Genomic DNA, 144179 nt, shown 5'->3' with positions numbered 1-144179 from the left:
GCAGAGTGGAGCGCAGGTGCACCACTGAGCTACTGGAATGTCTTTCAATGCATTTTTTGAAGACTGCAAAATTACCTGAATGGATCTCAATCCTCCCTTGAATATTGAAGCAGGAACGAGAGAGAAGCTAGTGGAAGAACGCACTAATGGGTGTAAAGGGTCAGAGAGACTGTAACACACTCAGATACACTGGCACACACAATTTAAACAAATCTTTAAACAAATTTAAACCAAAACAAGTTTGTTTGTTTTTTTTAAATGACGGAATTGAACACTGTTGTTACAGTGGAATTGTGAGGTCAGAGGCAGAGCAAATGTGTTCCACTAACCTTCCTGGCCCTTTAAGTGCACTACTGCAGATAGACTGAAAACAAATTTCACCTAAATAAAATCACACTGCAACACTGAAAACATAAACACAGACAAGCACTGAATGAGTGGTAAAGGGCATTAAAGCCTAAGTATTACATGGAGATCACCGCTCACATTTTCAATTCTTTCCTTTGACAAAACAACTCACATCAACAGCCAAGGCACTGCACTGCCTTTCTAAAAGGAGATGGCAGATGGCACTATCAATTAGCTTCACTCAAAAATGGGAGAAAACAAGGAATGCGGCATGTTATGCGCTCGTGCACATAGTTCGGTCACACGTCTCTGCTATGGTCTTCCAACGTACACTGCCCTTGATATGAGGCAATATGGCCACCTACTGTAAGCTCAACCTTGGGTCACGATATCATGCAGAGCCTTCATAATACCCTATGCTTCTGTGCATGTGCTAGTCGGATTCAAGCTCAAATATCGTCTCTCTCAGCTAGCACAGCCCGGCCTCATCTGTCTACAAAACTTCCAAGAGGTCTCCGGTACACTAGACAAATGTTGCTGTTTTGTATTCACAGAGAACATTTATCCAAGTATGTGTACAGGTCAAAAAGTTGGGATGCGGCTGGGAGACAGGAATCCATCTGCCTCTGAGATTGATGTGTGAGTTGGGGAGGGGAGTGCAGTGGCTAGAACACTAAACTTGGCGAGGTTTTACCACAGGCACACAGAGGAGCATGCAGCATACAGTGGGAGGTGCTGCGCTGCGGCGGCGGACATTAGCTGCTGGTGGGCAGGATGAGAGAGCAAACTGGGGGTGGAGGAGGGTGGGGGGAGCCAGGCAGAGACTGTGGGGGCAGGATGCGTGCAGACGCATGTCACATGCTGCAGGAATCTGGACCATGTTGCTGACAAGTTCATTGAATGTTTTGAAGCCAACTACAGCACATGCATGTCTGTGTTGTATCTGGGCTTGGTGGATTAGGGTCAAGGAAGACTTATTTTTAGCTGAAGATGTCTTTCAATAGCAACACACTTAACTGCAGATAACCATATTTACTGCTAAACTTTGGCTGACATCTCAAGTGAGGCGCACTTCATACAGAATGAATACAAGAGTTAATTTACTGTCTTGTGCAGTTCAATATAACAAGCTCATGGTTCATTGCAGGTGGAGCCACCGTCCTTGTTGATTGAAAACCTTAAGAAGCAGAAGCAACAGTCCTATTCCAAGCTAGAGAAAAAAGGCACAGGACTCTCACACAGCAGACTCTGAAATGGAGGATCTCTCACATTAAGGTATGGCTATGCAGCCTTGAATTTTTATCTCCAGACATTCTTGTGTGGTTCCTAGATTTTTCCCACTTTCCAGTCCTTTTCTCAAGTACACTTTAAATAGAAAATAAAGTAATTAATTGAAGGGAATAGCCGGTGCCATCTTTATTCTGAGCTTAATGTTGCATACAGACGAGGTATTGTCCACAGAATGTCTAACAGTCTCAGGTGGGTTCAATCTTTATACATTTTCATCAAGTTACAAAACCATTTTTTATTAAAATTGTATCTTTAGGTGGTATCCTGGCCTCAATCCCGGACTTGCCACAGAGGCCATATTTGGTCATTCTCACTTCCTGCTTACTTCTGAAGCCTAATTTGGTCTTTTACAATTCCTGCCATCATATTATTTACATTAATAATTTCATTTTATTACCTCACTTGAGTACACCTCTGGCTGGATATTGAACCACTTGGTTGTAATCCTAAATGAATCATGAATGATACAATCAAAGGATCACTGCTTGAAGCCAAGCAAAAAAGTTTGATTTTTCACATTCACAGACATGAAGAACCAGCAGGACGAATCAAGACTCATGTGAACTGTGTGGGAAAGTAGACTTTGCACATACTGTAGAACAAAACCGCTTTGATGAAGTTGTAAGCAAAGAGCTATTAAGAACATAAGCCTGTGTAAATCCTGATAAGCAATTGTAGTTCAGAAGTGTTTGAATATGTGTATTGTTTGTTTGTATTTTCACAGGCCAAAAACAAGTACTGATTAGCAAGATTTACTACCTCCCAGTACACCATTTCTTTTTACTGCCTGAGTAGATGTTGATGGAAGTCAAAAGGGCAACAGAAGCAACAGCCATCTGGTGGTTGCTTCCAGACTACCAGATCAGCTTGATATTCTCTATTGCCTCTCTCTGGCAGAATACCCACCAGGTCATTCCACATTTGCAGTTTTGGTGATGCTCTTTGCTTTGGCTTCAGTGTCATTTTGGTGGGCTTCTTTGGGTGGGATGATTCCCCCGCTGAGAGTGTGCGGGCTGTTGTGGAGAGAGGATGTGTCTCCAGAGTCACATCCAGACCCACATATGGCCACCGCAACCAGAAAAGCACAGGTGAGGAAGGCAAGGCTTCTGAGAGCTACCAGTCAAGCAGGTGTGGACAGAAAAGAGGTGCTCTGTAGCAAAGAGAAAGGAAGCTGATTGCTTGGTATGTAAAAGGACAGAAACCTGGAAGCTGGTGTGGATAGTATGAAACCCACCAAAAATGAAAACAACAGCTTCATTTGGAAAAAAAAACAAAAAACCCAACAAAATGCAGCAAGAGAGAACAGGTCTTTGCTCATCTTAGATAAATCAGTGTTTGATATAATCAATGCTTAAAAAAGCAAGGTAGCCAGGAACAAAAAAGTAACCAAAAGTATTCAAGGTGAAATGTGCAGTGTATTGGCTCAGTCATTTCAACTGTTCCCCATTTTTTTTATATCAATTTTCATCTCTGACAAGGAAGATGTGGAGGGGAACCTGGGAGCCTGTTGGACAGGGTAATGAACTGGATTGCAGGCTCAAACACTGTATGCACTTATATGCACTTGAAGGACAGTGTTCACTGCAGTTCTGTGTACGCCTTTTTTTCTATCGTGACTTTGTATCAACCGGGAAGGAGCAACTGTCATTCACACCCAACAGGAATGCAGCTAGTTGTGACCTTGAGAATTCTTGGCTATGGAATCGCCAAAAAGTATCTTAAGCACTTTAGCACCATTCTAAGACAACCATTGACAATAATTACTCACCTTAATGAATTCTTTGTCCGCATCTTGGCTGCATCTGAGCTGGTGGTTGAAAAGCAGGGCCCGCAGCTGTCGGTTCTGGTGCTGGATGTCATACTGCTCAGCGGTCTGACAGGCACGCACAACTCGTAGGTCTGTTCAAGGTGGTGCTTGTACACCTCAATTTCCATCGTAATTGTCCTATACAACCATTAAAAATTTGACAGAAGTTAAAAAACAGCAGAACGGTTTGTTACAACTGGAAAAAAATAAATAAGAAAAGATTGTTTGTTGTACATGAAAGTCAGTCAGCTATGAGGATAAGCCCTCTTGTCAAAAGTTCTGATCAGCAGTTATGACCTCCTAACACTGCAATCAAAATGCACGGGCAAAAGATGCATTACTAAAAAAATACTCTGCAGATCTGGAATTCATGTCACCACAGTCAAAGTTGAAGGCTTTGTTCGGTGAAAAGAAAACAAATGCATCAAAGTTGGCGTTATACTCAGTAAGAACTCAGTAGACTAAGAAACTGCAAAATACTCAGAGAACTCTGTGCATGAGTCAGTGGCTCAATAGTCCAACTAAAATCAGCCAGGACCACAGTTTAGTTGGGCTAAACATGAGTCAACTAAATCCTTAGTCAGAGAATGATATTCTGTCTTTGCTGCTTACATGATCAGCTTCTTTCAAATAGCCATGTAAACTTAGTCAACTTAGTTATTTAGGAATAATATCAAACTACATGTGGGCCATCAGATCCTGTTTGCCCTTGAAGACCCACTCACAATCTCTGCCCAAGTCAGAGACTATTTAGAGCTATTATCTTAATTCCAGCACTGGACATGCATTACCTTGCACAGTTTCACAACTCTGGCGTTGCAATAAACCCTGCATACGTCTTAACTAAGAAGGCAACAGTTCAAATGGAAAACCTACTTCCTTTCTGGGAGTGAAGGAAGCCAGCTGCTTGATCTTCAGTGTCTGGTTGAGTCTTGGGTGCATCAAGCACAGGGACACCAGCTGAGACCCCATGGTTGAGGTGCTCCATATATTGTGCAAGGATCGGTTCGTTATAATCACCATTCTGCATTTTTTAACAGCAGCAATAGCATAAAACGGTTCAGTTAAGGGTGCATCATTGGAAGACTTTCACTAAAATATGTCCTCACCATGTCTCAAATACAGCAATACCTCTTAGAAGCCATCGTACTGCACACAGAATGGACAGTCCCAGCAGTTTCTGTTCCCATATGGAACCTCAGTGTTTTGATTACAGAACCAGCAATTCACAATGACATGAACTGGTTTCTTCCCATTGAATAGGGAGTTTATATATATAACTGAATTTGATCAAACTATAGCAATGATTGTGAGCAAGGAGCTTTCATTTTACAGCCTAAAAATGAAAGTGGCAAATAAATGTATGTTACAAATAAACCAAACTTGAAACGTTATATGAATAGCTTCATGTTGAATATACACAGTTAATCAGTCATTACAAACTACATTCTATTAATACAGAATGTTTATGAAAGTTAATTTAATCTAATTAACAATAAATGAACAGTTGAATATTGTAGTTCAAACAGTCCGATAGCTGTAGTAATGGCTTAACTCATTTTGCTTATTTAGAGAGAACGATACATTTGAAAACCCACAGGTTTGTGAATTTGGGTCTCTAAATCATACAAAAGTAGGTTTTCTATTGCTGAACAGTTAGCTAGCTAACAAACTACCAGCACCTAAACGATCAAAGTTGAAAGCTGAACAATGAAATGGTTCCACAAGGAATGGTTTATAGCCCCGAGTTTCACACTCGCTGACCTCAACTGTTAGCTAGCTAACTAGCGTATCGCTGTGATAAAGCGATACAATCTTTAGCAATGAGGACATGAATAAAGTATCCTTTACAATTTTCACAATATTGTGAAATTTAATTTGCTGGCATTGGAGGTTATTAAATATTCACAATATCAATAATAATTCCTTGGCTCACAGAATCAGACATTACATTTTTGCTGTTATGGCAGCTGTTATAAAGATCATATTTATACAGAACCCTGTTCAGTTAGTGCTAGTATTGAGGAACCATTGCATAACTAATAGCGGTACAGAGACAGAAACATCATGTGTTCAGATGAATAACTGGATGTGTGTGAGACAGTCTGTGAGAGGTTTGCATTTGTGTGTTGCATGACTATGAGTGGGACAACCATATAAAGGTAAAAACATTACCTCTGCAACAAGGATCTCTTCTATTTGAAGGAAAGGTTTAAGTTAGACACAGTCTCAACAGAGTAAGTTAAATCTGTCTGTGTTAAGACCAGTTGACATATCAGTGGTTTATCACTGATTATGTCTGCCACTGAGATACCACAAATTAAGCTTTCCAGATTCCAAGACATACAGTTGTGCAGTGTGAGCCATACATCAATTTGAAAACTTCAAAAGTCACGTAATGTGTGCATGGCATAAGCGTATTAGCAGGTCCCGAAAACATTTGCTATCAGAAAGGATTTCATCATAGAAAAAAACTACAAATTCTAGACTTGAGAATGTGAGCATCAATCCCACTAACACTCACATACTAAAAGAGCACTCTACCACTTGACCTAGTTCTCCTAGAGTGGGACTTGTTTGCAGATCGGACAAAAGCTGAAGACACAGTGGAATGGCAATTCTCTAGGAGATCATACCAAATCCTGCATCCACCCTAAATATTTCATCTAGCTGTGAAGTCAAAAAAGCTTATTCCTGAAATGACAGGAATAGTTCTTGCAGATTCTGATATGCTATGCAAACACTATAAAATGTGAGCTATGTTAGATCTGGCAGCCATTGGCTCTAACTGTCTCTTTTTATTGAGTTAAGCAATGTTACAGAATAACTTTCTATGGCTTCAAATACTTCCAAGAATTAAACCTTGCAGAGCTCTGTAGCTAGATACATTGTCTCTGTAGGTTTGACATGTTCATTTGACAAACTAGCTAAAATAGCATCTTTTGGTTTGAATAAATTGCCCCTTAGACCCAGACAAAAAATTGCTCAAAATCTTTCTGCTTATTCATGCAGCAATGACACAGATTTCCAAAGAAAGAGGACGTATGGTTAAAGCTAGAAAAAAATGCCTACTCTGTGCTCAGGCAGAAAATCTGATATTTTAAATATGTCCCTAAAAGGTTTATATTCCTTGGCTCACAGAATCAGACATTATATTTTTGTTGTTATGGCAGATTTCATGGTGTAGTAGACAGCACTATGTAACTCGCAGCAATAAAGCTCAGTGGACTTTGCAATTGATGATTTCGTCACTGTGTACAACTGCACTGAATTGCTCTTTAACAAAAGCTTCTCCACATTTGCTTTTGAAGTTTAATTCAAAAGTTGGCTGCAGAATAACCATTTGTCAGAGGGAACAATAAGTGTCAACTTTCACCTATGCTCGGTCGAAAAAGTGGCCGTAATCTCGTTGACACCAAGTCTACAATTTCATGGAAAGGTTCCCTTCAGTGCTGCACCAAAAAGTGCAAAAATGAACAGAGAAAGGCCGATTAGCTCAGCTGGTCAGAGCGTGGTGCTAATAACGCCAAGGTCATGGGTTCGATCCCCATATGGGCCATGTGGGTTTTGTTTGATGAATGACCCCTTGTCAACAAACCACCTGTTTGAACTTGTGTTGCTTATAACATTGCTTGTAAATCACAATCTGCTAAGACATGTTCCAAGTACATGAGAGTGTGTTCTTGATTACAAAACTTTACCCATGGATTTGTGCTTGTTTACAAATCTTGGACAATGCAGAGAAAAGTATGAAATCAGAGGGACTCTGGCATTAGTGTAAGGCTCTCGATCGCTGTGTGAATAGGTCAAAGAAGCAATTCCAGAGGCATGCAGACAACCTGCATCCTCCCCATCAAATTATAGCCAGTTAGGTGTCTGGCAGTGCCAGGGAGTTCAAATCCTTTAGTCTGAAATGTGTTGGGATATGATTATGCCTGCCACTGAGGTCTGACAGCTCCACAGTTGCCTTGTGAAAAGAATACAGTATAGACCGGCACCCACATACATTACTGTACACATCAGAGATCAGCGCAGGAATATCAGTTTGTAAACCCGCCAAATCTGCCCCCACAGGCTCCCTGAGTTCTACTAATCGCTCCAACACCTTGTTTCAACCTCAGTTTCTTTTTTTTTGAAGCGCATGAGGCAGCTTCAGCTATTTCCACAGGCAATCATATTAGATGTGCCATCAGTAACCAGACATGTGACTTTATTTTATTCCCCATTCTTCCATAAGAGAGGATTTCACACAGGCCAAATTTTCAGCCGTATGCGCCTGCAGGAATTTCACAACACCAAGTAGTGTAGACTTCAGAAATGTGTTGTCATCTATAAAATGGCAGGTCACAGCCAAGAAGGCATCCACATTAAGAGATGTCCACATATCTGCTGACAAACTCATTGCAGGAATTTTCTGGACCTCAGCTTTGGCCTTCTCTTTCTCTTATTGACATTTGGCCTCAACCATGGCCTTTACAGTCTAAAGGGAAGGAAGAAAATAATTATATATATTTTTAATACTACTCTCATAATGTATCCATGTCACCACACATACCTTCCTAGTTGGGAGAATATAAGTTGAATCCAATTTTGCTACCAAGTCCCTGAAGCTTTTATCCTCAACTAAGCTAAATGGCTGTGTGTCTCTAACTATCATGGAGACCAAAGCCTCATCCAGCTCTTCCTTTCTGGTCACTGCTTTGTAAAGATTAGATTATACTTTGTCACCAAAAAATATAGTACTCACCAATGAAATTCACTTTATAATCCAATCCAAACTGCAAATAACATGTAAGGTGCAGAGAATAATGCAATATATATATATATATATATATATATATATATATATATATATATATATATATATATATATATATATATATATATATATGTATATAGAGTATATACACATTTTATATACATGTGCATAATAACGTTAACACCTTGTGACAACTGATAAATAAGCCAAATGACATTGGCAAGGGTGACAGTAGGAAAAACTCACTGGAATGGTGGAAGGGACTTGGAAGGTGTCAGACTCAAAAGGGAACTCATCCTCCTTCGGTTAACCCTGGATAAACCTGGCCAGAGATGAGTTGGGTAGAGGATGGCTGACAAATTGTAAGCATGAAAGATACACTACAGCATTCCTACACAAAGACATCATAGGAGATAGAAACAGAGCACAGTTCACCTGGATAGAACACCTGGGTAGAAATACAGTAACTCATTATTATAACAGTACAAAGAAATGAAATGTGGATCATCCAGGTGAGGTTCATCTGCTAATCTGCACATAAATATTGTTTGTGACAGTGCAGAATGTTGCAGGTAAATGGAGGGCAAGGTGCTGTCATTTTAAGCATTTTAAGGCAGGTCCAGGAAGGAGAAACCCCAGCAGGTAGGAAGAGTTAGTGGGGAGCACAGATAGCGCAGCACTCCAGAATCATGTACTGGAGCATGGTGTGTCCACTGGGGGGAGGTGGGGTGGTTGGAATAGCATAAAAGACTGTTGTTACTGCAAAGATTCATTTAGACCTTTCATTTGGACTGTTATTCTTTTTTTTAGGGGGCGGGGGGGCATGTATTTAATGAAATAATAACGAAAAATTAATAGATGAATTCATACCAACTCAAATTTGCTGGTAAAGAAATCATTTGTAAGGTAAAAGTTATTTTAAGAGTGATGTTAAGGAATTTTTTTAAATGTTAATTATAATTTCATTAGAATAATTCTAACATCTACGGGATGATCTGAGGGTTAAAGAAAAAAGAGGAGGACCTTATGGGCAATAAAGCAAAAGTCATTATTGTAGTACAAGACCCTTTGTCCTAGCTAAGTGATCTGCTGCATCTCAGTTTGAGTCATGTAGAATTCTAAAGACAGAAAGTCTTTATTCTGGCATAAAATAAAACTGAAGGGGGAAACATACTTTGAGTTAGTACCAGTAGTTATTGATTGTACACAAAGTCCAGTATGCATCCAAATGTAATCAAGAGATATCTGTTGGTAGCTGAACATCTCCAACTCGTACAATGCAATGTTTCTTGTGTGTCAAATGAACTTAACAATTCAAACATCCATAACTGGCCGTGTTTCTTGCCAACATACTGGTGTTTGGATTTATGGGATTACATGTATGTTGCCTTCAATAGCTTAGTTGGTAGTGTTTAGGACTGTAGAATTTAAAACTGTTATCCTTAGTCTGTCAGTTAAAATCTGACTCAAAGGAAGTTTGTTTTTTCACATACAAGCTTCTTTTTTAAGTGAGCAAATACAAAGAGCGTTCCCTGACCAGGAATCAAGCCCAAGTCGCAGTGGTGAAAGTGTTGAATCCTAGCCACTCACCCACCAGCAATAAAGCTCAGATGCTTCTGACAAACATTTTTCAAACTCTGTATTCCTAGTATACTGACGATGTTTGTATGCATACTAGACTTGGTATGCATGAGCATTAGGAGGTCATAAAGAGAGGTATTCATATTTCTTTTTATTCCACATAAAAATTAAGTTTGAAAGAGAATCCTAGCCACTAGCTCACCAGGGATAAAGGTGACAGTTTCCTCTGACATGAACATGACCTACATTCATTGGTAACATTTTGAACGAAACCAGGCAAAAGTATTTAGTCACTAGCTGAAATAGCTCAGCTGGGAGTGTTAGATTGAATATCAAAAGACTCCTAGTTCAGTCCTGGGTTTTGGTAGCTGTGCAAGACCAAGCTCCTTATCAAATTGTCCTCTTTTTAAGAATATTTCATAAACTTTTACATTCCTTTCTAAAAACGAATAAGACATTATTGTTTTTACGCTATTGTTAGAAGTCATAGTGTAATAGTGCTCTAGACTTTGAATTCAGTGATCCTACTTAAACTTTAGTGGAATTTGCACTTCCTTATGATATGTTTCCTCACTGCACAGAGAGCCATTTGAACATTGGCTTCTGTATAAACCCTTTTGAAATGTTTTTCATTAGTTGTCTACTGACCAAACAACTGGACAAAGGAAGGGTAGGCGTCAGCTTGCATGTATGCTTGTGTTGGTATCCTGGTTCACACACTCCCTGTGTTTTCATGGAATGGGGCCTACCTCAGCTTCCTTTGGCTCATGGATGGGCTTTGTCCTACCAAAAAAGGTGATGCAAATAAGTCATCTGCTTACTAAAGTTCTTGAAAATCACACTCTGCGAAGAGGCATTGCATAATGCAAAAAAACCTTCAGAAACAATACACTCTAATGACAGCAACCAACATACTTAATACAGGAGTGACCTCAGGGGTGACCTCATCCAAAGGCCACAACAGGAACAACATGCTTAAGAAGGGACACATGAAATGACCTCAAAACACAAAAGTGAGCAGGTAAGATGAGTTGATATGTGACTTCATTAATGTGCTTGGTAATTTCATATGGACCGATATACTTGGGACCTAACCTGCGACATGACCCCGGCTTGCGGAAGTCCTGTGTAGAGAGCCACACTCTGTCACCAAGTTGGTATATCGGGTTCTCCCCTCTGTGCCTGTCCGCAATTTCCTTATACATTCAGAGAGCTCATACAATACACTGATCTGTTTCCTCCCATACCCTTTCGCTCTGCTGCATCCACTCATCCACAGCGGGGAAACCAGCTGATATGGAAGTCCATGGGACATTTGAGGCTGATAACCTATAATACAATAAAAAGGAGTCAAGCCAGTGGATGAACTAGTAAGTGAATTTTGGGCCATTTCTGCCAATAAGAGGAACTTGGACCGGTCTGATGGATTGTTCATATAAAAACAATGTAGGAATTGGCCATTTGACTGTGGATGTAAAACTAATAGCTACCCCGATGTGTTCAATATAGGAAGCCCAAACTCGAGATGTGAATTGATGTCCCCAATATGATATTATGTCCTCTGGGATGCCAAATATACGGAACACCTGGTTAAACAAGGCTTCCACAGTTTGGCAGGCTGTAGGCATACTCGGAAACACAATGAACCACACACCCCTGGAGAATCCATCAACTACAGTGAGGACAGAGAGGTCAGTAACGCAATCTAAGGTGATGTGAGACCAAGGACTTTCTGGTACGGGAAGAAGCATGAGCTTTCCTGTGGGTAGGGTCTTAGGCATCTTGCTTTGACTGCAAATTGAACATGAAGAAACATACTTATAAATATCGCTTGTCATAGCCCTGAACCAGCGAAGAATGAGCCCACTTCAACAGATGGTCACAGCACAAGGTAGGTAATGTTTTCCCGACAGACATTCCATTGGGATGACTGTGTCTTGTATGGCTTGTTTATTCCATCATCTATTTTATATACACTTGTCTATTTAATCATCTATTGTAACTTGGACTTGTCGTATCGTTGTGAAAGTACAGCTCCTACCCCGATGTCAGCAGCATCAGCTTCCACGACAAATGGAATGGAAGGATCAGGATGTCGACGTATGCTAGTCGTGGTAAAAGCTTCTTTCAGTTTCCTGAATGCTTGATCAGCCTCCTGATTCCAAAGTAGCTTGGTCATTGCTCCTTTCAGGAGGGCTGTGAGAGGAGCTGCAATGCTGCTAAAATTCCATATGAAGCATCGGTAAAAGTTTGCAAATCCCAAGAATCTCTGGAGTTTTTTTAACTATAATAGTAATGGGCCACTGGAAGATGGCTTTGATCTTCTTATCATCCGTAGTGATTTCACCATGGCTGATCACGTATCCTAGAAAAGTTATAGTTGGAAGGTGGAACTCACATTTCTTTCCCTTTACAAACTCAATAAACTTTTACTCTTTACTACTCAATGCATAAAGCTGTCTGTGTTTGATGTGCTCTCATTTTCCCACCACATCCATTTAGCAGTACTTCTGAATCACCGAAATGGCTTAAAACAGCTGAGGGGATGTTTGAAACTGAGTGATAAGATGTTCAGCAATTTATATATGATAATACAAGGCAGTAAATTAAATTGGGCTGAACTGGACAATAGTACCTGGCATGAAAAGTATGTCGTAGAGAGAGTAACAAAAAACTCTACCTCTCACCTCGCGCTCTGAGATGTCTCCGTCACTGTCTGTAGTGTCCTCTAGGATACTGCTGCCCTCACTAAAGTGTGTCACCCTGACCGGGTCAAACATCTCTTGAACATAATAACTGCACAATGGAAAATCAGCTTCAAGTGCTGCATTGAGCAAGAGTGCACTGTAAATGGCCAGATATAAATGGCAATGTCAGTAGTAAATTTATATATGCAGTCATGGAACAGGACCTAGCTGTAGAGCACAGCTTTAAGGTGCATATTATGATGTGCTCTTACCAATCATCCTCCTGGCTGTGTCTTGCTCTTTTGGCCAAATGTTTCTCTTCCAAAGCAGACAGACCAGACTCGCTGCATATTACTCCGTGCACTATAAATAAACCACATGTATAATGCCTTGTAAACAATGGAAGAAGGGAAATTTGAATTGTGACTACTCTGTTAAAGGGGCGGATAAGGCAACCCACCCAAACCCCCCCGAAAGCTGTTCTGTTATCCCTAATTGCTATGCAATAGTCCTGTGATTAACTCAAAGGCTGGAGAAGTTTCCCCTTTCTCTACTTGAATCCTGAAGGCTGTTCGGTTCCGTCACCCACAATCCATCCTGTGTAATTAATCATTCACATCATAACTCGACCCCGTGTAATAGGACAAACTCACTCGGATGGGGGAAAGGATCACAGACTACCTGTACTGCTGCCGCAACTCTGCGGCCATTCCAACAACATCCACATACTTTCCAGCAACATCCTATTATAGGACACAGTGTATCTGGCTTAAGTACACCCATTTAATAGCATGTTGGACCTTCTTTGGCCTCCAGAACTACAGCAATTCTTTCTGGCATAGTTTCCACTATATGCTGAAAATACTCTGCAGGAATCTTGGTCCAATCTTCATAGGATATTTTCTCTCAAATTACATGGAGGGACTGACATGTTCTAAATTGCCTGTTATACCTTTACCCAGGGATGTTCTATAGGATTAAGATCTGGGGACTGTGAAGGCCAGGGAAACATTGAAAATTTGCTGTCTTGATACTGGAACAAATCCGTGATTATACAACCCTTGCGGCAGGGTTTCTTGTATTGTTGAAAGTGTCCTTCTGCCATAGTTTAAGCAGCTGCATGAAGGGATGCACTCGGTCACAATACATAGGTAAGCCCTTCTGTTCAAACGTCTAATGATTTCAGAGGACCCATGGTGTGCCAAGAAAACATTCCTCACACCTTTATGCCACCTCTACCAGCTTGAACTGTTGACACCTGACAGGAAGGACTCTTTTAACTCATGCTGCTTATGCCAAATTCTTACCCTCCCATCATCATAGTGCAACAGAATTTTGGATACATCTGACAAGATGATGTTCCACTGTTAGTTTTCTGCTCTTCTGCCCACTGGAGCCTTGCCGTTCTGTTTGCCTCAGACAGCAATGACACTCAAACAGGTCATCTGAACAGGTCATCCAAATGTGCTAAGGGACGATGACCTGTGCATTCAGACAAGTTAGTTGGAGCAACAGCATTGTATCTGGCTGCAATTTGCTTGACCGTGCGCCACTTGATCGTCAGAATGATTCTTGATGTCATCCTCCTCTGATCCCTTTCAAAACATTGGTCCTGGTTAGTCTGGTCCATGCCTCGTTCGCAGTTCGCTTCGCTCAGACCGCTTGACTTTCCCATTCTAATGTTTACATGGCGTTTTTTGCAATTAGTCAAAACTGACCTTTCATGACCTTCATTATAAACTTTTCTAAGCAGTCATGACCTCACCCTCTCATAATATTTACTATCAGATCTTCCCTGTGTCCAAAGTGATCTCATGGCAGGAATTTTCTAGCCAACCATTTCTAAGTCAAGCCAATTCAAGCAGAAATGCCACTGAGAGCGTTTCTGATGAACTCCTGTCATTGTACTAAGTCGGTAAGAAAGGGTTAACTACATAAAAATAAAAGTGAATGACTTAAAAGTTTGATCATTTTAACTGATTCTATATTTTATGGAATTGTGTAATTAACCTTCATTATAAACTTTCCTTAGCCGTCATGGCCTGTCCCTGCCAGAATATTTGCTATCAGATCTTCCCTGTGTCCAAAGTGATCTCATGGCAGGAATTTTCCCAAGTGTTTACATTAAAGGAATCTGACTATACTGATTACTCTTTGCCAGCTAACAGCAAATAAAAGATGCTGGATTTTGGATTATGTGAGTATATAACACGTGACTGTGTTTGTGTCAGAGAAGGGAGAGGAGAGGCTTTGTCTCCAGCCTCCCGCTGCTTGCCGCTGTTCAGCTTCTCACTCCTGAGATCCTTCTCGTTCTCCTTCTCACCATTGCGTCCCACTCCGCCAATGCTGCTGCAACTTCAACCGCTGACAAAGTGCACCGGCTCAAAGCGTGGTCTAGAGTCAAATTTGAACACGGGCATCTTCCTCATTGGCTCATCTCCTCAGAGGGGCAACACATGCACAGTTTCAGCTCCTATCGATACCCACGTAGAACCTTATAAAATCAAACTGACAATGACAAGGAAACCATATTTTCAACACCTCCAGCACAACAAGTAGTAGTTTTTAGCAATGCACTACTTTTAGTGGTTGTTGAGCATCTGGAAAGAATGCAAGTCACCAGGGTAACATCATCAAGAAGCCCTTTTAGACTTACTTCCATCAGATGAATTTGGCCTCTTTTTTGCTTCAGTATTTGAGACTAATTTGTAGGAGGGCATTTTGCCAACATGAATCCCCTCTGCCATGTCATGCACTCTCTGCATCAGTTGTGGGCCATACCTGCTAGACCAAACATTTACATTCTGAATACTTTGGCTGAAGTTGTTAAAATGTTAGTATAAAAATCAACACTTTTAGCTGTATCTTAATTTCAGGCTGATTTAACAAGTAGATAAGCTAACGTAGTGAGCGGTTGTCTTGGCTTGTCCTAATGGCAGTCAGGGGCCAAAACACTTACTGTAACACTTTATACTTATAACACACTTTGCTTAACTATTACAGATGCCGTTTAACAATGCGTTCTATTTTTAAAATCTGGAAACAGCAACTCAGCACAGAAGGCGTTAGACCCTACCTGCATCCTAAGAACACATGGGTCACCCACACTATCGATAGAGACAACAGCTGATCTAAGTCTCTTGCTTCGTAATTTTCAACGTGCTTGTTTATGAATAACTTTCGAACTAACCATTGCTTATCACTTTCAAAATGTTGTCAGAATTTATTGATATGAAAGACTCTCGTCATGCTGATAATTGTCTGGTAGGACCAACTGACGTTATTGCCCCGACATACGCCTGGTGAGAAAAGCATTGTGGGAATTTCAAGTATGGCCTGTGCAATGCTCGGTTTGCCTGCTAGTGTCGGCTTTCCTTGGACATTTACATTTACTGCATTTAGCAGACACTCTTATCCAGAGCGACTTACAAAAGTGCTTTGTTATTTATTCATAGAATACATCCTAGCCAGTCCAATAGGTTAGAGTCCAATATAGCAATGATCTAGAATACTGTAGAAATACAGGGATTACTGCTGATGCCTAGAAGTGTTAGATACTGGAGCCTTTCTCTATTCAGGCACCCAACGCAAGGTCTCTGCCTATCAGCCATGACATGGCGGCTTGACCACAAGCTGGTCGCCCTAGGTCATCCGCTCCCTCTTCTTGTCTCCTTTACCCCTCCCTTTCTCTCTCTCCATCTCTCTTTAAGCACAGGAGTGGCTAATGGCGGGCAAGGGAACAGCTCGTGGCTCGTTCATGCAGAGAACATCTAATCTTTAATAACCTTGTCCCTTTCCTTTCTACACAGACCCTTAGAACATGCCTCACTTTTCTCCATCATCCTGTAGATTTAGATAGTAGATATAGGACACATATATACTCTGTGCTTTCCTCAATAAAGTGGAACTCTCTTGATTCACTACCTTGTTGTCAGTATCTCTTGACTTCCCCGGATCCGGCTACAGAGGACGGAGGGCAGAGGGTAACTTGGAGGAGATTGAACCTGAAGGACTTGTCACTTTGAACCAGTTCCTAACAAGAAGTACGAAATACATAAGGTCTACCTTAAACATTGATAAGTGCAATAAACAATAAGTACTAGAGTAGTACTAGACCAGCAAGTAGTAAGTTGCAGTAGTTCAGCTTTAAGATCATAAGAGACCGCACAAGCACCCGGGTAAGCTTCCTGCGAGAGAAGGGGCCGAATCCTTCGTATGTTACAAAGGGGAAATCTGAAACATGAGTTGAGAATGACAACTGGTTGTCCAAAGTTATGATCGTGATACCAGGGAGTTCTCAAAGGGAACTGTGGGGTCCTGATAAGGGCTGGGAGTACCCGGGATGTACAGAAGGTTGCATGTTAGCTTGGACAGCTAGCTGGCTCATTCGCTTTCTAGCCATCTTAAAACTGCCAAAGTCTCGAAGTAAACATCACTAGTGAGTTATTCTACACATCTGGCATTAGCAGAGTGTTACAATAATAACAGTTCACCGCAGCAGTAAAGCAATAAACACTTGTGTTATGTAGCCGACAAGCTCGCAAAATACACCAAGCCCGTTGTCATAGCAACCAGCACTTAGCTTGCTCGAACTAGCCTAGCTAAGCTAGCCTTAATGGGCTAACAAAGACTCATTTCTACGCCAGGCGCACATACTACAAATGCATATTAGCTACATAACTGTTCCAATAAATGCGTGTATTACCATGCTATTCATTAATTTTCCTGTATGTGCACAACTGTAGACCGGGGGTTCTTTAACGTAATCCTCTTCGCCATTAGCTTAGCTAGCTAATAAAGCTAAGCTAGTTAGCCAGCCTAGCTAACTAACTGATATGTTTCAATGTGGAGACGCAGTAAGAGTGTCTCTAATAATTTGAGTTTGTTTTCAGTCGGTACGTACACTCAAACGGTGTCATACAGTTATTGAATAAATCAGCAGAAGCTGTTATTAAAATAATTTTCTGCGTCCTTTCGAGGTCTTACCTTGACATTGGTGAAGCTTAGCAGTGGTAACCTACATACGATTCGCATTAAATAAATTAAATACAAAAAAAACCCAACATATTTCTACGGTCAACCGAGAAGTCCATGTCTTTGTGAAATTTATTCTATGAGAATAATTTAATATTACTTGCTTTGGAAAAAGCAAACACTTCATGCCAAACTTAAAGTGTGCAGGGCACAGTAATTGCTGTAGAAGACACATACATGTATTTTCACAATACACAGGCTGTTCATGTCTGTTCAGTACATATGGTTATATTACACCTTGCTTATGTGTAATATGGATATAAATGTTAAAATGTTCTATTACAGAACACGACACCTGTTGCGTTTTATATTGGTAAATCTCTGATATGACCACTGTAACATAAAGTTGCGGTTATAAATACGTGAAACATTTTGATCGACTGAAATGTAGCTGTATGTACATGCAATATATTTGTGATTATGTAAATTAAACAGCTATTCTTATTCTTATGGCTAGCTAAATAAATTGCAATTTCGTCGTCTTCAAGGCATGGCATGGTGTTTATTCATTCTTCGGCATACAAAATGACGCCTTTTCACGTTGTGGAACTACAAATATGGCGACCTTTTTTCTTTAGCGTTTTAATGACGTAATAGCAGAGTCTCACCGTAAAGTCGGGCAGGAGGCTCTGGACTCATTTATTTCTTCGTATCTTCCCCCATCTAGCGGTCAAAAACGGGTAGTCTTGAATTGATTTCTATCGCGTAATACTTTGGATATAAATGTTTAAATTTCCTGTTGCAGGACAGACAAAATATAGTCAACCAGTTCTAACCTTTTGATAAAAACTTGAACTTCAAAGTAGGTGAATCTATTTCCTTAAACCAATCAGATCACAGTTCATTTACACAACAACAATGCTTTGAGTGCTTTAGATATGAGAACATCACAGTGATCTTTCTGCTCACACATCAGTCAGTCTATAATTATGTATTATGTGTTTTTATAGCTTCCAACTTTCATGAGTTCCTTGAATCTGTGGAGAAAAGTGCAGACCAATGTAGTTTCTTATTTGTGAACATTTATACATTCATTGTAATTTATTTATCATTTAAATGTTTTATTACTTTTAATTTATAGACATAAGGACACAGAAAACAGTTCATATACTGAATGAATTGTTACAAGGTAATATTTTCTAGACTGTGTTTACCATATGTTTTTATTTCTAAACGTTAATGCAGTGTGTTAATCTGTCACACCGACGCAGAAGGGGTGAATCTGATATACCCCTCTTCCATTGTCAACTATTCAGAGTCCTCCAGTGGAGCTCATACAACTAAAGAAACACATACAGAGGTCACTGGAGGTTCTAAGTTACATCTAAAGTGGTCTAGTTGTGACGTTGCGAGGATAAGCAGGATGCAGGGACGAGGCACGATGAAACGCACTTTTATTTTTGCAAACATGCAAAACATACAACAAAGCTCAAACACTATGCACATCTCAAACACCAACACATGTACTATGACACACGAGACATATATACACCCAAGCCGATTACACATAACAGAGAACAGGTGAACGACACGAGAGGGTGTGGCAACAAAGACGAACACACAAACACCAAGATATTTGAGGAGGGGGCGGGGCCACAACATGACGCTAAGCCTATACACACTGTTCCAACACTACCCTGTAGGGTACCATCTACATGGAAGTATATTTTTAAAAGCATGTTTGGTAACCATATTTATACTGGAACAATTTAATCAAATGAATTGTGTTTTTTGTTCCTCTCTAAGACCTTTCGGACGTCGATATTCAGATTTGAGTCTGAGCAAGTTGAGAAACCCACTATGAGGGTTTCTGGGTGCTCTGGAGGAGCATCCAGAAGTCGTACACCTGCACCAAGCCTGAGACCCCTCTGCCCCTGACACAATTGCCCAGGAATTGTGGGCATGTACCTAGACTATGAGGATGGGCAGCTGTCTTTCTATTACATACTAATATATCTACATATTTATCGGAAACCTCCTGGAGAAGAAGCTGTATCCCCTGTTTGCGCTGCTGGACAGACACACTTATGACACTGTACTCATCAAAAGCAGCACCAGAGATGCACTGAGTCATATCCCACTACACACCTCTCAGGCCAGCTTGTTTGCACATTTTGTCATAAAACTTAAGATGTCATTTGTTGCTGTTATATATAAAATTGCCAAATTAAAAAATAAATAAATCAAAAAGTACTTGTGGCTAGACAAACAGCCAATCACATAAACAAGATATAATGTCAGTAATGTTTGCGGCAGGTGTTTCAAATGTGCCCAGACTCATATTCAAAAATATCCATGTTTCAACAGTTTGAAGGTGGCCATGACACTAACAGTCTGGTGGAAATTCCACAAACTATTCATTCTCCCATTTGGAACAATCCAGACTTTACCATGAACAAAAATATTAAACTTTACATCTTGGATAGAAAAGGGCATTACACACCTTAAACATATTTATCATAAGACTTCTTTCATGTCACGCCCACAACTAGCCCCAAAATACGGTATAAAGAGCACCCAGTTCCTACAATAACATCAGCTAAGATCACCTATGTGTTCAAAAATCAATTCCGATACCTACATCCATATCAGAATTTATAAACAAACATTCTTAATACAAAAAACCTATTATCTAAGATATACAAAATAATAGTGAAATCAAATCTCACAGTTACTCTCCCATCGAGACAATGGGAGGAAGATTCATTACCAGCCCCCGACGCCGCAGTTTGGATTAAAATGTGTAATAATCATTACCACATGACAGCAACACTAACCTACAATGCATTCAGTACAAAATAATACAGAGTACATTATACTACACATTGGATGTTTAAAATTGGTTTCACAAGCTCAGCAATCTGTACATACTTTACTCAAAACACAGTTGACGATTACATTCACGCCACCTGGCAGAGCACACCTATCAAGCAATTTTGGCAAGTCATCATCAAGTTCGAGTTCAAGTTCAAGAGGTTTTATTGTCATTTCAGCTATATACAAGTACACAACAAAAACGAGACAATGTTCCTCCAGGGCCATGGTGCAACATAAAAACAACAGTGCAACAGACAACATGCTACACAAGTGCAAACAGTCCAATATAGTGCATCACCAACATATCCCATACTTTAAATAACCATATCCATCCAACACCATCTTTATGTCTCCTAGGAGACATATCATCATCCAATATGACAGGATACTATGGATAACATTATTATATTGATATAATAAAAATATTATTGCAAAAAAACAACAAACAAAAAAACATACTCATGAACTGGAAAACAAAAAATAATATTAGTGTCACCCAGTAGAAAAATCTATTGATAGACTATATATCAATAGAATAATTCTCAGAATTAATCAATAACAGAACCAATAATCTAGACTGGACACCTTTGATAAAATCCATACAGAGCCAATCCATAAACGCTAAATATCACACTCTAATACGTGTACATATACAATCCAACATACATGTACTCACACATAACCATATACATAGATACATACATACATACATACACACACACACACACACACACACACACACACACACACACACACACACACACACACATTATTCCTGTAATGGTGCAGATGGCGAATACTTAAAAATTTTATATATACATTTTGCGTTTGTCTGTTCATCTGTCTGTCTTATTTTTAATAATAAAGCTCTAAAGGTCCACTTGTGGGGGGTAATAAATTCATATATTTATTTCTCCAGATTTCTAACTCTGAGAGAAAAAAAACGTCCTTTTACAAATTGCACCTCGTTGTGGACCTCGGCTAGGTTTACATTCCAGGTGATTATTTTTAAGTTATAAATAAAAATAAATAAAAAATAAAGTGTAACAGTTCCCGATGAGGCGGTGTGGTGGTAGCAGGCCAAAAAATCAAAATCTTCAAAATGTCGCATGTAATTTACTCTAAATAAAAATATTTAGATATGCTTTACATACGAGTTCTATTTTTTGGCCTACTAAATGTATACTTTAAATACATTCATTAATTAGCACAGATAATATATCTGCTCTTTATACTTGGATTTCTAACCTACATATTTAAACATTTAACTGATGTATTTATTTCTGCAGATTTCTAACTCTGAGAGAAAAAGACGTCCTTTTACAAATTGCACCTCGTTGTGGAACTCTACTAGGTTTAATTCCAGGCGAGTATTTTTAAGAGGCTAGATTTGTACTCACAAGCTGCGATGGTGGTTTTTTCATAGCTTCTAAAAGAAGAGGCTGTGGTCAGGGTGGAGTGAATCTTTGATAACCAAGATTGTTGTTGTTTTGGCCTTCGAATAGACAATGGCATTACCCAGTGTCAGGTCTTTCTCAGTAAACTGCAGAGAATGATATAGAGAGCAAGAAATGGTCAAGCACAGTTTAATTGGGTGTGTGTCTGTGAAAAACACTACAGCTCTCTGATACATTTTTGGTTCAAGATTTAATCATCATGCAAATGATTGTGATTAATGCTTTGTCTGTTTGATTCAAATATTATACTATAAACCTAATATTTTAATAGGGTTGGCAACCTTCTAGATCCGATTACTTCATGTGTGTGAAGTACAGGTGCTGTAGCTATACGGTATACAATTGTCCACAGTAGCCTAATTATAATATATACAACTAAAAATGCATCTAAAATAAACACCAGAAACCTGGACTAAGGGTGATGTACATAAGTGCATTAAATCTAGGTAGGACTGCTCAATAGGTAGGATAACAGCAGAACAATTGTCCCACCATATAAGCAAAATGAGAGCCTGCTAAGGCCGCCAAGAGGGTGCCAAAGACCATGTATTTATTTCTATTTGTTTTTTACCAATGTTATGTCAGTGGCAGCTCAGATTTCTGCATAGGGCCCCACACAGGCTTGGGCCAGCCCTGGTATCACGGTGTCGTGCACTGGAAAACCATCAAGCCTGTTGACTATGCTACCAGTGTTGTTCATGTAACTGTGCAAATAAACTGCAAACACAATTACTTTTAGAAGTATCATCCAGTTTGTTTTCACAATTGCCAAAATGTAATGAATCACAGCCAGTGTTCTAAAACAGAGCTGGAATGTATTCCTGGTTGATGTGCCCTGTTTCTGGTTATATAAAAAAATTAAAAAAATAATAAAAAAAAATTGGTGGATGAATTTTCAATGAAAGTGCTTCACTCAGCAGCCATTAATGATTCTTATATCCAGTATGAATAAATTGAAATTCCTATCCTCGTATCAGGTGCAGCAATTATGTGTAACAATTGTGAAGCAAAAAAGCAAAAGCAAAATTGTAATATAACAATATAGGTAATATAGAACTTGATCTAATGATATTAATTAGGCTATGCAAATAACACAACTACTTCGGTAGCACATCATTTATGTCTGTTGAATAGGCAGTTTTCTGCTTTGCAGATACTTGAAATCTTTTACTAATCTTTCCCCAAATCCAGTAGGAGCTGCCTTTTACATTAACATGCCAGGATACACACTCACTGGATGTTTAATCTTTCTAGTGGTTAAGCTATATTCTTATAGTCAAGAAAGATATTTTTTAATTATTAATCAGTTAAAAGGATTTCTTACTGTAGGCCTATTATAAACAACATGGAGGAAATAAAAATAAAAATACTTGAGTTAGACAGTGGACACAGGTTGCTAATAAATCAAGTAAATGAAACTGGATGGACTGCTTAATTATGTAACAACACAACATTTATGGCGACGAAGATGTTTCACACATATACATTCTTACGTGCTGCTGACCTCGATATCCATATTTCACATTGATACTGTAACACTATAGATGAACCTAAACCTCACATTCTCGTCACGTTGATAAGCTTTTTGAAAGTTTGATCATGATCAAAGATCATGATCTTTGTTTTCTAAGTGTGTTTCCAAATTGCCTTTGACTGCTGTATGCCTAATTGCGGCATTTAGCACCTCATTTCGTCTCTAATTTTTGACATGTACTCTTGACATAAGTCTTGCATAAGTGGAAAGTCGATCAGCCCCCGTTTAAAAATGGTAAGCTTTTACTGTCACGTTAATAACATCACGCACACGCACACATAATGCTTCGACTGTCCTACACTTTAAATATCTTTTGCACATTATGGAGGGTGAGCATAGTTACCAGTTCCCTTCATGCAAAAGGGTTGTCTTAGGTTACTGTAAAGTCTAATGCACATTTGGAATGATTAAAAGTAGTTTATAATCAATACGAAATTTTACTGGGAGCCAAATTAAAGTAGCTAAGATATGATTGATGTGATCAAATTTTCTAGCTCTATTAAGAACTATGGCTGCTGCATTTTGAACTCGCTAGGCACTTTAGGCACTTAATAGCACAGCTAGATAATAAGGGATTACAGTAGTCCAATATTGAAGTAATAAATGCATGGACTACCTTTTCTGCATTATGTGTGGAGAGCATGCTCCTAATCTTTGAAATGTTTCTAAGGTGGAGAAAGGGGGTCCTAGAAACATTATTTATTTACGTGAGCTTCGAACGAGAGACTGGGATCCATAACTCCAAGATCTTTAACTGTTAGAGAAGATGTGATTGGGAGACCATTGAGGTTCATTGAGTAATTAGAGAGTGGAGACCTAGCTGACTCTGGGCTTAATAGAAACACCTCTGAATGTCTCTGAATGTTAGAAATTAATTAAAAATACTAATGTCAATGTATTTACAACGCATGTATTTAGGACGTAATTTTTTCAATCACAACAAAATATGTTGTTGTATTTTTTGCATTATGCTTACTACAGAATTAACAGTCAACTGTTCAGTGACTTTGCATGTAGAGTTGTAACACTGCTTATTACTAGAACTGTGGCTAGAATCAAAATCAACGCTAGTGTCGTTCCTAAACCCCAATCAGCTAGTCGTAAAGTTAACATTCAAATAGAAAATAAAGATGCAGACTTCAGAATTAGTTAAAGAGAATAGCTGAGAGAATAGAATAAATTATCCGTTACTACCCCTGTCTTTTATCATCCCTCCATCCCTCCATCCCATGCCATCTTCCTCTATTATTTGCTTTTCTATTTTGTTCTGGTATCTCCTTATCTCTTTTTAAAAAAAACATTGGCCAAAAGACTAACGAAAACACTGACATACTTAAGACCTTTAATATTTTTTTTAAATATAACATTAAAAGGAGAATGTTACTTATTTCACCCTGACTGTCCACTTATATATCTGTTTTGAGTATGATTTTCCTTGTTCAAGTGAAAACAGTAACAAATGTAGCATGTCACAAATATATACATGACTATGTATGAAAAATGAAAGACATCAACATGAAACACTGGAGCTGATTTCAGTTAAGCACCTAGTTATGGAAACTATAAAGACTAACATTGTCATAAAAATGTTGTGAAAGTTAATGCTTAGAAGATTACAAGTGGCTAAGACATACCTTGTTATAGGCTGTGCTTACTGATGTACACCAGGTGGACATAGTGTCAAAGCAGAGGGTCTGATGGAGCAGGTGGAACATCAACATTTAAAACAAAAATGAACTGCTTGTATTTAGTGAACTAAATAAAGCATAAGCGTCCTATGCATGGCATACAGATCCATATAAGCTTTGATAAAATCCATCCTCATGTAAAAGATGTATTGTCCCAATCATAGTAAGTGAAATCTATGACATAAAAAACTTTGCTTACCTAATATAAGCAGGCAATTATCTTTTAATTTGACCTACCCCAGTAAATCACGGTACCTAAGTTGATGAAAAACAGGAATAATCACAAACTTCTAATGAAGCAAAGTAATATATAATTACAATTATAAAGGACTAATTTGGTTCGTTTCCCCCAAAGACATTAGAATGTTCTTTATATAACAGGTGAAAACGACCTACACCAATGTGATATACAAACCAATCCTGCTTTTATTACACAGAAGAGCTGAGCAATTATGGGGAGGCACCCTAAAAAGTTGAGGCTTGAATTACCTGTCAATAAACAAAGTACAGAATAGAAAAGCAAAACTATTTTGTTGCATCGTCTTTGAATTGATTCTGCAAGGAAAATGTTGATATGAATAAATGCTTGCATTCCTTTTTGATACAAGTCAAAAAATATCTTTAAAGTGGTTCAAACATAAGAACTATGTGCATTCCTTCACAAACATATACAAACCAATGAAAAAATCTCCCCTAATATGTTTATATACACAAGTGTCTGTGGGAGCACCAAAGCTACCCTACAAAAAATGAAAGTAAAAAAGCAAACAAACAACAAAAAGGGGAAAATCATAAATGAAAATATCCCAAAAATAATTTTTTATATAGAGTTGGGCTTAGTACGTGAATAAAAGATGGAATTAAACATGCATAAATTACGGTGTCCTGGAAAACCCATCGTGCTGCAAATACACAAAGCATATTCATCAAAGTGGTAACACACTTTAGAAATGCGGTGCAAATTTAGAAAATGCATACAACTTCAGGAACAAATCCTGTCACAACACAACAGTAGTGCTGTTTCCGGAGGACACGGAAAGGGGTGGACTTCTATGAGATTAGTGTGAAGTCTATTGGAAGTAGTGACAACTGAGTAAAAAGGGTTGTTTTTTTTCCAGTTACCACGGTGTAATCAAGGGTAGGTATGTGATACAGAATGGAAGACTGACCTATTCTTGCCTATTTATTTATACATAAGGCAGCCTTAAAAACATGGGATGGAAATCCCATTTAACACAATATGCACTGTTTTACAGTCAGAGTGAAATAAGTAACATTCTCCTTTTAATATATATATTTTAAATGTTAAAATTCTTAACTATGTCAGTTAAGCTGCCAAAAATGCCCCTTTTGAAATTTGTATTTCTAATGTCACAAGAACACTTTATTGACCTATCTCTGCCTATTCAGCCTATAGAGGTTTAGCACACCCACTTAAATTGCCTTTCTCAGGCATTTCAGCTCTGAGTACCTTTTGAATGAAGCACAATACAGGGCAGCCAATCATAAAGGAGCTCATTTATCTTACATCCGTCTCAAAGGTGCAGTAGCAACAGGTGTCTGTTGAATTCCGAGCGATATATATATATAGAAGTTGGAAATTGGTTGTGTAAAAATGAATTGTGATTGTTAAGCCACACAGATGTAAGTGGACATCGAGGGAAAAAATAGTGTGGGTGCCAAGTATGGTGATTGTATCTTAAAGGCTGTAGGAAATATTACATTCAGAATGTTTCTGAGACAAAAAAAATAACATATAATTACTATCCATGGTATAATTGACTGTGTTGCAGACAAGATAGGCAAGGATTAGACTGAAAAATGTCAGAGTATTTTTAATGCTGTTTATTGCTGTCGTCAGAGATTATGCATCCATATCCTCCCTAGCAAGTACGGCGTCTAATACCTGCAGACACAAATACCGTGTTGAGCAATATTTAATTACATCTACTTGAAATGCATATTTAATTGCATTGTTAGTATTTATGGAAAACAAGTGTTAGGATTGCTCTGCTGCATTGCAGACTTTCTCACTCTAACAACTGTGGATTCCATCTCCTCAATCAGTTGGCCCATATCATGTTCACAGAAATCATATTGCATCTTTATGAAAGAATTCAGTTTCAGTTCCAACTATGAAGAGAAACAGTGTTAAGCAATATTTAATTACATCTACTTGAAATGCATAGTTCATAGCATTGTGAGAATTTATGGAAAACAAGTGTTAGGATTGCTCTGCTCCACTGCAGACTTTCTCACTCTAGCAAACATGGCTTCCAGGTCCTCAATACATTCATCCCAGTCATTGTCATCGTAAATCTGATTCAAAGGAGTCTTTTCAGGAAGCATCATCTTGAAATTCATATCTGGAGGTTCTATCTTTTTGAAAGACTTCAGTTCCACCTGTAGATATAAGTAGAAATATTGTTGAACAGTATTTAAATACATTTAATTGAAATATGACTTTAATTACATTTTGATGCATTTGGAATTTATAGTTTGTATTGGACTGGAAAGGAAACAAATACAATTTTTATCGCATAGCCGTAATCACATAGCCTGCAGGCCTAATGATGTAAAAATGTGCCCCCAAACATCAAATGTTCAACAGAAATAACAGGACCTGACACACTAAGGTACCGTAGATCCATTCAAATTGTGCTATTGGAATAATAAATTCCAATGCATTCAGTCATTTTAGCTAGTGTTGATTTTGATTCTCGCCACAATTATACTAATAATCAGTGTTACAATTCAGCATGCAAAGTCACCGAACAGTCGACTGTTAATTCTATAGTAAGGAGAATGTAAAACAAACAAACAAAAAACCCACCAACAGTATTTTTTTTTCCTGTAATTGACAAAGATTGCATATGCTAAATGTATGTGTCCTAAATATATTCTAAATAAATTGACATTAGTGTTTTTAATTAATTTCTCCAACATTTGTTGAAATGCATTTGTAATTTATATTCAGATACATTTCAGTGTACTTAAGTACAAGCATTAAATTAGCATCACTGTTCACCATAGCTGTTTTTCCATTTTTTGTGGCTTTTGTCCCTTGCCTCAGTATGGCTTTAAATCATTTGTCTTGGTTCTACTTTACTTACCATGGCTGATTCAGTTCTCTCAGTAGGCAAGTCATTTTTCAATAAATACTTTGGTCTAGTATCTGTTTAAAAAGTAACAGAAAATGTCTTATTAGCGTTGTATAGATACTTAGAACACTTCTACGTAGATCTCTCTCTCTCAGACAAACACACACACACACACACACAGTTCATCCAAGAAGTCATCCTCTATTCTGGCAGGGATCTGGGCTCGTGTTTTTTTGTTTTTCTTTTTCCCATATTTACCAAATATCCCGTGCTTTTCCTTTTCATATTTCTCAGAAGGAACATGTTCCTTGCGTCTTGGATTGCAATTGTAACTACCGCACTGACCCATAATAAATTTAGTGTACCCGTTATCTGTGATCTGTAGTCTAAAAATGGGTCACAGAAATTGTTCATTTGAAAAATCTGTTCTTTGACTACATCATAATCGCTTAATTGATGCGGCTGCATTATGACATCACACGCCACCCACTGAAATAAAAGCTGAGGATGTCATTGCAGAGGTAGGAGGAGCCAGAGTAGAATATTAAAGAATATTACATTGCTTGAATAGTGGCTCTGTCTGCCCTGGGGGTATTATTGAAACCCAAAGGCTGAAAGGATGGGGAGAGAGAGAGAGAGAGAGAGCGAGCGAGCGAGCATGTGTGAACATATTCTTGTCACGGTACGCCCCCCCCCCCCCAAACGTCTCCCCGTGTGTTTGCCTGTGTGTGTGTGTGTGTGTGTGTTCATCCGTGTGGCCATGGTCCCTTGTGTTTCACGGCTGCCCTTCATTGTGTTGTTATTGTTTGCGTATATAAGTCCTTTGTGTAAACATTAACGTTGTCAGTGTTTGATCCCACGATAGCCTTAGTGCTACGTTGTCTTCCATGTCTCTAAATAAACATCGTTGTATGCATCATTGCTCCTCTTTTGTATCCTGCCAAGCCTCCCTGTGTTACAATTATGATAAAATTTGATAAAATACTAGATCATAGATTGCAGTCTTAAGTACTTTTGACCTGCTGAGAGTTGGCCTGATTTGACTTAGCCTGTTCCTAACCTTTGTTTAGTATGTTGCATAAAAGCTCATGGAAATATTTCAGATGTAACATACATGTAACTGACCTAGTAGAGCAAAATTACAGAATTGTAAGGAGGAAGTGACGTTCTTGGGGCATATCATTAAAGGGGGAAATACACACAAGCTGTCTCAAAACCGACCACAAGCCATAATTTCGCTACCTAAACCATAGTGGCATACTCCCCTCTTACTGTTTTAGTCCCACACGCATTACACCGAATACTGCAGGACCAAAGAGTGTCACACTTATCAGCCCAGTGGTAGCTGAGATACCACACCACCCTCTTAGATATGCCTAATATAACTGTCAAAAGGTGTATAACACTGAACCCAGCTACACTCCTTCCTACGGAGGAGGATGGAGATCCACAAGACTGCACAGCAGTCTTAGCTGAAGTATATATACCGCGGGTTGATCTCTTTGAAGAAGCCATAAGTAACCCAGACCTATGCCTCTATGTGGATGGGTCAGCATGCAGGGACGACACAGGGGTCAATAGGGAGCATACGCGGTAGTAACAGATCATGAAATACTTAAAACAGAAGTATTACCATCCTCCTATTCAGCGCAGGCTGCTGAACTAGTAGCACTGACGGAAGCATGCAAACTAGCTGCAGACAAAACTGTTAATGATTTTGGAGCCATATGGAAACATAGGCAATTCCTGACAAGCTCGGGTAAATATATTAGACATCACCATCTTGCTAGAAGCCATTTCGCTGCCAAAGACAATTGCAGTTGTTAAGTGTGCAGCTCACAGGACTACAGAAGACCAAATCAGTAAGGGGAATACTTTTGCAGATAGAGTAGCAAAGGCAGCTGCAACTAAAACCGCTGTGCAAGCAATACAGGAAACCGCTGCTACCCCGCAGGCCACATTACGGGAAATTCAGTCAGGGGCTAACGCCACTGAAGGCACCAGGTGGAGACAACTAGAACCTCCTGTTAACAACCCACACTGCTGTCAAAATAGAAGGACGAGGAACCTGGGTACATCACACACACTGTAAGAAGGCTCCGACACCAGCCCCAACTCCAAGCAGCAGCACCCAAACAGACTAGGTCGGAACTGTGTTGAGTAGGGTGTTAACGGCAAGGCCTACCCTTTCGACACTCGGAACCGTCAAGAGACGGTAGAGAAAATCAGACACAGCTAACACAGTCAGAACATAGACTGAATATTAATATGGATGAAGAATCCCATGACTTATCAGAAGACTTGTTACCATTTCAGGGTCCCAACGCCACTGAAGCAGAATGATTAGCAGCTAAATGCCAACAAAATACAGCGTGTATATCAGCCATTGTGCATGCCCAACATATCGAGCAAGAGTACCTGGTGTGCCAGCACACCAGTGTTCCAAGGACTGTAATCCCTCTGAAAAACGCAGACGTAGGAGAAGTGAATATGACAATCTCTATGTGCCAGGTTATTAACCAGACCTCAAACTGTCCCAGTCCCACTAACCCCGCACCACCGAAAATGATGCTGCATGTGGCAGCTAGTAAGGGTGAGATATTTGTATAGCAGATGAAGCAGCAGGTGCCGGAAGTCTGGTCCAGATGCATCGATTATGTGCAGGTGCACAGCAATGGCACTTGCAGTGACTCCAATAGCAGTTCCCTGTGGAATTGCTCCATGACAACCCTGCAGGGGTATTGGAATGTAATGTGGGTCGGTGGTTCGGTGGCCTATGGTGAATTGCCACAGAACTGGACTGGTTGTTGTTATCCAGCTGTAGTGCGCCCAAGGACGCAGGTGTATACACTTCCCCATGCCAAGCAGCACAGGGTGAGGAGAGACATAACCAGCACAGACTATTGTGGTAGAATTCTGAGGGACCCATGGACCACTCCGGGTGAAACCATTGGTTGGTCCCTTTTCCTGGGCGGTGGCACAGTAGCAGCCCTGCAAAAGATCAATGGCTTAGCTTATCAGTTACTGCAAGTAGTTAATGACACCTTAGCAGCAATAAGTGCCTTAAAGATAGAACAACAAGTGATAAGGGCAGCAGTGCTTCAACATAGAATGGTATTAAATCTCCTAACCATGAAGGAAGGAGGAGTGTGCAAAATGATTAACACTTCCTGCTGTTTTTACATTCCAGATCTCAGCGCTAATATTACTGATTATATGAATCATATGTGATCTGCCTTCACTCCGCAGCCTACAGTTCCAGTAGCGGCTGTAGCGTTGCCCATTCTGCTACTCATTCTTCTTCTTTTTCTTCTTCTTCTGTGTTTACCTCCTTTTTTGTCATTGCGTGTCAGACATCTTTCTAGTGTGTTCACCATGCCAGCACTCAGCGGCCATGCCAATGACCAACCGCAGCTCAGTGAAGACATTCTGCTCCCCAAGATGGGCGGTGCTGGTGATCCACACGAAGACATCGTAGTGCTATTTGCTGAATAAATGTGTGATAATGTGTGATATAGAATAAAGGGGGGAAATGTTGTGGGAATTTACCTTACTTCATTTTGTGGAAATTTACTTTGCTTTATTTTACTTTGCTTTATGTTTCTATAGTCACAGCATAACAGTATGTAGTATGTCGTAGAGAGAGTAACAAAAAACTCAACCTCTCACCTCGCGCTCTGAAATGTCTCCGTCACTGTCTGTAGTGTCCTCTAGGATACTGCTGCCCTCACTAAAGTGTGTCACCCTGACCGGGTCAAACATCTCTTGAACATAATAACTACACAATGGAAAATCAGCTTCAAGTGCTGCACTGAGCAAGAGTGCACTGTAAATGGCCAGATATAAATGGCAATGTCAGTAGTAAATTTATATATGCAGTCATGGAACAGGACCTAGCTGTAGAGCACAGCTTTAAGGTGCATATTATGATGTGCTCTTAGCAATCATCCTCCTGGCTGTGTCTTGCTCTTTTGGCCAAATGTTTCTCTTCCAAAGCAGACAGACCAGACTTGCTGCATATTACTCCGTGCACTATAAATAAACCACATGTATAATGCCTTGTAAACAATGGAACAAGGGAAATTTGAATTGTGACTACTCTGTTAAAGGGGCGGATAAGGCAACCCACCCAAACCCCCCCGAAAGCTGTTCTGTTATCCCTAATTGCTATGCAATAGTCCTGTGATTAACTCAAAGGCTGGAGAAGTTTCCCCTTTCTCTACTTGAATCCTGAAGGCTGTTCGGTTCTGTCGCCCACAATCCATCCTGTGTAATTAAACATTCACATCACAACTCGACCCCGTGCAATAGGGCAAACTCACTCGGATGGGGAAAGGATCACAGACTACCTGTACTGCTGCCGCAACTCTGCGGCCATTCCAACAACATCCACATACATTCCAGCAATATCCTATTATAGGACACAGTGGGCTTAAGTACACCCATTTAATAGCATGTTGGACCTTCTTTGGCCTCCAGAACTGCAGCAATTCTTTCTGGCATAGTTTCCACTATGTGCTGAAAATACTCTGCAGGAATCTTGGTCCAATCTTCATAGGATATTTTCTCTCAAATTACATGGAGGGACTGACATGTTCTAAACTGCCTGTTATACTCTTACAGCCGCTTTGAAATACAAAAAAAACATATTTATCTTCCACTCCACTCAAGGATGGCCACACTTGGAATTTCCCTTGGCACATTTAAAACATTGTGTGAGCCAGATAGCTTCTGTTTTCAACCTCTGAGTATTAGTGTTCCATGCTTATGAGATGCTTCAACACGTCCATGCGTGTTGTAAAGTAACAAAGTGTAAGCAGTATTAATGAAAGTGCATCTCTACCTCAAACTCACCAGTGTAACAATTACAGTTTGTGAAACCTAATTTTAAATGGCGATCAGCCTTCTTAACAAATCTCCAATAACAAATAAGCAGAACTCACCTTGTTAAGTGTTTGTGTTTGTTTGTGTGTGTGTGTGTGTGTGTGTGTGTGTGTGTGTGTAGTTTTAAGCATAGCAAGGCACTTCAGGGTTGCCAGGTGGAGCCTTCCTGAAGACCCTGATACTGAAACAGCATTAAAAGCTGCAATGGCACTGTAGTTGTATTTATCTGCACTAATACAGCTTTGAACTATTGCACTCTTACGTACAGTAAGTTTCTGTGTACCGGTGTACATTTCTGTGTACCTTTAGTAAATAAAGGGATTCTATTCTAATATTACAAGTGCTAGAAGTGCTGAAACTCCAAACAGTGAAGAAACCAGTGGAGCTTAATGACTGGTCAGATGAAGAGAATGAAGTGAGGAGTTTCCTTCAGTGTCTGCCATGTCCCAGCTGAGGTGAGTGTGAAGCTTTTATTAGTACTATAGGAGTTTTGTTTAACTTTGAAACTGATGGTGTCACAGCCATTTGTGGCCGGGAGTCTAGAAGAGCATAATTGGCTGTACTCTTAGGGAGAGAGGGAGTGGCATACGCTCTCTCCCCTGTCAATTACAGAGACACCGTGCAATCAAGGGCGTCTATAAGTTCACGCGTCAGAAGGGGGAGGAAAAGACTATTTTCTGAGTACTTAGAATAACATTCCGTATTTTTTGGAGAAAGTTTTCTAGAGTGTTTTCATGTAGAGAGAGAAATGAGTGGCTAAAATGTCAGAAACATTAAGGAGACAAATGGGGAATACTATAACAGCTCTTTCCATGTGTTAGTGACACCAGCGTTCCCTCTTTTCCCAGATGGTAAAAAAGAGCCCTGACTCTTGCAAACTTCATTTTTTTGTAGAACAAAGAGAAAGATAAATAACTCGCTTTATGGCCTTTTTCCACTCATGCATACCAAGTCCAGTATGCATCCAAACATTGTCAGAATAGTAGGAGTGCAGACTTTGAAAAATGATCTTGTCATGTAAACTCAGTAGCTTTGTCCCTGGTTGTCTAGTGGTTAGGATTCGGCGTGTTCACCCCCGCGGCCCCGGTTCGATTCCTGGTCAGGGAAAAACCTCTTTTTATGCTCATATAAAATGACAGATTCTGCATTAAAACATAAAGTTTGTGTGAGTTGGAGTTGAGCCGACAGCCTAAGGATGACAGTTTTAACTTCTACTCTACCAACTGAGTTATTGAAAGCGACATGCAAGTAATCCCACATGTCCAAACACCAGTATGTTGGCAAGAAACACAGCCAGTTTTGGATGTTTCAATTGTTAAGTTCATTTGACACAAAGAAGAAAGATCGCATTGTATAAGTTGTTCAGCTACAAACAGATCTTTTGATGACATTTGGAATCATACTGGACTTTGTGTACATGAATGGAGAAAGGCCATAAATGGTTAGAATAACATTCAGTGCTTTTGGAGAAAAGTTTCGAGAGTTTTGTCATGTAGTGAGAGAAATGAGTGGCTGAAATATCAGGCATTAAAAGTGCAATTTGCACTCATGGAAAGAAAATTGCTTTCATGTGGACCGCATTGAGATATCGATCTGCCTGTGGAACATAACATCTCTTAAGAGGCTTGATTTGTGCTCTCAAGCTGCAATGGTGGTTTTCTCATGGCTTCTAAAAGAAGAGGCTGTGGTCAGGGTGGAGTGAGTCTTTGATAAGCAAGATTGTTGTTGTTTTGGCCTTCGAATAGACAATGGCATTACCCAGTGTCAGGTCTTTCTCAGTAAACTGCAGAGAATGATATAGAGGGCAAGAAATGGTCAAGCACAGTTTTATTGGGTGTGTGTCTGTAAAAAAAACTAGAGCTCTCTGATACATTTTTGGTTCAAGATTTAATCATCATGCAAATGATTGTGATTAACGCTTTGTCTGTTTAATTCAAATATTATACTATAAACCTAATATTTTAATAGGGTTGGCAACTTTCTAGATCCGATTACTACATGTGTGTGAAGTACAGGTGCTGTAGCTATATGGTATTAAATTGTCCACAGTAGCCTAATTATAATATATACAACCAAAAATGCATCTAAAATAAACACCAGAAACCTGGGCTAACGCTGATGTACATATATGCATTAAATCTAAATAGGACTGCTCTATAGGTAGGATAACAGCAGAACAATTGTCCTGCCATATAAGCAAAACAAGAGCCTGCTAAAGCCACCAAGAGGGTGCCAAAGACCATGTATTTATTTCTATTTGATTTTTTACCTGTGTTATGTCAGTGGCAGCTAAGATTTCTGCATAGGGCCCCACACAGGCTTGGGCCAGCCCTGGTAACACAGTGTCGTGCACTGGAAAACCATCAAGCCAGTTGACTATGCTACCAGTGTTGTTTATGTAACTGTGCAAATAAACTGCAAACACAATTACTTTTAGAAGTATCATCCAGTTTCTTTTCACAATTGCCAAAATGTAATGAATCACAGCCAGTGTTCTAAAACAGAGCTGGAATGTATTCCTGGCTGATGTGGTTACAAAAAATAAAAAAATAAATAAAAATTTAAATTGGTGGATGAATTTTCAATGAAAGTGCTTCACTCAGCAGCCATTAATGATTCTTCTGTCCAGTATGAATAAATTGGAATTCCTATCCTTGTATCGGGTGCAGCAATTATGTGTAACAATTGTGAAGCAAAAAAGCAATAGTGAAATTTTAATATAACAATATAGGTTCTATAGAACATGATCTGCATGCATATTAATTAGGCTATGCAAATAACACAACTACTTCGGTAGCACATCATTCATGCCTGTTGAATAGGCAGTTTTCTGCTTTGCAGATACTTGAAATCTTTTACTAATCTTTCCCCAAATCCAGTAGGAGCTGCCTTTTACATTAACATGCCAGGATACACACTCACTGGATGTTTAATCTGTCTAATGGGTAAGATATATTCTTATAGTCAAGAAAGATATTTTTTAATTATTAATCAGTTAAGGAAGTCAAGCTATTGCATTTTGCTGAGATGAAGGAATATTGCATAACCCTGTACTGGCCAAATAATTAGATTTGATGTGCTATTTTGTGGATTAATCCCATAACTGAATTATTCACATGGTTTTATAGCCATGGTTAATACTCGCTGTCAAAATGGTGAGGTTCATAACAACCTCTTTCCTTCATAAGGAAGCTTCCTGTTTTTGAAACTGTTTCAGCATACTAGCTCTTACTGCTCTCTATCTGTTTAACAAATTTTTCGTTGTATTTAATTACTTTCTACCTGGAAACTGGTAAATTCCATGGAAAGCTACTTTATCATCACAAACTATATCTAAGGAACTACCACAAACATAAGTAATGTTAACATTTTGCTTTTCATCATGACTTATGTTCTGGTTCAGAGCACTGAATGCAGCATGTTTATTCTTCGTCATTAGTAGCAGTTTTATCTGTGAGAAGTGTAGATGAATTGTTAGTCTGACAGAGAAGACTCTAGCACTTGAAGTACGCATCCAGACAGCAAGGCGAATGGGTGACGTTACGGCAAAGTAGACGAGCTTCAACCAGCTCATCGGATCACTACACATCCCCAACATTAAGTAGCAAAACCCCAGAGACCTTCTGCCTGTACTGGCCAGACTTCAGATCAGAAAATACAGTCATGTGTTGTGTGGCTCAGATTGTTCACACAGTTAGTAACAGTCCAAACACTTTAATTATACTGTACAGCATGAGACCTGGAAATGTGTGTCTGTGTGTGTGTGTGTTCTCCCCAGGCTGAGCTCCAGCTTTGTACTGTCCATCTTCAGAGAGATCTATCAGACTGGCTCTGATCACTGTGTGTCCAGCTTGCTGAGTTCAGCAGAGAACTGCATCAACCTGAACAGCAGAGAGCTGGACTCTGTCCACTGTGCTGCCCTGCGCTTCACCCTCCAGCACTGCACAGCAGTCTCTCTCAGCCTGCTTTTCACCTCCATACCAAAGGCGGAGCTGGAGAGCATTGAGCCACTGCTCTAACACGTCTCCCGTCTCAGGCTTGAACTTTTCTCACAATCAGAATTTTAACACAGAACTGGTCTGTTTAGGCAGTGTTATATAAACGTTTATGTACGTTTATGTGTTTTTCACGAGTTTCCTCAAAAGTCATTTTGTGCCAGCATCATTTAGGTTTTATTGAGACTCCTGTCAGGTAATCAGCAATATCCATGGATATTTACTTCAGAATAAAATGACTTTCTGGAGGAAATTGTTAAATTTAGGTGAAATATTTATATTAACCTGAAATTAATTGCCCTGCCACTGTCTGTGTGTGTTTTGTTTTCTCCGTGTTGACAGGCTGCTGTTGCTGAGGCTGCTCCACTGCTACAGTGTCTCTGAACTACAGCAGGGGGCAGCAGCAGCAGATCTGCTCTTCGCTCTGCAGCACAGACTGGATTTCTCCTGCTGTTCTGCTCTGGACCTCACAGCAGACACACAGAAACACACACTGACTCTGAGCACTGAGGACTGCAGAGTCGTCTCCATGGTCATCCAGAGAGCGAGCTCTCACACACACACACACACACACACACACACACACACACACACACACACACACACACACACACACACACACACACACACACACACACACACACAGCTCACTCTACACGGCTGTGAGGGCAACTCTTCCCCATTTTACACACAGTCACCCTTCAGTAAGCCACTGACTCAACACCACACAAACTAGGGAAACATTCTGGAAAAAGGAAAATAATTTTATCATTTGAAACAAAATGTGTGTAAATAGCATTAATGTTAGTAGTTATGTGAGTGTGTTAGTGTTTTGTGACTCTACATGTTGGAGAATGTTGAGTGTGTTCAGCAGCAATAAAGCCATGCTGCTCCAGTTCCTGTCTCTTGTCTGTGTGGGGACTGATGTGGAGTGTGTGAGACGCGCTGTGGCTCTCTCCCGGGCTCTGGGTAAGATGGTGATCCTCAGTCAGACCCGGCTGGACCAGGCCTGTAGGTCACTGGCACTGTTTCTGGAACATTCTGAAGGGCTGTCAGAACTGGACCTTAGCCACTGTCAGCTCACTGACCACTGCCTGCAGATGCTGTTCCCACACCAGCACAAAGCCCACATCCTGGAGTGAGTGGACAAGCGGGAGGAGGGATGTGTAGAGAGTCTTGATTGTTGAGTGCACAGTGAACACTAACATAGAACATAACACATTTTACTCTTTTTCTCACAATTTAACACAAAATCCGGCAGGGTGACTGAACATAGAAGCTGTGTGTGTTCATTGTAAAGCATTGTATGTTCCTTGAAAGGCTCTATATAAATGTAACTTTGCTCATTCAGTCATATCCTGTGTTCCTTCAAGGACTTAATTTTTCAAAAGCAAACAGCAAAAAGCCTGATTTTCTTGGTGATTTTATTTGGAAATGACGACCTCTCTCACTGGCTGCCTGGTTCACTGATCACTGCCTGTACTTGGCAGGATGGACCTCTGTGGTCTACAGAATATCCAGACTGCTTGTAGAAACACATGTTCTCATTAAAAAGAGAAATAAGGCATAACAGACTCTTTATGATTTACAGTTTCATGCTTGATAAATAACAAGTCATTTGTACAAGAAATGAAAGAATTGATATTTTGTTTAAAATGTCAAAATGCATAATTATCTGGCCATTAATGACTCAGGTCCACTGACACAAATATACTATTTATTGCTTTGCTTATTCATTCATTTGCTAATTCAGTCATTCGTTTATTCATTCATTCGTTCATTAATTTAATTCATTGATATATAAATCTACAGGTGTTTGTACTGCTACACGGTGATTTAGTAGAGGGAGGTGTGTTTGGGAATCCTGAACAATGTGGTAATTATAATCCATCTAATTTCAGCCTCAGTCACAATGACATCATTGATGTGTCAGCAAAGAGGATCTATGATACTGTCTCCACCAACAACAATATTCACACTGTGAGGTAACTGTGTGTGTGTGTGTTTAGGCATTTAAAATAAGGCTGTATTTATTTGAGTTTAAAATTTCAAATTTAAAAGCCTATTTTGATTTTATAGGCTCTTCAACAACAGAATTACAGGCATACAAATCTTCCTCTCAGACAAGTGCTTTGAAGTCTGGTGATGTTGATGTGTTGTTGGCACTGTAATGATGAGATTTGATTTTACTAGATTATTGGGACTATCCAAATTATATTTTTGTTTTACGTGAAAAAAATGGAATGATTAAAAAACAAATTTTAGTTATCTTATGAATTTTAAGATTACATATAAAAATCAAATACTCAAAATTTATTTATAAAGTACTTTTTAAAATTGTATTTTATTTTATTTTATTTACAACAGGTGCTATTACAAAGCAGCTTTTCAAATGTCCAAGTCCAAGCCCCCAGTAAGCAAGCCAAGGGTGACAGTGGCAAGGAAAAGCTCCCTAGAGCATGAGGAAGAAACGTCAAGAGGAACCAAGACTCAAAGGGGGTCCCATCCTCCTCTGGCTGTTTAAAGAGAGACATAAATTAAAAAATGAAATAAGCATTTAATGTTTAGTCCAACTTTCTGGAGGTTCTAGTCTTGTCCCGATAGTGTGCATGTGTCTGAAACCCAAGTCACAAGAGAACGTCCATTAAGGGCAACAGAGAGTAGTTGGTTGGGGTGGAGGTGGTGTGGGCTACAACAGGGGACATCAGGGGATGATGGGAATAGCCAAGGCATGTGAGACAGGATGAGGCTCAGTAACATCACGACATCAGGGGTAGGTGTACCTCAGCAGAGTCCACTATCAGTCCAGTGTATTAGAGCAATGATGTTTGGTTCCTACTCAAAGAACATGTGATATTTCCAACATTCACTTTAGGTATCAATGAAGTTGTGACATCAAGCAAAGAAGGACAGTGAGACATGAGTAGACAAGCACAAGTTGGACTTATTAGGGACAATGAAACAAAACCTGAAGACAAGACAACAGAAATGAAAGCCTGAGTGAGCTAAACTGAACTGAATCAAACTCCTACCGCTATATGGACCTAGCTCTGTAATATAGTTGAAACTGTAAGTTGCTATAGATAAGCGTGTCTGCCAGATGTCTGCTCACATTAAGCAGTGCAGTTGTGCAGTGTGAACATGACATCTGTCTTTTACAGCAAAATCTAATTATTTTATTATTCTTTAAATGTCTTTAAATGTCTTCATGGTCTAGCAACTCATAATGGCATTAGCACTTGAAAGCAAAAAAAAACAGAAAAAAAAACCAAACCAACAGCAAAACAAAAACATCTCAAAACACACTTATTGCATTGAGTTCTGTTTAGATGACTTTTGATTTTATATTAACACATCTACTGTTATCTATTTACCTTTTCCTTTTATCATTATATATGTCATTTTATTTTTTATCCTTTGGGCAATTAGTCTCTTCTCAATGCGTTTTATTTTTTGTGTGCAGAGAGAAGGGGTAAGAAGATGCATATACAGAGGTCTGGACTAGCCGTGCTGTCAAAGGTTAAGGGAAATGAAATAAATAAATGTTCCAAAATGTTTTTTAAATAGTTTAGTATCCAACATTTTAAATTCTAACATTTATGGTTACCCCCAGCAGTGATCAGTGGTAGCTCAGTGGTTAAGATACTTGACATGTAGTCAGAAGCTTATCGGTTCCAGCCCTACTGCTGCCAAGTTGCCACTGTTGGTTTGCTGAGCAAGGCCCTTAACCCTCAATTGCTCAAGATATACTCACTCGTAAGTCACTTTGGATATAAGTATCAGGTAAATGTATGATTGTGTTTTTTATAATCTTGTACACATAAATGTCATATTCAAAAAGAATATGTAAAACACACTGTCAAATCGTGTTTATAAAAATACGTTTTAGTTTTAATTAATTTCTGTAACTTCATGTCACTTATGTTGATATGGTTGTTGGCTCAGACAACAATGGCCACAAGAGGGAGACAAAGAGCTTCCCTAGTAATCAATGAAAACAGGCATACCCTGTAACTGTATGCTATACTATTCTTTTATTTTATATTTTTCCTTGATGTCCACTTACAATGTTTGCATGGCTTTATGTTCCAAAAATAATCATAATCTATTTTACACAAATATTTTCCAACTTGTTTATATTGTAGAATTAAATAGGACATGTATTACATTACGAAGAAAGAATTCTGCGCTGCATACACTTAGACATCGGTAATATAACTTGCAGTTATATAACTTCTAGTGAAAATCCTTGAAGCAGTCAACACCATCATCTGAGTGAGCTCCATTTAACCCTCTGAAGTTAAACAAAGAATTGCAGCTAAATGTGTGAACATTATCACATGTGTCAGTTCATAACAAGTTAAGCTTCATAATAAGTCACGAAGTCAAGAAAATTCATACCTAAGCATTACCTTGTTTGATGTGTTTATTGATGTATTTGGGTATAACCAGGTCATTTGCCTGTTTTTATGTATTGATCTTTATTGCTCCAAAAAACTACTCACGTCTTCCAATGTTCTTGATCCCCACTTCTAAGAAATAGTAAATGGACTAATCCTAGTTGTGGATAAGTATAAGACTAAACAGCTGTGAACTAATTCCACACGAGGGGAGTCATCACTGGAAAGGTGTCCTGGTGCGAGGTGTGCAGTGGTCCCTGTCCTGCGAACACAGAGAGACACAGAGGTGAGATACCAGTTAAAAAGGTTTGAGAAAGTACATCCTCCACTGACCAGATTCTGTTGTTTACATGTAAATGGTTCTGTGACTTGAACAGGTCTGCTCCTTCTCTCAGCCAATATAGAAACAGCTAACTGCACTACAACAAGTACACAAGGTGTAATGAACTTGCTATGAGAATGAAATCAGTAAGTAACTCAAAAAGGAAAGGAGCTTCTCCTTCCTGTTTTCTTTGTTCTCTTCTTGTTAGTGTTTGTATTTGCTCTTTCAAAACACTCCTGCACTCATTCCTCACACTAAAACATGAACCTGGTGTTGTTTACACAGTGAATTGGTGTGAGGCATCTGATCCACGATTTCCCCCTGGGGTCACAGGTCTCGTTTGACGCCTTTTTTTTCTCCTTAAGACAAAAACAAATTCAAATAAGAGCAGAAAAACTGAGCAGAAATAAACAACTATTAAAATTCTAGATGCACTGTGGAATGTTCAGAGAAAAACAAGACACTCCAGTGTCTATTGTATTTAATATGTGGTATTTAACTGTCAATATGGGGACATTACGACAAGGGAGTGGGCTCAGCTGACCTGTCTATGATTTTATTTTATTTTATTTTTTTAATCCTAGTCTTTGATTAAGTTAAGGAATTTTTCTTTCAAAGAAAAGAAAAGGAATGGAACATCTGAAACACAAACAGAAAAATAGGTATGCATTTATCTAATAAACTGATGACTACGATTAGGTGAGACAAGTTTTAGGATATAATAATAAGTGTATAATTTCCATCACACTTTTCACCTGAGTCTCCTGTGTTTCTGAATAAAAGAAAGTAATATAACACAAGCAGTTATACAATTTCCGAAAGGCATATTATTTAGAAATAAAGAAGAACTTGGTTATTATTTGGTTATTAGGACACATGAGGAAAGCATTTTAGTGGCATTCATTTTGCCAAAGACATCCATGACTGAAACAAGCTTCCTGTCACCACTGACCACCCTCCTAGCGTTCATGTCTCCACGGTTTCCCTGTCTAGTGTCTTTATTTTGATTTACTCCCTTGTTGTGGTTCCATTCCTTCGTTTCGTTTTCTGCACCCCTCATAATTTGCACTTGTGTCTGGTTTAATGCTCATTTGACCATGTTTTTAAGCCCTGTTTTAGTTTAGTCTTGTTACTATTTATTGTAAGTCCAGCTGCTGTTTGTTAATCGAGGCTTCCGTGCATGTGAATATAAGCCTGAATGTTTATCCTCGCCCCAATGTTATAGCCTGCATCCCTGGTTTGTCTTCGTGCACTTTTCTTTACTTTAGTTTATCATGAATTCTCGGACTTTCCATGTTAATAATTTGACCCTGGACTTTGGATTTGCCCCTAATAAATCTCACTCTTTTCAACACAATGCGTCCGCCTCCTTACCGCTCATCGTTACACTTCCCCAACCTGCTATATTTACATTAAAACTCCGTCAACAGCAGTCTTTAACGTTGAGGGTTTTTTTAATCTGCGTAAAATTACATAATTTCTGCTGTTTCAGAAGTGAAGGATTTGCGTGCTCTAAATTTTCATCATGCCAATGCACAGAGGTTTTGGTATGGAGATTTTATCCCGATCTATAGGAGCAGGTGTGATAGACTATAAAGTTGACGAGAAAGAAACCATCCGTTTCGCCGCCGTTTATGTCCATAGATGCTGCTATTACCAAAACTAGTACTGCGCTGATTCTTAGAGGACGGTTGATTTGACCGGATGTCGCAGCAGTACGGCCGACTACTCCTGATCATAACGTATTCATGACAACTCAGCCCTTTTTACGACTGAGGTGCTCACACGACAACGCGTGATCTTGCACCTTTTATGTGTTTTAAGAAAAACGCTCAGTGTTTTAAAGTGCAGCAGCGAATTTTCCTCTAACGCGTTACTAAGCTCTGTGAGCAGAGTAATTTCTCCCATTGTGTTGAAATGAACAGGTGTCTGTTAAACTCATTCATGAGCGTATTTTAACGCGCGTTCAATATCGTCCGAGCTGTAATCTTTTGAATTCTGTAACCATGCGGCGTTATACGTATAACATTCTAGTCGCGTGGTGTGATAGCAACTGCTAGTCAGAATAAACAAGACAAACAGTAGTAGAAACATTTAAAAAAGATACGATTACAAAAGTGAGATGCATTTTTGGCAGAACAGCGTTCATCCTTTTGAAGTTAGTTGCAGCAATTCTCCCACTTTAGAGCCGACCTACATTGTAAGACATCCTCCTGTTGAGCTGGATATCAGTGTGTTAAGCAGGTTTCTGTTTTGTAGGAGGACGGTAAGCAGCTGGAAGATTCCACCGTGTCAGCGCATCGTAGAGTGAGTTATCAACACAGCTGGCGACTGTTACAACTAACACACCACTTTAAATTTTGATATGAGCCCTTTTTAGATAGAGATTGCCTTTTAGGGATTAGAATGAGGCTCTGCAACATCTCAGATTGAAAAAGAAAGAAAGAACGCAGAGAAGAACAGAATAACTATATATATATATAGACTCTTTGTCGGCTGAAGATCTCTAGGGACCGAATACACATTGCTGGGTCATATGTCTCTGTATGTTCCAAATGGGAATCCATAAGGTGGAGGAGGAGTTGAGCAAAGAGACCCTGGGTGAATGTCGGAGAAAGACATGGGAGGACAACCGACGGAAGGCTGCACGTGTGGGGCGGTGTCTTGGAGGTCTAGACCTCGAGCTAGCAGTGCGAGAACTGCAGAGGGAGAATGTGGAGATCAAAGCTGAACTGAGAAGGCTGAGAGCACAGCTTGAGAAAGTAGGAAAAGAGAAACACTTAGTTACACTGCAGTGCACATCCAATGAAGCAATGTTCTGCTATACACAGCAGATGGTTTTAGACTGAAATAAGGAACTATAATTAAAGTCCAGGTAAATAGTGAGCATAAATGTGTTAGGGCATATCAACAAATGGATTGCCTATGGCACTACAATATCACTTACATTATATTTTTGATAGTATATCAAAGTGTGTGCACATGCATGTATTTAATAGTGATGCTAAATTAAATGCTTTTTCACAGTTGGAAAGCCCAAGGCCCAGTTTCCCCCTGGAGTCTCCCAAACCACGAGACAACAGGTTTCCCTCACTCTCCCTCAGACAGCCTACCAGATTTGCACCTGGTGAGCCCCACTGGTTCCAAGAAGCCCCATCATCCAGACCCTACAGGCCTTGCCGTCCACTACTGCCTCACTCAGATGTGAGGCCAGCACCAAATGCACAGGAGAAACAGTTCAAGGAGAAAAAGACACATGAGAAGAAGAAACTGAAACGTCATCAAAAAGACATAGAGCAGACAACGAAAGAAGCGAATGGAGCCTCGGAAGCAAGAACATGTGAGAAGAAGAGATTTCGAATTAGGATTGTATGGAAAGGATTTAAAGGAATTAAGTCTTTCTTTCAAAAATAGCTGTATGGTATAGAATTTCATGTCCTTTCCATATTAACATAACTTTACTCCTTTACTGCATGCAATAAGCCTGCCAAAATAATTTTCCAGGCATTTTTCATAGATATTTAATTGATTTATAATATGAATGTCTAACTTCTCATTTCAAAATGTGCTTATTAGTTCATGTCTGTTTTATAATGTAAATAAAGATATTTTCTTAAATAGGTGCAAAGTCTGGCATCATCTTAATAGGTACAGTTGCATCATTTAAGTCCATTTAAGTTCCAAGTAAGATCATGTCATGATTTATTGACAAAATATTAAAAATGTATAGTTTTGAAAGGATTAACAGCTCAACATTTATTCAGTAAGAGGTTCAGGAGTAGAAAAAATGTTAAGAAGCCCCCTAGTCCCCCAGTCCCAGAGTCACATGCGAGGTTTAACCATCAAATATTAAAACCCTGAGAAATGATCAGTCTGAGATCTGAGTGAATAGTTTAAGGAAGAGATTTGTCCAACCGTCCATGTTCTGTCACAAAAATGGGGTTGCGGTCTGGACCTCCTTGACACCAAGAATTGTACAACCGTTTCCCTTTGTAGATGATGAATCTGCCCAACAACATTCCCAGTGATGTGGACGGTTATCTGTTCCCTCCCACTTCCACCTGTAGTCTGCTACATAATCTTACAGGATTTGTCATGGACCAGTGACAAATCCTGTCTCATCTACATTGTAGATATTCTGGGGTTTTGTTGTGAAATCTGTGAGATAAGCATATCAAAGCAGTGGGTGAATATTCCAGTATCAGCTGAGGTCCTCACTGTAGCCACAGGAAACTGTTCTGATTTGTGAATGGTCTGCTCAGGATGATCTCACATAAAACAATAAAATCATTTTCTCCCATTGGGGAAAGGGCTCTCAATTCCACTAGCCAGATTATAATCCAGAACAAGATGTAAAACATCTGTTTCAGTAAAGCTCCAACCCCAGTCACACATGACCTGCCAGGATTGTAAGAACACATGGACACATTAGCCTAAGCCATTTTATGATCACATCGTAACTTCATATTTGTCATTCATTTATTCCATCAAACAGCATTTATTTTGCATATCATAATTTCTTACTTGCAGCCAGTACAGTGAAAACTGATGCAAGTTTGTACTTGAAGGAACTCCTCATTAAAACACTCTAAGGTCATCTTAAATGGAGTGTAGTGGGCTTAAATGGTTTCAAAGCAACTAATGGTGAAAATAGACAATGTGTTCATTTTTAAATAAAAGATATATTTACATGCATGGAGCCTAAATATTACGTGGACTAAGAATCATATTATTATTTTGCCCAAATACAGAAATATTAATTTATTCTAATTCAAGGATTGCTTGTTGCCTATGGTTGGCATGCTTTTTGTAGTGCTGTATCATTTAAACCCACCTTTTAAAGAATCAAATTTTTGAAAATATTCAGATGTCCAGAAACTACATGTCTGCTTATTTGTTAATATGTTAATGTAATTAGAAAACTGTGTACATACGTGGTAATGTTTAAATATAGGTGTATCTGCCAGTGAAGTTTATGCTTTGACCTTTAGATTAGCTGTAATGCTGAGACAGGCAGGGCAAGACACAAGCGTGTTGTCGAACTTTGTTTATTAGGAGGAGCAGAAACATTATCCAAGAGCAGGTTACCAGAATACATGATAAACAAAAAACAAAGTGAGGCTAACCAGGAAGAAGAAAACATAGAGGTAAAAGTAAGATAACACAGATATTAAGAACACGGGAACGGAGAACAATATGGAAAACGAACAGGCAGAGAAAGAATACATATGGTAGAACTCCAGTGTAGTGATGGGATGTTAGATACTGAGGCATCAAAGCTCACTATTGCAAAGCACATTGATTCAACACTGTATTGAAGATTGTATCAAAGTTACTATTAGCATATGGTCTGGGTCTGGCACTGTCCTATAACTTGCAGGCTATAAGAGACTGTAAAATCTCCAGACATCTTTTTCCCACAAAATTTGAAATATGGAAAATATGGAAGCAAATCTTTCCATACGAGGATAAATAACATAAATTGATCAAGTACCATTTCTTAATACACAAAAATTAAAGCATTAAAATCTCATTTGACATAATATAAATGCAGTTACCAAAAAGTGGCTGAAAATAAGCAGGAAACTGGGCGTGTTATAAAAACTTATATACATTTACATACACTTATATATTCATTTATGTGTGTTTTGGAAAGTTTCCAAGATGTCATTTTGTGCCAGCATTGTTTAGGTTTTATTGAGACTCCTGTGTCAGGTAATCAACATATTACAGTCCATGGTAATTGGTAAATTCGGGTGAAATATTTATATTAATCTGAAATGAACTGCCCTGCCACTGTGTGTGTGTTTGTGTGTGTGTGTGTGTGTGTGTGTGTGTGTGTGTGTTTTGTTTTCTCAGTGTTGACAGGCTGCTGCTGAGGCTGCTCCACTGCTACAGTGTCTCTGACCTCCAGCAGGGGGCAGCAGCAGCAGATCTGCTCTCTGCTCTGCAGCACAGACTGGACTTCTCCTGCAGCTCTGCTCTGGACCTGACAGCAAACACACAGACACACACTCTGACTCTGAGCACCGAGGACTGCACAGTCGTCTCCATGGTCATCCAGAGAGCTCACACATACATACCTACATACACACACACACACACACACACACACACACACACACACACACAGCTCACTCTGCATGACTGTGAGATAGAGGAGGCTGGAGTGGAGTTACTCTTCCCCATTTTACACACAGTCACCCTGCAGTAAGCCACTGACAAACAATTTAACACAATATTCGGCATGTGACTGAATGTAGAAGCTGTGTGTGTTCATTGGAAAGCATTGTATGTTCTTTGAAAGGCTCTATATAAATGTAACTTTGCTCATTCAGTCATATCTTGTGTTCTGTCAAGGACATTTTTTTGAAAACAAACAGCAAAAAGCCTGACTTTCTTGGTGATTTTATTTCTCTTACTGGCTGCCTGGTTCACTGATCACTGCCTGTCCTTGGCAGGATGGATATTGTGTGTCTCTGAAAATGTATTAATATTATTAGTATGTGCCTAACGCTCCTCTCTATTCCAAAGCTGACCCGATTTCCATAATTCTCATATTGCATAAGACATTTATTTCCATTATATGTTTTAGCAATCAGGTGGTCATTTTTCTTTTCAACAGTTATTGGCGGGATCCAATAGATCCAAAGTCAAACGAGTACGCACATCATGTGTTGAACCCATCCATAGTATTTTTCTGCTTATCTAATATGCCAATATTTTCTCGTAACCATCCCACCAAGTCCTAAAAACACCCAAACCTAAATGCTTAGTAACTACAGTAAAGCTTGTGTCACTGTCTTAATTTATATTCTGCATTAGTTCATCAAATGGTTATTTATTGAGAGTGAGTCTGTATTTTGTATTTGAAAAAAAAACAAACTGTCAGCATTAAGCAGGTTTGTTGTCTGGTTTGAAGGCTGTGGTTGTGCTATTTTTCTGGCCTTTCTGGTCAACTAGTTTCTGTACCCAGTCATTTCATCAAGGGAGGTGTATTGCTATTGAAATGTCTAATTTCCTTCATCTAGGGAATTCATGACATACATTAGAATTACATTTATTATAGCTGCAGTTGGCAATTAAGGGGTCCAATCATTTTATCACATCTGCACAACTTGGTTGCTGATGACATCCCATATTAAGTTCACCAGCCTTTGTGGTTGGTTTTGAGGTTTTGTTTCCAGGAATGTTGTATTTTGAAACCAATCTCTCAATTTTCTCTGCTGAATTGCTTTATATAAATATTATTTTTTCTGATTCGACATGACTAAGAAATATAGTTCCCCCAGAAGGTCAGTTCACCCCAAATGTACTTGCATTCACAGTATGTTCATATACACCATTGAAGTTTGGTGATAATCTAACACTCTATGGCTAAGTTTTAGCCTATTAATAAAAATCCTGCTCTTGGGGATTGATAATTAAAGACACATATTTTTGATAATTATTTACAAGAAGATCTGCATTTTTTACAAAAGGTCACTGATTTGTTTGAAAGGTGCATTTGCCCAACTAATTTAGGTATCAAAAATCAGGCTAAAAAAAGGTTTACGAAACGTATTGAACTTTTTTATGGAATAGTCACAAAGTATTGCACTGTATAAACTGCATTTCTCATGCACAATTGGTACACAATGGGATTGACTCTTTTTTTTTTTTTTTAATACCTTTTCATAAGTCAGAGGGGCTCTGTTGGCAAAAATGTCCTATAATTGCCATGCTAGCTTAAAGTCCATAAATCAATACTCATGTCAAGTTTCATAAGAATTACTCAAAGAAGTCTTAATTTTTTTTTCAGCTGTTTTGAATGAATCAGTACACCTTGGAAGGATTGATAGGTATGTAGGGGCCATACTCCATACAAATATCAACATGTTTCAGTCTCATCAATATTTTGATACCAAATTTGTGAAGATTGGAGAAAGGTCCTACGACTAGTGTGTTACAGTTCATCAGCAACATAAAAAGCAGTAGGATATTTAAATTCAAAGTAATTTCTACAAGAATCAACATTGTAGCAGTCCTCTGAAGCCAGTTCTTACTAAATTACATTACATCCTTTGAAGCCCACTGAAAAATGATTAGCCAATTACCTGAAAAACATTAGCCAATGTTTGACTCAGCCTTAGCAATCCTCCAGCTTGCTTACAGAAGCAGTATGCAAAATTTCATCTTGATCAGAAGAGCAGTTGTTGAGAAACAGTTATTTGCATATTATTATATGCCCCATATTGACAAAACTGCTACATTTGGTAAGCTACCTCAAAGTCAATACTGGTATAAGTCTTTTAAATTTCATGAAATCTGAACATGTCCTTCAGGAGTGACAGCTAGTTAAAGTTAAAGTTAAAGCCTAACCTTTGTACTACTACTTTGTACTACTAATATTAGACTGCAATAGGACAGCTGTATTTTTATGTCAGGTTTTTGTTTAAATAATTATTGAGATTCAGACTCTTGCAAATATTTTGACACCAATTTCACTCAGAATGGTGTGAAAATCCTAGGAAAAACCCAAACAAACAAAAAAAGTGAAATCTAGTGGGCAGAGCATATCTGAATTCAGAAGAAACCAAGGAAGAATAAAATAAAAATAAATAATATTATTTCTATATTCACCTCTGCCTTTTGTTTTGAACATCTGCAAATGTTAAATATAGTTTTATCTGCAGTTCATAAAGGAAAAAACAAAAATACATTAGAGTCAGAACGTTTGTTTCTTTGTCACACAGTTTTATTATTGTTTTGAATTATTATATTGTGTTTTAGCAATTGTCACTTGTCCTTGGACTTGTCCTCGGCCTCACACAGCCAGGTGAAAAAGGCTGTCACAGATTTGAGGGCCACACCTTTGCCTCTTGTTGTGTTTGGACAGCAGCTGCTGGTGCACCTTCCTCTGCTCCTCAAGTTTGGCCTACTGATGGATCTGTTCAATGGTCTTGGGCCCGTGGTCAGCTCGCTGCGATACCCAGTTATGCTAGAAAAGCAAAATCAGCAGATGCATACTTTTGCATCACCATGCGCTGGAATGGCAAACACAAACACACAAACACAGGCAGAGTCTCTAACCAGTCGCAGGTCGATGACGTCCTGGAGCAGGAACCGAATGCGTGAGGAACCCCTCCTCTCCTTCACTGTCTTTTCTATATATTTAAAGTAGTGATCCATTTTTGGCTGAGAGAGAGAGAAAGAGAGAGAGAGTGTAAGAGAAACGTAGAAAAATTTCAGGTATTCTACCCTTTTCGATTCGATCAGGTGTGCTCTCAGCTGAACTCATGTCGCAAGACGTTTATGACTCTTATGCAAACCCTGCTGCCTTGCACGTTGGTCAGTGCTGTAAAGCAGTTCACTGCCACTGTGGGTGTAGCTGTGCTGTCATCAGCTGCACTTGGCTTTGGGGAATCCAGGGTGCAGCAGCAGGAGGCGGCAAACGTGGAGGAGGCTGTGAGAGCAAAACCTTCTAACAGCTGACCAGTCCTCAATAAAAGCCTTTCATTTTGTCAGCTGCAGTAGGAGCAGAGCTAACAACCACACTAACTTCACTAAACAACATGAACTTGGACACTTTTAAAATCATTGCCAAGGCCTAATAATACACTGATATCAGCGCAGCATGCTAGTCGCACTATAGATGATGATCCTAATTAGTTGGCTACCCTGTAGTCAGAGTGCAGGCAACAGGCAAGCAACAGAAAACACTGACAGCAAAACTTTTATAGACAACATTTCAACATGCTTGTTTTTTGGTTAAAAGCGTGCATGGAGAAAAAAATACACAATAAAAAAGACCAGGAAAATTGAACACATATAACTGTCAAACTAGTTGGTGACTGAACTGTCAACATCACAACTGCTGTTCCTACTAGAGACAAAACTGACAGTCAATATACAATATCCAAAACTTCTTCATCCAGTTTCGATGTGTAAAGTACTTGTTGTGAAAAACGCAACACAGACCAAATCTGGACAAAATAGGCACAGTTGCTGCACTGCACACTAGCACTCATCTACACATGCCCCGTAAACCTTTACATGACATACTAAAGATAAACCGATGCAAGTGCTGAGCATCTGCTGAGAATATTAAATCAACCCAGACCAGGCCCGCGGCCTGCTTACCCTGGCCTTCTCCAAGTCCAGGTCTTTGCCGATGGCTGTGAGGAGGTGGCACAGACGCTCCAGGCTCTCCTCGCTGTGGTTCATGATCAGCTTGACCACACAGTCGTGCATGATGGCCTCCGACAGCATGTGCAGCTTGAACAGCTCCCCGATGAACTTGATGTTGCCGATGGACCTCCTGTGGGCCTTGTCCTTCGCCTCCTCCAGATCCTCCTCCAGCCTCTCCCGCTCGCTGGCCTTGCGAGGAGTAACCAGAACAAAGACAAAAGCAAGAAACAGTGCGTTTGGACCCGATAACGACCAGGCCGCCTCCCAGCACTGCTGCCGATTTCAGTCCCCTTTCTCCTGATCTGTGGGTTGGTGAGTCGGGTAAACTAGACAGGAGTGCTGCTTACTGAAGTGGCCGCTTCCAGCTGGTGCCGCAGCTTCCCCAAAACATCATCGTTGACCTTGTCCTTCTCAAACTCCTTCTGACAGCGGTTCAGCAGCAGCTTTTGGAAACTCACAGTGCTGGTGGGCTTGTCTGCCATGGGCACTTTTAACTACACAGGAAAGACATGTAGGAGAAACACTTGGGTATAAGACAGTGTTGAGAGTTCTGTTACTAAATAGAAGCTGATTAAAGCTCCATGTCAGTTTAGAGTGGTTCAAACAGAGTTCACTTCTGTGTGGCATTTGCTTTTGTATGGAACTTCAGCAGCAATGTATGGGAACATGTTACTCACCATAGCCAGGCAGCTGCACATATTGCCATAGGCCATAGAGAAGCTGGGCTCATCGATGGCTTTTTCAAAAACCAGGTCAACCACGCCTTTGAGGCGCTCCTCCATGTCGATGGTGAGGTCCATCACCTGCTTCATCAGCTGGTTAAACATCTGCGGAGGAAGCTCTGATTTCTCAGGGGGATAAGAGTCTGGGGTGGGGGCAGGAGTGGGAGCTGGAGCTGGGACGGGTCCATGTGCAGAGACAGGGGCAGGAGCAAAAGCAGGACTGCCGGGCTCTCGTCTCTGCACAGGAGGCTCGACTGGCCGTAGTGCTGGTGATGAAGACTTCAGCATTGCACACTCAAGCTTTGGCTCGTCATCTACAGCCAATCACAGATGAGGGTTGGGAACGTTTAACCATCAAAAAAGGGGAAAAAAATTCAAATAAAATAATAATCAGTGGAGTCAAAAGCAAATCATCCACAAAACTAGTACTAGTTTCATAAGGAAGTTCATGCATGTGCTAGCTAGCCCTAAACCAGCTGTGTGTGTGTGTGATGTAGTTAGAGGGTTGAAAGGGACAGTGAGGCCTGACCTGGTTTCAAGTCCACAGGAGCAGGAAGGACCTGAGCACTGTCCACGTTATACATGACATTCCCCTGCTCTGCTACCTGGCTGTTCAGCTGCTGGGATTTGAGGTAGAAAATGTGAGGATAATGAGGGTGTGGACATAAAAACTAGCAAAAGACAGAAAAGATGGAGAGAGAGAGAGAGAGAGAGAGAGAGAGAGAGAGAGAGAGAGAGAGATACTGCACACACATGCAGAAGAAGGGGAATGGCAACGAGGGTGGGGGGGTGAGCATAGCACAGCACAGCATAATTAGAGTTTACAGAGAGGCCTTTCCTCAGAGGAGCTGAGGTGCTCAGGGTTTGGCTGAATCGTTCTTACAGGGCCTTTATGTGGGCTGTCTGTGTAGAGGGAACACGAGGGAAGATCAGGAGGATTCGAGTGGCTGTGAGGGAGAACTAAGATGGAGGCAGACAAAAGAATAGGCACGGCAAGTCGGAACATCAAAACACATCTGAGAAGCCTTCTTAAATCAGAACAGCCACAATCACACAAGCTACTGGAACCAGTCAAATATGATGGAGGAGGGTCAACGGTATGACCCAATCACTGAAGAAGGAAGAGAGAATGGCCAGAAATCAAACTACACCATCAGATTTTGTTGCTGATTGTATGATGCTTTTAATAGGACAAGACAATGAAAGCCAGCCAAACAACCAAACAATCAGCTCAGAGCTTATTATGAGGGAGGACTAGATGAGAGAGAACTTTGACCTGTGGAGTGGATGACGCGAAGCAGCGGCCTGCAGCCGATCAGGGGCTCGGGCTGTGGGACTGAATGGCTTACCTGTGGAGCAGTAGGGGTAGTGCAGGGACGTCCCACTGGTGGGCTTGTGTTCTGGCTAATGCCTACTCCTGACATGATCTCCTCTGTGATATCCTTGCCATCCTGGTTAGGGTCTCGGATACGGATCTTAACGAACAGCAAGTTATTTGCATCTAGTCAATCCACAATTAAATTAATTTCACCTCTGAGGCAGGGGGAATACTCACTGTTTTCTTTACCCTCTTAGTGGGTGGAGGCTGCTGAGCTGTATGCACTATTATGGATGGAGATTTGGTGTATATGATCTGGCCAGGATAGTATGAAGGCCCTGCCACTAGTGGTGACCAAAAAAAAGCACTGGTTTCAGTTAGAGAGCAAAAGAAAAACCAGTTTCAGCCAGCAGGAATACCCAGAAGAAAGGTCTCTTTATCAGTGAGAGCACGCATGTAGGTTTCCCAGGTGGGGGTAGAGAAAGCGAAGTCCAAACTCACCATATGCTAGTGGGCAGTCTGCAGGAAAGAGCCCAGGGTAGAATGTACTGGGTCCTGTGGGCTGGACGGAGTACTGCTGGGGATGTCCCACGTAAGGAAGGCCACTGTGGTGATACTGAGAATGAAACAGAACAGCAGAGGTAAAGGGCCTAGCACCAGACATGGCCATTCATATAGGACACTCCTAAGAGATATTCAAAGCAGTAAACAAACAAAAAATACAAAAACATTTAGTTTTTACACTGAAAAAAAACTAAACTAGAACTTCTCATTTCTGCTTCCAAGATAAAACATATTTTTATCTACACATTTTAGGAGCAGTTTATTTATTGCTGGCCAACCTGTTTATAGACAGATTTTCAACCCATTTGCTACACTGTGTACATATTTGCACAGGCGCTTTTCTCTGCTCTGGGTACCTGAGGCACGTAGTACTGGAGTACGTAGTACTGTGCGGTCTGGGATGAGGTGAAGGGCATGGGCGTCAGGAACATCATGATGGGCTGGCCGGACACGGGTCGAAAGGAAGTGATGTTACTTGGAACGGCAGGCTGGGCTGTCTGCATCTGAGGGATCTGGAAAAGCTGGGAGAGGAGAGGAGTGGAGAGTGAGGGTCACAGAGCAGCGTGGCGTATGCCGCAGCAGCCGACTCAGACGCTCGGAGTGAAGACTTTAGTCAAGAGTTGAGTCGTGGACTCTACAGCAGTTGTACTGGGAATGTTGAGGAGATATATACATAAAAAAAAAAAGTTTAAAATTTAAGGGATTTTGAATGTCCTATTATGCTAGGCATGCAAGATACAAAAAGAAAACCTTTCAAGAGTCTGTTTCACATGCATGGCACTAATACAAGGGTGAATGAACTAGCATGAAAAATTAAACAATTAAAATGACGGATGCAGCTAATTAGCCATGATTGCAGGAGAGGGGATATATATGTAAAAGACAACTAATCTTGAATGTAAATTTGTACTCATAACCTGAGTCTATCAATGCCACTGCTGACAAAATATGACATGAGCTAGAATTCAGAATGTGACAAACCCCCATCCCAGTTGGCTTTGATGCTCAGAATGGGAACATAGTGAGGGAATTCCTTCTACATGAGAAACAGTAAAATGAGCCTAAGACGTGATTCTCACATACTGTCTCCCACCGAGCTGTTGCCATCTTAACATTTTCTGGACATAAAATCCTCCCTCCAGCAGTTATGCAGGCAGGCAGAAATGAACCTTTGTATGGGCTCCTGGGTAATGGAGCAGCCATACCATGTCCAAAACAGATTATTAAAAAGCACTGGAGTCCAAAGGAAATAAAGAGAAACAGACTAAAAAAGACTAAACATAAAAGACTAAACATAGGTGCTGGCATCCTCCGAACTGGGGAGCAGAGTGGAGCGCAGGTGCACCACTGAGCTACTGGAATGTCTTTCAATGCATTTTTTGAAGACTGCAAAATTACCTGAATGGATCTCAATCCTCCCTTGAATATTAAAGCAGGAACGAGAGAGAAGCTAGTGGAAGAACGCACTAATGGGTGTGGAGGGTCAGAGAGACTGTAACACGCTCACATACACTGGCACACACAATTTAAACAAATCTTTAAACAAATTTAAACCAAACCAAGTTTTGTTTTTTTTTAAATGACGGAATTGAACACTGTTGTTACAGTGGAATTGTGAGGTCAGAGGCAGAGCAAATGTGTTCCACTAACCTTCCTGGCCCTTTAAGTGCACTACTGCAGATAGACTGAAAACAAATTTCACCTAAATAAAATCACACTGTAACACTGAAAACATAAACACAGACAAGCACTGTGTTTGTGAGGCGCACTTCATACTGAATGAATACAAGTGTAAATTTACTGTCTTGTGCAGTTTAATATAACAAGTTCATGGTTCATTGCAGGTGGAGCCACCGTCCTTGTTGATTGAAAACCTTAAGAAGCAGAAGCAACAGTCCTATTCCAAGCTAGAGAAAAAAGGCACAGGACTCTCACACAGCAGACTCTGAAATGGAGGCTCTCTCACATTAAGGCTTTACTTTTTACCTCCAGACATTCTTGTGTGGTTCCTAGATTCTTCCCACATTCCATTCATTTTCTCAAGTACACTTTAAATAGAAAATAAAGATATAGATGCAGTAATTCATTGAAGAGAATAGCCGGTGCCATCTTTATTCTGAGCTCAATGTTGCATACAGACGAGGCATTGTCCACAGAATGTCTAACAGTCTCAGGTGGGTTCGATCTTTATATATTTTCATCAAGTTACAAAACCATTTTTTATTAAAATTGTATCTTTAGGTGGTATCCTGGCCTCAATCCCAGACTTGCCACAGAGGCCATATTTGGTCATTCTCACATCCTGCTTACTTCCAAAGCCTAATTTGGTCTTTTACAATTCCTGCCATCATATTATTACATTAATAATTTCATTTTATTACCTCACTTGAGTACACCTCTGGCTGGATATTGAACCACTTGGTTGTAATCCTAAATGAATCATGAATGATGCAATCAAAGGATCACTGCTTGAAGCCAAGCAAAAAAGTTTGATTTTTCACATTCACAGACATGAAGAACCAGCAGGACGAACCAAGACTGATGTGAACTGTGTGGGAAAGTAGACTTTGCACATACTGTAGAACAAAACCGCTTTGATGAAGTTGTAAGCAAAGAGCTATTAAGAACATAAGCCTGTGTAAATCCTGATAAGCAATTGTAGTTCAGAAGTGTTTGAATATGTGTATTGTTTGTTTGTATTTTCACAGGCCAAAAACAAGTACTGATTAGCAAGATTTACTACCTCCCAGTACACCATTTCTTTTTACTGCCTGAGTAGATGTTGATGGAAGTCACCACCATCTGGTGGTTGCTTCCAGACTACCAGATCAGCTTGATATTCTCTATTGCCTCTCTCTGGCAGAATACCCACCAGGTCATTCCACATTTGCATAGTTTTGGTGATGCTCTTTGCTTTGGTTTCAATGTCACTTTGGTGGGCTTCTTTGGGTGGGATGATTCCCCCGCTGAGAGTGTGCGGGCTGTTGTGGAGAGAGGATGTGTCTCCAGAGTCACATCCAGACCCACATATGGCCACCGCAACCAGAAAAGCACAGGTGAGGAAGGTAAGGCTTCTGAGAGCTACCAGCCAAGCAGGTGTGGACAGAAAAGAGGTGCTCTGTAGCAAAGAGAAAGGAAGCTGATTGCTTGGTATGTAAAAGGAGAGAAACCTGGAAGCTGGTGTGGATAGTATAAAACCCACCAAAAAGGAAAACAACAGCTTCATTTGGAAAAAAAACAAAAAACCCAACAAAATGCAGCAAGAGAGAACAGGTCTTTGCTTATCTTAGATAAATCAGTGTTTGATATAATCAATGCTTAAAAAAGCATGGTAGCCAGGAACAAAAAAGTAACCAAAAGTATTCAAGGTGAAATGTGCAGTGTATTGGCTCAGTCATTTCAACTGTTCCCCATTTTTTTTATATCAATTTTCATCTCTGACAAGGAAGATGTGGAGGGGAACCTGGGAGCCTGTTGGACAGGGTAATGAACTGGATTGCAGGCTCAAACACTGTATGCACTTATATGCACTTGAAGGACAGTGTTCACTACCAGTTCCGTGTATGCCTTTTTTTCTATCGTCACTTTGTATCAACCGGGAAGGAGCAACTGTCATTCACACCCAACAGGAATGCAGCTAGTTGTGACCTTGAGAATTCTTGGCTATGGAATCGCCAGAAAGTATCTTAAGCACTTCAGCACTATTCTAAGACAACCATTGACAATAATTACTCACCTTAATGAATGCTTCGTCCGCACCTTGGCTGCATCTGAACTGGTGGTTGAAAAGCAGGGCCCGCAGCTGCTGGTTCTGGGGCTGGATGTCATACTGCTCAGCGGTCTGACAGGCACGCACAACTCGTAGGTCTGTTCAAGGTGGCGCTTGTACACCTCAATTTCCATCGTAATTGTCCTGTACAACCATTAAAAATTTGACAGAAGTTAAAAAACAGCAGAACGGTTTGTTACAACTGGAAAAAAATAAATAAGAAAAGATTGATTGTTGTTTTACATGAATGTCAGTGAGCCATGAGGATAAGCCCTCTTGTCCAAAGTTCTGATTAGCAGTTATGACCTCCTAACACTGCAATCAAAATGCACGGGCAGAAGATGCATTACTGAAAAAAACACTTTGCAGATCTGGAATTCATGTCACCACAGTCAAGGTTGAAGGCTTTGTTCAGTGAAAAGAAAACAAATGCATCAAAGTTGGTGTTATACTCAGTAAGAACTCAGTACAGTAAGAAACTGCAAAATACTCAGAGAACTCTGTGCATGAGTCAGTGGCTCAATAGTCCAACTAAAATCAGCCAGGACCACAGTTTAGTTGGGCTAAACATGAGTCAACTAAATCCTTAGTAAGAGAATGATATTCTGTCTTTGCTGCTTACATGATCAGCTTCTTTCAAATAGCCATGTCAACTTAGTTATTTAGGAATAATGTCAAACTACATGTGGGCCATCAGATCCTGTTTGCCCTTGAAGACCCACTCACAACCTCTGCCCAAGTCAGAGACTATTCCAGCACTGGACATGCATTACCTTGCATAGTTTCACAACTCTGGCACTGCAATCAACCCTGCATATGTCTTAACTAAGAAGGCAACAGTTCAAATGGAAAACCTACTTCCTTTCTGGGAGTGAAGGAAGCCAGCTGCTTGATCTTCAGTGTCTGGTTGAGTCTTGGATGCATCAAGCACAGGGACACCAGCTGATACCCCATGGTTGAGGTGCTCCATATATTGTGCAAGGATCGGTTCGTTATAATCACCATTCTGCATTTTTTTAACAGCAGCAACAGCATAAAATGGTTCAGTTAAGGGTGCATCATTGGAAGACTTTCACTAAAATATGTCCTCACCATGTCTCAAATACAGCAATACCTCTTAGAAGCCATTGTACTGCACACAGAATGGACAGTCCCAGCAGTTTCTGTTCCCATATGGAACCTCAGTGTTTTGATTACAGATTCAGCAATTCACAATGACATGAACTGGTTTCTTCCCATTGAATAGGGAGTGTGTGTGTGTAATATATATATATATAAAATTGTGATCAAGGATCTTTCATTTTGCAGCCTAAAAATGAAAGTGACAAATAAATGTATGTGACAAATAAACCAAACTTCAAGCTTTATATGAATAGCTTCCTGTTAAATATACACAGTTAATCGGTCATTAAAAAAACACATTCTATTAATTAAGAATGTTTATGAAAGTTAATTTAATCTAACTAACAATAAATGAACAGTCGAATATTGTAGTTCAAACAGTCCGATAGCTGTAGTAATGGCTTACCTCATTTTGCTTATTTAGAGAGAACGATAAATTTGAAAACCCACAGGTTTGTGAATTTGGGTCTCTAAATCATACAAAAGTAGGTTTTCTATTGCTGAACAGTTAGCTAGCTAACAAACTACCAGCACCTAAACGATCAAAGTTGAAAGATGAACAATGAAATGGTTCCACAAGGAATGGTTTATAGCCCCGAGTTAGACACTCGCTGACCTCAACTATTAGCTAGCTAACTAGCTTATCGCTGTGATAAAGCGATACAATTTTTAACAATGAGGACATGAATAAAGTATCCTTTACAATTTTCACAATATTGTTAACGTAACTGTAATATCTGAAAACGGACCACACAGGAAGGTGTAAAAATGAACAACTGCAAACACCCCGTTCCTTATCTTACCTCGTTAGGTAGCTAAAATAGCTAACCTAGGTTAGACCCTTTAACCATTTAAAGGTCTGAACTGTCAAACTGCGTTTCCGTTAGGCAGATCAATAGTTTGACGCCGTTTGGTGAAACTTATGCAGCCATAAGAATGATTTGATCGCCGATACCTTTAGACATCATGGAATAAAAGAGGCTTATTTTAGCTGATGTGTACGTGGAGTTGTTTGGGGGCAGCTATGAGCTGGAAGCTAAGCGTTGCTTCAGTGGCTTCTAGCATGGACTAGCTACGTTCATAATTCTGCTACAAAATGTATAAATGAGGAAATATACAATTATTTACAGTATTACAGCAATTACAGTATTAAAAGCGTGATTTAATGGGATGAATAGTTAACTAGCTAACGTTAGCTATCCTAGCTTGATGGCTATCTTTGCTCACTAACGGTTACTGCATCTTAGGGCCAACTTTATGCTGCACTTCGCCCCCTAGCGGGCCCGCGGGAGAATCCACACTGGCATACTCAAATAAATCACTTTATAACAACCAATATTCTTAAAGTACAGTACATTTTTCGAGATAACATTTCTAAGGAATAAAACAATTACCTGCTTACCGATTTTCAGATGTCTACATGCAGCCTAATTTTGTCTTTTACACTTCCTGCCATCATATTATTACATAAATAATTTCATTTTGTTACCTCAGTGTCAGGAATTCTGTCACTGAGCCACAGTTCTGTGAAAACTAAAGCACAACAGTCTCTACACTCGCGTTGGGTGCTATGCTAGAGTTGACCTGTTGACCAGGGAACAGACATTGGAGAGCAGGATGGACAGTACAGCTGGTCTGCTAGGGTTAGCTTTTTTTTTTTTTCCAGTGGTAGCTCAGTGGTTAAGGTATCAGAAGGCTGCTGCTTCAAGCGCCCCCACTGCCAGCTTACCACTGCTGGGCCCCTGAGTAAGGCTCTTAACCCTCAATTGCTCAAGTTGTACTCAGTCATAATTGTAAGTTGCTTTGGATAAAAATGTGTCAGCTAAATGTAAATCCAGCATGAACTCATGTCCTCTATGGTTTGTTTTTATTCAGCAGTGACTCCTGTCTCTAGGGTTTCTGTTTTTTCATTTGTTAACTGTTCTATGTCGTATGAATTATGTGAAGCGACCTTGAGTATGAGAGAAACATTTTATTTATATATATTACATCTATTGTTATTATTATTATTGTTAGATACTGGAGCCTTTCTGTCTTCAGGCACCAAACACAAGGTCTCTGCCTATCAGCCATGACATGGCGGCTTGACCGCGAGCTGGTCGCCCGAGGTCTTCCACTCCTTCTTCTTGTCTCCTTTACCCCTCCCTTTCTCTTTCTTTCTCTCCCTGTCTCTCTTTAAGCACAGGAGTACCTCATGGCGGGTACGGGAACAGCTCGTGGGTCGTTCATGCCAAGAACATCTCATTTTTAATAACCTTGTCTCTTTCCTTTCTACACAGACCCTTAGAACATGCCTCACTTTTCCCCGTCATTCTGTAGATTTAGATAGTAGATATAGGACACATATATACTCTGTGCTTTCCTCAATAAAGTTGAACTCTCTTCATTCACTACCTTGGTGTCAGTGTCTCTTGACTTCCCCAGATCCGGCTACAGAGGACGGAGGGCAGAGGGTAACTTGGAGGAGATCGAAACTGAAGGACTTGTCACTTTGAACCAGTTCCTAACAAGAAGTATGAAATACATAAGGTCTACCTTAAACATTGATAAGTGCAATAAACAATAAGTACTAGAGTAGTACTAGACCAGCAAGTAGTAAGTTGCAGTAGTTCAGCTTTAAGATCATAAGAGACCGCACAAGCACCCGGGTAGCTTCCTGCGAGAGAAGGGGCCGAATCCTTCGTATGTTACAAAGGGGAAATCTGAAACATGAGTTGAGAATGACAACTGGTTGTCCAAAGTTATGATCGTGATACCAGGGAGTTCTCAAAGGGAACTGTGAGGTCCTGATAAGGGCTGGGAGTACCCTGGATGTACAGAAGGTTGCATGTTAGCTTGGACAGCTAGCTGGCTCATTCGCTTTCTAGCCATCTTAAAACTGCCAAAGTCTCGAAGTAAACATCACTAGTGAGTTATTCTACACATCTGGCATTAGCAGAGTGTTACAATAATAACAGTTCACCGCAGCAGTAAAGCAATAAACACTTGTCTTATGTAGCTGACAAGATCGCAAAATACACCAAGCCCGTTGTCATAGCAACCAGCACTTCGCTTGCTCGAACTAGCCTAGCTAAGATAGCCTTAATGGGCTAACAAAGACTCATTTCTACGCCAGGCGCACATACTACAAATGCATATTAGCTACATAACTGTTCCAATAAATGCGTGTATTACCATGCTATTCATTAATTTTCCTGTATGTGCACAACTGTAGACCGGGGGTTCTTTAACGTAATCCTCTTCGCCATTAGCTTAGCTAGCTAATAAAGCTAAGCTAGTTAGCCAGCCTAGCTAACTAACTGATATGTTTCAATGTGGAGACGCAGTAAGAGTGTCTCTAATAATTTGAGTTTGTTTTCAGTCGGTACGTACACTCAAACGGTGTCATGCAGTTATTGAATAAATCAGCAGAAGCTGTTATTAAAATAATTTTCTGCGTCCTTTCGAGGTATTACCTTGACAGTGGTGAAGCTTAGCAGTGGTAACCTACATACGATTCGCATTAAATAAATTAAATACAAAAAAACATATCCATGTCTTTGTGAAATTTATTCTATGAGAATAATTTAATACTACTTGCTTTGGAAAAAGCAAACACTTCATGCCAAACTTAAGGTGTGCACGGCACAGTAATTGCTGTAGAAGACACATACATGTATTTTCACAATACACAGGCTGTTTATGTCTGTTCAGTACATATGGTTATATTACACCTTGGTTATGTGTAATATGGATATAAATGTTAAAATGTTCTATTACAGAACACGACACCTGTTGCGTTTTATATTGGTAAATCTCTGATATGACCACTGTAACATAAAGTTGCGGTTATAAATACGTGAAACATTTTTGATCGACTGAAATGTAGCTGTATGTACATGCAATATATTTGTGATTATGTAAATTAAACAGCTATTCTTATTCTTATGGCTAGCTAAATAAATTGCAATTTCGTCGTCTTCAAGGCATGGCATGGTATTTATTCTTTCTTCGGCATACAAAATGACGCCTTTTCACGTTGTGGAACTACAAATATGGCGGCCTTTTTTCTTTAGCGTTTTAATGACGTAAAAGCAGAGTCTCACCGTAAAGTCGGGCAGGAGGAGCTGGACTCATTTATTTCTTCGTATCTTTCCCCATCTAGCGGTCAATAACGGGTAGTCTTGAATTGATTTCTATCGCGTAATACTTTGGATATAAATGTTTAAATTTCCTGTTGCAGGACAGACAAAGTATAGTCAACCAGTTCTAACCTTTTGATAAAAACTTGAACTTCAAAGTAGGTGAATCTATGTCCTTAAACCAATCAGATCACAGTTAATTTACATAACATCAATGCTTTGAGTGCTTTAGATATGAGAACATCACAGTGATCTTTCTGCTCACACATCAGTCAGTCTATAATTCTGTATTATGTGTTTCTATAGCTTCCAACTTTCATGTGTTCCTTGAATCTGTGGAGAAAAGTGCAGACCAATGTAGTTTCTTATTTGTGAACATTTATACATTCATTGTAATTTATTTATCATTTAAATGTTTTATTACTTTTAATTTATAGACATAAGGACACAGAAAACAGTTCATATACTGAATGAATTGTTACAAGGTAATATTTTCTAGACTGTGTTTACCATATGTTTTTATTTCTAAACGTTAATGCAGTGTGTTAATCTGTCACACCGAGGCAGAAGGGGTGAATCTGATATACCCCTCTTCCATTGTCAACTATTCAGAGTCCTCCAGTGGAGCTCATACAACTAAAGAAACACATACAGAGGTCATTGGAGGTTCTAAGTTACATCTAAAGTGGTCTAGTTGTGACGTTGCGAGGATAAGCAGGATGCGGGGACGAGGCACGATGAAACGCACTTTTATTTTTGCAAACATGCAAAACATACAACAAAGCTCAAACACTATGCACATCTCAAACACCAACACACGTACTATGACACACGAGACATATATACACCCAAGCCGATTACACATAACAGAGAACAGGCGAACGACACGAGAGGGTGTGGCAACACAGACGAACACACACACACCAAGATCTTTGAGGAGGGGGCGGGGCCACAACATGACACTAAGCCTGTACACACTGTTCCAACACTACCCTGTAGGGCACCATCTCCATGGAAGTATATTTTTAAAAGCATGTTTGATAACCATATTTATACTGGAACGATTTAATCAAATGTGTTGTGCTTTCTGTTCTTCTCTAAGACCTTTCGGACGCCGATATTCAGATTTGAGTCTGAGCAAGTTGAGAAAGCCACTGTGAGGGTTTCTGGGTGCTCTGGAGGAACACCCAGAAGTTGTACACCTGCACCATGCCTGAGACCCCTCTGCCCCTGACACAACTGCCCAGGAATGTGGGCATGTACCTAGACTATGAGGATGGACAGCTGTCTTTCTGTTACATACTAACATATCTACATATTTATCGGAAACCTCTGGGAGAAGAAGCTGTATCCCCTCTTTGCGCTGCTGGACAGACACACTTATGACACTGTACTCATCAAAAGCAGCACCAGAGATGCACTGAGTCATATCCCACTACACACCTCTCAGGCCAGCTTGTTTGCACATTTTGTCATAAAACTTAAGATGTCATTTGTTGCTGTTATATATAAAATTACCAATTTAAAAAATAAATAAATCAAAAAGTACTTGTGGCTAGACGAACACAGTCAATCACATAAACAAGATATAATGTCAGTAATGTTTGCGGCAGGTGTTTCAAATGTGCCCAGACTCATATTCAAAAATATCCATGTTTCAACAGTTTGAAGGTGGCCATGACACTAACAGTCTGGTGGAAATTCCACAAGATATCAAACTCCACACTCGCACAAACTATTCATTCTCCCATTTGGAACAATCCAGGCTTTACCATGAACAAAAATATTAAACTTTACATCTTGGATAGAAAAAGGCATTACAAACCTTAAACATATTTATCCTAAGACTTGTTTCATGTCACGCCCACAACTAGCCCCAAAATATGCTATAGAAAGCCCCCAGTTCCTACAATACCATCAGCTAAGATCACCTATGTGTTCAAAAATCAATTCCGATACCTACATCCATATCAGAATTTATAAACAAACATTCTTAATACAAAAAACCTATTATCTAAGATATACAAAATAATAGTGAAATCAAATCTCACAGTTACTCTCCCATCGAGACAATAGGAGGAACATTTATTACTAGCCCCCGACGCTGCAGTTTGGATTAAAATGTGTAATAATAATTACCACATGACAGCAACACTAACCTACAATGCATTCAGTACAAAATAATACAGAGTACATTATACTACACATTGGATGTTTAAAATTGGTTTCACAAGCTCAGCAATCTGTACATGCTTTACTCAAATCACAGTTGACGATTACATTCACGCCACGTGGCAGAGCACACCTATCAAGCAATTTTGGCAAGTCGTCATCAAGTTCGAGTTCAAGTTCAAGTGGTTTTATTGTCATTTCAGGTATATATACAAGTACACAACAAAAACGAGACAACGTTCCTCCAGGGCCATGGTGCAACATAAAAACAACAGTGCAACAGACAACATGCTACACAAGTGCAAACAGTCCAATATAGTGCATCACCAACATATCCCATGCTTTAAATAACCATATCCATCCAACACCATCTTTATGTCTCCTAGGAGACATATCATCAACCAATATGACAGGATACTATGTATAACATTATTATATTGATATAATAAAAATATTCTTGCAAGAAAACAACAAACAAAAAAACATACTCATGAACTGGAAAACAAAAAATAATATTAGTGTCACCCAATAGAAAAATCTATTGATAGAGTATATATATCAATAATTCTCAGAATTAATCAATAACAGAACCAATAATCTAGACTGGACACCTTTGATAAAATCCATACAGAGCCAATCCATAAACGATAAATATCACACTCTAATACGTGTACATATACAATCCAACATACATGTACTCGCACATAACCACACACACACACACACACACATCATTCCTGTAATGGTGCAGATGGCAAATACTTAAAAATATTCTATATACATTTTGCGTTTGTCTGTTCATCTGTCTGTCTTATTTTTAATAATAAAGCTCTAAAGGTCCACTGATGGGGGGTAATAAATTCATATATTTATTTCTCCAGATGTCTAACTCTGAGAGAAAAAAAACGTCCTTTTACAAATTGCACCTTGTTGTGGACCTCGGCTAGGTTTACATTCCAGGTGATTATTTTTAAGTTATAAATAAAAATAAATAAAAAATAAAGTGTAACAGTTCCCGATGAGGCGGTGTGGTGTTAGCGGACCAAAAAAATCAAAATCTTCAATATGTCGCATGTAATTTACTCTAAATAAAAATATTTAGATATGATTTACATACGAGTTATATTTTTAGGCCTACTAAATGTATACTTTAAATACATTTATTAATTAGCACAGATAATATATCTGCTCTTTATACTTGGATTTCTAACCTACATATTTAAAAATGTAACTGATGTATTTATTTCTGCAGATTTCTAACTCTGAGAGAAAAAGACGTCCTTTTACAAATTACACCTCGTTGTGGAACTCTACTAGGTTTAATTCCAGGCGAGTATTTTTAAGAGGCTAGATTTGTGCTCACAAGCTGCGATGGTGGTTTTTTCATAGCTTCTAAAAGAAGAGGCTGTGGTCAGGGTGGAGTGAATCTTTGATAACCAAGATTGTTGTTGTTTTGGCCTTCGAATAGACAATGGCATTACCCAGTGTCAGGTCTTTCTCAGTAAACTGCAGAGAATGATATAGAGGGCAAGAAATGGTCAAGCACAGTTTAATTGGGTGTGTGTCTGTGAAAAACACTAGAGCTCTCTGATACATTTTTGGTTCAAGATTTAATCATCATGCAAATGATTGTGATTAATGCTTTGTCTGTTTAATTCAAATATTATACTATAAAGCTAATATTTTAATAGGGTTGGCAACTTTCTAGATCCGATTACTACATGTGTGTGAAGTACAGGTGCTGTAGCTATACGGTATACAATTGTCCACAGTAGCCTAATTATAATATATACAACCAAAAATGCATCTAAAATAAACACCAGAAACCTGGACTAAGGGTGATGTACATAAGTGCATTAAATCTAGGTAGGACTGCTCAATAGGTAGGATAACAGCAGAACAATTGTCCCACCATATAAGCAAAATGAGAGCCTGCTAAGGCCGCCAAGAGGGTGCCAAAGACCATGTATTTATTTCTATTTGTTTTTTACCGATGTTATGTCAGTGGCAGCTCAGATTTCTGCATCGGGCCCCACACAGGCTTGGGCCAGCCCTGGTATCACAGTGTCGTGCACTGAAAAACCATCAAGCCTGTTGACTATGCTACCAGTGTTGTTCATGTAACTGTGCAAATAAACTGCAAACACAATTACTTTTAGAAGTATCATCCAGTTTGTTTTCACAATTGCCAAAATGTAATGAATCACAGCCAGTGTTCTAAAACAGAGCTGGAATGTATTCCTGTTTGATGTGCCCTGTTTCTTGTTCCAAAAAAAAAAAAAAAAAATTGGTGGATGAATTTTCAATGAAAGTGCTTCACTCAGCAGCCATTAATGATTCTTATATCCAGTATGAATAAATTTAAATTCCTATCCTTGTATCAGGTGCAGCAATTATGTGTAACAATTGTGAAGCAAAAAAGCAAAAGCAAAATTGTAATATAACAATATAGGTAATATAGAACTTGATCTAATGATATTAATTAGGCTATGCAAATAACACAACTACTTCGGTAGCACATCATTTATGCCTGTTGAATAGGCAGTTTTCTGCTTTGCAGATACTTGAAATCTTTTACTAATCTTTCCCCAAATCCAGTAGGAGCTGCCTTTTACATTAACATGCCAGGATACACACTCACTGGATGTTTAATCTTTCTAATGGTTAAGCTATATTCTTATAGTCAAGAAAGATATTTTTTAATTATTAATCAGTTAAAAGGATTTCTTACTGTAGGCCTATTATAAACAACATGGAGGAAATAAAAATAAAAATACTTGAGTTAGACAGTGGACACAGGTTGCTAATAAATCAAGTAAATGAAACTGGATGGACTGCTTAATTATGTAACAACACAACATTTATGGCGACGAAGATGTTTCACACATATACATTCTTACGTGATGCTGACCTCGATATCCATATTTCACATTGATACTGTAACACTATAGATGAACCTAAACCTCACATTCTCGTCACGTTGATAAGCTTTTTGAAAGTTTGATCATGATCAAAGATCATGATCTTTGTTTTCTAAATGTGTTTCCAAATTGCCTTTGACTGCTATATGCCTAATTGCGGCATTTAGCACCTCATTTCGTCTCTAATTTTTGACATGTACTCTTGACATAAGTCTTGCATAAGTGGAAAGTCGATCAGCCCCCGTTTAAAAATGGTAAGCTTTTACTGTCACGTTAATAACATCACGCACACGCACACATAATGCTTCGACTGTCCTACACTTTAAATATCTTTTGCACATTATGGAGGGTGAGCATAGTTACCAGTTCCCTTCATGCAAAAGGGTTGTCTTAGGTTACTGTAAAGTCTAATGCACATTTGGAATGATTAAAAGTAGTTTATAATCAATACGAAATTTTACTGGGAGCCAAAGTAAAGCAGCTAAGATATGATTGATGTGATCAAATTTTCTAGCTCTATTAAGAACTATGGCTGCTGCATTTTGAACTCGCTAGGCACTTTAGGCACTTAATAGCACAGCTAGATAATAAGGGATTACAGTAGTCCAATATTGAAGTAATAAATGCATGGACTACCTTTTCTGCATTATGTGTGGAGAGCATGCTCCTAATCTTTGAAATGTTTCTAAGGTGGAGAAAGGGGGTCCTAGAAACATTATTTATTTACGTGAGCTTCGAACGAGAGACTGGGATCCATAACTCCAAGATCTTTAACTGTTAGAGAAGATGTGATTGGGAGACCATTGAGGTTCATTGAGTAATTAGAGAGTGGAGACCTAGCTGACTCTGGGCTTAATAGAAACACCTCTGAATGTCTCTGAATGTTAGAAATTAATTAAAAATACTAATGTCAATGTATTTACAACGCATGTATTTAGGACGTAATTTTTTCAATCACAACAAAATATGTTGTTGTATTTTTTGCATTATGCTTACTACAGAATTAACAGTCAACTGTTCAGTGACTTTGCATGTAGAGTTGTAACACTGCTTATTACTAGAACTGTGGCTAGAATCAAAATCAACGCTAGTGTCGTTCCTAAACCCCAATCAGCTAGTCATAAAGTTAACATTCAAATAGAAAATAAAGATGCAGACTTCAAAATTAGTTAAAGAGAATAGCTGAGAGAATAGAATAAATTATCCGTTACTACCCCTGTCTTTTATCATCCCTCCATCCCGCCATCCCATGCCATCTTCCTCTATTATTTGCTTTTCTATTTTGTTCTGGTATCTCCTTCTGGTATCTCCTTATCTCTTTTAAAAAAAAAACATTGGCCAAAAGACTAACTAAAACACTGACATACTTAAGACCTTTAATATTTTATTGATTAAAATATAACATTAAAAGGAGAATGTTACTTATTTCACCCTGACTGTCCACTTATATATCTGGTTTGAGTATGATTTTCCTTGTTCAAGTGAAAACAGTAACAAATGTAGCATGTCACAAATATATACATGACTATGTATGAAAAATGAAAGACATCAACATGAAACACTGGAGCTGATTTCAGTTAAGCACCTAGTTATGGAAACTATAAAGACTAACATTGTCATAAAAATGTTGTGAAAGTTAATGCTTAGAAGATTACAAGTGGCTAAGACATACCTTGTTATAGGCTGTGCTTACTGATGTACACCAGGTGGACATAGTGTCAAAGCAGAGGGTCTGATGGAGCAGGTGGAACATCAACATTTAAAACAAAAATGAACTGCTTGTATTTAGTGAACTAAATAAAGCATAAGCGTCCTATGCATGGCATACAGATCCCTATAAGCTTTGATAAAATCCATCCTCATGTAAAAGATGTATTGTCCCAATCATAGTAAGTGAAAACTATGACATAAAAAACTTTCTTTACCTAATATAAGCAGGCAATTATCTTTTAATTTGACCTACCCCAGTAAATCACGGTACCTAAGTTGATGAATAACAGGAATAATCACAAACTTCTAATGAAGCAAAGTAATATATAATTACAATTATAAAGGACTAATTTGGTTCGTCTCCCCCCAAAGCCATTAGAATGTTCTTTATATAACAGGTGAAAACGACCTACACCAATGTGATATACAAACCAATCCTGCTTTTATTACACAGAAGAGCTGAGCAATTATGGGGAGGCACCCTAAAAAGTTGAGGGTGGAATTACCTGTCAATAAACAAAGTACAGAATAGAAAAGCAAAACTATTCTGTTGCATCGTCTTTGAAATGACTCTGCAAGGAAAATGTTGATATGAATAAATGCTTGCATTCCTTTCTGATACAAGTCAAAAAATATCTTTAAAGTGGCTCAAACATGAGAACTATGTGCATTCCCTCAAAAACATATACAAATCAATGAAAAAATCTCCCCTAATATGTGTATATACACAAGTGTCTGTGGGAGCCCCAAAGCTATATTATGCATTCAAATAACAAAATATATATCACAGTCCCTACAAAAAATGAAAATAAAAAGCCAACAAACAACAAAAAGGGGAAAATCATAAATGAAAATATCCCAAAAATAATTTACTAATGCCATGTTTGTAAGCAGCCCTGCTTTCCTGCTTCCTAAAATGGTGATATTTTAGGTACTCAGGCCACTGGAAACAAAAATATACACAGCAGTTCTTCCACACATTTAGAGGAACCTGATTTTTTTGTTAGATAAATATGTGTCGGTTATGACCGTTAAAAAGACCTGAACCAAAAAAATGTTTGGATTTTTATTCGCTGTCACCTTTCATCACGGGCAACATAAAAATTCACACTACTGCAATATCGCTAACATGTTACTGGCATGCGAATAAGACACCTGAGCACAGAGAGAAACCCAGTGTTATGACTACAGTTGACATTGGAACTAGCTAGATAGCTCATATTAAGACACTTCTTTGGAGAACACGTGCTAAAGTGTTTTCCCCACAATCTATATGCATAATTTATTTGCCAACTGTGACCAGAGAGAGAACATACCTTACTCACAGCCTAGGACATGCATGGATTTTGATGAGGACTGCATATGCCTGGGATCAATTCAAACACGTCATGACGATGATATAAAACCTGATGAAACAAGCTTGACAAGCAGCAGTTCCGTTTTTCTGTGAAAGTAGCAAGCACAGATGAAGACGTTTCTATGGTTATCTCAGTTTTATAAATATTAGTCTATAGAGTTGGGCTTAGTACGTGAATAAAAGATGGAATTAAACATGCATAAATTACGGTGTCCTGGAAAACCCATCGTGCTGCAAATACACAAAGCATATTCATCAAAGTGGTAACACACTTTAGAAATGCGGTGCAAATTTAGAAAATGCATACAACTTCAGGAACAAATCCTGTCACAACACAACAGTAGTGCTGTTTCCGGAGGACACGGAAAGGGGTGGACTTCTATGAGATTAGCGTGAAGTCTATTGGAAGTAGTGACAACTGAGTAAAAAGGGTTGTTTTTTTTCCAGTTACCACGGTGTTATCAAGGATAGGTATGTGATACAGAATGGAAGACCGACCTATTCATGCTCTGCATTCTTGCATATTTATTTATACATAAGGCAGCCTTAAAAACATGGGATGGAAATCCCATTTAACACAATATGCACTGTTTTACAGTCAGGGTGAAATAAGTAACATTCTCCTTTTAATATATATATTTTAAATGTTAAAATTCTTAACTATGTCAGTTAAGCTGCCAAAAATGCCCCTTTTGAAATTTGTATTTCTAATGTCACAAGAACACTTTATTGACCTATCTCTGCCTATTCAGCCTATAGAGGTTTAGCACACCCACTTAAATTGCCTTTCTCAGGCATTTCAGCTCTGAGTACCTTTTGAATGAAGCACAATACAGGGCAGCCAATCATAAAGGAGCTCATTTATCTTACATCCGTCTCAAAGGTGCAGTAGCAACAGGTGTCTGTTGAATTCCGAGCGATATATATATATAGAAGTTGGAAATTGGTTGTGTAAAAATGAATTGTGATTGTTAAGCCACACAGATGTAAGTGGACATCGAGGGAAAAAATAGTGTGGGTGCCAAGTATGGTGATTGTATCTTAAAGGCTGTAGGAAATATTACATTCAGAATGTTTCTGAGACAAAAAAAATAACATATAATTACTATCCATGGTATAATTGACTGTGTTGCAGACAAGATAGGCAAGGATTAGACTGAAAAATGTCAGAGTATTTTTAATGCTGTTTATTGCTGTCGTCAGAGATTATGCATCCATATCCTCCCTAGCAAGTACGGCGTCTAATACCTGCAGACACAAATACCGTGTTGAGCAATATTTAATTACATCTACTTGAAATGCATATTTAATTGCATTGTTAGTATTTATGGAAAACAAGTGTTAGGATTGCTCTGCTGCATTGCAGACTTTCTCACTCTAACAACTGTGGATTCCATCTCCTCAATCAGTTGGCCCATATCATGTTCACAGAAATCATATTGCATCTTTATGAAAGAATTCAGTTTCAGTTCCAACTATGAAGAGAAACAGTGTTAAGCAATATTTAATTACATCTACTTGAAATGCATAGTTCATAGCATTGTGAGAATTTATGGAAAACAAGTGTTAGGATTGCTCTGCTCCACTGCAGACTTTCTCACTCTAGCAAACATGGCTTCCAGGTCCTCAATACATTCATCCCAGTCATTGTCATCGTAAATCTGATTCAAAGGAGTCTTTTCAGGAAGCATCATCTTGAAATTCATATCTGGAGGTTCTATCTTTTTGAAAGACTTCAGTTCCACCTGTAGATATAAGTAGAAATATTGTTGAACAGTATTTAAATACATTTAATTGAAATATGACTTTAATTACATTTTGATGCATTTGGAATTTATAGTTTGTATTGGACTGGAAAGGAAACAAATACAATTTTTATCGCATAGCCATAATCACATAGCCTGCAGGCCTAATGATGTAAAAATGTGCCCCCAAACATCAAATGTTCAACAGAAATAACAGGACCTGACACACTAAGGTACCGTAGACCCATTCAAATTGTGCTATTGGAATAATAAATTCCAATGCATTCAGTCATTTTAGCTAGTGTTGATTTTGATTCTCGCCACAATTATACTAATAATCAGTGTTACAATTCAGCATGCAAAGTCACCGAACAGTCGACTGTTAATTCTATAGTAAGGAGAATGTAAAACAAACAAACAAAAAACCCACCAACAGTATTTTTTTTTCCTGTAATTGACAAAGATTGCATATGCTAAATGTATGTGTCCTAAATATATTCTAAATAAATTGACATTAGTGTTTTTAATTAATTTCTCCAACATTTGTTGAAATGCATTTGTAATTTATATTCAAAGACATTTCAGTGTACTTAAGTACAAGCATTAAATTAGCATCACTGTTCACCATAGCTGTTTTTCCATTTTTTGTGGCTTTTGTCCCTTGCCTCAGTATGGCTTTAAATCATTTGTCTTGGTTCTACTTTACTTACCATGGCTGATTCAGTTCTCTCAGTAGGCAAGTCATTTTTCAATAAATACTTTGGTCTAGTATCTGTTTAAAAAGTAACAGAAAATGTCTTATTAGCGTTGTATAGATACTTAGAACACTTCTACGTAGATCTCTCTCTCTCAGACAAACACACACACACACACACACAGTTCATCCAAGAAGTCATCCTCTATTCTGGCAGGGATCTGGGCTCGTGTTTTTTTGTTTTTCTTTTTCCCATATTTACCAAATATCCCGTGCTTTTCCTTTTCATATTTCTCAGAAGGAACATGTTCCTTGCGTCTTGGATTGCAATTGTAACTACCGCACTGACCCATAATAAATTTAGTGTACCCGTTATCTGTGATCTGTAGTCTAAAAATGGGTCACAGAAATTGTTCATTTGAAAAATCTGTTCTTTGACTACATCATAATCGCTTAATTGATGCGGCTGCATTATGACATCACACGCCACCCACTGAAATAAAAGCTGAGGATGTCATTGCAGAGGTAGGAGGAGCCAGAGTAGAATATTAAAGAATATTACATTGCTTGAATAGTGGCTCTGTCTGCCCTGGGGGTATTATTGAAACCCAAAGGCTGAAAGGATGGGGAGAGAGAGAGAGAGAGAGAGCGAGCGAGCGAGCATGTGTGAACATATTCTTGTCACGGTACGCCCCCCCCCCCCCCCCCCCAAACGTCTCCCCGTGTGTTTGCTTGTGTGTGTGTGTGTGTGTGTGTTCATCCGTGTGGCCATGGTCCCTTGTGTTTCACGGCTGCCCTTCATTGTGTTGTTATTGTTTGCGTATATAAGTCCTTTGTGTAAACGTTAACGTTGTCAGTGTTTGATCCCACGATAGCCTTAGTGCTACGTTGTCTTCCATGTCTCTAAATAAACATCGTTGTATGCATCATTGCTCCTCTTTTGTATCCTGCCAAGCCTCCCTGTGTTACAATTATGATAAAATTTGATAAAATACTAGATCATAGATTGCAGTCTTAAGTACTTTTGACCTGCTGAGAGTTGGCCTGATTTGACTTAGCCTGTTCCTAACCTTTGTTTAGTATGTTGCATAAAAGCTCATGGAAATATTTCAGATGTAACATACATGTAACTGACCTAGTAGAGCAAAATTACAGAATTGTAAGGAGGAAGTGACGTTCTTGGGGCATATCATTAAAGGGGGAAATACACACAAGCTAACTCAAAACCGACCACAAGCCATAATTTCGCTACCTAAACCATAGTGGCATACTCCCCTCTTACTGTTTTAGTCCCACACGCATTACACCGAATACTGCAGGACCAAAGAGTGTCACACTTATCAGCCCAGTGGTAGCTGAGATACCACACCACCCTCTTAGATATGCCTAATATAACTGTCAAAAGGTGTATAACACTGAACCCAGCTACACTCCTTCCTACGGAGGAGGATGGAGATCCACAAGACTGCACAGCAGTCTTAGCTGAAGTATATATACCGCGGGTTGATCTCTTTGAAGAAGCCATAAGTAACCCAGACCTATGCCTCTATGTGGATGGGTCAGCATGCAGGGATGACACAGGGGTCAATAGGGAGCATACGCGGTAGTAACAGATCATGAAATACTTAAAACAGAAGTATTACCATCCTCCTATTCAGCGCAGGCTGCTGAACTAGTAGCACTGACGGAAGCATGCAAACTAGCTGCAGACAAAACTGTTAATGATTTTGGAGCCATATGGAAACATAGGCAATTCCTGACAAGCTCGGGTAAATATATTAGACATCACCATCTTGCTAGAAGCCATTTCGCTGCCAAAGACAATTGCAGTTGTTAAGTGTGCAGCTCACAGGACTACAGAAGACCAAATCAGCAAGGGGAATACTTTTGCAGATAGAGTAGCAAAGGCAGCTGCAACTAAAACCGCTGTGCAAGAAATACAGGAAACCGCTGCTACCCCGCAGGCCACATTACGGGAAATTCAGTCAGGGGCTACCGCCACTGAAGGCACCAGGTGGAGACAACTAGAACCTCCTGTTAACAACCCACACTGCTGTCAAAATAGAAGGACGAGGAACCTGGGTACATCACACACACTGTAAGAAGGCTCCGACGCCAGCCCCAACTCCAAGCAGCAGCACCCAAACAGACTAGGTCGGAACTGTGTTGAGTAGGGTGTTAAAGGCAAGGCCTACCCTTTCGACACTCGGAACCGTCAAGAGACGGTAGAGAAAATCAGACACAGCTAACACAGTCAGAACATAGACTGAATATTAATATGGATGAAGAATCAGTGTACAAGGACTGTAATCCCTCTGAAAAATGCAGACGTAGGAGAAGTGAATATGACAATCTCTATGTGCCAGGTTATTAACCAGACCTCAAACTGTCCCAGTCCCACTAACCCCGCACCACCGAAAATGATGCTGCATGTGGCAGCTAGTAAGGGTGAGATATTTGTATAGCAGATGAAGCAGCAGGTGCCGGAAGTCTGGTCCAGATGCATCGATTATGTGCAGGTGCACAGCAATGGCACTTGCAGTGACTCCAATAGCAGTTCCCTGTGGAATTGCTCCATGACAACCCTGCAGGGGTATTGGAATGTAATGTGGGTCGGTGGTTCGGTGGCCTATGGTGAATTGCCACAGAACTGGACTGGTTGTTGTTATCCAGCTGTAGTGCGCCCAAGGACGCAGGTGTATACACTTCCCCATGCCAAGCAGCACAGGGTGAGGAGAGACATAACCAGCACAGACTATTGTGGTAGAATTCTGAGGGACCCATGGACCACTCCGGGTGAATCCATTGGTTGGTCCCTTTTCCTGGGCGGTGGCACAGTAGCAGCCCTGCAAAAGATCAATGGCTTAGCTTATCAGTTACTGCAAGTAGTTAATGACACCTTAGCAGCAATAGGTGCCTTAAAGATAGAACAACAAGTGATAAGGGCAGCAGTGCTTCAACATAGAATGGTATTAAATGAAGGAAGGAGGAGTGTGCAAAAATGATTAACACTTCCTGCTGTTTTTACATTCCAGATCTCAGCGCTAATATTACTGATTATATGAATCTTATGTGATCTGCCTTCACTCCGCAGCCTACAGTTGCAGTAGCGGCTGTAGCGTTGCCCATTCTGCTACTCATTCTTCTTCTTTTTCTTCTTCTTCTGTGTTTACCTCCTTTTTTGTCATTGCGTGTCAGACGTCTTTCTAGTGTGTTCACCATGCCAGCACTCAGCGGCCATGCCAATGACCAACCGCAGCTCAGTGAAGACATTCTGCTCCCCAAGATGGGCGGTGCTGGTGATCCACATGAAGACATCGTAGTGCTATTTGCTGAATAAATGTGTGATAATGTGTGATATAGAATAAAGGGGGGAAATGTTGTGGGAATTTACCTTACTTCATTTTGTGGAAATTTACTTTGCTTTATTTTACTTTGCTTTATGTTTCTATAGTCACAGCATAACAGTCTGCAGATAAGCATGTGAGTCAGGTACACCAGCTGCTCACATACCGTTCTAACCATAGAGATAGAAGAAGCCTTCAGCGCTCAGGCTAACCAAAACATGAATTAGCCGATACTCTGTAGGAGTCGTTTTTCTTTTTTTTCTCTTTCTTCTGTTCTCTGTATAAGGGGAGGGGGACCGTACTGCGCGTCAGTCCTTTTACTCTGTTATACAGGGGACAGAACTCAATAAAATTTTACTCTTTACTACTCAATGCATAAAGCTGTCTGTGTTTGATGTGCTCTCATTTTCCCACCACATCCATTTAGCAGTACTTCTGAATAACCGAAATGGCTTAAAACAGCTGAGGGGATGTTTGAAACTGAGTGATAAGATGTTCAGCAATTTATATATCATAATACAAGGCAGTAAATTAAATTTGGCTGAACTGGACAATAGTAGCTGGCATGAAAAGTATGTCGTAGAGAGAGTAACAAAAAACTCAACCTCTCACCTCACGCTCTGAGATGTCTCCGTCACTGTCTGTAGTGTCCTCTAGGATACTGCTGCCCGCACTAAAGTGTGTCACCCTGACCGGGTCAAACATCTCTTGAACATAATGGAAAATCAGCTTCAAGTGCTGCACTGAGCAAGAGTGCACTGTAAATGGCCAGATATAAATGGCAATGTCAGTAGTAAATTTATATATGCAGTCATGGAACAGGTCCTATCTGTAGAGCACAGCTTTAAGGTGCATATTATGATGTGCTCTTACCAATCATCCTCCTGGCTGTGTCTTGCTCTTTTGGCCAAATGTTTCTCTTCCAAAGCAGACAGACCAGACTTGCTGCATATTACTCCGTGCACTATAAACAAACCACATGTATAATGCCTTGTAAACAATGGAACAAGGGAAATTTGAATTGTGACTACTCTGTTAAAGGGGCGGATAAGGCAACCCACCCAAACCCCCCGAAAGCTGTTCTGTTATCTCTAATTGCTATGCAATAGTCCTGTGATTAACTCAAAGGCTGGAGAAGTTTCACCTTTCTTTACTTGAATCCTGAAGGCTGTTCGGTTCTGTCGCCCACAATCCATCCTGTGTAATTAAACATTCACATCATAACTCGACCCCGTGCAATAGGGCAAACTCACTCGGATGGGGGAAAGGATTACAGACTACCTGTACTGCTGCCGCAACTCTGCGGCCATTCCAACAACATCCACATACATTCCAGCAACATCCTATTATAGGACACAGTGGGCTTAAGTACACCCATTTAATAGCATGTTGGACCTTCTTTGGCCTCCAGAACTGCAGCAATTCTCTCTGGCATAGTTTCCACTATGTGCTGAAAATACTCTGCAGGAATCTTGGTCCAATCTTCATAGGATATTTTCTCTCAAATTACATGGAGGGACTGACATGTTCTAAACTGCCTGTTATACTCATACAGCCGCTTTGAAATACAAAAAAAAACATATTTATCTTCCACTCCATTCAAGGATGGCCACACTTGGAATTTCCCTTGGCACATTTAAAACATTGTGTGAGCCAGATAGCTTCTGTTTTCAACCTTCCAATGCTCTGAGTATTAGTGTTCCATGCATATGAGATGCTTCAACACGTCCATGCGTGTTGTAAAGAAACACAGTGTAAGCAGTATTAATGAAAGTGCATCTCTACCTCAAACTCACCAGTGTAACAATTACAGTTTGTGAAATCTAATTTTAAATGGCGATCAGCCTTCTTAACAAATCTCCAATAACAAATAAGCAGAACTCACCTTGTTAAGTGTTTGTGTTTGTGTGTGTGTGTGTGTGTGTGTGTGTGTGTGTAGTTTTAAGCATAGCAAGGCACTTCAGGGTTGCCAGGTGGAGCCTTCCTGAAGACCCTGATACTGAAACAGCATTAAAAGCTGCAATGGCACTGTAGTTGTATTTATCTGCACTAATACAGCTTTGAACTATTGCACTCTTACATACAGTAAGTTTCTGTGTACCAGTGTACATTTCTGTGTACCTTTAGTAAATAAAGGGATTCTATTCTAATATTACAAGTGCTAGAAGTGCTGAAACTCCAAACAGTGAAGAAACCAGTGGAGCTTAATGACTGGTCAGATGAAGAGAGTGAAGTGAGGAGTTTCCTTCAGTGTCTGCCATGCCCCAGCTGAGCTGAGTGTGAAGCTTTTATTAGTACTATAGGAGTTGTGTTTAACTTTGAAACTGATGGCGTCACAGCCATTTGTGGCCGAGAGTCTAGAAGAGCATAATTGGCTGTATTCTTAGGGAGAGAGGGAGTGGCATACGCTCTCTCCCCTGTCAATTACAGAGACACCGTGCAATCAAGGGCGTCTATAAGTTCACGCGTCAGAAGGGGGAGGAAAAGACTATTTTCTGAGTACTTAGAATAACATTCCGTATTTGTTGGAGAACATTTTCTAGAGTGTTTTCATGTAGAGAGAGAAATGAGTGGCTAAAATGTCAGAAACATTAAGGAGACAAATGGGGAATATATAACAGCTCTTTCCATGTTAGTGACACCAGCGTTCCCTCTTTTCCCAGATGGTAAAAAAGAGCCCTGACTCTTGCAAACTTCATTTTTTTGTAGAACAAAGAGAAAGATGAATAACTCGCTTTATGGCCTTTTTCCACTCATGCATACCAAGTCCAGTATGCATCCAAACACTGTCAGAATAGTAGGAGTGCAGACTTTGAAAAATGGTCTTCTCATGTAAACTCAGCAGCTTTGTCCCTGGTTGTCTAGTGGTTAGGATTCGGAGCTTTCACCGCCGCGGCCTGGGTTCGATTCCCGGTCAGGGAAAAACCTCTTTTTATGCTCATATAAAACGACAGATTCTGCATTAAAACATAAAGTTTGTGTGAGTTGGAGTTGAGCCGACAGCCTAAGGATGACTTTTTTTTTAAGTTTTAACTTCTACTCTACCAACTGAGTTATTGAAAGCGACATGCAAGTAATCCCACATGTCCAAACACCAGTATGTTGGCAAGAAACACAGCCAGTTTTGGATGTTTCAATTGTTAAGTTCATTTGACACAAAGAAGAAAGATCGCATTGTATAAGTTGTTCAGCTACAAACAGATATATCTTTTGATGACATTTGGAATCATACTGGACTTTGTGTACATGAATGGAGAAAGGCCATAAATGGTTAGAATAACATTCAGTGCTTTTGGAGAAAAGTTTCGAGAGTTTTGTCATGTAGTGAGAGAAATGAGTGGCTGAAATATCAGGCATTAAAAGTGCAATTTGCACTCATGGAAAGAAAATTGCTTTCATGTGGACCGCATTGAGATATCGATCTGCCTGTGGAACATAACACCTCTTAAGAGGCTAGATTTGTGCTCTCAAGCTGCGATGGTGGTTTTCTCATGGCTTCTAAAAGAAGAGGCTGTGGTCAGGGTGGAGTGAGTCTTTGATAAGCAAGATTGTTGTTGTTTTGGCCTTCGAATAGACAATGGCATTACCCAGTGTCAGGTCTTTCTCAGTAAACTGCAGAGAATGATATAGAGGGCAAGAAATGGTCAAGTACAGTTTTATTGGGTGTGTGTCTGTAAAAAACACTACAGCTCTCTGATACATTTTTGGTTCAAGATTTAATCATCATGCAAATGATTGTGATTAATGCTTTGTCTGTTTAATTCAAATATTATACTATAAACCTAATATTTTAATAGGGTTGGCAACTTTCTAGATCCGATTACTACATGTGTGTGAAGTACAGGTGCTGTAGCTATACGGTATACAATTGTCCACAGTAGCCTAATTATAATATATACAACCAAAAATCCATCTAAAATAAACACCAGAAACCTGGACTAAGGGTAATGTACATAAGTACATTAAATCTAGGTAGGACTGCTCAATAGGTAGGATAACAGCAGAACAATTGTCCCGCCGTATAAGCAAAATGAGAGCCTGCCAAGGCCGCCAAGAGGGTGCCAAAGACCATGTATTTATTTCTATTTGTTTTTTACCTATGTTATGTCAGTGGCAGCTCAGATTTCTGCGTAGGGCCCCAAACAGGCTTGGGCCAGCCCTGGTATCACAGTGTCGTGCACTGGAAAACCATCGAGCCTGTTGACTATGCTACCAGTGTTGTTCATGTAACTGTGCAAATAAACTGCAAACACAATTACTTTTAGAAGTATTATCCAGTTTGTTTTCACAATTGCCAAAATGTAATGAATCACAGCCAGTGTTCACAGCTGGAATGTATTCCTGGCTGATGTGCCCTGTTTCTGGTTACAAAAAAAAAAAACAACAACAAAAAAAAAAAATTAAATTGGTGGATGAATTTTCAATGAAAGTGCTTCGCTCAACAGCCATTAATGATTCTTCTATCCAGTATGAATAAATTGAAATTCCTATCCTTGTATCAGGTGCAGCAATTATGTGTAACAATTGTGAAGCAAAAAAGCAATAGCAAAATTTTAATATAACAGTATAGGTAATATAGAACATGATCTAATGATATTAATTAGGCTATGCAAATAACACAACTACTTCGGTAGCACATCATTCATGCCTGTTGAATAGGCAGTTTTCTGCTTTGCAGATACTTGAAATCTTTTACTAAACTTTCCCCAAATCCAGTAGGAGCTGCCTTTTACATTAACATGCCAGGATACACACTGACTGGATGTTTAATCTTTCTAATGGGTAAGCTATATTCTTATAGTCAAGAAAGATATTTTTTAGTTATTAATCAGTTAAGGAAGTCAAGCTATTGCATTTTGCTGAGATGAAGGAATATTGCATAACCCTGTACTGGCCAAATAATTAGATTTGATGTTCTATTTTGTGGATTAATCCCATAACTGAATTATTCACATGGTTTTATAGCCATGGTTAATACTTGCTGTCAAAATGCTGAGGTTCATAAGAACCTCTTTCCTTCATAAGGAAGCTTCCTGTTTTTGAAACAGGTAGTTTCAGCATACTAGCTCTTACTGCTCTCTATCTGTTTAACAAATGTTTTGTTGGATTTAACTACTTTCTACCTGGAAACTGGCAACTTCCATGGAAAACTATTTTATCATCACAAACTATATCTAAGGAACTACCACAAACATAAGTAATGTTAACATTTTGCTTTTTCATCATGACTTATGTTCTGCTTCAGAGCACTGAATGCAGCATGTTTATTCTTCGTCATTAGTGGCAGTTTTATCTGTGAGAAGTGTAGATGACTTGCTAGTCTGACAGACAGTACGCATCCAGACAGCAAGGCGAAAGGGTGACGTTACTGCAAAGTAGACGAGCTTCCACCAGCTCATGGGACCACTACACATCCCCAACATTAAGTAACAAAATCCCAGAGACCTTCTGCCTGTACTGGCCAGACTTCAGATCAGAAGGTGAGAGAATACAGTCATGTGTTGTGTGGTTCAGATTGTTCACACAGTTAGTAACAGTCCAAACACTTTAATTATACTGTACAGCATGAGACCTGGAAATGTGTGTCTGTGTTTTTGTGTGTGTGTGTGTGTGTGTCTTCTCCCCAGGCTGAGCTCCAGCTTTGTACTATCCATCATCAGAGAGATCTATCAGACTGGCTCTGCTCACTGTGTGTCCAGCTTGTTGAATTCAGCAGAGAACTGCATCAACCTGAACAGCAGAGAGCTGGACTCTGTCCACTGTGCTGCCCTGCGCTTCACCCTCCAGCACTGCACAGCAGTCTCTCTGAGCCTGCTTTTCACCTCCATACCAAAGGCGGAGCTGGAGAGCATTGAGCCACTGCTCTAACACGTCTCCCGTCTCAGGCTTGAACTTTTCTCACAATCAGAATTTTAACACAGAACTGGTCTGTTTAGGGAGTGTTATATAAACGTTTATGTACGTTTATGTGTTTTTCACGAGTTTCCTCAAAAGTCATTTTGTGCCAGCATCATTTAGGTTTTATTGAGACTCCTGTCAGGTAATCAGCAATATCCATGGATATTTACTTCAGAATAAAATGACTTTCTGGAGGAAATTGTTAAATTTAGGTGAAATATTTATATTAACCTGAAATTAACTGCCCTGCCACTGTCTGTGTGTGTTTTGTTTTCTCCGTGTTGACAGGCTGCTGTTGCTGAGGCTGCTCCACTGCTACAGTGTCTCTGAACTACAGCAGGGGGCAGCAGCAACAGATCTGCTCTTTGCTCTGCAGCACAGACTGGATTTCTCCTGCTGCTCTGCTCTGGACCTCACAGCAGACACACAGAAACACACACTGACTCTGAGCACTGAGGACTGCAGAGTCGTCTCCATGGTCATCCAGAGAGCTCTCTCTCTCTCACACACACACACACACACACACACACACAGCTCACTCTACACGGCTGTGAGGGCAACTCTTCCCCATTTTACACACAGTCACCCTTCAGTAAGCCACTGACTCAACACCACACAAACTAGGGAAACATTCTGGAAAAGGGAAAAGAATTTTATCATTTGAAACAAAATGTGTGTAAATAGTATTAATGTTAGTAGTTATGTGAGTGTGTTAGTGAGTGTCTTCAACTTCAATAAAGCCACGCTGCTCCAGTTCCTGTCTCTTGTCTTTGTGGGGACTGATATGGAGTGTGTGAGAAGTGCTGTGGGTCTCTCCCAGGCTCTGGGTGAGATGGTGGGCACTCAGACCCGGCTGGACCAGCAGGCCTGTAGGTCACTGGCGCTCATTCTGGAACATTCTGAAGGGCTGTCAGAACTGGACCTCAGCCACTGTCAGCTCACTGACCACTGCCTGCAGCTGCTGTTCCCACACCAGCACAAAGCCCACATCCTGGAGTGAGTGGACAAGCGGGAGGAGGGATGTGTAGAGAGTTTGATGTTGTGAACACTAACACGGATATAATGTTTAAAGGGGATACAATATCAGAGAGAGAGATATACTAAATATACTAATAGTCAAAAAGATTTATTGCTTGATTTGATTGATTTGACAGCTGTCAATCATCGCACCACATATACATATACATATACATATATATATATATATATATATATATATATATATACACATATACATATATATACACATATATACACACATATACATATATATACACATATATACACACATATATATACACACACATATACACACATATATATATACACACATATATATATATATATATATATATATATACACACACACACACACACACACATATATATATATATAAATTGTTATTATATGATATGATATATATGATCTGATGTGACAATATATGAAAAAAAAATAAAACACAATGAGGCATCCTCAAAATAGTTTTATTGACGTTTTTAAAAAAATTCTTTCATTGAGAAACAATCAAGTGATAAAAGTAAATAAAAGTTATGAGTCTTAAATGAATACGTACCACCCAGTCTTTAATTTCCGCTCTGCTCCTCTGCCGGTCATGTACTGATACTCAAACGTGTATGGGTCTCAGTTGTGTGTCTCTCTCTCTCTCACTCAACCACTCACTCACCCCACCCACTCCCTTCTCATTGGCTGATTCTCTAAGAAGTCACACCTCCTCCCAAGCCCTTCCCCCTACTACACAGGAATACACGTTCTGTCAAAAATTGATATAAGGCCCCCTCAACTAATTAAGGTTTTCAGTCTCATACTACACCAGTCTTTCTCCACTTTCTCTGTCTGTTCAGTATCCTCTATGACACACACTCTCACACCTCCTCACATCTTATCTGCCCCATGTACTCAAACAGGGCAATAAGTAAACTTTTCACAAAACATCATAAAGTTTCCTTTTATTTATTTTTTCTGTGATCTCTAACCAAATGTGTTTACTCTATAAGTTTTATCACACAAGGTACCTGTCCGTTATCACATGTTGGGCCCTTAACATTTTTCAGTGCATTCCACATATGTGAGCGGTGTTGGGGAGGGGTGGATTGTAATTTACTGCTTTCATACGTAAACCATCTCTTTCCCCCACCTACCATTCTTTCTTAAAGCTGTGTTTTATGGTACTTCACTCCTTTAGTTCACAGCCGTAATTGTAAGCGATACATCTGCAAACTTTTGCCAAGACCTCAGAACAAACATGGACACGACTCAACCGTTATCAGCAGGTACGTTCTAGTTATCCATTCATGTTATAACTTACACTAATATAAGTTACTAAAAAGGCTGACCTGTATTTAGCTATTTCTTGAGCTAATGGTTGAAATACTTTATCGTGAGTTGTATGATTTAACTCATTGGGGCTTAACGTAGGAATTAATTTCAGGTCTAGATCAAACCTATAAGGCCTGCACTGTCAGGATCTGAAAATTATTAAGGTTCTTTAAACAAGATTCTTTGAACCATTATGTACTACACGCTGTGAATCAGTTGAATGAAAGTCTAGCTTTAATGCCAGAATCCCTTCGTCAAAATGATTATGAACTGCAGTGTCCTGAAAACATTTAGGTTAGTCAAAATGACATTTGCTATTAACTGAATCAATGCTTGGCTGCATTAAATGAGAGGCTCTTAATTGGTGAATGTACTCAACAGCCGGGTTCACAGAATTCTTTAACCAGTTTTGATAATGATGAACAGAGTTCTAGAACATATGAGTCTGATGTAGAGTTTCAGATAATTCTGAAAACCGTATGGAAACAGAACAAACAGGGTGTGGGGTAGATCTTGACATTAGAATAATTCGTAGAGAAAAGTTAAATAACACAGAAATTAGGAGGAGAGTTCACTTTGCCTCACTGGGTAACGTTAACAGTTTTGCAGAATTTTACAATTACATTCTAGAGGTTATAAACATCGTGATGGATACCGTTAGTGAAATAGCTGGTCCGAGAGATGCTGTACATTTTCTAGTTCAAGGTCCTAATCTGAATGTTTCATCACAACTTGAGTTGAATAATGGAGCTAGACTCTTTTCTAACCATGCTTGAGAAAGCTATGCAGAGCAATCTTGAGATCCTGGCAAGTGATAGTATGGAACTAGTGATTCAGACAGTGCATCCACCCAAAGGCGGTGTTAGGAGTAAAATGGCACACCTCTTCAGATCAGACATTTTCTGAAATAAGATGAGACATCTGTATGTTTTTTACAACACTAACAACAATCTATGCTTTGCCTTATGCATTGCACAGCTTTTGAATCCTCAAGAAACACTCCAATACATTGAAAATGTTGCCAGTCAGATGCAGCGGGGTGTAGGATTATCCAATAACGATATGGTTCATTTTAATGATATAAACCGATTTGAGAAGTTATTAAATTGTAAAATAGTTGTCTTCTATCAGATGTTCAACAAAAGCGATTACTCTTTTTTTTTAAACTAGCAGGACACCCCATGAGAATACCATTTTCTTATTCTTACACAACAACCATTACTACGGTGTTAAAAATATTGAGGGTCTTCTCGAGTTTCAGTACATTTGTCATTTTTTTATAAAGGGTTCACATGTAAGAGAAAACACAAATGCGAGTATTACTGTAATGTATGTCTTGATCCTGAATGTTATAGTTATACTGAGAATACATTGCAGTGTTCAGATTGTCTAAAACTGTGTAGGTCAGATTACTGCTATGAAAAACACAAAGAAGAGATCCGAAACTTGTTGGGCGATACATATTCATTATGCAAAATAGGTTTCTACTGCCCCAAATGCAGAATGGTAGAACATCTGAGCCCCTTTAGCACAGGTAGAAAAGAACATAAATGTGCTCAGCCTCGTTGCAGAGTTTGTAATGAAAAAATAGAATCGGAGGTCAAACACGAATGTTTCATACAATCGTTTCATATAACAGGTAGAGATGGCGGACAAACGTTATATATTTTATGATATAGAGTCCAGACAGGAAATGGGGGTGTGCATATAGCTAATTTTATATGCTGCATGGGGTTTAATGAGGGTGTATGGACGGCTGAAGGGGATGGGTGCATCGAAGCTTTTTTTAAATGTTTCGTCAAAGAAAACTCGAAGGGTACACATTCGTAGCACATAATGCAAGAGGTTATGATTCCTATTTTTTGTTGAATTATCTGGTGAAAGAAGGGGTTACTCCTACTATCATAGCACAAGGGGGGAAAATTTGAAGACACCGCTTATCAGCAGAGATTCATAGACAGTTTCTCGTTCCTACCTATGAAACTTAGGGCCATTCCAAAAGCCATGGGGTTTACAGATGCAAAAAAAGGAACATTCCCCCACTTCTACAACACCCTAGAGAATCAGAACTATGTGGGGTCACTGATAAAGTCTTTGACTTCAGAAAATAGATTAAAGAATATTGCCGTAACAATGTAAAGATTTTGAAAACAGAGTGTAAAATTTTGAGTGAGATTCAAGTTGATTACCATAGCATCCGTATGCATGAAAATATTCCGCACCATGTTCCTGCACAAAAGCACTTTGGCCATCCCTCCCCTAGATAATTCAATTGTCAATTGTCAGAAATCTTTCTCAACGCCATCTATTCAATGGCTCGAGTACGTCACAGACAAACAGAACATATCCATTCAACATGCACTTAACAATGGGGAAGCCGAGATCAGAAATTATTTTGTAGATGGTTACTTATTTTGATTAATTATTTTGAAGATGGCAAAACGTGCAAAGCGTTCGGGTTTCTTGGCTGCTTTTATTTCGGATGTGATACGTGCTTTCCATCATGCATGCCACACACCCTTTAAGTAAAGCCTCAGAAACCTTCAGAGACATTTGTCAGAACAATCTTAAAATTCAGACGCTGCAGTGTATTCACAAATTGTCTGTCACCATCATGTGGGAACATGAATGGAATGACATGAAAAAGAATGATGTAAAAAAGTTTCTCAAAACTTTTGACTTTCCAGAGCGCTTAAATCCTCGGGATGCTCTGTTTGGGGGTCGTACCAATGCCCTACAGCTCTATTACACAGCTCAACCTGGTGAAAGAATCGATTACTACGATTTCACCTCCCTCTACCCTTATGTGGATAAGGTAAAAATGTACCCCATAGGTCACCCCCTTATCTTTTATCGTGACTTTGGGTCATTGGAAAACTACTTCAGCATCATCAAGGTAAAGGTTTTACCTGCCAGGGGGTTGTGGGCCCCTGTTCTTCCCTACCGGGTAAAGAAGAACCTCTTGTTCCCTCTCTGTAGAACCTGAGCTGAGTAACAACAGCGTAGCTGTGATCATGGGGATGAGGAGAGGGCCCTGACAGATGCTCGGTGCAGCGTGGAGCTGATGACGGCTCTGCAGAAGGGGTACAGAGTGATGAAAGGATTTGAGATTTGGCACTTTCCTAATAGAACAAATGAGCTGTTTTCAGAATACGTTAAAATGTTTTTGAAAACCAAACAAGAGCGCTCAGGTTATCCTTCCTGGGTGGTTGATGAAACCACAAAAAAGGAGTATGTTCAAAAACATGAGGAGAACGAAGCGGTTAAGCTGGAGGAAGAGAGAATTTCAACCAACCTGGCCAAGCTGTCTGTAGCTAAACGATGAATTCTTTGTGGGGTAAGATGCATCAAAAACCAGAGAGGACAAACACGATTTTGATCAGAGATCCTGACGAGTTTTTAGAGTACATGTTCTCGAACCTGTATGATGCAAGTCATTTCTCTTTTCTGAACGAAAAGACATAACGTTCTAACATATAGAGTTAGCAGGTGTTGCATCACAGCACCTTATATGTTTGGGTAATGGCACATTTGTTTGTGTGTCCTCGCTCCTATTCTGTGTTCACAGGCACATCACATCACAGGGAGCATACCAGACTTCCCCGACAGAGGCAGGGACTCTGTCTTTCTCCTTCTTTGCTCCGCGGCACTCGGGCCAGCTACGTTACAACTTTCAACGCTGTCAGTCATCTTATCCACATTCACTGCTTAATTCCATGTAACATCCCATATCCCTACTGTCATTGTGAAATATATTTGTATGTTTACAGCTGAAACATCCTACTGATTAAACATTAAACTCTGAATAATGGTGGACAACCTTTTATTGCTTTATATTGATTGTATCAAAGTTATAATAGAACAGAAGAACAGGCATAAAGCAAAGAGCCAAGAAGGGGTCAAAAGGTTAAGACAATCTGAGTGCCTGCTGTCATTAACTGGGTTATACTGGAGGTCAGATATTCTCCACCCAGTTTTCAGTGCCCCAGTGACAGTCTGTATTTTTGCTCTTTCAAATCCTATAAGGAAAACAGATTAAAATAATGAAAATTCTATGGGCCTAGTTTTATAAGCTATTAATCTTAATACGAAACTAGAAACAGCTAGTTAATGTCCTGATGTGACTACGTGCTACATAGGGACTTTGTATCAGTCGGTTGCTGTTGCCCCCAGGTGGCCAATAAATTCTACTGTGAAAGCAAGTGAAAATATGCTTGCTTCAAGTTTGGTTTATTTGGCACATACATTAGTATAACTCGCAGTGAAATGGGTCCAAGTGCTCCCTCTCCAAACTGAGGGGGGGGAAAAAGTGCATCAAAATCTCTATTAATATACATATGTTTATATACACAATGTACAGTTCCATCTTGCAATTGAACATATTTACAGTTACATGGTGGTGGTCCCCACAGTTTCTCAGATTCAGGGCCCAAATGGCCTGTGGGGAAAAAGCTCCTCTTCAGTCTGTCTTGGTCATCAGGGAGCAAAAGCACTTCCCTGACCTTGACAGAGAGAAGAGCCTATTGTTGGGATGGTAGTCCTTCACAATCCTCCTGGCCTTTGTCTGGCACCGCTTCTAATATACGAAACTTCCTGACCTGCAGACCATACGAGTTTTGCGCTCTGCTGAATGCACCACCCTCTGGAGTGCTTATCCGTCCTGCTTGGTGCTGTTCCCAAACCAGACTGATGTTCCCTGTGAGGATGTTCTCCATAGTGCAGGTGTAGAAGTTCCACAATACCTTGGAGGGCAGTCTGAAGTCTTAGGCATCTGAGGTGGTAAAGACGCTGACGAGCCTTCTTTGGCAGGGAGCTGGTGTGGCAGGACCAGAACAGGTCCGGCAAGATGTGAACACCAAGGTACCTGAAACTATCTACTTTCTCCACTGTGGTTCCATTGATCCTCACAGGTCAGTAGTGCTGCTCCTGCTTTTTGCTGCAGTCCAATCAGATCCTCTCTTGCTGACATTTAGGAGGAGATTATTTTCCTGGCACCAGTTTTCCAGGTGTTTAAACTCCTCCAGGTAGGCCCTCTCATCGTTGCCCAAGATCAGGCCCATGACGACAGTACCTTCAGCAAATCTGAAAATTATGGTAGAGCTGGAAGTGGCCACGCAGTCATAGGTGGACAGTGAGTAGAGCAGGGGGCTTAGGACACAACCCTGGGGAGCTCCAGTGCTGAGGGTGGATGAGAGTTGCCCACCCATAATGATTGTGGTCTGTGTTAGGAAGTTGGAGATCCAGTCACACAGGGATGCATGCAGTCCTAGATCTCCCAACTTAGTAGTGAGTAGGGAGGGGATAGTGTTAAATGCTGAACTGTAGTCAACAAAACAGCATTTTAACATAATTACCCCTCCCTTTGTCCAGGTAGGTCAGTGTGGTGTGAAGCAGATGTGCAATTGCATCATCAGTGGATCAGTTGTGGTGGTATGCAAACTGCAGTGGGTCCATGGAAGCTGGCAGAGAAGAGGTCATGAAGTCTCTGACCAGCTTTTCAAAGCACTTCACGTTAAGTGATGAGGGCAACAGGGCGGTAGTCGTTGAGACAACCTCGAGGTCAAGGTTTCTTTGGAACGAGGACAGGGACGATGGTGGATCGCTTGAAGCAGGATGGGACGATACCGAGCGTCAGGGATAGGTTGAAGATGTCGGAGAATACCGGGGCTAGCTGGTCTTCGCAGGCTTTGAGGACTCTACCGCAGATGCAGTCTGGTCCCGCTGCCTTCCTGGTATTCACTTTTGAACACGCCATGATGAGACGGCGCTGATCTATGGTGGGCTCTGCACATGCGCCGTTGGCTGCGCCGATAGCACCATAAGCGTTGTTAGCGTAAGCGCTGTTAGCGTTATCGCTGCTAGATGTAGCCTCGAAGCGAACGAAGAATGCGTTTAGCTCGTTCGCCAGAGACTCATCCGCACTCATGAGTCCGGAGGGTGGGCTCCTGTAGTCCGTGATCGTCCGTAGCCCCAGCCACAGGGATCTAGCGCCACTCTGCTGGAACTGTGTCCAGTTTCCTCCCGTAGCGCCGCTTCGCCTCCCTCACCGCACTCCGTATGCCGCAGACTTGTACTCGTCCGTGTTCCCGCTGATGATCCCCGCGTTGTAGGCAGCAGTGCGAGAGCTTTTGTTCACCCAGGGCTTCTGGTTGGGAACTTCTTGGTGGCGGCTCTAGGTATCGTTTCATCCACCATTTTCCCAATAGACTCCACTACTGTCTCCGTATATTCGCTGACATCATCAGTGCTGCGCCGGAACATGTCCTAGGCTGCGTCATCCAGAGCATCCTGCAGATCGGCCACCGATTGAGAGGCGAAGTTGAAAACAAGAGTTGTTTATTTTCCATAAACTGAAAAGTAAGCAGATGATAAAGTCAGCGTCGCAGTAGTTTGGAGCGTTTAACTCTGAGGTCCATCAATGGGCAACACCGACTTCAGGTACCCGTGGGCTTAAATACTGAATACAGAAACAAGGCTCAGGTGAGTCGAGTTAAAAAGCAGGTGACTGAGGAGGTGTGTGATGCGGTCCGGAGTGGGTGTTTCCCTCCTGCTGGATGACCGGCCTACCGTGACAGTGCGTTCTTAAATCAAACGTGTCTCATCTGTCCATGTTCTTAAATCCAAACCTAAAACATATTTTTATACTTTAGACTTCAGGAACAGATGAAAGTAATGTGAGTATGGGAATGTTGTGATATGTACACCTCTCTATATAGTGAAAAGCAGAAGTATTTACAAAGTTGTATTTTCAATTCATAACTACAAGGCAAATCACTAATACAAGGCAAATAAACTACAATACTTTCAATAAATATAAGCAACTTAAATGTGAACATGAATATGTACACCAACAGGCTGCACGCACAGTGTTTGTAATAGTGTGTGATGATCTAGCAGTCTAGAAATACAGACCCCCCAGGTTGCAGAAATGCAACTAGAATAAAGCTAGTATACAGACTACAGGGTCATCATACATGCAACAGTGTTGCAAAAATTAATTATTAGAACTATTAGTTATGGCATTAATACAATAAACGTTCCCTCAAAACAAATACATGATTTCATAACTAGCTTTGTACATCTTTATTTTCTTTGCATTCATGAGTCCAAGTTTGTAAACTGCAGTATTGAACATAGAAATGCTGAGTAAATTATGAGTGAGCAGGAAATGTGCTGACAGATGAACAGATGAACAAACCTCTGCTGTATTACCTTAGAGAACATACAAATATGTCCAGTAATGTCAAACGTAATGTCCAACTAATCTGGACATGTCACTGCATCATGGAATCCAGACATGTTCATGAACTTCTTTACTTCTCCAGTAAGTAAAAGATATAAGTAGAAGCCCTGCTGTGTGTGTGTGCATACATCTCCAGCGGTGATGTTCTCCTATTGTGCAACTGTTCCCCATGCTTCTGCAGTGTGTGAGAAAGACCAGGTAATGGCCATTTTTCAAGGAGTGACTCACAGAGATGGGAGAGAGATGCTGGCTCCAGACTGAAGACACTGGACTCTGGAGCTCCAGCCTCTGACAGCCGTGATAACTGCTGCGCTCCTGATGCTCAGCTGCTCCACTGCAGGTGGGACTCAGGCAGCAGTGCTGCGTATTTCATGCTGGAGGGACTTGAGGAGAGTTTCATAAAGGTCAAGGGTGATGGTGCGTCACACTGCATTCACCACATGAGCTGCTCATGTCATGAGACGTTGGGACGTGGAGGTGTGTTCAGTGTGTTCTGTAACAATTATACCAAGACAGATGTGTTAGGAGAAGAGGTGAGTGATGATAGTGGAGAGCACATGGACAGTGGCACAGACACAGATGTTGATATTCCAAACGACTCATTTATTAACTACAGTGAGCACATAAAGCCAGATCTCATGGAAACTACGGTACCATTTACACATGAAAAGAATCTCTAGACAAAGCACTGTAGTAGCGTTACTCCTGTGAGCTGATGGATCCAAAGAATAAGAAATTCTTAAAATTGTTTGGTTAGTGCTTCATTTATACATTCATCAAACATTCGGGCCGTTATAGCCAGACTGTGCAACAGTTTCTTCTCAGATGCCAACACTCGCCAACTCCCCAAAACTGACAACAAATGTTAACAATTACTGTATTCAAATAAACAATACTGCGCTTTTAAATTAGTCTACTGGCTGTTACCTCTGTGACTGCTGTATGGTATAAGTGTATGTTAAAATATCACAATATGATACATCCTTGCACATCCACTCAGTGTCATGCACTGTTGCTCTATATTTTGTCTATAATTCATATTTATTTTCTACATTTATATTCTTTTGTGTTACACCATGGCTCTAGAGGAAAGTTATTTCGTTTCACTGTATGTACCTGTACATAGCTGAAATGACAGTAAAAAAACTTAAGTCTCTTCTCTCTTGGAAGTAGCCTATAGCATGAAGCAGTGGGCACAGTGTATGGCGTCATTATTTCCAGGCTGACTCAGGAAGTGAACAGTATCTCGGAGTTTTGCTTTAGTTCATCTTGTGTTGAGCTTATTTTTGCTTCTGGTTCTAAACGCTGAAGCTCGATGTGTGTCCTGAGTCCCATGAAAGTAGAGCATTTTACAACGTTAAAAAAAAATTCAAATAGCATGTTGGAATAACACGCTGCATCTTACATTTACATTTATGGCATTTAGCAGTCAATTCCTCTACTACTGTTGCATAAAGTAGGATAGCAGATGTGTATATTCCAATCGCCATTGCAGTTTTTTGCGAAGGAATTCTGCCACTTTAAATTAGTGAAAACCTTCCCTTTTGAAGGGAACCAGGTGAAAGTTAAATGTATTCATTTCCGGTCGATTTGGGAGCTTTTCTGAACAGGTTACTTCCACATCAATGATATTTAAATATATAGTAAATATATAAATATATATATATTAGACTTTTACCTAGTTAGCAACACCTAATGTTAGTTATCCTGAGGTAAATATTGGCTATGGAAATATTTTATATACAAAATACAGGGGTGACATTGTATAAATATAGTTCAGTCAATCCATATTTATAAACTAAGGAACTGTCTAATTTCCCAGCTGTCAGTAGAAACGTTACAGACATATTTGTATGTTTTGTGACGATGTTTCGTTGAATTGAATGAAGGGATTGAATTACCTGCAGTTCCTTTGACTCATATCGTGTGATTAGTATGTAGGGAATACAAGTGTCCTGCTCAGGAACCCTGTGGAATAGAATGCAGCTCAAGTTTCCAAACCAGAAGACGAAATAGTTGTTAAATTAGTCTCAGCATGCATCAGAACTATTGCTTTAAACTAGGTTTTCAGTCAGTGTACAAATACTTTAGCCAGTAGGTCATTTTAAACAACCACAGCTGTTAATCCTGACAGAAAATAATGTGTGTTTGTGTGGCTTTGTCAAGCCAACATATTGTTATTCAGCAGAAGTTCTTAATTCCAGTACCATGGACCCACCACCCTGCAGTTCCAGGTTCTCCCTGGTCCAACTCACAAAGGATCTGATAGTTAACTGACTACATCAGGTTTGCTGGGAGACGGAAAAATGTGAAGGAGCGCAAGCATGAGAACTTGAATGGCTGCTGAATGTTTGTGTTCATGGAATCTTGGTGAAGGAGGAACTGTAGAATATTTTGTTCCCCTGTACACACTGAATGTGAGTGGAATGACAGTGTGGTACTTGTGCCTTCACAGTAAGTTACACACATGATGGAGCAATTTACAAGATTAATAACTGAATTAATTAAGATTAAGTTCTGTTTTGTATCTCAGGGGCTGGTACAGAACAGTATCATGGCTTGTACACGACAGTGTGCAACTGATTACCTCAAATATGCCCGGGGAGATCTGGTAACACGTCTCCAAAACTTTCCCCTTATTACTGAGAATCTTTGCCAGCACAAAGTCTTCAATGACCATGATGTTGATGCTCTTAAAGCAGAGAGAACAGACTTTGACAAAGCGAGATTTATACTGGACCGTGTTATTAAAAGAGGAGAAAGTGCCAGCTATGAGTTACTCAGGATCCTTGATGTAACAAGGAAGAGGACATTACATCCTGATTCACACACCTGGCTCAGCCAATTCCACTTCAGGGAAGACACTGAGACTGACTACACTGTGGGTGAGTAAAGTATGTTCTTATGAAGACTGAAGCAAAAATGGATTGAGTCACTATATTAATGGTCAGCACATTTGCAGTTAAATAGTTACTCTGATTGTATCTGTGAATGAATGTTGTATAGAATATCTCATATGGAATTTTGTATGCACAATTAAATATTTCTGCCTGCAAGTGGAAGAGTATAAACAATGCTGTCTTTTAAAAGTATAGTAATATCAGATTGTTTTACATTTGTAATGATATTCAGGTACGAAGCCTTGTCACAACTACCAGAAACAACTTCAGACCAAAGCTAAACGCATCTTGAGTAGACGGTGGAATCAGTGCTGTAAACACCTAAAGCACAAAACAAGCGCTAATGTCACCTTTATACCTCTAGTCCTAGACACAGATCCAGATTTAAACTCTGCACAAAATACACTTAAAAAAAAAACCCAGAAGTGCAAGAAACCTCGTGGAAAGAAGCTAAAGAGTTACATTCCTGTGAAGAAACAGAATCCCTCACCCAAAGACCTTTTGTGTAGTCATAAGAAAGCAACACTTGTTATAGGAAAACCTGGAATAGGGAAAACAGCAGTTGTCCAAGAAATGCTCTCCCTCTGGTCCAATAAAGACAACCAAGAATTAGACTACATGTTCTACTTTGATGAGAGTACATTTACCACTATCTCTAGTCTCATGAGCTTGGAATCTCTTCTCTTTGATATGTACTCAAAACCCCTGGAGAAAGATAGAAAGGAAGTATTACAGGATATTGAGGAAAACTCAGAGAATGTCATCATTGTGCTCGATGGCATCAGTACTTTGCAGGACAACCCTACTATAAAGAAAATTATTGAGCGGGACCTTCTTCCTGAGGCTAAGATTGTGATCACATGCAAATCGGAGGAGGAAGATGACTTCCTTTTTGCAGACAGGTCCACATGCCGAGTTTATGTACAAGGATTCAGTGAGGAGTCTATCCAGACTTACTTTACACAGATGATTGGCTCTACTCCTCAATTTTTGAATATAGTATTGAACAATCAGGATCTGATCAGTCTTTGCCATGTCCCGATGTATGCCTTCATGGTGGCGGTTTACATTTCTTTCAATGTCACTGCTCCCGAGCATCCAATGACCGTTACAGAAATGTATGTACACATCCTGCGCCAAGACTTGAAAAAGGCTGGGAAAAAAAGCTCAGAACAAGTCGACAAATACATAAATGATGTAAAAGACCAACTTTTTTGCTTGATGAAAACTGCTTTTACTGCATCCATTCAGAAAACTATAAACATAACAGATGCAGTCAGCGATGAAATTGAAATCAGTAAGTTTTTTCTGAGAAAAATCACGATCGAGAACACTCCCACTTCTGTGAACACTTTCTTTGCATTTCTGCACAGTACAATGCAGGAATTCTTCTCTGCACTGTGGCTGCTTGGGAATCCAGGTGAAATTGATGAGGTTCTTCAGAACTGTCTAACAAAGGAGCAAAAGCACATGAAACACGTGATCCCTTTCCTTTGTGGAATTCTGTCAGAACAGAACCTCAAACTCCTGAAGAATCTTTTCTCTGAAGATCAAATAAAAAGAGCCTCTGATGGGCTCTTCTCAAAAGTCATGAACACATTTCTACAGCCTCAATCTAATGGGCAGCTTGAGGGTGATGACGATGACGTCGGTGTTCTTCCCTTTGTGTGTCAGTGCTTGTATGAGTCTCAGTCACCTGAAGCTTGCTTGCTGTTCCTGGAGAAAGTGAACTATGAGCTAGATTTCAGTGGAGAAGACCTTGATCCACATCAGTGCTGTGCAGTGTCTTATGTGATCGGCCAGTCCAGAGAAAGCCAGGTTCATCTGAGTTTGGAGGACTGCAGCATATCTAACCCTGGGATTCAGATGATTCTCAAATTCAAATCACAGCTTAGGTATTTATTTTTGGATATACTTTTTGTATTTATCTTTAATTATATTACCACACATTTACAAAGCAAGATCATTAACAACAACGAGCAATAATAATAATAATAATTAGTATAACTATGTTTACCTTTTGCAGAGATAAGCCTTCTACTCTCTGTCATGTGTGGACGTCAGTGCTGTGCTGTGGGAAACCCAGAGATTTCCCAGCTTTACTGGATGTTTGTGGAAAAGAGATGCACCTTCCTGTGTTTGGTAAAGCATCCATGTTTAGGAAAGCTGGAGAGATCATGAGTCAAAGCTCAGAGAAGATCAGCCTCCATCTCCACTGTACAGAAGATCCACAGATCAGTAAAGTGCTCTGTATCATGGTCTTCAAGGGACTTCCATTTATGAAGTCCCTTAGGTGAATAATGCAGCCCTGCATTTATACCACTTACATTTGTTTAATAGAAATTTGATAGATTATCTAGAATAATCCTAAAATAGAACAAAGTGTTAGGTTACATGCATAACCTTAGTTCAATAATTTGTGAGTTATCTTGGCGGGTATTTTTTACATGACTGACTGCAGTAGTTGTAATAGAACAGCATCTGTCAGCAGACAGACCTGTACCTGCTGTAACACACATTCCCTCGTGTTTGATGCAAAGTGAGATAGATACCCAATTTATACATATATATACCTCACCTATTGTTTCTTTCTGCTTTGCAGGTTTGAGTTTCCTTGTGATTCTTTGGTACAGCCAGACCACAGACTGCAGATAATAGAATCTTATCAGTGTGATCTCATTCTGGAAGGGGCAGAAACACAACAAAGTGCCATTGTATCATCGGTTCTGAGGTTTCTCCATAGAGATCCATTTTACGAATGTGATTTTCTAATAAAACTGTACTTGCATGTGAGAAATATGGAGAAATTCATCATTCTGAAAAATATATATAGTTCTTTGCCAGACATCTGGTACATAGACCTCTCAGAGAGAAAGGCTTTATACTTCCTAGAAGTGCTGAAACTCCAAACGGTGAAGAAACCAGTAGTGCTGAGAGGCTGGTCAGATGAAAAAAGTGAAGTGAGGAGTTTCCTTCAGTGTCTGCCATACATCTCCCAGCTGAGGTGAATCTATGTCTGAGTTCACTGTATCAGAGCACTAGAAATACGGCTCTGCATAGTGATGAATGCATTTGCTAAATATTACTAAATATTTTTGCCACTGCAAAATTTTATATTCATTAATTTAACTCCTGTAACTGAAGTCAATTCTTTCTGACGTGTATCTGCAGTTTCTCTGCACCACCAAATATGGAAGAAAGTTCATGGAGGCTCAAGGTGAAGTCACTTTTACTGAAGCTGTGTGTGCAAGCAGCTCTTTATGAGAATGAAACAGTACACACAGTTGTACAAAAAGTGTTGATGTGGTCCAACAACAGTCAGAATGACTTTCTAATGGATCTTTACTCATATGTGAAGGACTACGAGGCTCAAACAGGCAGGAGTGTCTTTCCTGTACTGCAGCCACTTTACGAGTCTTTTCCTGTCTGGTACACCATGTCTAATGTGTGGTCCATCAGTCTCTCAGAGAGAAAGGCCTCACATTTTCTAGAAGCTCTGAAAGTTCAAACAACAAAGAAACCAGTAAATTTGTGGAGCTGGTCAGATGAAGAGAGTGAAGTGAGGAGTTTCCTTCAGTGTCTGCCCTACATCTCCCAGCTGAGGTGAGTCATGGAGTACTGTTGTACATTCCACCAAACCTCCAAACTATGGTGAGTGTTGTCATATAGTAATCTTGTAGAGAAATGTTAAGCTAAATGTCCCAGCAGTGAGCCTGTCTCAACAACACTTTAACTGATGCTGAGTGCATTGCTTAATTATAAAAATATAAAACAAATGTTAAAATCCACCAGGAGGAACAATTATTTAAGACACCTTCCATGCTTCACTTTTTTTAGTATGTTTCTGTATTCGTACAGAGTTGTCAATAAATACAGGAAAACCTGACATAGCAGTGATAATCTTCTCTTCTCTGTCAACACCGATATCAACTTGTGCCTTGACTGATTGGTTGCCGTCCAGCGATATTTCCTTCTCATTTGCATAAAGTTGAGAAAAGCTCAAATCTTCAATGCTTTCTTTGCTTGGTTTGCAACATACTCAACCCATAATCCACAATAGTTGCCTTCCTCCACAGAACTGAATTGGAGCTAGAGTGAAAAGCGCCTTGCTCTGCTGCAAAGTAATTGTACCGTTAGGGTACATTCACATGGTGAAGCATTTTGTTCTCACCATTATAGTCTATGATGGGATATGGATTCTGCAGGTTCTGCTCATTTTCCGTGCATGTTTTTTTCTGGTGTGGATTTTTGCAGATGGAGTTGGAAAATTATAAAACTTAAAGGTTAAAGGCTCAGTGCATCATGAATCACTGCTCATATTAGAAAAATCATGTTAATGTAGAAGCACCTAAAGCCTAATGAAGCAAGCACTCCTCTATACCACGATTCCAAAAATAATAAAACTCGGAACGCCATGTACAGTTCTACTTGAATTTTGAGTGAATATTTCACTATAATGTACAAATATATATCACACTTCGTTTGCTGGTGATGTTCAAGGCAGGCATGCTAGCTAGGTAGTTAATGCCTTGAGCACTAAACAGATGCCCAATATCAATTAAAAGTAATAATAAATAATAGTCACTAATTAATAAGGATCCTGAAGATAATAAGCAGTTTTGGCCTTAATGTGGAGGGTATGATTTTCTTTAGTGTAATTGTGTGGAAACTGGCTGCATATTTGAAAGTGAATAAGTTAGCTGATACATCAGTGCAAAAGGCAGGGTTGTCAGGCTTTGTGGGTTGTTTGGAGCATAGCCATATAATTTGTCATCAAAATCAGTGAAAAAAGAGGGTAGGGACCTACATCTAGTTTTGCTAGATTTGTTTAATGCATTTGGCTCAGTAGTGCATAATCTCTTATGGCAGGGCAATGCTTTTACTCACCTTCAAAGTAACATGACAATAAAAGTGATTTGATGTGATTCTATTCAATTTATTTCTGCCCTTCTCTTCCAAAAGGTTTTTGTGGACCAGTTGGTATGAAGAGGAAAAGAAAATGTCTGCCATCCAGTTTCTGCTGAATCTGATATTTGCAGCAGCAGAGTATAATGCAGCTACAGGAGAGAGTTTCACTAAGCTGCTGATATCAGTGTGCAGCTACACAACCTTCCCTTTTGGAGATGATGTGTACATTAAAACTTCACAGTGTGATTTCCTGCTGGATCTGTTCTCACAAGTGAAGGACTATGAGACTCAAACAGGCAGGAGTGTCCTTCCAGCATTACAGCCAGTTTACCAGTCAGCTCCTGCAGTCTGGAACATTGACCTCTCAGAGAGAAAGACCTCCCTCTTCCTAGAAGTGCTGAAACTCCAAACAGTGAAGAAACCAGTAGAGTTGAGAGGCTGGTCAGATGAAGAGAGTGAAGTGAGGAGTTTCCTTCAGTGTCTGCCCTACATCTCCCAGCTGAGGTGAGTGAGATCATTTTAATTTCTGTCCGAGACCATGACTATGCATTATAGAAAAACTGGACATTCATAATCTGTTTTTTACATTACACAATGGACACTTCTTGAAAGTTCTCTTCATTAGTTGTTTAGTTGTGTGAACCAAACACAGTCATTATTATAAGATGACCTACACTGAAAGGTTGAGCCCTTACAGTTCTGGTTGGAATTCCAATTTGAAAAGCAAATTGTTGTTCAATTTCTCTTTGTTACTGTAAGACAGATACTTCTGTCCCTCTACGCAGAGGAACCATTAATCAGACATTTGCATCATTTCACTGACAAACTCATTCATTTACTGTTCCTCAGACAAGCTGATGTGCATAGTAGTATTGAGGGCTGGGCCCGTGGGCAGTGGTTGCTCAGGGGTTAAGGTACTTGACTTGTTATCAGAAGGCTGCTGGTTCAAGCCCCACCACTACCAGGTTACCACTGTTGGGCCCCTGAGCAAGGCTCTTATTCTCCAACTGCTCAAGTTGTACTCAGTTGTAATTGTAAATTGCTTTAGATAAAAGAGTCAGCTAAATACTATAAATCAAAACAATCAGTGGCTGGTTATATGCAGCATAAGGATCTATTTAACTTGTATTATTCATGTCCTAAACTTCTCCCTCCCAAACTGCTGTTGCATTTGCAGAAGGCAAACAGAAATGGCAGTGTGACTATAAATTCATTAAGAGAAAGGAAAATAATGTGGTTTGGAGCTTTCTTTTATTGATAATGTAGCATAAATATGCTAACGGTCTGTCACCTCCATGTCCAATTTACAGATTTTCCTGTACTGGTTGGAATGAAGTAAAAAGGAAAGATTTTGCCATTAACTTCCTGCTGAAGCTAATAGTTGCAGCAGCAGAGTGTGATGCAGCTACAGGAGAGAGTTTCACTAAGCTGCTGACATCTGTGTGCAGCTACACAACCTTCCCTTTTAGAGATGATGTGTATAAAAAAGCTGCTTCACAGTGTGATTTCCTGCTGGATCTGTTCTCACATGTGAAAAACTATGAGACTCAAACAGGCAGGAGTGTCCTTCCAGCATTACAACCAGTTTACCAGTCAGCTCCTGCAGTCTGGAACATAGACCTCTCAGAGAGAAAGACCTCCCTCTTCCTAGAAGTGCTGAAACTCCAAACAGTGAAGAAACCAGTAGAGCTGAGAGGCTGGTCAGATGAAGAGAGTGATGTGAGGAGTTTCCTTCAGTGTCTGCCCTACATCTCTCAGTTAAGGTGAGTGAGAAGCTTTTATAAGTATTACAGGAGTAACGTTTTCCATATTGAACTGATATTGGACTGATTTAAAATGGATTTCTGTTGGGCAAATGAAAGATTAATCTCTAATTTTTTTAATTTATTTATTATATTGTAAAATGTCCATTTTATCATTTAAAATAGATATTTTGTGAAGTAAGTCAAAATTCTGGCTTTGGCTTAATTGGTACAGTAGCACGTTTTAAGCTTGTGTGTTCCAAATAATACTACATCATGATTTATTGACAAATTATAAAGTATAGTTGTAATGTTGAGCGGTAAGGAGGCGGACGCACGTGCGGAGAAGAGCGAGATTTAATAGGGGCAAATCCAGAATCAGAGTCGTTCTAACAGTTCAGGGTCATTGAGCCAACACGGAGAGCACGGGGATACATGACAAACCAGACAAGGGCTAGAATACACGAGTAACTAAACACAAACAGCGACGAGAACTAAACACACGAAAGCACACAGGATAAGCAGGCTATAACAGAGCAGGAAACACAGAGGCTAGGATAACACGAAGGCATGGAGTACAAAGAAACAACCATTAGAATAAACATATATAACCATCAATGAACAGCCCCAACCAAGGCACACAACAGGGTTTAAATACATGAACCAAAGGTAGAAACGAGGGACAGGTGCAAGCAATCAAATGAGGGGTGGAGAAAACGAAACCAAGGCATGGAAGCAGGGAGTGCAGGAAAACAGACGACACGGAAACCATGACAACAGGGACGGCAGGATGACAGCCATTCCGCCCCAAGGGCCAGAAACGAACAGAAACAACAGAAAGGAACACATAGTTAGGCATCACTATAGTGGAGTGTAGTAGTGCTCTTCAGTGTAGTGGAGCTGAGCGCAGTGACCTTTGACCTCCAGCACTTCGCCCTCATCTTTACAGGCATTATATCCTGTGTTAAATGGTCAAGCGATAAAATCAAATGGAAAACATGAAATGATTAAATGTATAATATCATTTTGCATTCAATTTCTTAGTCAATTAAGTTGTTATTATGGGTGTAGGAGAACAATCATTATTTTCATTGTGTTCACACCTGCTGTACACCACCAGTTCAATTCATTTGTGCTACTTCAGTTTGAACTGTTCTACCTGCATGTTTGTATGATAGAGCTGGTTGAAGCTGATTGAGGGTTAATAAAAATGGACTATTTCACCAAACTATGTGGGTTAAGGTGTCATTTCAGGATCCCTGTTTTATTGTATTTTCAATGTCTTTTCTGTGACCCTCTGTTTTTCAACAGGTTTAGTGAAATTGTTTATGATGATGAGGAATATAAAATTAAAGCAGTGGAGTTCCTGCTGAAGCTCATAGTTGCAGCAGCAGAGTGTGATGCAGCTACAGGAGAGAGTTTCACTAAGCTGCTGACATCTGTGTGCAGCTACACAACCTTCCCTGTAGGTGGACATGATGAGAATTACAGTTCTGAAGTTCAGTGTGATTTCCTGCTGGATCTGTTCTCACAAGTGAAGGACTGTGAGACTCAAACAGGCAGGAGTGTCCTTCCAGCATTACAGCCAGTTTACCAGTCAGCTCCTATAGTCTGGAACATAGACCTCTCAGAGAGAAAGACCTCCCTCTTCCTAGAAGTACTGAAACTCCAAACAGTGAAGAAACCAGTGGATCTGAAAGGCTGGTCAGATGAAGAGAGTGAAGTGAGGAGTTTCCTTCAGTTTCTGCCCTACATCTCCCAGCTGAGGTGAGTGAGAAGCTTTTATAAGCATTACATGAGTAACGTTTAAGTTTGAACCTGTTTGTTTTGCATATTAATGAGATTTTACCTGGTCTTTGTTTTTGTGAGTTGGTGTGTCGCTGTCAGTGATCAGCAGATGGTGCAGGTTAGATGTGTGAATGAAATGTTGATTTGCATTTGGTATGAGGTAAGGATTATAAAACTTTGGCCAACTCCATATTCAGATACTAAATCAGAAATAAGGTTTGAATGAACCTAGTAAATTGACCTCACTTCAAAGTATATATAAATCACTACATTATAGATTTAATGTTTGCTGGGGAGGTAAACTCAATAAACCACCCATCAAACCTCAATAGTAACACGATCTGGAAAAAGGTCTGAGAAATAATTTTTTATGAATCTACCTCAAACATGTATCAGATAAGTGTCACAAAGGAGAGCCAGATAAAGCATAGAAGCAAGTGCAGGTTTAATGTCTTAGTGTCTTAGACTTCACACCTAAGAGTGAGGGGTTTAAATACCCTTAATAGGGTCAGTAATAAACAACAAATGAGCAGCAACTGGGCGCTATTCAGTATTTAGCGCCCTCTGCTGGTGAAAGGAGGAGCTGTCACAGGCAGACGTGACAATAAACCTCAATGGTTTACTAGTGAATCTCTGAGAGAAGCTCTACCAGTTTCACAACATTTATGGCCCTTCAGTTATTTAGGAATTGACTGTTCTCAGATTATTCGCATGGGAGTCTGTGGATTGACATGGGGATAAAGAATCCACCCAGTTCTCAGACTGAACTTCCCACAGGGTTTTCATTTTTGATGGTCAAATCTCCCATGTGTTCCAGGAACTGGGGGCTTTTTTTCATTTTTTAATACTTTTACTGAATAAATGTTGCTGCTGTTAATTCTCTGTAAATTATACTTTATAATTTCTCAGTAAATCATGATGTAGTCTTATTTGGAACACAAGCTTAAAAGATGCTACTGTACCAATTAAGCCGATGCCAGAATTTTGACTTCCTTCATAAAATATCTATTTTAAATTATAAAATGGACATTTTATAATATAACAAATACATTTTCAAATGAGAGATTAATCTTTCATTTTCCCAACAGAGATCCATTTTAAATCAGTCCAATAACAGTTCAGTATGGAAAATGCCTGAAAAACAATTTTGGTGGGCTCACTGCATACAGTTAATGAGCTGTTATAATGTTAGTATGGAAATTAGATGTAGTTCCATATCACACAGTTATTCTTGAAGCAATATATATGACATGTGATAAACAAGGACTTTATATAGCCATTTGCATAAGGGTGCTCGGTCTTGTGAACCACATGGTTAAGGAAGAGAATTATGAAATAGTCTAAAAGCACGATCTAAACCATTTATTGTAGAACTTTAATTTCTAAACATCATTACTGATAATCATCAGTTTCTTTAATGAAATATGATGAAAACGGTGGAGTGTTATTTACTTTGCTTGCTGCAGTTTTGAAACTATGACTGCTATAATTTAGGAAGAACACCAGGGGTCACTGTTTTAGCATCAGCTTTCAATGCGCCAATGTTTCGAATCTTTTACCAGCACAATCAGGAAGAAGCTTCAAACGTACCCTACTACACAGTGTATACTGCATACTGGTCCCCAACATGGTATGCAGCATAGTGTCCATTATGCACCAAATACAAACCATAATACGAGCTCATGTGAACGTCTGAAGGTTCCATCCACTTACGAAAGATTTTCCGCCACCGTTGCGTGATGGGATGCACTACACAACAAAGATAGCTCTGGCAATATATTGGAATATTTGACTGGACTAGTATGTCATCTGGGTAACTTATGCATACTCAAAAAATGTGTTTTGCTTGCATACTACATACAATGTACTGATTTGGGGGCCGATCATTATGTGAGTAGTATGTAATAGCCTGTTTCAAACACAGCAGAGATTTTGTCTGTCCATCACTACCCAAACGCAAATGGGAAAGACAGCCAATAAAAAGACAGATGAACACAGAGAAACAAGAGGTATAAATAAACAGAGCAATCAAAGCAAAAAAGAAACAGATGAGATAAATCAAGGGTCCAGAAAACTGGAACAAGGAGTGGAAAAGAAGAAACAAAGGAACACATAGATGTTAATGTAGTGAAGTGTAGTAGTGGTCATCAGTGTAGTGAAGCTGAGATCAGTGACCTTTTACCTCCAACACTTCACCCTCATCTTTACAGGCATCATGTCCTGTGCAACATTGTCAAGAGGAGGAAACAGTCAAGCACGAAGCACCAAAGCATAAATCACCTGATAATATCATAAAATCAGTTTGTACTCTGGTTTTTGTCATTTAAATTTATTTTGTTTAGCAATTTGGCAAATAACCCCACAAAATCACAATCACACTGAAGTTGAAGGAAGACAAATTCATCACTTACATGAAATTCTAAGTTCAACACACTGCCTCTAGGAGGGAGACCATGAGTGTAGGAGGACATTAAAGAGTGATTTTGTTGTTATTGTTAGACCTGCATTACAAGGCCAGTTTATTTTACCCCAGTTTGTGCTGTCCTGCCATCTGTATGCTTACATGACTGATCTGACAAAGGGTGTGGTCACTACAATAGAATTCACTTATTTCACATATAATGTTGTTTCTCCTGTCAGTATATCTGTTGTTGCTTTATATTTATGCTTATTTTATTAGTTAGCTTCATTTAATCTCTGTTTTGTGATTCTCTCTCTATTCCAACAGGTTTCATTATGATACAAAAAAGAAACTGTCCACAGTAGAGTTTCTGCTGAAGCTGAATGTTGCAGCAGCAGAGTGTGATGCAGCTACAGGAGAGAGTTTCACTAAGCTGCTGACATCTGTGTGCAGCTACACAACCTTCCCTTTTGATGATGATGATGATGATGATGATGATGATGATGGTGATAATGATGATAATGATGATGATGATGATGATGATGATGACTGTATTGAACAAAAGTGCTTTACTGACTTCCTGCTGGATCTGTGCTCGCGTGTAAAGAATTCTGAGACTCAAACAGGCAGGAGTGTCCTTCCAGCATTACAGCCAGTTTACCAGTCAGCTCCTGCAGTCTGGAACATAGACCTCTCAGAGAGAAAGACCTCCCTCTTCCTAGAAGTGCTGAAACTCCACACAGTGAAGAAACCAGTAGAGCTGAGAGGCTGGTCAGATGAAGAGAGTGAAGTGAGGAGTTTCCTTCAGTGTCTGCCCTACATCTCCCAGCTGAGGTGAGTGAGAAGCTTTTATAAGCATTACAGGAGTCACGTTTAAGTTTGAACCTGTCTGTTTTGCATGTTAATGAGATTGGTGCTGCTCTTTGTTTTTGTGAGTTGGTCTCTGTGAGTGATCAGCAGATGGTGCAGGTTAGATGTGTGAATGAAATGTTGATTTGCATTTGGTATGAGTTCAGGATTATAAAACTTTGGCCAACTCCACATTCAGATACTAAAACAGAAATAAGGTTTGAATGAACCTAATAAATTAACCTCACTTCAAAGTATATATAAATCACTACATTAGAGATTTAATGTTTGCTGGGGAGGTAAACTCAGTAAACCACCCATCAAATCTCAATAGTAATGTGATCTGAAAAAGTTCTGAGAAATTATTTTTTATGAATCTACCTCAAACAGGTATCAGATAAGTGTCACAAAGGAGAGTCAGATAAAGCACAAAATCAAGATTAGGTTTAATGTCTTAGTGTCTTAGACTTCACACCTAAGAGTGAGGGGTTTAAATACCCTTAATAGGGTCAGTAATAGACAACAAATGAGCAACAATTGGGCGCTATTCAGGAATTAGCACCATCTGCTGGTAAAAGGAGGATCTGTCACAGGCAGACGTGACAATAAACCTCAATGGTTTACTAGTGAATCTTTGTATTTCAGAGAGAAGCTCTTCCAGTTCACAACATTTATACCCTTCAGTTATTTGGGAATTGACTGTTCTCAGATTATTCGCATGGGAGTCTGTGGATTGACGTGGGGTTAAAGAATCCACTCAGTTCTCAGACTGAACTTCCCACAGGGTTTTCATTTTTGATCATCAAATCTCCCATGTGTTCCAGGAACTGGGGGCTTTGTTTCATTTTTTAATACTTAACCTCTTACTGAATAAATGTTGCTGCTGTTAATTCTTTGTAAACTATACTTTATAATTTGTCAATAAATCATGACTTAGTCTTATTTACATTTACATTTACGGCATTTAGCAGGCGCTCTTATCCAGAGCGACTTACAAAAGTGCTTTGTCATTTACTCATAGAATATATCCAAGTAGAGTATAGTAGGTTAGAATTAAACATACCAATGAACTAGAATACTGTGGAATACAGGGATGAATACTGATACCTAGAATTGCAAAATACATAAGGTCTATCTTGAACAATGATAAGTGCTATAAACAATAAGTGCTAGAGTTTGTTAAAAAACATAAACAGTGCGCTACAATAAGTACTAAATTAGTCAGGCAATAAGGGAGCAGTGTCAGTTGTCCTTTAAATATTTTGTAAATAGATGAGTCTTCAGTCTGCGTTTGAAGACTGCAAGGGACTCTGCTGTCCGGACAGCAAGCGGGAGTTCATTCCACCATCTTGGAGCCAGGACAGAAAATAGTCTCGATGCTTGTCGTCCATGAGACCTGAAGCAAGGTATTTCAAGCCGAGCCGTACTTGAGGTTCGAAGTACTCGAGGTACGGATCAGGCTTTGACCATTGTCTTCATGTATGAAGGGGCTGGTCCATTTTTGGCTTTGTAGGCAAGCATCAAGGTTTTAAATCTGATGCGTGCAGCTACAGGCAGCCAACGATGGGAGCGCAGCAGTGGAGTAACGTGTGAACTTCGGAAAATTGAAGATCAGTCGTGCTGCTGCATTTTGGACAAGTTGTAGAGCTTTAATGGCTCTTAGAGGAAGACCAGCAAGTAGCGAGTTGCAGTAGTCTAGCTTTGAGATCACAAGAGACTGCACAAGCACTTGGGTAGTTTCCTGCGAAAGAAAGGATCGAATCCTTTGTATGTTACAAAGGAGGAATCTGCAAGACCGGGTTAGATTAGAAACATGAGTTGAGAACAACAACTGGTTGTCCAAAGTTATGCCCAGGCTACGGGTAGCCTCAGATGGTGATACCAGGGAGTTCTCAAAGGAAACAGTGAGGTCATGGTAAGGGTTGGGAGTATCTGGGATGAACAGAAGCTCGGTTTTACTGGGGTTGAGCTTCAAGTGGTGGGCTGTCATCTATGACGCAATGTCAGTCAAGCATGCCGAGATACGTCTGGAGACCTGCGTGTCAGAGGGTGGAAAAGAAAGAAATAATGGAGTGTCATCGGCAATAGCAGTGGTAGGAGAAACCATGAGAAGATATTACATCACCAAGAGAATGAGTATACAAAGAGAAGAGAAGGGGAACCAATACTGAGCCTTGTGGAACACCAGTGGAGAGTCTACACGGTTATTTGGAACACACAATCTTAAAAGATGCTACTGTACTAATTAAGCCGATGCCAGAATTTTGACTTACTTGATAAAATATCTATTTTAAATTATTTTATAATATAATAAATACATTTTCAAATGAGAGATTAATCTTTCATTTGCCCAACAGAGATCCATTTTAAATCAGTCCAATATCAGTTCAATATGGAAAATGCCTGAAAAACGATTTTGGTGGGCTGACTGCATACAGTTAAGGAGCTGTTATAATGTTAGTATGGAAATTAGATGTAGTTCCATATCACACAGTTATTCTTGAAGCAATATATATGACATGTGATAAACAAGGACTTTATATAGCCATTTGCATAAGGGTGCTCGATCTTGTGAACCACATGGTTAAGGATGAGAGTTATGAAATAGTCTAAAAGCACGATCTAAACCACTTATTGTAGAACTTTAATTTCTAAACATCATTACTCATAATCATCAGTTTCTTTAATGAAATATGATGAAAACAGTGGAGTGTTATATACTTTGCTGTGCTGCAGTTTTGAAACTATGACTGCTATAATTTAGGAAGAACACCAGGGGTCACTGTTTTAGCATCAGCTTTCAATGCTCCAATGTTTCGAATCTTTTACCAGCACAATCAGGAAGAAGCCCCTACTATCCTACTACATAGAGTATACTGCATACTGGTCCCCTTATTTCACATATAATGATGTTTCTCCTGTCAGTATATCTGTTATTACTTCATTTTTATGCTTATTTTATTAGTTAGCTTCATTTAATCTCTGTTTTGTGATTCTTTCTCTATTCCAACAGGTTTCATTATGATACAAAAAAGAAACTGTCCACAGTAGAGTTTCTGCTGAAGCTGAATGTTGCAGCAGCAGAGTGTGATGCAGCTACAGGAGAGAGTTTCACTAAGCTGCTGACATCTGTGTGCAGCTACACAACCTTCCCTTTTGATGGTGATGATGATGATGGTGATAATGATGATGATGATGATAATGTTGATGATGATGACTGTATTGAACAAAAGTGCTTTACTGACTTCCTGCTGGATCTGTGCTCGCGTGTAAAGAATTCTGAGACTCAAACAGGCAGAAGTGTCCTTCCAGCATTACAGCCAGTTTACCAGTCAGCTCCTGCAGTCTGGAACATAGACCTCTCAGAGAGAAAGACCTCCCTCTTCCTAGAAGTGCTGAAACTCCACACAGTGAAGAAACCAGTAGAGCTGAGAGGCTGGTCAGATGAAGAGGGTGAAGTGAGGAGTTTCCTTCAGTGTCTGCCCTACATCTCCCAGCTGAGGTGAGTGAGAAGCTTTTATAAGTATTACAGGAGTAACGTTTAAGTTTGAACCTGTTTGTTTTGCATGTTAATGAGATTGGTGCTGCTCGTTTTTGTGAGTTGGTCTCTGTGAGTGATCAGCAGATGGTGCAGGTTAGATGTGTGAATGAAATGTTGATTTGCATTTGGTATGAGTTCAGGATTATGAAAGTTTAGCCAACTCCACTTTCAGATACTAAATCAGAAATAAGGTTTGAATGAACCTAATAAATTAACCTCACTTCAGAGTATATATAAATCACTACATTAGAGATTAAGTGTTTGCTGAGGAAGGTAAAATGAATAAACAAGCCATCAGATCTCAATAGTAACGTGATTTGAAAAATCTGAAAAAGTTCTGAGAAGTAATTTTTTATGAATCTACCTCAAACATGTATCAGATAAGTGTCACAAAGGAGAGTCAAATAAAGCATAGAAGCTCAATGTCGTAGTGTCTTAGACTTCACACCTAAGCATGAGGAGTTTAAATACCCTTAATAGGGTCAGTAATAGACAACAAATGAGCAACAATTAGTCACTATTCAGAAATTGGCGACCTCTGCTGGTAAAAGGAGGAGCAATCACAGGCAGATGTGACAAACCTCTTACTAGTAATGTATGTGTATGTAAGAGAGGAGCTCTACCAGTATCACACCATTTATGGCCCTTCAGTTATTTAGGAAGTGACTGTTCTCAGATTATTCTCATGGAGCTCTGTGGACTGACATGGGGATCTTGAATGTACTTTGTTATGTTTACTATCATGTCAGGGATTTGTTGGTCTGTATCTGTATGTTAATTTCTGTTTTTAACCCTCTACCTGGCCTGTTTTATAAAATGGATATATACCTATCAATAAAATCAAACAAATAAGCAAGACAAACAAACCACAAAACACATCCTAGTTCTAATTACTTGGTTCACAAGACCGAGCACCTTTATGCAAAAGCTCTGTTTTAACCCCTTGTTTATCACATGTCATATATATTGCTTCAAGAATAACTGTGTATTATGGAACTACATCTAATTCCCATACTGACATTATAACAGCTCCTTAACTGTATCCAATGAGCCCACCAAAATTGTTTTTCAGTCATTTTCCATATTGAACTGATATTGGACTGATTTAAAATGGATTTCTGTTGGGCAAATGAAAGATTAATCTTACATTTATTTATTATATTGTAAAATGTCCATTTTATAATTTAAAACAGATGTTTTATGAAGTGAGTCAAAATTCTGGCATCGGCTTAATTGGTACAGTAGCACCTTTTAACCTTGTGTGTTCCATTTAAGACCACATCATGATTTATTGACAAATTATAAAGTACAGTTTACAAAGAATTAACAGCAGCAACATTTATTCAGTTTGAGGTTAAGTATTAAAAAATGGAAAAAAAAAAGCCCCCAGTCCCTGGAACACATTGGAAATTTGTCCATCAAATATTAAAACCCTGTGGGAAGTTCAGTCTGAGAACTGAGTGGATTCTTTAAGGAAGAGAATTATGAAATAGTCTAAAAGCACCATCTTCTCCAACAACCTTGACACCAAGAACTGCAACTTTCCCAGTGATGCAGACGGTTCTGTTCCCTCCCACTTCCACCTGTACTCCGGTACATAATCTTACAGGATTTGTCATGGACCAGTCAAATCCTGTCTCATCTACATTGTAGATATTCTGGGGTTTTGTTGTGACATCTGTGAGATGAGCATATCAAAGCAGTGGGTGAATATGCCAGTATCAGCTGAGGTCCTCACTGTAGCCACAGGAAACTGTTCTGATTTGTGAATGGTCTGCTCAGGATGATCTCACATAAAATGGTAAAATCATTTTCTCCCAGTGGAGAAAGGGCACTGAATTCCACTAGCCAGATTATAATCCAGAACAAGATGTAAAAGGTCTGTTTGAGTGAAGCTCCAACCCCAGTCACACATGACCTGCCAGGATTGTAAACAGACTTGAACACAATAGTCTACACCACCTTTTTAAATCACATCGCAACCTCATATTTGTTATTCATTTATTCGATTAAATTTAGCATTTATTTTGCATATCGTAACTTCTTACTTGCCGCCAGTGCAGCAAAAACTGATACAAGTTCATACTTGTACTAGGAGGAACTCCTCATTAAAACACTTTAAGGTCATTTTAAATGGAGTTTACTGGGCTTAAATGGTTTCAAAGTGACTAATGGTGAAAAAGACAATGTGTTCATTTTTAAATAAAAGATGTATTTACATGCATGGAGCCCAAATATAACGTGGACTAAGCATCATATTATTATTTTACCCACACACACAAATATTATGTTATTCTCATTCAAAGATTGCTTATTACCTGTTGTTGGCATGTTTTTTGTAGTGCTGTATCATTTAAACCCACCTTTTTAAAAAATCTAATTTTTGAAAATATTCAGATTTCCAGAATGCATGATAAATAAAAAACAAAGCGAGGATAACCAGGAAGGGAAACACGGAGGTAAAACTAATAAAAACAGATTAAGAACACGGGAACAGAGAACAATATGGAAAACGAACAGGCAGGGCAAGAATACATACAGCAGAACTCCAGTGTAGTGATGGGATGTTCGATACTAAGACATCAAAGCTCATATCAGTATTGCAAAGCACATTGATTCAACACAGTGTACTGAAGCTTGTATGATAGTTACTATTGCCATGTGACTAATGACTGGATAGTGGTGGGACTGTTTGTTAGGTTTAGCACTGTCCTATAACTTGCTAGCTATAAGAGCGTGAAATCCTTTTACTACAAATCTTGAAATTTTCTGGAAAATATGGAAGCCAAAAGGGGGAAGGAACGTTCGAAACTTTCAGAACATGTCAACCTGTTGCCTCCCAGTGCAGTTTGCAACATTTTATTGTATTACATGTTCACATAAAAGGGAAACAATTATTTTCAACATTTTATTGTAGAATGTTAACAACTAAACATCACTAATGATCATCAGATTTTTAAAATGAAATATGAAAATGGTGTCGTGTTGTATACTTTCCTGTACTTCACAGTTTTGAAATTATTACTGCTATAATTTTCAAAGACCACCAGTGGTCACTGTTTTGGCATCGGCTTTCAATGCTCCAATGTTTCAAATCTTTTACCAACACTGTCAGGAAGAAGTCCCAAACGTAGCCTACTACATAGTGTATACTGTATACTGGTCCCCAAAGCAGTATGCAGTATAGTATCCAGTATGCACCAAATGCAAACCATACTAGACAGAAACAAAAGAAAGGAACACATAGTTAGGCATCACTATAGTGGAGTGTAGTAGTGCTTTTCAGTGTAGTGGAGCTGAGCGCAGTGACCTTTGACCTCCAGCACTTCACCCTCATCTTTACAAGCATCATATCCCATGTTAAACGGTCAAGCGATAAAAACAAATGGAAAACATGAAATGATTAAATGTATAATATTATTTTGCATTACATTTCTTAGTCAATTAAGTTGAAGAAACAAACTTTCTCTCATAGGATGCATTATGGGTATAGGAGAACAATCATTATTTTCATTTTGTTCACACCTGCTGTACACCACCAGTTCAATTCATTTGTGCTACTTCAGTTTGAGCTGTTCTACCTGCAAGGTTGTATGATAGAGCTGGTTGAAGCTGATTGAGGGTTAATAAAAATGGACTATTTCACCAAACTATCTGGGTTAAGGTGTCATTTCAGGATCCCTGTTTTATTTTATTTTCAATCTCTTTTCTGTGACCCTCTGTTTTCCAACAGGTTTAGTGAAATTGTTTATGATGATGAGGAATATAAAATGATAGCAGCAGAGTTTCTGCTGAAGCTGACTGTTGCAGCAGCAGAGTGTGATGCAGCTACAGGAGAGAGTTTCACTAAGCTGCTGACATCTGTGTGCAGCTACACAACCTTCCCTGTAGATGGACATGATGAGAATTACAGTTCTGAAGGTCAGTGTGATTTCCTCCTGGATCTGTTTTCACAAGTGAAGAACTATGAGACTCAAACAGGCAGGAGTGTCCTTCCAGCATTACATCCAGTTTACCAGTCGGCTCCTACAGTCTGGTACATAGACCTCTCAGAGAGAAAGACCTCCCTCTTCCTAGAAGTGCTGAAACTCCAAACAGTGAAGAAACCAGTAGAGCTGAGAGGCTGGTCAGATGAAGAGAGTGAAGTGAGGAGTTTCCTTCAGTGTCTGCCCTACATCTCCCAGCTGAGGTGAGTGAGAAGCTTTTATAAGTATTACAGGAGATGTGTTTAACTTTGAAACTGTTTGTTTTGCATGTTAATGCGATTTTAGCTGGTCTTTGTTTTTGTGAGTTGGTCTCTGTGAGTCATCATCAGATGGTGCAGGTTAGATGTGTGAATGAAATGTTAATTTGCATTTGGTATGAGTTAAGGATTATAAAAGTTTGGCCAACTCCACTTTCAGATACTAAATCAGAAATAAGGTTTGAATGAACCTAATGAACTAACCTCACTTCAGAGTATATATAAATCACTACATTAGAGATTAAGTGTTTGCCGAGGAGGTTAAAATTAATCAACAAGCCATCAAATCTCAATAGTAACATGATCTGAAAAATCAGAAAAAGTTCTGAGAAGTAATTTTTTATGAATCCACCTCAAACATGTATCAGATAAGTGTCACAAAGGAGAGCCAGATGAAGCATAGAAGCAAGTGCAGGTTTAATGTCTTAGTGTCTTAGACTTCACACCTAAGCGTGGGGGGTTTAAGTACCCTTAATAGGGTCAGTAATAAACAAGTGTGTGACAGTTACTCGCTATTCAGAATTTGGCGACCTCTGCTGGTAAAACGAGCCGTCACAAGCAGACGTGACAAACCTCTTACTAGTAATGTATCTGTATGTAAGAGAGAAGCTCTACCAGTTTTACAACATTTATGGCCCTTCAATTACTTAGGAATTGACTATTCTCAGATTATACTCATGGAGCTCTGTGGGCTGACATGGGGATATTGAATGTACTTTGTTATTTTTACTATCATGTCAGTGATTTGTTGGTCTGCATCTGTATATTAATTTTTGTTTTTAACCCTCTACCTGGCCTGTTTTATAAAATGGATACATACCTATCAATAAAATCAAACAAATAATCAATACAAATAAACAAACAAACAAACCACAAAACACATCCTAGTTCTAACCACTTGGTTCACACGACCGAACACCCTTATGCAAAAGCTCTGTATAAACTCCTTGTTTATCACATGTCATATATATTGCTTCAAGAATAACTGTGTGATATGGAACTACATATAATTTCCATACTAACATTATAACAGCTCCTTAACTGTATCCAATGAGCTCACCAAAATTGTTTTTCAGTCGTTTTCCATATTGAACTGATATTGGACTGATTTAAAATGGATTTCTGTTGGGCAAATGAAAGATTAATCTTTCATTTTTTACATTTATTTATTATATTATAAAATGTCCATTTTATAATTTAAAAGAGATGTTTTATGAAGTGAGTCAAAAGTCTGGCATCAGCTTAATTGGTACAGTAGCACCTTATAAGCTTGTGTATTCCAAATAAGACTACATCATGATTTATTGACAAATTATAAAGTATAGTTTACAAAGAATTAACAGCAGCAACATTTGTTCAGTAAGAGGTTAAGTATAAAAAAATGAAAAAAAAATAAAAAAAGCCCCCAGTCCCTGGAACACATGGGAGATTTGACCATCAAATATTAAAACAAGTTCCTTGTGATTGGATCACCCAAGACGCATGTTCATGCCAGGTGTGTACAGGACCTGAGAGAGACCCTCACCTCTTCATATCAGCCATGCATGCCTGCACAGTGATGAGTAGATACAGAGGGAGTCTCTTGCCATTGCAGAGGTCTCTCTCTACACCAGGGTTTCATCTGAGGCAGGCCAAGCCTGCTTATAGGCAGTTTATAAACCTTAAAGATTCATATTTAAGATTTGAAGCTCCAAACTATTAGATTTGCACATCAATTCTGTACAGAAAATGTTGGTTACAATTTTCCTCAGGATCATAAAGAAGGTTTGTCTTCATTGTCACTCTCATCACTACAACCTATACAAGCATCTCTCAAATGTAACAGCTGTGACATAAGTGGTTGCTCTCGCCTGATTGGGTCTATGAGATGATCATTCCAGTATGTTCCACCCCCACGCAGAAGATGAAGGGCAGGTGTGGAGATCATAAACCATAAGCTACTGGCCATAGAGGAAAAGCTCCTCTAGCCCTTGGCATAAAGGCAGTGGGCTAACGTACTGTTAGCCTTAATCTGGAGGTCTGGGCACCCTAATGAAGGTTGAGGTTAGAGGCCTTTGTAGGGTAGAGAGCAGGAATGTCTTTCCTGTGCATAGATAGATACAGGGGAGGAGGGTCCCTCATATGACAGCAGTGGCAGGTCTTTGTTATTAGAGACATGCTATTAGTACGTCCGTGGTCACATCTGTGACATTCCCATGGTGAGATACTGAACAAATGTTTAAAAGAAAACAGGTTTTACCTAAAGAAAACCATATGTTCATGCCAATTTGTAAATTTAAACTAGCAGTTTACTTTTGTATAAAAGTAAACTAGTTCTTTTTTGTGTCACAAGACAATCTGAGAGAATTTTCCTTAGACCTGAGAATGAGAACATTCCTGCTTGATGTGAGCCTGCATGCTGCTCTTCATCAGACAGTGTCTCTGCAGAGAGTGATTTTATCTTGTTTTAAAACATGTGAACACTGTAACTTCCTCCTGGATCTGTACTCACATGTGAAGAAATATGAGACTCAGACAGGCAAGAATGCCCTGCCAGCATTACAGCCAGTTTACCAGTCAGCTCCTGCAGTCTGGAACATAGACCTCTCAGAGAGAAAGACCTCCCTCTTCCTAGAAGTGCTGAAACTCCAAACAGTGAAGAAACCAGTAGAATTGAGAGGTTGGTCAGATGAAGAGAGAGTGAAGTAAGGAGTTTCCTTCAGTGTCTGCCCTACATCTTCTGGCTCAGGTTTGTACCACATATGTTTCTATTCCCTTTTTCACAACTGTGTAATGCTTCATTTTAGCTACCTCTGCTTACTATCTTGGCAATGAAAAAAAATGTGTGTATATATATATATATATATATATATATAAGTAGTCTGTATGCTGGTATTAGCATAGATGTGGTCTGAGTGTCCTTGGTGGGGGGGGGGCAGGGCTCTGCTCGGTATGCATTGGGGATGTTCGTGTAAACAAGATCCAACATGTTCACTCCTCTTGTTGTAAAGTCTACATGGTGATGGACTTTAGGGAACACAGATTTTTGTGATTGAAATCTCCAGTGACAATAAACAGTCTGTCTGGGTATGTGTTCTGCAGTTCACTAATGGCACCTTATAGTTCATAGAGTGCCCCTTTCACATTGTTGTTAGGGGGGACGTACACTGCAACTGTAAACCCAGTGCTGAATTCCCACAGTAGATAAAATGGTCTGCAGTTAACAGCCACAGGCTCCACCAGTGGTGAGCAGAGCTTGGAGACTATCACAGAATTCTTGTACTATTCCGTGTTATTATAGACACGCATGTCCCCTCCTCGAGTTTTACCAGACATGGCTGTATTTCTGTCAGCAGGAAACAGAGTGAGCCCATCCAGCTGGATGGTGGTGTCAGGAATTCTGTCACTGAGCCACGTTTCTGTGAAAACAGAAGAGCAACAGCCTCTAACCTCATGTTGCGTGGAACTCTGGAGTTGGATGTCTAGTTTGTTGTCCAGGGAGCAGACACTGGAGAGCAGGATGGATGGTAGAGCTGGTTGGCTTGTGTTAGCTTTTATCCAGCATGAACTCCTGCCCTCTAGCGTTAGCTTTTATCCAGCATGGACTCCTGCCCTCTAGCGTTAGCTTTTATCCAGCATGGACTCCTGCCCTCTAGCGTTAGCTTTTATCCAGCATGGACTCCTGCCCGCTAGGGTTTGCTTTTATCCAGCATGGACTCCTGCCCTCTAGCGTTAGCTTTTATCCAGCATGGACTCCTGCCCTCTAGCGTTAGCTTTTATCCAGCATGGACTCCTGCCCGCTAGGATTTGCTTTTATCCAGCATGGTCTGCTGCCCTCTTATCACGCTTCTGTTTTCTTGCACCTTACTTATGATGTTCCCTCCCTTGACTGCTGGCATCAGGTGATCCTGAGGTCTGGAGGCTTCGTCCTTGTAGCAAGCTGAGGTTGTGTAATATCTCCAGGAGGTTGTCTTCCAAGTTGGTCATTTGTTGTTCTCTGAACTGTGGCAGGGTCTGGCATGTGTAGACATGAGCACTGCTTTCTTTGAGGCCCATGTGTGGGGATTATATGGAGGCTTGAGCAACAAACAGATCAGGTGTAGTTGGAGGCAACAGCTTTTGTGTCCAGAGTAGCTGCTAAGTCCTAGCACGCTGCCAACTTGTGTTTTCCACTTAAGTAGAAGGAATAGCTTGTGGGTCCTTCTTTCTACACTCTTAATTTATCAGTGTTGGTCCCACCGCTACAATTCACACTTAAGGTTCACCGTAAACCGTCTGTTATACTCAGTCATAATTATATGTTGCTTTGGATAAAAGCGTCAGCTAAATGCCATAAATGTAAACTGCAGCTGTACTAACCAGTTAGTAATTATCACACAAGACAAGATTGAAGCCGACTAAGACAAGCAAGTAGTAATCTAGAAACACAGAGCTTACCTTACCAAGCAGAGAAAATAAACACAAACACACACACGTCACTGTCTGGGTGGAGTTTCCAGGTTCTCAACATGTCTGTGTGGGTTTCCACCAGGGCCTCCAGTTTCCTCTCACAGTCCAGAAAGTATGGCGGTTAGGTGAATTAGCTATGCAATAAATTGTCCTGGTGTGTGTGTGCATGCACAGTGATGACTACCTAATAAAGCTGCCCTAGTGTGTGTGTGTATGATTGTGTCTACATGCCCAGTGGTGGATGGCTGTAACGCTTCCAACAGGAACAAGGCGAGAGGTAGAATGCAAAATGCAGGAGGTGGTTTATTAATTGGGGAAACACGAACAGTAAAACAAACAGAGGCAAATGGGTAACACTGAGGGTAAAATAACACGCAACCAGAAAAGCAATGATGATGACGACGACGACGACAACAACAACAACAACAACAACAACAACAACAACAACAACAACAACAACGTATAAGGCAAACCTGACAGAAGGATGTAACTTACCACAATAACCAACAAACTAGAAGACAAAAACATAGGGCTTAAATAACCAAGACAATCAGACTCTAAACAGACTCAGGTGAACATGGGAACAGGGAGAACCAAAACACAGACTGGAATGAAGGAACAGACGAGGGCTGACGAAAACGAAACTAAGGAGCGGAACAAGGAAGTAAAGGAATACAAAGACACGACAGGGAAACCATAAAACATTGATGCCAGGAGGGTGGCCTCAATATGTACAGAGCTGCCAGAATTCTCTCACATACTAAAAAATCTACCCACAATCTCTTCAGTCCTCTATCAGTTACACTGGTTATCTATCCCACTAGGCAGTCAGTTTAAACTCCTCCCGCTCACATATAAAGCTCTGCATGAACTTGCTCCCCCTACTAAGCTGAAGTGTTACGTCCATACTGTCCTGCCTGTACACTTAGGTCCTCTGACACTGGTCTCCTCTCTGCTCCTAAAGTCAGAAGGTCTGTGCAGGGGGCAGATCTTTCAGTGTCATGGCGCTGAAGCTTTGGAGCCCATTGCCACAATCTCTACATCTCTGCTCGTCACTTCCTTTAAAGCTGAACTTAAAACAAACTTTTTTTCTCTGCATTTTCATCACTTTCCTCCTGTAAACAGCTGCTAACTGTAAACAGTTTTTTCTCCTCCTCACCTCAGTTACTGTTTTTGGTTCTTTGACTGTCCTATGTCGTATGTTTTCATGTATGGATTATGTAAAGCAAGCTTGATTATGAGAGGCAACACATATATATTACAGTTGTTGTTGTTGTTGTTATAAGTGTGTCTCCATATGCCAGTGCTATTTTAAATCCCAAAACGCTGCTATATTAATACTTTGTGATATATTAATACTTTTGTTGATATTGACAGTCCAAATTAACAGCCGACATTCCAACAACTGTCAGTGTAACATCACCTGTCAGGACAAATGTTCTCTCATCTGTCCTCCCCTTCACCTCATTATATCCATTTATCACTATTCTTTGGCGAGACTGTATTTAAAGCTAATTATCAAACCATATTTATGTATTCTGTTTTAATTATTAAACCATGTCTTATTTACATATTTTAATCTAATTATCAGACCATATCTTATTTATGTATGTGATGGTAGGGACCTTAAGTGGCAGCGTGAACAAATAGCATAGTTTTCCGTTCCTTGGGTTTGACAGCTCTTAATTCCACCATTGATGTTATTTTAGTTTTCATTTATTGATCTGTAAAATTAGGAAAGTTGTTTTTACCCACAGATGTGATTTTTATGAAAGACATTTCCAGACAAATCGGGTCAGGCACTTGGCTTTATAAAGCATATTTGGCGTATTAAATATGCTAATTCATAGTTATTCTGCATGCACACCATTATATACAAGCTGTGAACAAAAGCACAAACACGTTTATGATAATTTAGTGAATTTGAAACTTCCTGAATCTGACATGGCACAGTTGTAAGAACTGTAAATGAATTTAGGATCACGATATAAAAATAGTCTTGGATGAGGTCCAATAACTTTTACACCTGCTTTGAAAGACCAAAAAGTTTATTTATCCCCCGTTCAAGGACTTCCACTCTTGGAATTTCCCATGGCACATTTAAAATGGTCAGTGTCTATTTATCACCTAAAGATGGCGCCGGTGAGGTCGGCTGCCGTCACGACTGCTCCGTCCACGCCTTGCACTTTTTTCGCTCTTTTTACTATCTCTTTAGCTGTTTTCATCCCTGACATCTCCAGAGTCCTTCTCTCTGCACCACGAGGCGCATCTCATACAGCAGAGATGCTCTTATTTATCTTGGTATACATGACACTCACCTCAAGCCGTCTCTAACACCGGACCCAAGACGGCCGACGGAAATCCTGCTAGCCACCGTCCAGTCTCTGGACAACAAGCTTGACAACCTCCGGACCAGGATAAAGTTCCAGATGGACATTCGGGACTGCAACCTCCTCTGCTTCACCGAATCGTGGCTGAACCCAGCGGTACCGAGCCACGCCCTGCAGCCGGCCGAGTTCTTCTCGGTCCACCGCATGGACAGGACGGCAGATTCAGGGAAGGCGAATGGCGGTGGAGTGTGTGTGATGGTAAACAACAGCTGGTGCAGGGATGCCAATGTTGTTACTCTCGCCCACTCCTGCTCACCCAACCTGGAGCTGCTCGCCCTCAAGTTTTGTCCCTTCTACCTTCCTCGGGAGTTCACCTTGGTCATCGTCAACACCATATACATCCCACCCCAGGCCAACTTGGACACTGCACTGTATGAACTTCATGAGGCTCTTACACAGTTTCAGGCACAACATTGGGACGCGTGCTGGACAGACCAATCGGTGGCTGCTCTGCAGGACGCTCTGGATGACGTGGACTGGGACATGTTTCGGCACAGCACTGATGATGTCAGCGAGTATACGGAGGGAGTAGTGGGGTTTATTGGGAAACTGGTGGACGATACGATTCCAAAAGCCACCATCAAGACGTTTCCCAACCAGAAGCCCTGGCTAGACAAAACCATCCACGAGGCTTTGAACTCCCGCTCTGCTGCCTACAACACGGGGATCATCAACGGGAACATGGATAAGTACAAGTCTGCGGCATACGGAGTGCGCAGGGCGGTGAGGGAGGCGAAGCGGCACTACGGGAGGAAACTGCAGTCACAGTTCCAGCAGAGTGGCTCTAGAACCCTGTGGCAGGGACTACGGACGATCACGGACTACAGGAGCCCACCCTCCGGACTGATGAGCGCAGATGAGTCGCTGGCGAACGAGCTAAACACATTCTTCGCTCACTTCAAGGCTGCTTCTAGCAGCGCTAATGCTAACAGCACTAGCACTAATAACGCTAATGGTGCTATCAACGCAGCCAACAGCGCATGTGCAGAGCCCACCAACGCCCTCTCATCAGCACGGACAGTTATGTGAGGAGAGTGTTTAAAAGAGTGAATACCAGGAAGGCGGTGAGACCAGACGGCATGTGCGGTAGAGTCCTCAACGCCTGCGCAGACCAACTAGCCCTGGTATTCACTGACATCTTCAACCTCTCCCTGACGCTCGGCATCGTCCCATCCGGCTTCAAGCGATCGTCCCTGTCCCAAAGAAACCTCGACCTTCCGGCCTCCACTACTACCACCCTGTTGCCCTCACATCAGTCATGATGAAGTGCTTTGAAAAGCTAGTCAGAGATTACATCACCTCTGCAGTGCCAGCCTCCATGGACCCACTGCAGTTTGCATTCCACCATCATACTGTGTATGATGTCAATAACATCATAGAGACATCATAAAATAACTGTAACTAAATTGTAAATTGTAAAACTGGAATTGTACATTGTACATTGTGTACATACGCATATATACATATATCCATTGTACATTGTGTATATATACGTATTATACATATATTGTACATACATTTTTTATATATCCCTGTATCTTTCCTCAGCTCAGACAGATCAGTCACAAAACCATTTCACTGCGAGTTATACCATGTATGACTATGTATGTGACAAAGAAACTTTGAAACTTTGAAACTTGATCCAGCTAGCATCTGTTTTCAACCAGTCCATTGATCTGTGCAGTAGTGTTCCGTGCATATGAGGTGCTTCAACACGTCAATCCCTGTTGTAAAGAAACACAATGTAAGCAGTATTAATGACCACAGGCCTGTAGCTTTAACATCAGTAGTCATGAAGTGCTTTGCACAAATGATTCTACCCTACCTCAAATCCACCACTAAAACCCTCTTTGATACATTAATGTTTTCCTAAAGAACAAAAAACACTCAGAAGATGATGTAATCAGCCCGAGTCTACAATATGTGAAGGAAAGAAAGCACATCTCTACTTCAAACTCACCAGTGTAACAGTTACAGTGTATGAAAATTTAAGTCTAAATGGTGATCAGCCTTCTTAACAAACCTCCAATAACAAATAAGCAGAACTGACCTTGCTGAGTGTTGTGTGTGGTCTCTGTGTTTTGTATTGTAGTCATATTATTATCCGCACTTATGTGGGTTTGGACATTTTCACTCCGTAAGTTAAATTTCTGTGTACTATGTACCTTTGGTAAATAAAGGGCTTCTATTGTGACATCACTAATCATCATGTTCATGCTCGAGTGCAGCAAGGCAAGGAGCAGGATGCAAAGATCTCTCTCGACTGAGACATTTGTTAACACAAGACACAGAGAAACGCTAAACGTTAATGGCACTCACATACAACGGTCCAGGGAACAATGCACACTAACACAAACATTTATATGAACATCTAACACAAATAATGACCGACAAAGCACACACCGACAGGGGTTTAAATACATACTTAAACGAAACAAAGAACAGGGTGCAGGTGTGTGCTACCAAGGGAGCCGTGGTTACAAACAAGACGCAATGAACAGTCAACAGTGAACTCCCACTGCACGTGGCGGGCCGTACCACGTGATCAGTGGGAAGGGGAGCATATCGTGACAGTCCAGTATGATTAATGACATCTTCAAGATATCTTTGCTGGTTTCAAGCCTTTAAACTCTAAAGCCTGCCTTTTAATGCTTTGATAATATTATACACGCTAGTCATGTCTATAAAGCTATCACAAACTGAAATTAATTGAATAGAAATAAATGTTATTTGTTATTTGTTGTGTTTGTAGGTTTGTTTCACTACAGAATCAGACTGAATCCAATGAGTGGAAAATTAAAAAAAGATTATTTCTGCTGAACCTGAGTCTGCAAGCAGCTGTTCATCAGAGAGAGACTATTAAGAGAATTATAGAGGAACTGATGTCATATACAGATGATATAGAAGATTTCCTGCTGGATCTGTACTCTCATGTGAAGCACTCTGAGACTCAGACAGGCAGGAGTGTCCTTCCAGCATTACAACCAGTTTACCAGTCAACTCCTGCAGTCTGGAACATAGACCTCTCAGAGAGAAAGACCTCCCTCTTCCTAGAAGTGCTGAAACTCCAAACAGTGAAGAAACCAGTAGAGCTGAGAGGCTGGTCAGATGAAGAGAGTGATGTGAGGAGTTTCCTTCAGTGTCTGCCCTACATCTCTCAGCTGAGGTGAGTGAGATCATTTTAATTTCTGTCCGAGACCATGACTATGCATTATAGAAAAACTGGACATTCATAATCTGTTTTTTATATTACACAATGGACACTTCTTGAAAGTTCTCTTCATTAGTTGTTTAGTTGTGTGAACCAAACACAGTCATTATTATAAGATGACCTCACTTCAAAGTATATATAAATCACTACATTAGAGAATAAGTGTTTGCTGAGGAGGTTATAATTAATCAACAAGCCATCAAATCTCAATAGCAACATGATCTGAAAAATCAGAAAAAGTTCTGAGAAGTAATTTTTTATTAATCTACCTCAAATATGTATCAGATAAGTGTCACAAAGGAGAGCCAGATAAAGCACAGAAGCAAGTGCAGGTTTAATGTCGTAGTGTCTTAGACTTCACACCTTTTAGCGTGAGGGGTTTAAATACCCTTAATAGGGTCAGTAATAAACAAGTATATGACAGTTACTCGCTATTCAGAATTTGGCGACCTCTGCTGGTAAAAGGAGGAGCCGTCACAGGCAGACGTGACAAACCTCGTACTAATAATGTATCTGTATTTAAGAAAGGTGCTCTACCAGTTTTACAACATTTATGGCCCTTCAGTTATTTAGGAAGTGACTGTTCTCATATTATTCTCATGGAGCTCTGTGGACTGACATGAGGATCTTGAATGTACTTTGTTTTGTTTACTATCATGTCAGTGATTTGTTGGTCTGCATCTGTATGTTAATTTCTGTTTTTAACCCTCTACCTGGCCTGTTTTATAAAATGGATACATACCTATCAATAAAATCAAACAAATAAGCAAGACAAACAAACCACAAAACACGTCCAAGTTTTAACTGCTTGGTTCACAAAACCGAGCACCTTTATGCAAAAGCTCTGTTTTAACCCCTTGTTTATCACATGTCATATATATTGCTTCAAGAATAACTGTATGATATGGAACTACATCTAATTTCCATACTAACATTATAACAGCTCCTTAACTGTATCCAATGAGCCCACCAAAATCGTTTTTCAGGCGTTTTTCATATTGAACTGACATTGGACTGATTTAAAATGGATCTCTGTTGGGCAAATGAAAGATTAATCTCTAATTTGAAAATGTATTTATTATATTATAAAATGTCCATTTTATCATTTAAAATAGATATTTTATAAAGTAAGTCAAAATTCTGGCCTTGGCTTAATTAGTACAGTAGCACCTTTTAAGATTGTGTGTTCCAAATAAGACTACATCATGATTTATTGACAAATTATAAAGTATAGTTTAAAAAGAATTAACAGCAGCAACATTTATTCAGTAAGAGTATTAAAAAATGAAAAAAAGCCCCCAGTTCCTGGAACACATTGGAGATTTGACCATCAAATATTAAAACCCTGTGGGAAGTTCAGTCTGAGAACTGAGTGGATTCTTTAAGGAAGAGATTTATGAAATAGTCTAAAAGCACCATCTTCTCCAACAACCTTGACACCAAGAACTGCAACATTCCCAGTGATGCAGACGGTTCTGTTCCCTCCCACTTCCACCTGAACTCCGGTACATGATCTTACAGGATTCGTCATGGACCAGTCAAATCCTGTCTCATCTACATTGTAGATATTCTGGGGTTTTGTTGTGACATCTGTGAGATGAGCATATCAAAGCAGTGGGTGAATATTCCAGTATCAGCTGAGGTCCTCACTGTAGCTACAGGAAACTGTTCTGATTTGTGAATGGTCTGCTCCAGATGATCTCACATAAAACAATAAAATCATTTTCTCCCATTGGGGAAAGGGCTCTGAATTCCACTAGCCAGATTATAATCCAGAACAAGATGTAAAAGGTCTGTTTGAGTGAAGCTCCAACCCCAGTCACACATGACCTGCCAGGATTGTAAACAGACTTGAACACAATAGTCTAAACCACCTTTAAAATCACATTGCAACCTAATATTTGCATTTATTTTGCATATTGTAACTTCTTACTTGCAGCCAGTACAGCGAAAACTGATACAAGTTCGCACTTACAGGAACTCCTCATTAAAACTATTTAAGGTCATTTTAAATGGAGTTTACTGGGCTTAAATGGTTTCAAAGTGACTAATGGTGAAAAAAGACAATATGTTCATTTTTAAATAAAAGATATATTTACATGCATGGAGCCCAAATATAACGTGGACTAAGCATCATATTATTATTTTAACCACACACAGAAATATTAAGTTATTCTCATCCAAAGATTTGTTGTTACCTGTAGTCGGCATGCTTTTTGTAGTGCTGTATCATTTAAACCCACCTTTTAAAAAATCTAATTTTTGAAAATATTCAGATGTCCAGAAAAATGTCCTTATATGTAGACATGTGAATGTAATTAGAAAACTCTGTGTGCATACTTGGTATTGCTTAAATATAGGTGTATCTTTCAGTGAAGCTAACAGTTGAGATTACCTTGAGATTAGCTATCACCATAAATCAGGCAGGGCAATACAGAAGTGTGTTGTTGAATTTTGTTTATTAGAAAAACAGAAACATAATCCAAGGGCAGGTTTCCAGAATGCATGATAAACAAAAAACAAAGTGAGGCTAACCAGGAAGAAGAAAACACAGAGGTAAAAGTAAGATAACAAAGATATTAAGAACACGGGAACTGAGAACAATATGGAAAACGAACAGGCGGGGCAAGAATACATACAGTAGAACTCCAGTGTAGTGACGGGATGTTGGATACTGAGGCATCAAAGCTCATATCACTATTGCAAAGCACATTGATTCAACACAGTGTACTGAAGCTTGTATGATAGTTACTATTACCATGTGACTAATGACTGGATAGTGGTGGGACTGTTTGTTAGGTTTAGCACTGTCCTATATGGAAAATATGGAAGTCAAAAGGGGGAAGAAACGTTCAAAACTTTCAGAACATGTCAACCCGTTGCCTCCCAGTGCAGTTTGCAGCATTTTATTGTAGAATGTTAACAACTAAACATCATTAATGATCATCAGATTTTTTTTAATGAAATATGAAAATTGTGTCGTGTTGTATACTTTGCTGTACTTCGCAGTTTTGAAACTATGACTGCTATAATTTCAGAAGACCAGCAGGGGTCACTGTTTTGGCATCGGCTTTCAATGCTCCAATGTTTTGACTCTTTTACCAGCACCATCAGAATGAAGCTCCAGACGTAGCCTACTACATAGTGTATACTGAATGCTGCACTCAGTATATACTGTATACTGCATACTGGTCTCCAAAGTAGTATGCAGTGTAGTGTCCTTTATGCAGCAAATGCAAACCATACTATGAGGTCATGTGAACGTATGAAAGTTCTGCCCACTTGTGAAAGATTGTCCACTACTGTTATATATGCATGCAGTACATTACAAAGATGGCTCTGGTTGTGTACTGGAATAATTGGCTGGAGTAGTACGTTATTTGGGTACCTTCCTCCATCCTCCATTAACTCATAAGGCCCCATTCAAAGAACCTGAGACAGGAAAAGAGGACAGTCAACCTCAACACCCCAGTCTCAAAAAGAGTCTACCACACGCAGTGATTGTATCAAATCAGAACCCTACAGAGCAGCGGCTACCGTGGCACACGTGATGTCTACTGAGCAGGACACCACGGGACACCTACACATCCACGACACAGATATTTAACAGGAGGTTAATTATCCCTTTAACCAATCAGGTCGTCCGTTGTTGTGACGATGTCATCTCGACAGCTCACTGGTTCTTGGTGCGCCCTCGTGTATGTAACCTGAAAAACAAATTCTAACAGCACAGCAGGAAGAAACAACTGAAAAAAGTCCCCAAGGACGCAGCACAGACACAGTGTGTTAAAGGGCAGGATAGTAAGGAGGAGGGTTACAGTCACCAGCCTTCCCTCACAGCAGTGTAGTGGAGCTGAGAGCAGTGACCTTTGACCTCCAACACTTCACCTTCATCCTTACAGGCATCATCTCCTGTGCAACATGGTCAACAGGAGCAAACAGTCAAGCACGAAGCACCAAAGCATGAACCAGCTGACAATATCATAAAATTAATTTGTGGTTAGTTTTTTGTTTGGGGGGCATTAAAGATTTTGGTTTGTTGTTGATAGACCTGCATTACACAGCCAGTTCATTTTAGCCCAGTTTGTGCTGTCCTGCTATCTGTATGGTTGCATGAGTGAGTTGACTGTGGGTGTGGTCACTGTAATAGAAATCAAGTGTTCCACCCAGTTATGTGGGTTGTAATTTCAGTATCTCTCATTACTTTGTAGTGATGCTTATTTTATTGTTTTAATTTTGTTTAATCTCTAGTTTTTGACTGTCTGTATTCCAACAGGTTTCATTATGATGAAGAAAAGAGAAGATCTGCATTAGAGTTTCTGCTGAAGCTGACTGTTGCAGCAGCAGAGTGTGATGCAGCTACAGGAGAAAGTTTCACTAAGATGCTGACATCTGTGTGCAGCTACACAACCTTCCCTGTATATTCTAAGAGTGCTTATCAGTGTGATTTCCTGCTGGATCTGTTCTCACAAGTGAAGGACTATGAGACTCAAACAGGCAGGAGTGTCCTTCCAGCATTACAGCCAGTTTACCAGTCAGTTCCTGCAGTCTGGAACATAGACCTCTCAGAGAGAAAGACCTCCCTCTTCCTAGAAGTGCTGAAACTCCAAACAGTGAAGAAACCAGTAGAGCTGTTCGACTGGTCAGATGAAGAGAGTGAAGTGAGGAGTTTCCTTCAGTGTCTGCCCTACATCTCCCAGCTGAGGTGAGTGAGAAGCTTTTATAAGTATTACAGGAGTAACGTTTAAGTTTGAACCTGTTTGTTTTGCATGTTAATGAGATTGGTGCTGCTCTTTGTTTTTGTGAGTTGGTCTCTGTGAGTGATCAGAAGATGGTGCAGGTTAGATGTGTGAATGAAATGTTGATTTGCATTTGGTATGAGTTCAGGATTATAAACGTTTGGCCAACTCCACATTCAGATACTAAATCAGAAATAAGGTTTGAATGAACCTAATAAATTAATCTCACTTCAAAGTATATATAAATCACTACATTAGAGATTAAATGTTTTCTGAGGAGGGTAAAATGAATAAACAAGCCATCAAATCTCAATAGTAACGTGATCTGAAAAGTTCTGAGAAGTAATTTTTTATGAATCTACCTCAAACATGTATCAGAAAAGTTTCACAAAGGAGAGCCAGATAAAGCATAGAAGCAAGTGCAGGTTTAACATCGTAGTGTCTTAGACTTCACACCTTTAGTGTGAGGGGATTAAATACCCTTAATAAGGTCAGTAATAGACAAGTGTGACAGTTAGTCGCTATTCAGAAATTGGCGACCTCTGCTGGTAAAAGGAGGAGCCGTCACAGGCAGACGTGACAAACCTCTTACTAGTAATGTATGTGTATGTAAGAGAGGAGCTCTACCAGTATCACAACATTTATGGCCCTTCAGTTATTTAGGAATTGAATGTTCTCATTATTCTCATGGAGCTCTGGGGACTGACATGGGGATATTGAATGTACTTTGTTATTTTTATTATCATGTCAGTGATTTGTTGGTCTGTATCTGTATGTTAATTTCTGTTTTTAACCCTCTACCTGGCCTGTTTTATAAAATGGATACATACCCATCAATAAAATCAAACAAATAAGCAAGACAAACCAACCACAAAACACGTCCTAGTTCTAACCACTTGGTTCACACGACCGAGCACCCTTATGCAAAAGCTTTGTATAAACATGTTGTTTATCACATATCATATATATTGCTTCAAGAATAACTGTGTGATATGGAACTACATCTAATTTCCATACTAACATTATAACAGTTCCTTAACTGTATCCAATGAGCCCAACAAAATCGTTTTTTAGGCGTTTTCCATATTGAACTGATATTGGACTGATTTAAAATGGATCTCTATTGGGCAAATGAAAAATTAATCTCTCATTTAAAAATTTATTTATTATAGTATAAAATGTCCATTTTATAATTTAAGATAGATATTTCAAGTTTCAATTTTCAAGTTTGGTTTATTTGTCCCGTACATTGTCATACACGGTATAACTCGCAGTGAAATGGTTTTGTGAGTGCTCTGTCCAAACTAAGGAAATAAACAGGGGTGCATATGGAAATTTTATATATATATATATATATATATATATATATATATATATATATATATATATATATATATATATATATATATTAGGGGTGGGACTTTAACGCGTTAATTTCGATTAATTAATCACAGGGAAAATAATGAAATAAAAAATTTAACGCATTTTAATCACACTTTTGCACAGTGGAACGTTTCTCAGTGCACAAGTTCCAGGCATACAGATTATATTGACGCACAATGTGATGAGCATGATGGAGATGACGGAAGAGGCTACGCTGGTGAATGGGAAATTTAAATACAAGAAACTTCCAGATGGAAGTACAAACAAAAATGTTGTTATTTACATTTTATGCAGGAAGGAGTTTCCTTATCACAGGAGCACTTCCATCCTTTGTTACCACCTCAACGCAAAACATGTTGGGGCTAGCGCGCAGGTCGGTAATGTTAACTTAGCTACTAAATGTGATAGTATTCCTAGTACGAGCAAACAGTGTCGCCAGTCAACACTCGACCACATGTCGGGGTTTACATTCAGAAACAAAATGTCAAAATCCACGTCAGACAAATTGACCAATTCACTGGCGAGATGGATTGCTGTGGACTGTAGACCGCTCTCTGTGGTCGAAGATAAAGGGTTACAAGAGACGCTGCAAATTGCGTCAGCTGATGCAAGTTACGAACTGCCGTCCATAAAGACAATGTCCTGTCCTGCCCTGGCCTGAAAATATCTGGCCAGTCCTGCCACATCTGTTCCTTGAGAGAGACTTTTCTCACTTGCTGGTAACATAGTTCAGAAGAAGAGGGCAGCATTGACCTCTGAAAATGTCAAAAGGCTAGTTTGTCTCAGTAACTGGCTGAGGAAGCAGTAGATGTTATCATAAGGCCAAAGGGTTTGTGTTACTGACTTAACTAAATGTTGATCAGGTTGACATGCTCTATGTTGTTGTTTTTTAATTTTGGGAGTTTTGCTCAGGATATTGGAAGAATAAGAAGAACTGAAGTCAATCAGAGGGTGTTTTTTAATACCATTTTAGATGATGGTAGACAATATTTTATCTATTTTATTTTATTTATAATGGGAGCAGTTGAAGTCACTTTGAAGTAGTTTGGCATTTTTGGTCAGAATTTCCAGTGTTCTGAAAACTGTTTGCTCTGTGTTTTCTGCACTCATCTATTGGTCTGTGTAGTAGACTGGTGGGAAAATAAACAACATTGTGAAGTTTAAGCTTATGTTCATTGATTCATTCATCATCCAAACTTAAATTATTGAAATGTGATTAAAATGTGATTAATTTCGATTAATTAATTACAAAGCTTCTAATTAATTCAATTTTTTTTATCAAGTCCCACCCCTAATATATATATACAAAAAATAGATATTTTATGAAGTAAGTCAAAATTCTGGCATCAGCTTAATTACTACAGTAGCACCTTTTAAGCTTGTATGTTCCAAATAAGACTACATCATGAGTTATTGACAAATTATAAAGTATAGTTTACAAAGAATTAACAGCAGTAACATTTGTTCAGTAAGAGGTTAAGTATTAAAAAATGGAAAAAAAAAAAAAAAAAAAAAAAAAAAAGCCCCCAGTCCCTGAAACACATGGGAGATTTGACCATCAAATATTAAAACCCTGTGGGAAGTTCAGTCTGAGAAACATAATCCAAGAGCAGGTTTCAAGAATGCATGATAAACAAACAAAGTGAGGCTAACCAGGAAGAAGAAAATACAGAGGTAAAAGTAAGATAACAAAGATATTAAGAACATGGGAACTGAGAACAATATGGAAAACGAACAGGCAGGGCAAGAATACATACAGTAGAACTCCAGTGTAGTGACGGGATGTTCGATACTGAGGCATCAAAGCTCATATCACTATTGCAAAGCACATTGATTCAACACAGTGTACTGAAGCTTGTATGATAGTTACTATTACCATGTGACTAATGACTGGATAGTGGTGGGACTGTTTGATAGGTTTGGCACTGTCCTATAACTTGCTAGCTATAAGAGGGTGAAATCCTTTTACTACAAAACTTGAGATTTTCTGGAAAATATAGAAGCCAAAAGGGGGAAGAAACGTTCAAAACTTTCAGAACATGTCAACCCGTTGTCTCCCAATGCAGTTTGCAGCATTTTATTGTATTATATTTTCACATAAAAAGGGAAACAATTATTTTCAACATTTTATTGTAGAATGTTCACAACTAAACATCATTAATGATCATCAGATTTTTAAAATGAAATATGAAAATGGTGTCGTGTTGTATACTTTGCTGTACTTCGCCACTTTGAAACTATGACTGCTATAATTTTCCAAGACCAGCAGGGGTCCCTGTTTTGGCATCAGCTTTCAATGCTCCAATGTTTCACATCTTTTACCAACACCGTCAGGATGAAGCCCCAAACGTAGCCTACTACATAGTGTTTACTGTATACTGGTCCCCAAAGCAGTATGCAGTATAGTATCCAGTATGCAACAAATGCAAACCATACTACGAAGTCATGTGAACGTATGAAGGTTCCGCCCACTTGTGAAAGAAATCATGAAATGTATAATATCATTTTGCATTCAATTTCTTAGTCAATTAAATTGAAGAAACAAACTTTCTCCAGTAGGATGCATTATGGGTGTAGGAGAACAATCATTGTCTTCATTGTGTTCACACCTGCTGTACACCACCAGTTCAGTTCATTTGTGCTACTTCAGTTTGAGCTGTTCTACCTGCATAGTTGTATGATTGAGCTGGTTGAAGCTGATTGAGGGTTAATGTGAGCTTGGCCACTGTCTGTTTTTACTTTGTTATTACTTAGGTTTCTGCTTTTTTATTGTTTTATTTTTGTTAAATCTCTCTTATTGACTCTTTGTATTCCAACAGATTTGAGCATCCTGTTCATTATAATAAAGAAAGGAGAAGCTCTATAATGGAGTTTGTGCTGAAGCTGAATGTTGCAGCAGCAGAGTGTGATGCAGCTACAGGAGAGAGTTTCACTAAGCTGCTGACATCTGTGTGCAGCTACACAACCTTCCCTGTAGATTATGAGACTGTTGATCAGTGTGATTTCCTGCTGGATTTGTACTCACACGTGAAGGACTCTGAGACTCAAACAGGCAGGAGTGTCCTTCCAGCATTACAGCCAGTTTACCAGTCAGTTCCTGCAGTCTGGTACATAGACCTCTCAGAGAGAAAGACCTCCCTCTTCCTAGAAGTGCTAAAACTCCAAACAGTGAAGAAACCAGTAGAGCTGAGAGGCTGGTCAGATGAAGAGAGTGAAGTGAGGAGTTTCCTTCAGTGTCTGCCCTACATCTCCCATCTGAGGTGAGTGAGAAACTTTTATAAGTATTACAGGCGTGACGTTTAAGTTTGAACCTGTTTGTTTTGCATGTTAATGAGATTTTAGCTGGTCTTTGTTTTTGTAAGTTGGTGTGTCGCTGTCAGTGATCAGCAGATGGTGCAGGTTAGATGTGTGAATGAAATGTTGATTTGCAGTTGGTATGAGTTCAGGATTATAAAAGTTTGGCCAACTCCACTTTCAGATACTAAATCAGAAATAAGGTTTGAATGAACCTAATAAATTAACCTCACTTCAGAGTATATATAAATCACTACATTAGAGATTAAGTGTTTGCTGAGGAAGGTAAAATGAATAAACAAGCCATCAGATCTCAATAGTAACGTGATTTGAAAAATCTGAAAAAGTTCTGAGAAGTAATTTTTTATGAATCTACCTCAAACATGTATCAGATAAGTGTCACAAAGGAGAGTCAAATAAAGCATAGAAGCTCAATGTCATAGTGTCTTAGACTTCACACCTAAGCATGAGGAGTTTAAATACCCTTAATAGGGTCAGTAATAGACAACAAATGAGCAACAATTAGTCACTATTCAGAAATTGGCGACCTCTGCTGGTAATAGGAGGAGCAATCACAGGCAGACGTGACAAACCTCTTACTAGTAATGTATGTGTATGTAAGAGAGGAGCTCTACCAGTATCACACCATTTATGGCCCTTCAGTTATTTAGGAAGTGACTGTTCTCAGATTATTCTCATGGAGCTCTGTGGACTGACATGGGGATCTTGAATGTACTTTGTTATGTTTACTATCATGTCAGTGATTTGTTGGTCTGTATCTGCATGTTAATTTCTGTTTTTAACCCTCTACCTGGCCTGTTTTATAAAATGGATACATACCCATCAATAAAATCAAACAAATAAGCAAGACAAACAAACCACAAAACACGTCCTAGTTCTAATTACTTGGTTCACAAGACCGAGCACCTTTATGCAAAAGCTCTGTTTTAACCCCTTGTTTATCACATGTCATATATATTGCTTCAAGAATAACTGTGTATTATGGAACTACATCTAATTTCCATACTAACATTATAACAGCTCCTTAACTGTATCCAATGAGCCCACCAAAATTGTTTTTCAGTCATTTTCCATATTGAACTGATATTGGACTGATTTAAAATGGATTTCTGTTGGGCAAATGAAAGATTAATCTCTCATTTTTTACATTTATTTATTATATTGTAAAATGTCCATTTTATAATTTAAAACAGATGTTTTATGAAGTGAGTCAAAATTCTGGCATCGGCTTAATTGGTACAGTAGCACCTTTTAACCTTGTGTGTTCCATTTAAGACCACATCATGATTTATTGACAAATTATAAAGTACAGTTTACAAAGAATTAACAGCAGCAACATTTATTCAGTTTGAGGTTAAGTATTAAAAAATGAAAAAAAAAAGCCCCCAGTCCCTGGAACACATTGGAAATTTGTCCATCAAATATTAAAACCCTGTGGGAAGTTCAGTCTGAGAACTGAGTGGATTCTTTAAGGAAGAGATTTATGAAATAGTCTAAAAGCACCATCTTCTCCAACAACCTTGACACCAAGAACTGCAACTTTCCCAGTGATGCAGACGGTTCCCACTTCCACCTGTACTCCAGTACATAATCTTACAGGATTCGTCATGGACCAGTCAAATCCTGTCTCATCTACATTGTAGATATTCTGGGGTTTTGTTGTGACATCTGTGAGATGAGCATATCAAAGCAGTGGGTTAATATGCCAGTATCAGCTGAGGTCCTCACTGTAGCCACAGGAAACTGTTCTGATTTGTGAATGGTCTGCTCCAGATGATCTCACATAAAATGGTAAAATCATTTTCTCCCAGTGGAGAAAGGGCACTGAATTCCACTAGCCAGATTATAATCCAGAACAAGATGTAAAAGGTCTCTTTGAGTGAAGCTCCAACCCCAGTCACACAGGACCTGCCAGGATTGTAAACAGACTTGAACACAATAGTCTAAACCACCTTTAAAATCACATCGCAACCTCATATTTGTTATTCATTTATTCCATTAAACTTAGCATTTATTTTACATACCGTAATTTCTTACTTGCAGCCAGTACAGTGAAAACAAACAAAAGAAAGGAACACATAGTTAGGCATCACTATAGTGGAGTGTAGTAGTGGTCTTCAGTGTAGTGGAGCTAAGCGCAGTGACCTTTGACCTCCAGCACTTCACCCTCATCTTTACAGGCATCATATCCCATGTTAAATGGTCAAGCGATAAAAGCAAATGTAAAACATGAAATCATGAAATGTATAATATCATTTTGCATTCAATTTCTTAGTCAATTAAATTCAAGAAACGATCTTTCTCCAGTAGGATGTATTATGGGTGTAGGAGAACAATCATTGTTTTCATTGTGTTCACACCTGCCTAACACCACCAGTTCAGTTCATTTGTGCTACTTCAGTTTGAGCTGTTCTACCTGCATGGTTGTATGATAGAGCTGGTTGAAGCTGATTGAGGGTTAAAATAAATGGACTATTTCACCAAACTATGTGGGTTAAGGTGTCATTTCAGGATCCCTGTTTTATTTTATTTTTAATCTCTTTTCTGTGACCCTCTGTTTTCCAACAGGTTTAGTGAAATTGTTTATGGTGAAGAGGAAATTAAAATGATAGCAGTGGAGTTCCTGCTGAAGCTGACTGTTGCAGCAGCAGAGTGTGATGCAGCTACAGGAGAGAGTTTCACTAAGATGCTGACATCTGTGTGCAGCTTTACAACGTTCTTTTTAGATGATGAAGATGATAATTTTATTGAACAAAAGTGCTTTACTGACTTCCTGCTGGATCTGTGCTCACGTGTGAAAGAATCTGAGACTCAGACAGGCAGGAGTGTCCTTCCAGCATTACAGCCAGTTTACCAGTCAGCTCCTGCAGTCTGGTACATAGACCTCTCAGAGAGAAAGACCTCCCTCTTCCTAGAAGTGCTGAAACTCCAAACAGGGAAGAAACCAGTAGAGCTGAGCGGCTGGTCAGATGAAGAGAGTGAAGTGAGGAATTTCCTTCAGTGTCTGCCCTACATCTCCCAGCTGAGGTTTGAACTTGATATTTTGTGGTTCATGTTTCACAGTAATGTTTTGAAGTGTATATTGTATTTTTAATTTAACTTAATTAGTGTAATGCTACTGAATGACCCTTGGGTTAAAAAGCGTTTGTGCCTTTTTTCAAACACCTACTGATCCAAATACTGATTATACATGTTTCCTTGTTTGTGTTGTTTATAAGCGATTTTGTTTGCAGTTTCAGTGGTGCTGAGCAGTGTGTCCCGTCTCTGTGTAAAGAGCTCTGGTCCAGAGAGCAGACACAGCAGGTGTCTCCTCTGCTCCAGGCCCTGGGCTTCACCCTCTCTCTGGGAGGAGAGTTACCCACTTCCAGCTGCAGAGCTGTGGGGAGAGTGATGGGGCTGTCAGCATCCACACTCAACCTCACTCTAAACCCACGAGCCTTCTCTCTCAGAGGAGCCCGGCTTCTCTTCACACACATCACACACCTGCACACACTCAGGCACGTTACATTAATTATACTATTTAATAATGATATTCTGAATCATCTTGTTTACTTTTAAATGAATTAGATCTACTTTTTAATTCCTCAAACTAATTTCCTCATGACTTTGTTACTTTGCAGTGCGTACTGAATTAACTAAGAATATTAAACCCTATAAATGGTGTTTTTTCTGCAGTCTGAGTGGTGGTGAGAATATTAAACCCTATACATGGTGTTTTTTCTGCAGGCTGAGTGGTGGTGTGGTGGTGAGAATGGTACGAGCTCTGGGGGCAGTGAGATCTCCTGCTACAGTGACTGTTGAGGAGCTTTCACTCATCCTGAGCAGCACACAGCAGACAGAGGGGGCGCTGTCCAGGGTCCTGAGCAGCTTGGCTTCTCTCCTGAGACTCTGGCATGTCCAGTGTCTGAACCTGACTGAGTACAAGATGGAGGCCCAGTCTCTCACTGTCCTACTTTGTCACCAGGGCCCTCTGACCATCAGGTCTGTGTGGATAGTTTGTCAGTTATTTATTTTTTTTTAAAGTATCAGTTTATAATGTCATTTTATTATGTGTATGTGCAGGTTGAGTAAAGAGACTCTCCAGCATCTGGTTGTAGTGGTGTATGAAGCTCATGAGGAGGACCTTACTCGCTGCTTCCTGCAGAAAGTGGGCAGAGACCTGACTTCCTGCACTCTGAACTGGGAAGTGATTCACTATTTCCTGCAGTATCAAACTGTTACTGTGGACTTTAGGAAGAGCAACATTAAGCAGCAAAACCCCAGAGACCTTCTGCCTGTACTGGCCAGACTTCAGATCAGAAGGTGAAAAAAAAACAATATTCTTTGGCTCAGATTCTTCACACAGGCAGTAATGTACATAGTCCAATGTATCAGTCCAATCACTTTAATTATACTGCTTAACATTAGACATAGTAATTGTGTGAGTGTGTGTGTGTGTGTGTGTGTGTGTGTGTGTGTGTGTGTGTGTGTGTTTGTGTGTGTGTATGTGTCTTCTCCCCAGGCTGAGCTCCAGCTTTGTACTGTCTATCATCAGAGAGGTCTATCAGACTGGCTCTGCTCACTGTGTGTCCAGCTTGTTGAGTTCAGCAGAGAACTGCATCAACCTAAACAGCAGAGAGCTGGACTCTGTCCACTGTGCTGCCCTGCGCTTCACCCTCCAGCACTGCACAGCAGTCTCTCTCAGCCTGCTGTTCACCTCCATACCAGAGGGGGAGCTGGAGAGCATTGTGCCTCTGCTAAAACACGTCTCCCGTCTCAGGTTTCTCACAGTCCATTAGACTTTGGAGCCAACAGACATAATTGTTCCATATAATATTATATTGAAGGTGTGTGATATAGGTGTGTAAAGAGGTTCTCGGTCATCATTTTGGCCAATAAATTTATTTTATTGAGATTCCTGAGTCAGATAGGTGTGTTTGGATTGAATATAGAGAACATTGATCATTTCAGGTCTGGTAAATTTAGGTCAAATATTCATATTCATCTGAAATTAACTGTGTGTGTGTGTGTGTGTGTGTGTGTGTGTGTGTGTGTATTTTGTTTTCTCAGTGTTGACAGGCTGCTGTTGCTGAGGCTGCTCCACTGCTGCAGTGTCTCTGAACTCCAGCAGGGGGAAGCAGCAGCAGATCTGCTCTCTGCTCTGCAGCACAGACTGGACTTCTCCTGCAGCTCTGCTCTGGACCTGACAGCAGACACACAGACACACACACTGACTCTGAGCACTGAGGACTGCAGAGTCGTCTCCATGGTCATCCAAAGAGCTCTCTTACACACACAGCTCACTCTACACGACTGTGAGATAGAGGAATCTGGAGTGGAGCAACTCTTCCCTATTTTACACACAGTCACCCTGCAGTAAGCCACTGACTCACAACACCACACAAACTACGGAAACATTCTGGAAAAGGGGAAAGAATTGTGTAATATGAAACAAAATCTGTGTAAGTAGCTTTATTTTTAGTTATTTTTTCGACATGTTGGTGAATGTTGTGTGTGTTCAGCTGCAGTAAAGCCACGCTGCTCCAGTTTCTATCACTTGTCCGTGTGGGTACTGAGTTGGAGTGTGTGAGGCGCGTTGTGGGTCTCTCCTGGGCCCTGGGTGAGATGGTGGACCTCAGTCAGACCCGGCTGGACCAGCAGGCCTGTAGGTCACTGGTGCTGTTTCTGGAACATTCTGAAGGGCTGTCAGAACTGGACCTCAGCCACTGTCAGCTCACTGACCACTGCCTGCAGCTGCTGTTCCCACACCTGCACAAAGCCCACATCCTGGAGTGAGTGGACAAGCGGGAGGAGGAATGTGTAGAGAGTCTGATGTTGAGTGCACAGTGAACACTAACACAGATATAACAAATGTTTAAAGGAGACACATTTTACTCTTTTTAAAAACAATTTAACACAATATCCAGCATGTGATTGAATGTAGAAGCTGTGTGTGTTCATTGTAAACCATCGTGTGTTCCTTGAAAGGATCTATATAAATGTAACTTTGTTCATTCAGTCATATTTTGTCCTCCTTCAAGAACAGTGTGTTTTGTAAAGATTACAAAAACCAATTTTCTTGGTGATTCTATTTGGTAATGACGACCTCTCTCACTGGCTGCCTGGATCACTGATCACTGCCTGTACTGGGCAGGATGGACCTCTGTGGTCTACAGCAAATCTAAACAGCTTGTAGAATCACGTGTTCTCTATAAAAAGAGAAATAGAACAAAACAGACACTTCATGTATACAAGTCATGTATACAAGAACTGAAAACAATGACATTTTGTTTATGATGTGTCCTTTAAAATGTTAAACCACATAATTATCTGGCCATTAATGGCTCAGGTCCACTGACACAAATATACACATTTGTTCATGTGTTCATTAATTTAATTCATTGATATATAAATCTACAGGTGTTTGTACTACTATGCGGTGATTTAGTAGAGGGAGGTGTGTTTGGGAATCCTGAACAATGTGGTAATTATAATCCATCTAATTTCAGCCTCAGTCACAATGACATCACTGATGTTTCAGCAAAGAGGATCTATGATACTTTCTCCACCAACAACAATATTCACACTGTGAGGTAACTGTGTGTGTGTGTTTAGGCATGTAATATAAGCCTGTATTTATTTGAGTTTAAAATTTAAAAGCCTGTTTTGATTTTACAGACTCTTCAACAACAGAATTACAGACAGACAGCTCTTCCTCTCAGACAAGCACTTTGAAATCTGGTGATGTTAATGCACTTTTAATAGGTTGTCATGAGTGTGTAAAATCTAGTTTTGTTGTTAATGGAAAAATATATCATGAAGTTGACCGCAAATAGTTTCAGGTATATCAGTACTGTAAGTCCCTATGAGTCCTGGTCAGGGAACATTCCACTCTGGGATAAATGAAGTGTATTCATATGTATTCTTAAGTCATATTCTTAAGTCATCACTTAAATTTCCATTTATGGCATTTAGCTGACACTTTTATCCAAAGCAACTTACAATTATGACAGAGTACAACTTGATCAATTACCAGACATTTTCTTACCAGAAATAATGAGTAAATGTATGTGGTCTGTAATCTTCTACTGTTTCCAATATGAATCAGGCCTCCTAATAATGATGAAATTGTCTCATTATCAACATTCACTTCTCAGTGCCACGTAACACCCATCCCTACTGTCATTATGGAATATTAATTTATCTGTATGTTTACTGCTGGAACATCCCTCTTGTTAGAATTTCCTACACTGTGATTCCCTTTTCTGTAAACAGTCTGTCCTTATAGACTTGTAGTGATGGACAACTGTATAATTTTTGATACTGCCTATTCTATCATGTCTGAATATGTCACACTTGCTATATAATTTACATATTTCCACTACCTCATCTGCTTTGCCATCTATATATACTCATGTTTTTCTGAATAAAGCATCTGTGTTTCTCAGTGTCTCTGACTCTGTGCACTCTTTCTGAGAAACGTGCCCCAGGGCCCTGAGGAAGGACAACCAGACCAGGTGAGGCATATGGTTGGACCAGAGGGACAAGGTTAAGGAAAACAGAATTTTTCTTTACACTACTGATTAAACATTAAACGCTCTGAATAATAAAAACAGCCATAAAGCAAAGAGCCAAGAAGAGATTAAAAGGTTAAGAAAATCTGAGTGTAGCATATGCTACTTTATTCATATATTTCACTGATTTTGTGAACCAATCACTTCGGTACATTTATTTCCAACACCAAAACGGTTCACATGAGTAAAGGTATGTTTTCACATGAAATATAACACATTTCTAAAACTGGACCTCATATTTTCAGATTTCTGGCCATATTTCTTTATGTAGTGCTCTAGGTCAAACGGTACCTCATTAGGAAGAAAGCTGAGATTGGTCTGAACATTTTGATATGAAACATGGGTATCACACTATAAGTATGACCCTTTAAAGTGAATTTAAGCAAATATGCAAAAACAGAAAATGTGCTTAGACTTCATGCAGTTAATAATAATAAGAGATCCCTTTGGCCCTTTGAAGTACTTTTGGTCTCATAGTGAAATGGACTGACCAAACAGAACTGAGGGCGTTCATATTAATTCACCCCCACTGGCTACCACATCTTGGCTCTGTGACAACAAACTGATACATATATCTAAGAATGATCACATCTTGATGTGAGGATATCTGCTAGATAACTGACTGATCAGAAAGAAAGAGGATGTACAAAATGACAACGTACAAATAGATTTAGTGTGTATTGGAGTCAGACGTTCATTAGAATTTCATTCGAATAAACTTCCTCTCTACTGTGAATGTAGCTGTCAGATCATTCAGACTAGTTTTGAAGAGTGTGTGTATGGTGTGTAGCAGCAGTTCTTCTGTAGCTATGTGTAGTGCGTGTGGAACTCAGTAAGCATGCAGGTATGTGTTTATCTGCTCCTTGTGCTCCACGCTGCTGATGGTGAGCGTGACTTTCTTTCTACCTCTGTAGCTCATCAGATATCTACTCAGTAGCTACTTTATAAGAAAGACTTGAAACATCTAGTTGGAGGTAAGAGATTTAGATGTGTGTCCTTAATGCAGTGATAATCTCACAAGTAAAACTAAACTTTATCAAACTAGTGCTATTGGTACGCACTACATCTGCTCCTTCTTATAAAGCTCTCAGACAAGCCACAGATCACTGGAGTGAGGTTTTCTCAGTGATGTGGCTTGGTACATGTGAGTTTACTAAAGGATAGCTGAAACAAGTACGTAGAGAACAGGGTAAATGTACTTGAATCCATTTTTGTAGGGGTGTGTTTGTGGTACCAACAACTGCAAACTTTAAACATACTTAACTGGAATTTAAATCATGGCTTAATCAACTGGAAACAATACAAGAATATAACTGACCAACATTTTGCCTTTCTTCTCCTTTCTAAAGATATTATATAAAGATAACTGTATATAGTTGTCCAAAGACCCATTCTTAACTTTAATCGTGCATAAATACCCATTAAATAACTACATAAAGACTTATAAAAGAAATACAATTCTACCTGGTTCAGAAAGGAAACACTGCACCTACAGAACCCTGTAGTCTGACTTACCTGTCATATTACCACCACTGACATGTAACAAACTGACACACAGCAAGCCGAACACTTCTGCTTGTACAAACTGTAAAGCCATCATTTCTGTAGTATAAAATCTAAAGCTAAACATGCTAAATACATAACAACCCCGAACCCTCATTACTTTCAACCGATCACACTTTTCTGTTCTTGCAGAGGCTCCATATAAACGTGTAAATCCTTCTCCAGTGGACACTGACACAACAAGTCCAACAGTTTCAGCTAAACCCACTACAGCAATGACATCTCAGAAGGGTTTACCTTATTCATTTCATCAGCTACTACTGACAGTAAGATTCATTTGGTTAAAAGTATTCTCCATAAAATGAGTCCC

General features: G+C 39.6%; 1 protein-coding gene and 1 non-coding gene across 2 annotated transcripts; both read left to right on the top strand.

Moving 5' to 3' along the window:
- Nucleotides 1-6930: 6930 nt before the first annotated feature.
- On the top strand, nucleotides 6931-7004 carry trnai-aau (transfer RNA isoleucine (anticodon AAU)). The gene has a single exon. It is a non-coding gene; the product is annotated as a tRNA-Ile (tRNA).
- An 84763-nt stretch (nucleotides 7005-91767) lies between these two features.
- On the top strand, nucleotides 91768-142150 carry LOC145657876 (uncharacterized). The gene is made up of 25 exons (XM_081714321.1): nucleotides 91768-92152; nucleotides 92323-92346; nucleotides 93097-93255; nucleotides 95449-95800; nucleotides 96048-97710; nucleotides 97842-98108; nucleotides 98418-98819; nucleotides 98987-99418; nucleotides 100778-101227; nucleotides 102034-102486; nucleotides 103777-104232; nucleotides 106982-107488; nucleotides 110517-111005; nucleotides 114778-115233; nucleotides 124858-125271; nucleotides 129593-130021; nucleotides 137322-137780; nucleotides 137987-138250; nucleotides 138480-138734; nucleotides 138816-139055; nucleotides 139255-139512; nucleotides 139803-140108; nucleotides 140255-140524; nucleotides 141242-141325; nucleotides 141411-142150. The coding sequence occupies exons 4-25, from the start codon at nucleotides 95470-95472 to the stop codon at nucleotides 141475-141477; spliced, it is 8952 nt and encodes a 2983-aa protein (XP_081570447.1). The 5' UTR covers nucleotides 91768-92152; nucleotides 92323-92346; nucleotides 93097-93255; nucleotides 95449-95469; the 3' UTR covers nucleotides 141478-142150.
- Nucleotides 142151-144179: the final 2029 nt, after the last annotated feature.

This window comes from Electrophorus electricus, chromosome 5 (assembly GCF_041902795.1).
Source record: "Electrophorus electricus isolate QZ-2024a chromosome 5, ASM4190279v1, whole genome shotgun sequence".
Lineage (NCBI taxonomy): Eukaryota > Metazoa > Chordata > Actinopteri > Gymnotiformes > Gymnotidae > Electrophorus > Electrophorus electricus.
Note: the sequence above shows the minus strand (reverse complement) of the source record. Positions and strands in the feature narration are given on the sequence as shown.

Excerpts from the sequence above, each read along its gene's own strand:
- LOC145657876 (XM_081714321.1), top strand. The coding sequence starts at position 95,470 with ATGGCTTGTACACGACAGTGTGCAACTGATTACCTCAAATATGCCCGG. Across the intron at positions 102,487-103,776 it reads CCCTACATCTCTCAGTTAAG|GTTTAGTGAAATTGTTTATG; the intron begins GTGAGTGAGAAG and ends GTTTTTCAACAG. Across the intron at positions 139,056-139,254 it reads GCCAGACTTCAGATCAGAAG|GCTGAGCTCCAGCTTTGTAC; the intron begins GTGAAAAAAAAA and ends TCTTCTCCCCAG.